Source organism: Anomaloglossus baeobatrachus, chromosome 1 (assembly GCF_048569485.1).
Source record: "Anomaloglossus baeobatrachus isolate aAnoBae1 chromosome 1, aAnoBae1.hap1, whole genome shotgun sequence".
Lineage (NCBI taxonomy): Eukaryota > Metazoa > Chordata > Amphibia > Anura > Aromobatidae > Anomaloglossus > Anomaloglossus baeobatrachus.
The window spans coordinates 64,161,095-64,305,273 of record NC_134353.1 but is presented as its reverse complement, the minus strand read 5'-3'; the positions used below and the strand labels follow the sequence as shown (position 1 = coordinate 64,305,273).

General features: G+C 46.6%; 1 protein-coding gene across 2 annotated transcripts; it reads left to right on the top strand.

Annotated features, from left to right (window-relative positions):
- Positions 1-46,060: 46,060 nt before the first annotated feature.
- Positions 46,061-133,811, top strand: MXD4 (MAX dimerization protein 4). 2 transcript variants are annotated; one of them, XM_075346812.1, is made up of 7 exons: positions 46,061-46,261; positions 46,346-46,435; positions 53,277-53,376; positions 112,138-112,167; positions 119,751-119,865; positions 120,960-121,119; positions 131,740-133,811. In XM_075346812.1, the coding sequence occupies exons 2-7, from the start codon at positions 46,372-46,374 to the stop codon at positions 131,886-131,888; spliced, it is 618 nt and encodes a 205-aa protein (XP_075202927.1). In that variant the 5' UTR covers positions 46,061-46,261; positions 46,346-46,371; the 3' UTR covers positions 131,889-133,811. The 2 variants fall into 2 exon arrangements, with proteins under 2 accessions (XP_075202927.1, XP_075202925.1); XM_075346810.1 differs by having other exon boundaries at positions 46,062-46,435.
- The last annotated feature ends 10,368 nt before the right edge of the window (positions 133,812-144,179 follow it).

Here is a 144,179-nt window from a genome sequence, read left to right as displayed (position 1 = left end):
AGTCTCCATCCTTCTCCAGCACTGGGAAGTCCTCAACACGGACCTTTGGAAGTTTGGTGTCTTGAAGGTCACGTGTGGCTGATGAGGGCCGGAGCTGAGCTAGCTGCAGCTAGTAGTCACGCTCTGCCTGGCGCTCTTCACGTGCTGCTTGCCGCTCCGCAGCCTCACGCACTGCTTGCCGCTCACGCTCGGCCATGAGTATCTCGTAGGTATCCCGGTCTCCAGCCTGGAGAAGGGCCATAGCCATTTGAAGAAGGCTATCCGAGCCTCCCAGGCTCGGTGGAATGGCACGTGGTGATCTGCGGCCCGCTGCGGAGCCTGGTGATTCACTGTCCATTGCAGAGCGGAGGGCTGGCATCTGGCTCGTTGAGGACCCTTGGGCGAGCTCCTCCTCATTTTGTCCAGCAGTGCCAGGTTGTGCGATGTCCTCTGCAGAGCTGTTCTCTGGCGTCAAGCTCCTGGAGGGCTCGTGGACAACCTCCTCATCGTCTCTGGCCTGAGCATCGGCCATTCCTTTGGCTTTGCTCCTGGTGCTCTCAGCCATTGTTGCAGACTTTGGTCACTGACACAGAACTGACACCTGATGCCTCCACACACCTTACAGTATCTGCACTCTGACACTCTAGTGTTGGTCTGGTCTGAAGACCCCAGCAGCCACAGCTGCTGCAGGCAGTCTTTAGTGTCTGGGAGTATGGGTCTCACACTCACACACACTATTATCTCGATCCCACCGCTTGCCACCAATATGTCACAAACCACCGGGGGGGTCACTCAGAAATCCCCCGCGCTGGCTACCAGTACGTCACAATCGGGGGGTAACAAGTGGGGGTCACCCCTCCTTTATACCTCCCGACCGACAGACAGAGCACGTGACGCGCTCTCTAGCGCCCCTCTTATAGTCAGGCCAATTATGGAATTGCCCGACAATAAGCAAGGAGGCCGCTATACTACTTATGCCGATTATTGAAGGGTCCCCAGTGAGAGTAGGGTATATATTCCCCCGACCTCCGCGGGCGGAATATATAAAACCTCCCCGAATCTCACTGGCCTCCCCACAATAATCCTTGGCACAACTCGCTGCCACCAACCGCTTCACGGTAACTATTAGCCGAACACACAGACGTGGGATTCAAGATCGAGATAACAGAACAGCCCAAGATTAATTATATAATTTAATCAGCCTAAAGCACACTAGAAACTACAATATATACAATAGGGAATCTACAGAATATACATATGTCAGAGTACAGTTACAAGCAAAGCATGGGTTACAAACAGGCATACACAGTTCCAGCAGTTACCTTGTGCGTCTGGCCACAGGGGGGCGCTGTAGGCCAGGTTTCTAGGATCCTTCCCACAGATGTTTCCTACACGTGACCCCCAGCGAAAGAACACTGGAAAATGGCCGAAGTAGGGTTATCAACCTGGGCAAATCCAGGTCCCCTCCTACCTTAGTGACCTCAGAGGGAGCACTGCTCCACCCCTGGCTGGAGTTATGGACAATCCACAACATGGAATATGGGCCATAACTTTGCCTGGGAGCGTCGTAGGCGGACGCCGACGCTCTCATTGTGACAGCTATGAATTTAGCTACAGAACGAGAGGTTTCATGACTTGTCTACTAGTTCCCCATTGGCTGATATCACGCCTGGGGTATTTCCCAAGCTCCCGCTCCCATAAAAAGGGTGTGCCAGCATCGTCCGCATGCGGAGACACCATTTTTATGGTTGCCATATTTATCGGAAATATGGCTTGCGAGATAGGAACCATTTTTTACTGGAGTCGTTCTGTCTGGATACTTCCAAGCTTGCTAATTAGATAGCAGCTCCTACCACAGGGTCACGGCAGGGAGTCCTCCTGTGTCCATTGTTCCCACATCATCTCATCTCCATATCACAGGAGATGGCCATGGAGGTGTAACACCTTCACAGATGCTGGACATTGAGAACAAGAAGGGAGGGGGGCACTGCCAGGGAGTGATGAGCGATTATGACTGGAAGTCATAATGCATCTTCATATCCCGGGATTTGCCTCACAGGCACATTTGTCCTCACTATCAAGCGACTGGCAGAAGGAACCTGGGCTGAGCTCCAGCTCACAGGCCCCAGACTCCACAACAGAAAGATAAACTGTGTGTTCCACCAGCACCCTCCTGCACCCAGTCTGGTCTCAGGGGACTTCCCTCACTATGTGTCATGGCTACCTCCTTCCATACCCCCTGTGGCACTCGCCCCCCAGTGGTTGTTTTGGTGACCAGGAAGTTCCATACTACTGGATGGCTGACTCTCCCTGTCCACCCCAGTCCACTCCCCCTTGTGGGGAAGGCATCTAGCTGCATGTGTAATGTGTCTGATGTGAGCACCGGCAAACCACCCCAGATAGATACTGCTCCTTAACTCAGTTGCAGTACCCTGTAGCGGCCAGAGCCTCAGAGGCGCTATACTATATTAAAGGGATTTTCCACTAGTTTTACATTGATAGCCTATCCTTAGGATAGGTCATCAAAGTCTGATCGGCCGAGGTCTGACACCCTGCATGACCGCCTATCAGCTGTACTCGGTGCCGGTGGCGGCAGCAGGCAGCCGGAATTGCTCAGTTCCGGAACTGCCCTGTAATTTGATAGCAGCCACGTCCGGGTACTGCACATCAGCCTCATATTCAGATCAATCGAATGATGTGCCGTACACGGCTGCTATCAGAGGATGGGGCAGCCATGGAACTGAGCATTTCTGGCTGTCTGCTGCCGGCGGCAGCTCTAAGAACAGAAGATCGGTTGGGGTGCGGGGTGTTGGACATTGATGACCTATCCACTGGTGGAAACAGGTGGTACAGTAACTACCGTGTTTTTCCAAAAATAAGCCCTCCCCCAAAAAAAAGCCCTAGCAGGGATTTTCAGCATTTTCGGAGCAAGGCTTAAATATAAGCCCTCCCCCGAAAATAAGCCCTAGTCCCAGATCAATAATGAAGTGTCTGTGCAGCTAAAAAAGGTTACAGATACTGCAGGACACTTCATTATAGACAGCGGCACTGGCAATTACACTCACCCGATGCTGAGCGGCAGGACCTGCAGTGATCACACACCCGCACACATCAGATCTCTCTCTCTCACTCACACACACACACACACACAATCAGATCTCACTCACACACAAAGATTGGATCTTACACACAGTCAGATCGCACACACAAACATCGGATCACACGCAAACATCAAATCACACACACAAACATCGGATCGCACACACGTCGGATCACACACATACCACATCCAGCGACACCGATGTCTTCTCGCCAGCAGAATCCTGAGAGGCAGTGCAGTGGAGCGCAGTGGAACGAACAGGACCTGTGGTGGGACACGTGACTTACTCTCATCATTCCCTGCGGCCGTAAGCGCTAGACGTGATGTGATGTGTGCTATCGGCTGTGTGTGTGTGCGATCGGCTGTGTGTGTGCCTGCGATCGGCTGTGTGTATCTGTGATTGGCTGTGTGTGTCTGCGATCTGCTGTGTGTATCTGTGATTGGCTGTGTGTGTCTGCGATCTGCTGTGTGTATCTGTGATTGGCTGTGTGTGTCTGCGATCTGCTGTGTGTGCCTGCGATCTGCTGTGTGTGTGATCTGCTGTGTGTGTGATCTGCTCTGTGTGTGATCTGCTGTGTGTGTCAGTATGTCAGCCAGCAGCAGGGGAGAACGGCATGCAGCACCCACCAGAGATCACAGGGAGGACCTGGGAGCCACGGGTCTGGTGAGTATGAGTCTCCTGGGAAGTGGGGGGGTCTGCTTTTTTTGGGGGGGTAAACTTACCCCCAACCATGTTTCTCCAAGAATAAGACCTCCTCCAAAAATAAGCCCTAGTACTTTTTTGGGGGGCAAAAAAAAAATACAAGACAGTGTCTTATTTTTTGAAAAACATGGTATATATGGGCCCTTTGCAGTTCAATAGCTCCTCATAATACCCAATTCCACCTGCTCTGGAGGTAGAAATGGGCCCCCTGACCTCTTGGGCCTCAGGCTGCACCAATTGTATGTACGCCCCTGGACCATTAGTAAGGATAGGCCATCAATGTTAAAATTAGTGGACAATCTCTTTAAAAGGGTTTATGTATAAGCGATTTTGATGACCACATTTGGAAAAAGTCAACTATTCTTCCCAGAACTGAAGTCAACAGATCCAGATCTCTGCAGACATTGAGCCGCCAAGGAATGTTACAAGATTTCAGGGCAGATCAAAGAAAGTGCGCCTTCGCAGGACCCCAATGCCGCCTAGTGTGGATGACGTAGGGCGAAGGATTATGGAGCCCTCAACGCCCGGTGTCCTCACCTTCCTTCACCACATTTGTTCTCCTCATAGAGCAGGTGAGGTAAGAAGTAGCCAATAGTGCCAGAATAGAGCCTTGCGTCTTCAGATGCTTGGGGGAGACTCCTCCCAGAAAAGTCAACTCTGTTCACATCTGAGTCCATTCCCACCCATTACCTTTTAGGCTTGGGGGCTAGTCACTAGAGTCCTGTTTTCCAGACCCTTCTATCTAGGACCACTCCATATGGAAGTTGGTCTCCAGCCTCAGCGAGTCTAGAGAAATAGAGAGAGTGCACAGCTAAGGCTGCTTTCACACTACGTTTTTTTAACATGCGTCATGAACGTTTTTTTAACGTAAAAACGGATCCAGTGCAAATGCGTTTTCATTTCAATGCATTTGCAATGGACTCGCGTCAACATGCGTTCACCTGCGTTTGCGTGCGTTATAGTGAGGATCCAGCGACTTGCAGTTTTTTAATTTTTTTCAAAAACGCTACTTGTAGCGTTTTTGAGCTGCGTCCAAATACAGTTTTTCACTGGATCCTGACTATACTGCACGCAAACGCATGTGATTGCTGGCATGCTGATAGACAGGATCCTGCTTGCTCTACTGAGCATGCCCAGAAACCAGCCTGGCGTGATCAGTCTCTCTCTCCCCCCTCCCATTCTCCCCCTAACTCGCTCTCTCCCCCCCCTCTCTCCTCTCTCTCTCCCCCGCCTGAGAGCGGCGGACGCTCGTAACCAAGGTAAATATCGGGTAACCAAGCAAAGCGCTTCGCTTAGTTACCCGATGTTTACCTTGGTTACGTGTGCAGGGAGCAGGCAGCCCGGCTTCTAGCAGCTGCGGACGCTTGTAACCAAGGTAAATATCGGGTATCCAAGCAAAGCGCTTCACTTAGTTACCCGATGTTTACCTTGGTTACGTGTACAGGGAGCAGGCAGCCCGGCTTCTAGCAGCTGCGGACGCTCGTAACCAAGGTAAATATCGGGTATACAAGCAAAGCACTTCGCTTAGTTACCCTATGTTTACCTTGGTTACCAGCATCCGCAGCTGTCAGATGCCGGCTCCCAGTCTATCACGTTCAGTTCCCCTCACTCCCGATCACATGACTCCAATGCCCGCCCAGAAACTTCAAGTGACAGGATCCTGCAAAATAACACATGCGTTTGCATGAGTTTTTCCTTGTAAAAACAGGATCCACTTTTAGAGCAAAAAAGCGTTCATGACGCATGTTAAAAAAACGTAGTGTAAAAGCCGCCTAAGTGATGTAAACCTTTTATAAAATTGCTTGCAGCAAACAATGAAGTAGTGAATGGGAAAGAGGAGAACAGCTCATGCATAGTGGAGGCGCACACCAAGTGAGTGACAATAATGTATACAAAACATAAACACTCTATTGATACCAAAACACACGTTAAAAGCTTTAAAAACAATTGAAAGCAAATTCAAAAGCTAAGTATAGAGTAAATGTGCAGAGTACATGCAGCCAGCTACTGACACCAAGGTGGGTGGAATGGGCCCATAAATAGGGTAAACACAGAAAGCCTGATGACTTGGGATACCAAGAACGTGGTATGAGCGAAGAATAGAATGGGGTAAAATAATGCATAAATGGTCACAGACGCTGCATATGCTGTTGTAACTCTATAGCACAAATGTGTCAAGATACCTGATCAAAGCGATATGCTGCAATGGAGGAGACCAAGTTGTAAAATGTTGCTATGCAAAAGGTGTATGGACAGAAAGTAACTATCCACCAGGCAGAGCAAGGTACAAAATAAGAGGGACTGCATGCAGCTTTTTTTATTTACTTAAATAAATAATTAAAAAAAAATACACTTGTGCTGTCCCCCCCAATTTTGACACTCAGCCATAATAAAACCTGACAGCTGGGGGCTGGTATTCTCAGGCTGGGGAGACTCATGCTTATTGTGCCACCCTCAGCCTAAAAATAGCAGCCTGCAACCACCTGGAAATGCTGCATCAAATATGGGGGGACCCTATGCCAAATGTTTTATTTATTTCTTTATTTTACTGCAACCAGTCACAGGGACCCACAGACAGTACCTGTGATTGGTTGCAGTCAGACTCTGTTGCACTGAGGGGCGTGTCTAATTGCAACCAATCACAGACCCAGGACAGCCGGTGGGTGGGGAAAGCAGTGCATATAAATGAGCCTAATGAGCGGCCCAGGAAGTGAAGGAGAGGACGCAGGAGCAGTGTACAGCCGCGCTGGAGCCTCGGTAAGTATGAAGTGCTTGCTTCATTCTTATTTTCTTTATTTTCCCTTTATTTTTTTATTTCCTGAGTGCTGGATTCGGATCATTAGTCGGAATTCCCTGAGAACTCTGGGCCCGACACTTGGGTACGTTTGAAACTGCGCGGAACCGGACTTTTACCAGAGGCGTATCTAAGGGGGGCTGGCGGGGCATCTGCCCCGGGCGCAGTGTCAGGTGGGGCGCTGTCATGCCGACTGATGCAGCACTGAGTCTTCCCGGCGGCCAGGGCCAGCATCAGCGCTTGGCTGTCAGCAAGGGCGGTGATGTATGCTGTGGCCCCCGGTACCCCGGTCCTGCCGGCAGCTGCACTTTCCTGGTTTGCTGGCTTTTAACTCCTCACTTGCACTTAGCTTTCACTGCTGCGTGCAGGGTGTAAGTTTGTCTGTGGGCGGAGCTAGCACACACTGTGCACTGTGCTCCCCGTCCATCAGATGAATGTAGATGCTAGAATGTACGGGCTCCTTCCAGGTATGACTTAATTTGTAATGAAGCTGGCCACTCCCACTAACATGGAAGGAGCCCATACATTCTAGGCTCAACCCACAGAGGAGCTGAAGCATCTACATACCGCCGAGCTGTATGTCATCCTTCCCACCCCAGAGCTGTATACCCGAAGTACTATCTGTCCCACGCACCCCAGAGCTGTATACCCCCAGTACTATCTGTCCCATGCACCCCAGAGATGTATACCCCCAGTAATACTTGCCCCACACACCCCAGAGCTGTATACCCACAGTACTATCTGTCCCAGCACCTCAGAGCTGTATACCCCCAGTAATACTTGCCCCTCACACCCCAGAGCTGTATACTCCCAGAACTGTTTGTCGCCACCACCCCAGAGCTGTATACCCCCAGAACTGTTTGTCCCCACCACCCGAGAGCTGTATACCGCAAGAACTGTTTGTCCTCACTACCCCAGAGCTGTATACCCCCTGAACTGTTTGTCCCCACCACCCCAGAGCTGTTTACCCCCAGAACTGTTTGTCCCCACCACCCCAGTGCTGTATACCCACATAACTGTTTGTCCCTACCACCCCAGTGCTGTATACCCCGACCCTAGTGCTGTATACCCACAGTACTGTCTGTCCCCCCCACCCCAGTTCTGTATACCCCCAGAACTGTCTGTCCCCCCACCCCAGTGCTGTATACCCCCAATACTGTCTGTCCCCCCCACACTAGTGCTGTATACCCCCAGAACTATCTGTCCCCCCACCCTAGTGTTGTATACCCCCAAAACTGTCTGTCCCTCCACCCTAGTGTTGTATACACCCAGAACTGTCTGCCCCCCCACCCCAGTGCTGTATACCGCCAGTACTATCTGTCCCACGCACCCCAGAACTGTATACCCCCAATACTATCTGTCCCACGCACCCCAGTGCTGTATACCCCCAGTACTATCTGTCCCATGCACCCCAGTGCTATATACCCCCAGTACTATGTGTCCCACGCACCCCAGTGCTGTATGCCGCCAGTACTATCTGTCCCACGTACCCCAGAGCTGTATACTCCCAGAACTGTTTGTCCCCACCAACCTAGAGCTGTATACCCCAAGAACTGTTTGTCCCCACCACCCCAGAGATGTATACCCCCAGAACTGCTTGTCCCCACCACCCCAGAGCTGTATACACCAGAACTGTTTGTCCCCACCACCCCAGTGCTGTATACCCCCACCCTAGTGCTGTATACCCCCAGTACTGTCTGTCCCCCCAACCCCAGTGCTGTATCCCCACCCTAGTGCTGTATACCCCCCAGTACTGTCTGTCCCCCCCACCCCAGTGCTGTATACCCCAGAACTGTCTGTCCCCCCACCCCAGTGCTGTATACCCCCAGAACTGTCCCCCACCCTAGTGTTGTATACCCCCCAAAACTGTCTGTCCCTCCCACCCTAGTGTTGTATACCCCCAATACTGTCTGTCCCCCCCACACTAGTGCTGTATACCCCCAGAACTGTCTGTCCCCCCCCACCCCAGTGCTGTATACCCCCAGTACTATCTGTGCCACGCACCCCAGAGCTGTATAACCCCAATACTATCTGTCCCATGCACCCCAGTGCTGTATACCCCCAGTACTATATGTCCCACGCACCCCAGTGCTGTATACCGCCAGTACTATCTGTCCCACGTACCCCAGAGCAGTATACTCCCAGAACTGTTTGTCCCCACCACCCTAGAGCTGTATACCCCAAGAACTGTTTGTCCCCACCACCCCAGTGCTGTATACCCCCTGAACTGTCTGTTCCCCAAACCCAGTGCTGTATACCCCCAGAACTGTCTGTCCTCCCCACCCCAGTGCTGTATACCCCCAGAACTGTCTGTCTCCACCTCAGTGCTGTATACCCCCAGAACTGTCTGTCCCCCCCACCCAAGTGCTGTATACCCCCAAAACTGTCTGTCCCCCCACCCCAGTGCTGTATGCTCCCAGAACTGTCTGTCCACCGACCCCAGTACTGTATACCCCCCAGAAGTGTCTGACTCTCCACTCCAGTGCACTATACCCCCAGAGCTGTATGTCCCCCCACCCCAATGCGGTATACCACCCCACAGCTGTATACCCCCCAGAGCTGTATCTCCTCCACCTCAGTGCTGTACACCCCAAGAGCTGTATGTCCCACCACCCGAGTGCTGTTTGCCACTTCAGAGCTGTATGCCCCCCTCTGGAGCTGTACATGCCACCATTGCTGTATGTCTCCAGTCTCTCCTGTGATGTATATAGCACTGTCAGTGTACCCTGTGTGCGGCCATGTCTGTTGCCATGGCCACCAATAAGCATGGCACAGCCACATGCCCAGGAGGAGATGGATGGGAGACAAGCTGGGGAGGTGAGTGAGGCTGCTGCCGGCTTCCCCTTATTAATATCTCTAATGTGTCTGTGTCTGCATGTATGATGTATATCTATGTATGTCAGTGTATATGACTGTGTATAGATTTGTCTATTTAGATGTATTCTTGTGAATTTATGTTTAAATATCTATATGTGCGTTTCTATGTGTGTATGGGGCCGACTGAGACTCTTTCGCCCAGGGCCCACAAAAACCTGGAGCCAGCCCTTGATGTACTGGAAGTTTTCAGTTCATGCAATACAAATGAGTATGGATCTGACCTGACATTACAATTGATGTACCATGTCTTGTGGTTCTGATTATGTATTTCTGTACCGATGAGGGTTTTGATGCTGTATTTCTGAACTGATGGGGTTATATGGATGTATTTCTGTGCTGCTGGTGGTTCTGATGATGAATTTCTGTACTGCTGGTGGTTGTGATGCTGTGGTTCTGTACTGTTGAGTGTTACAATTATGTATTTCTGTACCTCTGATGGTTCTGGTGCTGTTATTAGCTCTGATCCTGTACACAAGTAACAATTCATGAAGTGAAAGATTGGACAACGCCTTTACTTAAGCGGGCTTTACACGCTGCGACATTGCTACCGATATATCGTCGGGGTCACGTCGGTAGTGACGCACATCTGGCGCCGGTAGTGACATCGCAGTGTGTGACGCAAATGAGCGACGATCAACGAGCACAAATACGTGCGATATCGTAGCTCGTTGTCACGTCGCTCATTTCCATATCGCTGCAGCGACGGTACGATGTTTGTTGCTCCAGCGGCATCACATATCGCTGTGTGTGACGCCGTTGGAACGACAAACATCTCCTTACCTGCCTCCACCGGAAAAGAAGGAAGGAAGGAGGTGGGCGGGATGTTCCGGCCGCTCATCTCCTCCCCTCCTTTTCTATTGGGCGGCGGTTCAGTGACGCTGCTGTGACGTCGCTGTGACGCTGAACGAACCGCCCCCTTAGAAAGAAGGCGAATCGCCAGTCACAGCGACGTCGCAGGGAAGGTAAGTAGTGTGACGGGTGAGTGCGATTTTGTGCGTGACGCACAGCGATATGCCCGTGTCGCACAAAAGAGGGGGCGGGTACGCATGATAGCGATATCGTCACCGATATCGCTCCCGTGTAAAGCCCGCTTTAGAATTGGGATACACTGCTTAATTATATAAGTAAAGGGCTTGTCTAAGTTTGAGATGAAATTCTGCAATGACTAGGTGACTTCAGGCTTCTGAATTGTCACAATGCATGCTCTGCACACTTTTGTGATTCTCCGGTGCCAGTGGCAAGAGTGGATGGTCATGTGAGTGCAAGTATGAGATTTTTTATTTCTGGCCACATTCTGATTTGATGTGTCCAGACTCACTCAATTCATTTTGAGCAAGGCCACGCATGTCTAGTCGGCACGTGACCACATATATGTAAATCACATACTTGCAGTTTCATGACCTCCCACTCTGACCATCGGCACCAGAGAATCCTGACAGCGAGCAGTGTGCGCACTGTGAGAATTCAGAAGTCCGCAGTCACATAGTAACTGCGGATTTTCATCTCAAACCTGGACAGCCCCATTACTTATAAAATTAAGCACTGTAGCCCAATCATAACAGCATGTAATATACTCCCTGTCAGGATTCAGCTCTGCTCGCTGGTTCCAGCAGTCATCATTTGGCCTCTCCACTCATATGTGATTTTCATACTTGCATGTGACAACTGGCTTTTCTTCATCTGTTTCTCTTTGAACATTAAGAGAATTAAATTATTAAAGGGGTTGTCCGACATAAACTCAAAAATTTTTGTTAAGCTAATCTGTGCTGTATTATCATATAATACACCCCTACATTGTTATTTTTTGTTTTCTAACTTTTGTTCCTCTTGAATTCACCCTTTATTCTCTGCAGCTCTTTGTTTACATTCAGCTCCAGAAAACATGATAACTTCCTGTGGTAAACCTCCCAGTCACAGCTGGCACCGCCCGGCCTCAGTGTCCAGCCCCTCCCCAGTGTCCAGCCTCGCCCCCTGCACACACATTCCATGTCAGTATTCTGCCCAGCGCTGACCTGTTATCACTACAGCATTGCAAATAACAGCCCCACATCGGGCTCTGCACCGCACACACACATATGGCTCTGCACCACACACCACATCGGGCTCTGCACCCCACACAACATCGGGCTCTGCACCCCACATCGGGCTCTGCACCACACACACATATGGCTCTGCACCACACACACATATGGCTCTGCACCACACACACATATGGCTCTGCACCCCACACCACATCGGGCTCTGCACCACACACACATCGGGCTCTGCACCACACACACATATGGCTCTGCACCCCACACCACATTGGGCTCTGCACCACACACACATCGGGCTCTGCACCACACACACATATGGCTCTGCACCGCACGCACACACGGCGCTCTGCACCGACCCCCCCCTACTCCCATAAGGAACACATGTATGGAATACATACTCACCCGTCCCCGGTCCCCGCCGCTCCTGCACGTTCGCACGCTGTCTGTGCTCTGGACATATCAGCACAGTAGTGACGTCACCGCTGTGCTGAAGAGAGCACAGACAGCCGGGCAGTGATGAGAAGCAGCGCTCCCTCTCATCAGCGCTTTCAAATATATCGGCATCTGTGATCTGTGATGCCGGTACATTTGAATGTGTGATCCTGAGCAGGGGCCCGGTGCTGGCGCTGACACCACGGCAGCCACCGCCAGGCCCCGCCCCCAGGTGTGGACCCCACAGCAGTGCAGGGGGAGGTTGTGGGCAGAGTACGGGGTGCGGGGGAATGTGTGGGAGGCTGCAGGGAAGGGGGCGGGGACTCACACACTGTACAGCCCAGCAGGGCGGTAACATGCTGTTCCAGATTTGCATGTCAACATGGCCCTGCCCATGTTGACATGAAATGACCGGAAGCAGCAAAATCGCGGCAGGAGCGGTCACATGATCACTCTGAGCCGGGGGAGAGGGGCTGACAGCAGGTCAGATAAGTGGTCATTATCTATTTACCTGCCCCAATGTAGCCCCATAGGGTAATAATGAAAAAAAGTCAAAATAAGCCGGATAACCCCTTTAAGAGCAGCTCGTCATCACGTGACTGTGAGTGTGCAAATCACATATGAATGATTGGTCACATGGGGGGGGGGGGGGCGCCAAACTGAAGTCTTGCCCCGGGTGCCAGAAAGCCTAGATACACCTCTGCTTTTACAGTCCGGGTCCGCCCATCACTAGTTACTGTATGAGTGTATAATAAGGTTGAGATTTTGTACCACTATTACAGACATAGGCATTAAAGATGTCCTATCACGCCAGTTTAATCAGACCACAGGTATGTATTTTCATTAGACGGATAAATACCACAGGCAGCAATCGCTATTTTACCAAGACAGCATGCACAGTAAAAGAGAGGTGGTCTAAACACACATATAGTTGTAGTAAGTGGCAAATGCCAACTGCGGAGGTCAAAGAAAATGCCTCCCAATTAGTGTTGAGCGGACCCGGATCGGCAAAATCCGGCTCCACGCGGTTTGAGCAGCAGATCCGAGTCCGACCCGGACGCGGGATTCCGGCTCCACGATCCAGAATCAGCAAATTGTGTTCTCTCTCTCTCGTCCCGGATTCCGCTCCACATTGACATATATGGGCCTGGATATCGGATCCGGACTTCTTTGTCAACCCGCCGCTGATCCGCCGAACCCGGATTATTGGAAGTCCGCTCAACTCTACTCCCAATATAAACGTTTACACAGGTGGACCACTAAATGGAATAAAGCCTGCCCTGTGATATGGGCAGGAAACTAGTGGCCGCCAACCAAACACAGCAATTGAGATGGAAGTACTAAAAATTCGTGGGAAATTTGGGGTGAAATTCTCCCTGCCCCCCCCCAAAAAAGGGGAGTTAACAGCTAGGATAAGCTGTGAAAATCTGAAAGGACTGTCCATACGGAACAATCCTAATGAATAACACAACCACAGAGAGGGCCCCCGGTGGTAAAAGGAGGGTCCATCCTTGGAACAGAAAGGTTCATCATGTGACAATTAAATACAACATATGCCATATTGTCACGTCCCTACCAGAGTCCACTCCTGCGACTTCTGCTTCGATCACCAGGTGATGCCGTATTCCTGCTGTGGCTAGCGCTGGTGATAGGAGAGGAGTCGGTGCCAGTGGCTCTGGTGGGTGCAGGCTCCGCTCATCCACTAAAGTGGGTTTCTCTGGGACCTGCAGTACCACTGTCTGACTGTAGGTGGCATGTCTCTTCCAGCTGAAGTTACCACAATTCAGCTACAGCCAATGGGAAGACACCACACCCTTCTAATTCCCCCTCCTGTCTGCTGGTCATTGCCAGAGATAGTTCTGAATTCCTGCTTCCTGTTCTGTTCTGTATAGTGTTTCCTGTGTTTGACCTCTGTCTGTTTTCTGACTACCCTCCTGCCTATCGTTTTTGTACCTCGCTACCTGAACCGGATTTGACTTCTGCCTAGTTTTCTGACTACGGCCTTGCCTGCCTGATTTTGTCCCTGTTCTTCATTTCCTGGTTTGACCCTGCCTGACTACTACTCTCATTGGACTGCAGCCTACCACAGGTAGTGATCTCCGGGGCCCTGTGTAATTCTGACTCACCCCAGGGCTATGGGGTACTCGGTCCCGGGCGGTGTATTGCTGGGAGATGTCACTGGGTGGCCCGTGCCTGGTTCCGTGACCCTGGGGTCGCTTGAAGAGGGGTTATGTACAGGGGAATATTTAATAAAGTTTATATCGTGACGCCACTTGCGGATTTCGGTTATGGAGATGGAACCGCCGCTGCACAGTCTCTCACCGCTGAAGCTGATGGTAATGGCAGCCTGGATGTTGGGCCCTCCGCAAGTAGGGCCGGGGCCCCAGGGGGATAGGAGATGGAGTTAGGTGCGGAAAGAAGGTAGGCCACACAAGGGATTGCAGTGTAACTGGTTTCTTTACTCACACCAGTTTGATAGCTGGTACCCAGAGGAAGGCTGGTCCTAACCGCTGGTCCCCTTAGTCCCAGTGTCGGTTTGGTGACCTGGTGGCTTCTTTCCCCTGCACCCTTCTCAAGTTGGTGGGTCCCCGTGGCTTGGAGCGTCTGGGGGTCCCCTCCTTGTAGTCTTTCAGTCTTTAGTCCGTACAGCGGCAGTTTGAACTCTGTAGGGTCGGTGTTCCGTTCTGGTCCCTGGTTCTCCCGTAACTGCTGGTGCCCCCGGACTTTACCGTCAGTGAGGTCCTGGATGATCCCCTCACTGTGCAGAGTTTATCGGGTGTGCTTGGAGCATTTGCCTGACCTAGGGCTCTGTACCCTGTCGGTGCTATGGTTCCAGGAGTACTCCACCATACTCCACCGGCAACCACACTGGGCCCTCAGGTCACCGTCAAACACTCCTGTCATTACGATTACTTCCGTCTCCTCTCACTTCCACTTACTGACTCTACTCACTCTACTGACTGTCTGACCCCTCCCACCTGGTTGTCGTCTAGTGGACTGGATCAGCTCCACTCCTGGGTGGCCATCTATTGGGTCCAACTAGTCTGTCACAAATCCTTGGGGATGTGGAAAAACTGGGATTATATTATGTTTTGGTGTTGCTGGCACTGGTCTTCCGGGTCCAGGGGCGCTACAATTCCAAATCCCTGCACAGCGAATAAAGCGTTTCAGGGTTCTCGGGCTTCTGCTTTGTAAATGCCTTTCCTCTAGCCTGTCCGTTACAGCCAGTCTGAGTCTGTGGTTCCAGGCAGGCGTTACATATATGATGGGGATAACCTCGATAATGCTATGGTTGGTATAACCCTTATATGGTAAAAAGGATAAAGATATATATTTATCTGGATAAAATGAGTGTGAAATATATTAAAATCCCGTAGAGCTCATGGTGTATAAACATATCAGTCCAGAAGTACTATGGTATTAGCATAAATCCCAGGTTAGGCGGCTTTCACACTACGTTTTTTTAGCATGCGTCATGAACGTTTTTTTGCTGCAAAAGCGGATCCTGTTTTTACAGAGAAAAACGCAAGAAAACACGTGTTATTTTCCAGGATCCTGTCACTTGAAGTTTATGGGCGGGCATTGGAGACATGTGATCGGGAGTGAGGGGAACGGAACGTGATAGACTGGGAGCCGGCATCTGACAGCTGCGGTAAGCTGTAACCAAGGTAAACATCGGGTAACTAAGTGAAGTGCTTTGCTTGAATACCCGATATTTATCTTGGTTATGAGCGTCAGCAGCTGCTAGAAGCCAGCTCCCTGCACACGTAACCAAGGTAAACATCGGGTAACTAAGAAGCGCTTTGCTTGGTTACCCGATATTTACCTTGGTTACGAGCATCCGCCGCTCTCAGGCAGGGGAGAGAGAGAGAGGAGAGAGGGAAACAGGGAGGGGGAGGGAGGGAAAGAGGGAGAGGGAAAAAGGGAGGGGGAGAGAGGGAGGGGGAGAGGGACTGATTACGACAGGCTGGTTTCTGGGCATGCTCAGTAGAGCAAGCAGGATCCTGTCTATCAGCATGCAGAATCCAGTGATTTGCCGTATTTGGATGCAGTTCAAAAACGCTACAGGTAGCGTTTTTGAAAAAAGTTAAAAAACTGCAAGTCGTTGGATCCTCCCTATAACGCATGTGAACGCATGTTGACGCGAGTCCATTGCAAATGCATTGAAATGAAAACGCATTTGCACTGGATCCGTTTTTGCGTTAAAAAAACGTTCATAACGCATGTTAAAAAAACGTAGTGTGAAAGCCGCCTTATTCTGTGATGTTCAGATTGTTGCAGATGATAAGCTGGTTGACTAGGCTCTTCCATGTGGTGGTCCGCAATTTCATGGTGAATAGACCTGAAGTTGGTAGACAGAATCCACTGGCTGGTACACCATCACAAAGTGGTAATTAGTAAGTCAGGGCGAAAAAGAGGGAAGGGAAACATAAAACATGGAGAAGAGTAACCAAAATACAACCCTCTATAGAATCTGAAACTTGGAATGAAAGAGGAAGATAACCTCATGGGGATCTGAAATGTAAGAGCAAACGTCCAGCCCAAAAAGCCTGTGAAAAGTAATTCTTCATTAAGTCCTATCGGAATCAGTGTCGTGAGCTCAAAGATCCATCTGGCCTCCACATGTACAAGTGACTTATGACAGGAGCCACCTCTCCTTGTGCCCAAGATTTTTTTGTAGGCCCACAATTCGTAAATTCCTACAGGAGCCCTGACGGTATAGAAGAAAGTGTGAAGCCACTGATGTCAGGGTCTGGCCTGACGCAGCCAAATTGATGGTCGAGATATGCTTTTGGATATTTCTCCTCTGTTCCTGGGATGTCTGGCCCACATACACCTTTTCACACGGACAAATAATGGTGTAAATGACGTAGTTCGTTTTACAGGTGATATAAGACTTAAGTGTGAAGGTTTTGGAGTCCAATGGGTTAGTAAAAATGTCCCTTTGGGGACAGATAAACTGGCAAACACTTCATTCACCACAGGGAAATGAGCCCCTGAGCGAAATACCATGATTCAGTCTGTGGGTGGATCTCTTAAAGTGACTTATGGTGAGAATGCCCCGAAGGTTAGGCACCCTTATGGTTGTCAATAGGGGAACATCACTCACCAGAGAGGTCAACAGTTTTTAATGCTTTTAACATGTGTTTCTCTAGCGTCAACGCTCTCTAACGTTCCGTATCTCAGTTGGTAGTTATGAATTACGCTATCTCGGCTCCAGTCTTCTTCCTACTATTCACCGCAACAAGTCACTTACTGCATGTGACCTTCACAACCTACAGACTATCTGTGCGCATCTATCAAACACTAGGTCTTCATTAATTTTTCAGGAGCAACCGCCTCTACCCTATCAACTAACCCCTCCCATTGTGGGCTAGTCTCAAAACTTAACTGTCTGTGACCCTGCTCACTGTCTGTGCTGGGCAGACTCAAACCCCTAACAGGACAGTGAACGTCATACATGAAAACATTGTGACACTGTACATTATACATTAAGCAGGGACACATTACAATGCACAGTTTACATGACATACTGTATTATTTACAAAAGACGCAGAACAGAATTCATATAACATTATACAACAACACACTTGATGTCTTCAAGGGAAGCAATGCGTCCGTGTAGCTCCCACGGGCAAAGGAGTTAACTGCTACTTGTCGCCAGGCCTGGTGATGTCGGATCTGGGATGTCACGGGTGGCCCTACCCGGCTTCATGGCCCCGAGGTGTACAATAAAGCAGGGAGAGGAAGATGATGATGGAGGTTTGTATCGTGACGCCACCTGTAGTATACGGCCAGTGAATCAGCAGCCGCTGCTGTCGCTGTCCTCCGGGGCGGATGGTTTCTGCGGTTTCAAGGTTTCTTTACTCACAGTTTTGGTTTACCCGGGAGTTACCGGTCACCGCCGTGATGGGCCCCAGTCGATCCCGAGCAATTCAAGGTCACCGCAGGTGTTCCCACTGCGAGTCCTTTCTGGTCGGGGTCCTTCCAATCCCGGTGTACATGGAATGTGGAACGGGCTGTGAGTGTTTCCTGCACTCTCCACAGACCCTGGAATCCCGTGTAGCTGTAGAGAACCCAGGCTGAGCAGCCTGCTCCAAGCCACGGGTCCTGCAGTGCTCCCAGAAGTGTGATGGTAGAGAGAATGTGCCTGGACCGAAGTCCCGACTGTGCTCCTCACCCCAAGCTGTGCCCAGGGCTAACTGACAAAGTGTGTAGATGCTCCTTCCCTTTTCCCAAAGTGGTGCCTGCCCCCCAGGTGGTTGTCCTAGTGACCGGCAAAGTCCATTGCTCCCTGAAAGCCACCCCCCTATCTACCCCAGGCCATCCCCCGGTGGAAAAGCACCTAACTTTGGTGTTTGAATGTGAGAATCACCAGCGATTAACCTCTCCTTACCCGGGATGAGTACTACATCTTAAGGGAGATGCAGTATCCTGTGGTGACTAAAGCCTCAGGGGCGCCACATCAGCAGCCAGTCCATTTCCCTAGATTCCTCCCTTCTTTAATAATGGTTGTCCCCGAACATTCAATGACCTAAAAGACACCAATGCAACACCACTCAAAACACTGAAAAAAAAAAGTCCTTCTCTACCAGAGGGCAGGTGATGTCCTCTTCCTGTTTGGGTCGGCACGACCCCAGCCCTCCTAAGTTTGGACCACGGAATCAAAGAGTTAAAGTTCTTTAAAACCAAAAGCCCTCGGACCAACACAACAGTAGCCCCACCAGTCCAAGGGCGTAGTCCATTCAATTGACACTAAAGACCATAGTCCATATCTCCCATGTGACCGTAAGATGGGGGACAGTCGATTCAAGTCCTGAAAAATAAAGACAGAGTTTTTGAAGTTACATTATCTCCTCTTTTACAAGGGTTTGCATCTCACATTCCTTCCTTGCATAAGGGCAGCCCTTCACATCAAGGGCACAGTTTACTTGCATTCAACCCGGTTGGGACATTGGGTTGTCCATCCCTCCTCTCCCAAAATTAGTCCTCTGGCAAAGATACAGTCCAAGAGGGGCAATGTGCAGGGTTGGATGGGGGCCAAGTCCATAATGTTGTTGGGGCAAAGTCCATGGCTGTTTGGGCAAGTCCATAGCGAAGGGTGTATAAGAACTGTAATGACATAATACTTTGTCGGAATCATTGTGGCAACATCATATTGCTGAGGGCACTGTGAGGTCATCATGATTTTGCACACCCCTGCCTGTGGCCTTCTCCTACTGGCTTATGGAGCGACAGAGGCCCCATGTATCACCATATACACTCTGTGCACACACTTTAGCCCAAAGGTCTCAAACATGCTGTCCGCGGGCTGCATGCAGCCCCTGAGGCTGTTTATTGCAGCCCACAGACCCTGTGACGATCACAGCTCTATGCCGGGAGCCGGCAGGCAGGGTTTTACTACAGTTGAATAATTTGCGGTGCCGTGCAGATGAACTGTCTGCACTACACCAATGAATGACATGGCCAATCAGATGCAAAGAGTTGATGTTGCTGTATGATGTCACCTCCTTGCATCTGATTGGCCGACGGCAGCCATTGGTATAGTGCTCAGAGCTACTCTGTGCGGCACCGCAAATGATTCAACTGTACTATAAGACCCTGCCTGCCGACTCCTGGCATAGAGCTCCGATCGTCACGGGTTCTGCCGGCTGCAAAAAGCAGGCATGTGCCCATGATCAGGACCCGCTGTGTCCTGGACGTGGCGGGTCCTGACTGCGGGGCCGCGAGTCTCCTCCAGAGGAGAATACAGGAGACCGCAGCTGCTCGTGCTCACGATCTGGGTTCGGGCCACTGCGGTCTCCTCACTCTATTCTCAGTACGGAGGACACTTGCGACTCTGAAAGCCGCACCGCTGGTCAGTGTTTGCTGCAGCCGCACACGCACAGTGGATGGAATTTCTAGAAATCCCATCCACTCTGCTTGTACTGTATTACCCAGTGCTCTGGACGCAGCTGAAACATGCTGCCTCCAAAACGCTGCAAACACTGATCTGCATTCAGCCCTGAGGGAACGGAGGAAAGGTGAGAAGAATTTTTTTTTTAGTTTTGGCGTTTGTGAAGAGCGACATAATAGGGAACAAGGATGAGGGCACAAGGATTGGCACAATACTACAAGGATGGGCACAATACTGCAAGGATGAGCACAATACTACAAGGATGAGCACAATACTACAAGGATGAGCACAATACTACAAGGATGAGCACAATACTACAAGGATGGGCACAATACTACAAGGATGGGCACAATACTACAAGGATGAGCACAATACTACAAGGATGAGCACAATACTACCAGGATGGGCACAATACTACAAGGATGGGCACAATACTACAAGGATGAGCACAATACTACAAGGATGAGCACAATACTGCAAGGATGAGCACAATACTACAAGGATGAGCACAATACTACAAGGATGAGCACAATACTACAAGGATGAGCACAATACTACAAGGATTGGCACAATACTACAAGGATGGGCACAATACTACAAGGATGAGCACAATACTACAAGGATGAGCACAATACTACCAGGATGGGCACAATACTACAAGGATGGGCACAATACTACAAGGATGGGCACAATACTACAAGGATGAGCACAATACTACAAGGATGGGCACAATACTACAAGGATGAGCACAATACTACCAGGATGGGCACAATACTACAAGGATGGGCACAATACTACAAGGATGGGCACAATACTACAAGGATGGGCACAATACTACTGAGCAGAATACTACAAGAATAGGCATAATACCTCAAGGATGGGCACAATACTACTGGGCAGAACACTTCAAGGATAGGCACAATACTACAAGGACGGGCAGAATACTACAAGGACGGGCACAATACTACAAGGTCGGGCACAATACTACAAGGACGGGCACAATACTACAAGGATGAGCACAATACTACAAGGACGAGCACAATACTACAAGGATGAGCACAATACTACAAGGATGAGCACAATACTACAAGGATGAGCACAATACTACAAGCATGGGAACAATACTACAAGGATGGTCCGAATACTACAAGGGTTGGCACAATACTACAAGGATGAGCACAATACTACAAGGATGGGCACAATACTACAAGACTACAAAGATGGGCACAATACTACAAGGATGGGCACAATACTACTGAGCAGAATACTACAAGAATAGGCATAATACCTCAAGGATGGGCACAATACTACTGGTCAGAATACTTCAAGGATAGGCACAATATTACAATGACGGGCAGAATACTACAAGGATGGGCAGAATACTACAAGGACGAGCACAATACTACAAGGATGAGCACAATACTACAAGGATGAGCACAATACTACAAGCATGGGAACAATACTACAAGGATGGGCCGAATACTACAAGGGTTGGCACAATACTACAAGGATGAGCACAATACTACAAGGATGGGCACAATACTACAAGGATGGGCACAATACTACAAGGATGGGCACAATACTACAAGCATGGGAACAATACTACAAGGATGGTCCGAATACTACAAGGGTTGGCACAATACTACAAGGATGAGCACAATACTACAAGGATGGGCACAATACTACAAGGATGGGCACAATACTACAAGGATGGGCACAATACTACTGAGCAGAATACTACAAGAATAGGCATAATACCTCAAGGATGGGCACAATACTACTGGTCAGAATACTTCAAGGATAGGCACAATATTACAATGACGGGCAGAATACTACAAGGATGGGCAGAATACTACAAGGACGGGCACAATACTACAAGGACGGGCAGAATACTACAAGGACGGGCAGAATACTACAAGCATGGGCACAATACTACAAGGATGAGCACAATACTACAAGGATGAGCACAATACTACAAGGATGGGCACAATACTACAAGGATGGGCACAATGCTACAAGGGTGGGCACAATGCTACAAGGGTGGGCACAATACTATACTACAAGGATGAACACAATACTACAAGGATGGGCACAATACTACAAGGATAGGCACATACTACTGAGCAGAATACTACAAGAATAGGCATAATACCTCAAGGATGGGCACAATACTACTGGGCAGAATACTTCAAGGATAGGCACAATATTACACGGATGGGCACAATACTACAAGAATGGGCATGAGGATGGACACAATACTACAAGGATGGGCACAGTACTACAAGGATAGACAATACTACAAGGATGAGCACAATACTACAAAGATGGGCAGAATACTACAGGGCACAAGGATGAACACAATACTACAAGGATGGGCACAATACTACAGGGCACAAGTATGGACAATACTACAAGGATGGGCACAATACTACAGGGCACAAGGAATGGGAGACATTACTACAGGGGACAAGAGTGGGACATTACTACAGAGGACAAGGATGGGGACATTGCTACAGTATGGGGGACATAACTACAGGACACAAGAATGTGTATATTATACAGTACACAAGGGGGACATTACTATATGATGGGGGACATTATTACAAGATGTTGGCTAAGATGACTGTATGATGCTGCTAATTGTAAAACAATATTAGAAGAAGGGGATAAAATGTAAAAAAAATATTCAAAATAAAGCATGACTTTTTTTGCCATTAAAAATTATATATGTATATATATATATATATATATATATATATATATATATTCACAGAGGGCAGTCTGTGCAGTAACATTGATTATATCATCTTGTCCTGTGGTTTTGATATTATTCCTCCCATTTTGAAAGCTGTGACTATGTGTTTATTAATAAGCTTGCATCAGCTTGTAATTCCTGAGTAAATGGAAAAATACAATCCCTGGTGATTTCAGGGCAATCATCCAGTTGTAGTAGTCAGTCTGTGAGGAGACTATCCCACTGGGAAGAGTTTATCATCCCTATGGCACTACTGATTTCTCCATAGTAACGCTTCCAGACGGCCTTTTTTCTTGAAGAAATAGCAATATTTCTTGGCCCATTAGGTCAGAAAGTGATAAAATATAGCTTTAAATGTCTACAGGAATTACACCATTCTGTGAGCAGATGGCTAAGATGGTCCGGGTTTAATAAAGGGGCTCCAAAACTGAAAGGGGTTTAGCAAATAAAGATGACTAATTTCAACTAATAAAGTAAAATAACTTTTCAAATTTCTTGCGGATTTCAAGATCTATGCTTGCTGTCACATAACCAAAAACTCATCACTTATAATAAATGTGTTTTAGTTATTTTTTGCCTAGTGTAAATGCCGCTGATTTCCTGAATCCGGCGATGGTTTTTTTTGTTTTTTTTTTCTTTTCTATGCCTTTCCATTCCTGAGATGTGTGTCATGAAGACTATGGGATAGCGGGAAACAGGGCTTCTAAGCCATTCCTTAAGCTAGGGGGCCGTATCATATCCCTAATCTGAGGGATACTCCTGATGGTGGAGAGGCCTGAGTCTCCTTCCTGGCCCTGACCCTGATCAGTTCTGATCTGATTCCTCCTCCCCCCAGGGAGGGACGGGACAAGAATGTGATGAAACCAACAGATAAGGACAAACATGGGAAAACCAAAACTGACACACACATGTGGCGCCCCTGACCTGGTCAGGCACCACTGAGTACTGCACCCATGCTGGGGCAGTACAATACAGGTAAACCATAAGGCTGACCGAGGTGTGACTACACAGGCGCATAGTAATCAGGTCTCACACATCTACCTTTGATAGGGACCCCTGGGGAATCCAGGAGGGGGCGTAGCCTCCATGTCCACTCAAGGGGTGCGGTAGAGAGCCTGGTTGCTAGCTTGCGTAGTCAGACAGAGTAGGAAGGAGTGAGCTGAGTCTGAAGTGGAGCTCAGGGAGAGCAGACGCAAAGAGGAGACCTGAGGCTGCCACTAGTCAGACAATGTACGTGCAGTGACTACCAACGGGGGAGACCGGTCACCTGGTAGTGCCACCCGAAATCCACCCAAGGCTAGAGAGAGCAAAGGAGTGGCAGAGTAAGGGGACTGCCAGGGAGTTACCAGGCCCGCAAGGGTAACAGGTCCCAGTGCAGAGATTTATTCAATTTTCTCCTGCCAAACCTGCCGGTGGGGGCACTTCAGACCCACACCATACCACCACAGAGTCCGCAGCCACGTAGCAAAGAGTGGGCCCATAGTTCACAGGAGGCAAGCAGCCAGAGTGACCTGGTCCAGGCTACAAGCAAATGGGCCAAAAGAAGGGGAAAGAGGCATCAGCAACTTCCCTGGGCGACCCCAGCAGGGCTTCAAGTAGGGGTCACCCCAAAACACACAGGGCTAGGAAGGCGAGTTGGTAGTCACCCTCATCAGCCAACCAGAAGGATACCTGGTTCCAGCCTGGTTCATCCCAGCTACGCCCAGGTTACTCACCCTGCCATCAACTGTGAGTAAAAACCCTGAAAGACTGCCTGGACTGTGTTTGAGTCATTCTGCACCTTGTGGTTCCACACACTTACACAGGGCCCTGGGGCTTGCCTCACTCTCGGGAGGCTACTACAATTGACTGTACCCACCATCAGCCCCAGGCACCCCTTAATCTGCAGTGGCGGTCACCCTGACCGCAATACTGAGAGTGGCGTCACGAAAATCCTAAAGAGAAGGTTCCCTACCTGTGACCAGACTGTTCCTGCACGTACAGTCCCTGAAGGTAATGCACCGACACAACACCTGTGGGGCTTCACAACCACACACACACACACGTAAAGACAGTAAGAGATTCAGCAGGAAAAACAAGAGCAGGAAGGAAGCAATAAAACAACAGGGGTAGCCTCCACAGCCACACCAAACAATAAGCACAAGTTTTACCAGGAAGTCTGGGACAACACAGCTCACAGACCAACTATAGCTGGCATGGGTGAAAGGATTCAACCAGCATAAATAGGGGGGGGGGGGGCGGCAGATGTGATAGGCCTCCCCACAACATTTGATCAAAGGAACTAGTGCGGCGTCCCTTCAGGCGCCACAGCTGCACCTCACCCAAGGTGCAGTATTCATCTCGGATACGGAGGAGGTCGTCACCGGTAGCCACCACCAAAACACTCATCCAACACATAACATGGGAGCTCTCCCACTGGGACTGGCCTAGGGTAGGTGCTGGGGTGGCCATCATGAGGAATGGGACCTCTGTCCACTAGTTCAGGAACCCGGGAAGCAGGGCTTCTACAGGGGAAGTTTGGAGCCACCTCACACACAATTCAGTTACAAGTTAGCTCGGGACGCGGCAGGCGTCTGGAGGGACTTGGGAACAGACAAGCAAGCAAAGACCCGGATAGTTCGGGGCCCGTGGTCAGGAGCTGGAGGCTTGACCCGGGTTCTTAGGAAAGAAGGGGGTTCCCAGGGTTTGTGGGGAGTGCAGTAGGCACCCGTGACACGTTCCACGGCCCAGGAGCTGGGGTTGAGGGAAACCATCGAAAGGTGACGCACAGAAGAAAACAACGGCCTCTACCTCAGAAGTATCCGGGATCACAGCGTAGCCTGGTACTCCAATGGCAGTGTGCTTCCAGTGAGTAAAGAACTTGAACTGCACCCTATGTGTCTTCACTGCGGCGCTTCCATCCTCGCGCCACTGCGCCATAGACGACTACAGCCACCAACATCCTCCCCTGGGGCCTAGCTCTACCTCTGGAGAGCTGCAACACCTAAGCTGCATCACCATCCGCCCCAGAAGAGAGACTTCCCGCAGCGGCAGCCAATAACTGGCCGCACACCACAGGTGGCGTCACGAACAGCTACTCCCATTATCCCCAACTTTATTGACACCGCCGGGTTCACAGAAACAGGCGAGGCCACCTTGGCTACCCAGGAGAAGAGCTGCAGCCCGGTAACGAGTAGGCTCCGACCCTGCATCACAAGCAGACCAGCAGAGATTAACTCTTGCTAGTTTGCCTATGAATCAGCACACAGCAGGTCGAAGGCCAAGTCTGCCTCTGTTGATCCCAGACACCAGAGAATTTATAGGGCAGAGTGTCAGAATCTGCAATCTGACCAGAGCCTGACGCCGCCATGACAGTGGGTGACGTTTATGCAAAACGCTGTTTGACAATATGGCACCTTCTTCCCTGTATATAAATCTAGTCTATTTAGCCAAGTGTGCTCTTCTTTATGCATGGATCATACCCACTTGGCTCCAAAAATACTAGACCTACATACACGCGAAGAGAAGGCCGTATCTCAGAAATGGAGAGGTAAAGGAACAAAAGAAAAACATTGCCGGATTCAGAACAACAGCATTTATGTGGCACCCCAGTGGTCATGGGAGCCACAGTGGCATTGTTCTCATCAGGGGGGCAACGCTATTCCTGGAAGCAGCGGGGAAAATCTCCATGTCAGATACAAACACACACAACACTTCCTAACTCAGGCCAGAAGGGGGAGCTCAAGTCCTGGTTGGAACAAGCTCCCTGTGCATTCTGAGCTGGGGAGGGGTTAGACCAGGGGTCTCAAACTCGGCTGGGTGTATGGACCGCACAGAGGAAAAAAAATAATTTGGGGGGCCGCATTCTTTGCAGGACAAAGTTACATTTTTATTGGTACCATATATAATAATTTTTTTACACACCTTTGAATCACTGATTTTGAACATTTTCACTTGTTTATTATAGCAAACGTGCACATTCTTTGTTTAAATAAATATATATATATATATATACAGTTAGGTCCAGAAATATTTGGACAGTGACACAAGTTTTGTTATTTTAGCTGTTTACAAAAACATGTTCAGAAATACAATTATATATATAATATGGGCTGAAAGTGCACACTCCCAGCTGCAATATGAGAGTTTTCACATCCAAATCGGAGAAAGGGTTTAGGAATCATAGCTCTGTAATTCATAGCCTCCTCTTTTTCAAGGGACCAAAAGTAATTGGACAAGGGACTCTAAGGGCTGCAATTAACTCTGAAGGCGTCTCCCTCGTTAACCTGTAATCAATGAAGTAGTTAAAAGGTCTGGGGTTGATTACAGGTGTGTGGTTTTGCATTTGGAAGCTGTTGCTGTGACCAGACAACATGCGGTCTAAGGAACTCTCAATTGAGGTGAAGCAGAACATCCTGAGGCTGAAAAAAAAGAAAAAATCCATCAGAGAGATAGCAGACATGCTTGGAGTAGCAAAATCAACAGTCGGGTACATTCTGAGAAAAAAGGAATTGACTGGTGAGCTTGGGAACTCAAAAAGGCCTGGGCGTCCACGGATGACAACAGTGGTGGATGATCGCCGCATACTTTCTTTGGTGAAGAAGAACCCGTTCACAACATCAACTGAAGTCCAGAACACTCTCAGTGAAGTAGGTGTATCTGTCTCTAAGTCAACAGTAAAGAGAAGACTCCATGAAAGTAAATACAAAGGGTTCACATCTAGATGCAAACCATTCATCAATTCCAAAAATAGACAGGCCAGAGTTAAATTTGCTGAAAAACACCTCATGAAGCCAGCTCAGTTCTGGAAAAGTATTCAGATGAGACAAAGATCAACCTGTACCAGAATGATGGGAAGAAAAAAGTTTGGAGAAGAAAGGGAACGGCACATGATCCAAGGCACACCACATCCTCTGTAAAACATGGTGGAGGCAACGTGATGGCATGGGCATGCATGGCTTTCAATGGCACTGGGTCACTTGTGTTTATTGACGACATAACAGCAGACAAGAGTAGCCGGATGAATTCTGAAGTGTACCGGGATATACTTTCAGCCCAGATTCAGCCAAATGCCGCAAAGTTGATCGGACGGCGCTTCATAGTACAGATGGACAATGACCCCAAGCATACAGCCAAAGCTACCCAGGAGTTCATGAGTGCAAAAAAGTGGAACATTCTGCAATGGCCAAGTCAATCACCAGATCTTAACCCAATTGAGCATGCATTTCACTTGCTCAAATCCAGACTTAAGACGGAAAGACCCACAAACAAGCAAGACCTGAAGGCTGCGGCTGTAAAGGCCTGGCAAAGCATTAAGAAGGAGGAAACCCAGCGTTTGGTGATGTCCATGGGTTCCAGACTTAAGGCAGTGATTGCCTCCAAAGGATTCGCAACAAAATATTGAAAATAAAAATATTTTGTTTGGGTTTGGTTTATTTGTCCAATTACTTTTGACCTCCTAAAATGTGGAGTGTTTGTAAAGAAATGTGCACAATTCCTACAATTTCTAGCAGATATTTTTGTTCAAACCTTCAAATTAAATGTTACAATCTGCACTTGAATTCTGTTGTAGAGGTTTCATTTCAAATCCAATGTGGTGGCATGCAGAGCCCAACTCGCGAAAACTGTGTCACTGTCCAAATATTTCTGGACTTAACTGTATATAAAAAAAAAATATTTACACGCTGCGACATCGCTAGCCGATGCTAGCGATGTCGAGCGTGATAGCACCCACCCCCATCGTATGGCCGATATGTGGTGATCGCTGCCGTAGCGAACATTATCGCTACGGTAGCGTCACACGCACATACCTGCTCGGCGACGTCTTACAATTAGCACTATATAGAATTTTTGACCAACATCTTTTAGTAATGTTCCCCATATTGTTGTAACGTGCCCATCCTTGTCCCCTTGTCGTATTGTGCCCCATCCTAGTCCCCATCCCACAGTAATGTGCTCATCCTTGTCCCCATCCTATAGTAATGTTCCCCATCTTGTAGTAATGTGCTCATCCTTGTCCCCATCCTATATTAATGTTCCATATCCTTGTCCCCATCCTATATTAATGTTCCATATCCTTGTCCCCATCCTATATTAATGTTCCATATCCTTGTCCCCATCCTATAGTAATGTCCCCAGCCTTGTCTCCATCTTATCGTAATGTGCCCATCCTGTACTAATGTGTTCATCCTTGTCCCCATCCTATAGTAATGTGTCCATCCTTGTCCCCATCCTATAGTAATGTGTCCATCCTTGTCCCCATCCTATGGTAATGTGTCCATCCTTGTCCCCATCCTATAGTAATGTGTCCATCCTTGTCCCCATCCTATGGTAATGTGTCCATCCTTGTCCCCATCCTATAGTAATGTGTTCATCCTTGTCCCCATCCTATAGTAATGTGTCCATCCTTGTCTCCATCCTATAGTAATGTGTTCATCCTTGTCCCCATCCTATAGTAATGTGTCCATCCTTGTCTCCATCCTATAGTAATGTCCCCCATCCTTGTCCCCTTGTAGCAATGTCCCCATCCTATAGTACTGTCCCATCCTATAGTAATGTCCCCATCCTATAGTAATGTCCCCATCCTATAGTACTGTCCCATCCTATAGTACTGTCCCCATCCTATAGTAATGTCCCCATCCTATAGTAATGTCCCCATCCTATAGTACTGTCCCTATCCTATAGTAATGTCCCCATCCTATAGTACTGTCCCTATCCTATAGTAATGTTCCCATCCTATAGTAATGTCCCCATCCTATAGTACTGTCCCCATCCTATAGTACTGTCCCCATCCTATAGTACTGTCCCATTCTATAGTAATGTCCCCATCCTATAGTAATGTTTCCCATCCTTGTCCCCTTGTAGTAATGTCCCTATCCTGTAGTACTGTGCCCATCCTAGTCCCCATCCTATAGTCATGTGTACATCCTTGTCCCCATCCTATAGTGATAATGTCCCCATCCAATAGTATTGTGCCCATCCTTGTAATGGCCCCATCCTATAGTAATGTCCCAGTCCTATAGTAATGTCCCCAGCCTTATCCCCATCCTATAGTGATAATGTCCCCATCCAATAGTATTGTGCCCATCCTTGTAATGGCCCTATCCTATAGTAATGTCCCCATCCTATAGTAATGTCCCCAGCCTTATCCCCATCTCATAGTAATGTGCGCACTTTGTCCCCATCTTGTAGTAATAAGGGGGGCAATGGCTATAACTTACCGATCGCTTCCTTCACCTTCCACAGACGCCGGAGTGAAGCTGAGGGGAGTGGTCTCCGGCCCCAGATCCACAGTGATTGGAGTGATCGGTCACAAGTCCGGTCTCTCCAATCAGAGCTGGGGGCGGGTGAAACTGAGGTCACCCAGCTCCAGCCAATGATCGGTGCTACAGCTGCACTGACCATGGCTGGATTTCAATGTTGCAGCCATTTTCAATGGCTGAAACATTACAGTGGCTGTGATTGGCTGACGAACGCCGCTCAGCCAATCACAGCCTCCGTAGGTCCGGGGGAGAGACATCACCCCTCCTGAGGTCCCCTCCTCTCCGAATCTAAGGTACTGTATTTGCATTTGCAAAGCGATCGCAGCCACCGGGGCTGTGATTTTGCTATGACATACTGGGTATGTCATGGGTCCTTAAGTGCCAGGGAACCATGACGTGCCCAGTACGTCATAGGTTGCTAAGGGGTTAATGTGCCGTCGATCACACACACACACACCATTCTTGTCACCTATCCCGCGTTCCTTCGGCTGCCTCACCTCTGCTTCGTGCGGCCCTCAGGCCCGTGCCCCTGTTCACTATCGCGGCCGGTGCAGGGGCCGCAGCTACTGTCAGTGATTTATGTCAGATGATTGTGTTGCCGGGGCGAGAGCGCAGCGCCGGCAAACCATTCATCTGACATAAAGCGCAGACAGTGGCTGCGGCCCTTGCACCGGCCGCGATAGTAAACAGGGGCACGGGCCTGCGGGCCGCACGAAGCAGCCTGAGGGGTCGCATGCGGCCCGCGGGCCGCGTGTTTGAGACCCCTGGGTTAGACAGAGAAACAGGAAGGAGACCTCAGAACTCTAGTAGTATGGAAAGAGCACGGTCGCTGTTAGGGAGCTGTCTGCAAGCTTTCCAGGACCGAGCGCTGAATCAGGACACCGGGGTCCTCGACTGTCGGGTGCTAAGGGCCCAGCAGGAAATTCCACACCTCCTGGCCCAACAGAGACTCCCAAGGCGCAGTAGCATAATAGAGCCCAGAGTCGCGGAAATATCGGCGGGCCCTACAGCCGACTCGTGCTGCCCGCCACAAGGGACAAGGCAAATCACATTTAGAAAGAGTGACGCTGTGCTGCTCCAGGCCACAGCAACCCACAGTCAGAGCCAATTAAAGAAGACTTCCAACGTACCTGGCAAAGAAGAGATTCCTCACTGCTTCCTGGCTGACCGGACCACTGTAACCTGGGACCATAACATCTGACTAGTAAAAGGTAAAGGAAACTACGGGCCTGTGTTATCCAGTTACTGTCGGAGTCCTCAGCCTCGCTCCCCAGTGTACAACACCATAGACTATCACCCTCATCACCCTCCCCGGGGCCCGCTCTACCTGTGGGGAGTGGAACCATCCTTGCTGCAACACCACCAGCCCCAGAAGACATCACCCGCAGCGGCGGCTAATCCCTAGCAGCATACCACAGGTGGCATCACGAGACAACTATCCCCATCATCCTACCCACCATCCATCGCCTTTTACTGTATGCCTTGGGGCCACAAAGCCAGGCAGGGCACCCGTGACATCTCAGACCCGACATCACCGGCCCGACGATGAGTAAAGTTAACCCCTGCCTCGTGGGTGCTACATGTACACCAGGTAAAAAATATACAAATTTATAGCAAGTGATAGGTCCGCTTCAAGGGAATTAGCATGCATTCTGGTCATATCGAGGTCATACAGATGAATGGCTTGTTTAAAGCGCACCAATCACCAGGATTTTCCTATATAACCTAAAGCCAGTGCTATGCTGGTGCTATCAGGCTGATTCTATACATACCTTTAGTTGTCAGTTCGGATGTATAGGTTTGAAATACAAGCAAGTAAAGTTTGTAAAATCAGCAGCTTTTTGAATGACAGCAGCTGCCGATCAGCTGATAACTGGGGTTCATAGTTATCCCCTCCCCCTGTTATTTATGCTAATTCTACTATACTGGTGATCGGTGCGCTTTAAGTACATTTAGCAGAACTCTGTCTCCAGACAACAGGACATTGGGACAGGATGAGTCCAGGAACACGGACAGGAACACAGGCTGGTTTGTATCTAGAAATACAGGCAGGACGGGTTCAGAACTTCAGCAGACACAGATATTGTTACCAGCAGGACTGGAGCGGGATACCGGCAGATCAGAGCAGCAAGCTGGACCAACACGACTGGACTAGGTGAGAACCATAATGAGTTGCTCAGGCCCTGCCCAATAAAGGGAGGGAGCCTTAAATACCTGGTGCCTCCCAGTGATAGACTGGGGACACTTTTGCAAGGTGCACATGTGTCCCCTTAAAGGGACAGAAATTGCGCGCCCACCCTAGGCTGGAGACCAGGAAAACTCATGCATGCGCAGGGCCTTGAGCCTAGGGACCTCGGCAAAAACCAAGACACTCTTGAGCAGCCGCAGAAGAGAACCGGGGTCTGCACTAAACGTGGGCGGCAATACAGGAGCACAAAGGACCACACATGTGAATGGCCATGCAGGGGACCAGGACACATGTGGATGGCCATGCGGAAGTGCAGAGGACCACAGAACACGTGTGCGCCACAGGGTGCTGCACCTCACCCGAGGTGCGGTATTCATCTCGGATACGGAGGAGGACGTCGCTGGTTATGTGACGCCCGGGCAAAACCAGGTTGTCACAGAGACTGCACAGATCTTGCAGATGCAGGACCCCATCCTCCTTGGCATACCAACACAAACCCACACCCAGGTATATAACACCAGCCAGCAAAGCCTAGTCACCCCCCATGACAATAGGGACACACCAGTGGGCGGGACCAGTGGGAGCGCCCACCTAGGGGTCCTGAGGTGTCAGGGGAGGGAACAGAGAGAAGTGTACTGAGAGTCGAGGAGTGTGGAGTAACAGTGGAGTCAGGGGTTGGGGCCCCTGGACTACCGGACTACTGACTAGGTGGCAGACGGCAGACAGGGCCATAGGCGATGGAGATCCGATCGTGGGAGACCTTAAGTGGACCGGGGCAAGGTTGTAGCCTGCCGGTGCCGACAGCAGGAATCCGGTCTGGAGGCTGTGCATAGTCGGGGTGTCTGGACCCTAGGGCAAGGAAGGTTGCAAGCCCCTTGTCAATTAGCCAGCCGGGGACAAGATTCCATGTCTTGTCCCACCAACAAGCCCAGAGAGCGAAACGGAAGCCCAACGCGGGGGATAGGGTGTCCGTCAGAACCCACAGAGATCCCACGGGTCAAATTTCGCGGACCATGGCTCTCAACATACAAAGTTACCGGGAGTGGACTTCCCTGTTCCAAGCGGAGTTGTCCGATTGAAGACACAAACACTGAGTGCAGGAGGAAGGGACCCCTGTTTGTTGTACCAGGGTGTGGGACCCGAATACACGCGCCGGAGGTTACCGGTCACTGGCAATTTGGTTTACCACTGGACTCTGTGTGAACTTCTTTGGAACTGTGAGTACACCATTCTGGCTCGGTCCAGCCCTGCATGACACTCTCCGCAGCATCCTCTCCCGTACAACTGGGCTCCGGGACTACATCTCCCCTACCCGTGGAGGGGATACCATCCTGCTGCCCCGCTCCATCAGCCCCGGGCGTCCCATAATCAGGCAGCGCCGGTGCTACCAACCCTCACCGCAACCCACGGGTGGCGTCACTGACAAACTTTTCCCCTGTAAATACCCCCCTTATTAAGTTGTGAGGACGGACGGCCGCACAAGCCCAGGTTCGGCTGCCTGTCAAGCCACAGCAACGATCCCGGATCCGAGCGTCCCGAGCAACCCCTGCCGTGGTCTGTCCCCCCATCCGCGACACTGGCGTATTTAGGGACAAGAAGTACCACTTTATACAAACTTAAGGGATCACTCCGCACCTTACATTCTGCCCGGACACTTCTAGAGAGTGGCGAATTGGGAAATAGTTCAGGGAACCCAAAGGAAAGTCCTGAGTAGTAATGTGAAAGTGTTGCGGGAAAATGTTCTGCTCCATTCTGTACATTAGAAGCCGCTTTACAGATAAACAGCAATGGAAATTCTAATATCTACATTACCAGATGTGTTTACTGGGAGATACTATTATATCTGACAAATCTATTTTCTGTTAAGCTTGTAAACGCTATTTTGAAGCTGGCCATGATCACAGGAGCTCGTTGTTACCTCCTGATCTTGACCACCTTCGGCACAGAACAGACAGTGGTCGGTCTCCTTGGCAACGAGCTGTAAACAAAAGAAAACTGTTAATATCTCAAGAAAGACTGCAAATTTTAATAGGCAGTAAATAGCAAAAGTAAATGCTTTTACAAACTCTACCTGACAATACCCATCACGAAAAAATGGAAATATGGAAATAACTTTTTAAAATTAAAAGCAATTTACTGAATGTATGTGTACCGCCCCGGGGCTCGGCCGCTCGGATCCGGGCTCGTCGGTGGGTGGCTCGAGCGCCTCCGGACCCGGGGGTCATGTTGCTCTGCAGGGGGGTGCTGGCGCTACGTGAGGGGTTTCGGTGGGGGAGGTTCAGGGCCGGGGCCGTGGTGTTTAGGGATTTAAGTTCGTGACGCCACCCACGGGTTGTGGTGAGTGTGGACACCACCGCTGCCGTTAACTAGGCTCCCGGGGACGGTGTTGTGCAGCCTGGTGTTGGCCCCTCCGTGGGCAGGGGAGTGATGGTCCCGGGGCCCGGTGGTTGCAAGGTGCGGGCGTGTTAGTGCGGTGCGGTGCGCGGCCCGAGGGCACTGTTGTACTCACTATGACAGATACACCGGAGTCTCTGGTAAACCAAAAGGATGGTGGTCAGTGCCCACAGCCGGCTGCGTCTGGTCCCCCACCCGGTTCGGTGGTTCCCGCCTTTCTCCTGCACCTCGTTTTGTAGATTTTGACTGCCTATGCTTCAGCGACGGTAGTCCGCTCCCCGACTTTGTGTGTGCCGTGAGAGCCCGTTCGCCTGCAGACGCCGGCCCGTGGGATCTCTCTGCCTGTGCGGTGGCTTTCTATCCCCCTCGTTGGGCTGTTGTCTTCAGTCGGGACTTGGGTGGGAAAGAACCTAAGGTTCAGACCCCAATCAGTGAATTTGACTCGGTCCAGTGGTAATAGTATGGGCAGCACCAATAGGCTGTAAGCTGTGAGGGTGCACTACATGTGTCTGTGTGTCTGGCGCTTTATAGACCTTTGTGCATCTAGTAGGCAACATCTAACTCATAGATGATAGGATTTTGTTTGCTATTAATTTTTGGATTAAATGTAGAGTCCTGGATGACCCGAATGCATGAACAGGGTAAACATGTCAGCACTACTACGATATTATATAATACTGATTTGGTTTCACTGTCTTTTCATGCTTAGAACATTTTTTATTGATATACTGTATGAATTAAGCTGCCTAATAGGTGGCATTATGTTTAATGTCTCTATTAAAGGGAATTGGTCACCAGGTTTTTGCTGCATAGTCTGAGAGCAGTATAATGGGCAGAAATCCTGATTCTAGTGATGTGTCACTTACTGAGCTGCGTAGTGTAGTTTTCATAAAATCACAGTTTAATCTACAGCAGATTATCATTACAGGACTACTTGGCGTGCTGCAGGTAGTCCAGCATATTCATGAGCTCTGTATAACTAGATCTGCAGCAGAGAAAACATTTGATTTTATCAAAATAACAGCAAACAGCTCAGTAAGTGACGCATCGCTGGAATCAGGGTCTCTGTATCTACATTATTCTGCTCTCAGATGGGGAGGAAAAACCTAGTGACAGATTCCCTTTAATCCCTTCACAATCTTGGACATATATATACGTCCTAGATCGTGTTTCTCTGGTAATCGCCACAGTAATCCTCGCACAGCAGACATGTGCAGCTAACAGGCGCGGGTGGATCTGCAATCCACCCATGACTGCTTACTTTGATCACACTGTCAAAATCTGACAGCGTGATTTAAATGGCCACAGCGGGGATCGCACTATTTCCCGCCACCATTGGAAGCCCCGTGTCAGGATCATGGGTTGCCAACGTGTTACCATGATAGTGCTGGGTCAGCTGATGACCCCTGATGCTAATGTGGCGCCCTAGACTAGCCAGGTCGTCACAGGTAACACACACACACCACCACCACCCCAAGCAGTAACATTAGCCAGACACAAAATCCTTGTTGCCTCCCTCCAGGGTCTGATGTCCACACCAGGTGGGGCGGAGCCAGGCGGTTGGCCCTTCACAGGCCTGGAGGCGGGAAAAAGGAGGGAGTTGAGTTTAGAAGATGAGTTGAGGAGGTTGAAGTGAGAGGAGTAAAGTGGAGAGTGTCTGGGTTTGTGGCCCAGGCACTGACGACAGTGGTGGCCGTCTGCAGGAGTGGTGGATCAACGCGGAACCGTAGGACTGGGGTCGGGCGGTGGCCCGCCGGTACCGACCGGGGAGCGAAGTGAAGCTAGCACACACAGGCAGGGCCATCGGACCCCGACTAGGCTTGGAGTTGCCGTCAACAGTCAAATCCGAGTGTGACAGGAACCCCAGGGGTTTCCTAACAGCCAAAGACCCGTTAGAAGGCAACCGTCCGCACCGTGAGGGTATACAGCCACCGCCAACGGCTAGAGACCCAAGGGCCAGCGCCTGCGAGCAAAACGGGCTCCTCCGGCATCCATACACCGGGGAGCGGACTACCGTTGGGGACCCATCGTAGTCAAGACAGTACACAAAGGTGCAGGGAAAGACAGCCACCATCACCTGTCCGGGGAGAGACACTGCAGCCGGCTGCGGGACCCGTCCATCCAGCCGTTTGGTTTACCGGAGACTTTGTGCATCTCTTGCTGAGTGAGTACACCCGTGCCATCCGGCACCGCGCCGCGCTGTCCCTGCAACCCTGCACCTCACCGACCCTGCCTCCCCGTCTCACCACCAGGCCCCGGGACCACCGACCCCTACCCACGGAGGGGGAAAACAACATCCCAGCTGCTCCCTAACAACGCTCCCGGGATCCCCGTCACCAGCAGCGGTGGTGCCCATCTTCACCACAACCCGTGGGTGGCGTCACGGACTAAATCATCAAATAAACCACCCCCTTTTCAGTCACGGGCGAGGAGCGCCGCTCGAGTCCCCGGATCCGGCCCACCGCTCGAGCCACCGAGCAGCAGCAGCAGCGCCGGACCCGAGCGTTAGCGAGCGCAGCGCCCCGCCGCCCGCGACATTAACATGATATATTTCCTATGAGAGTCAACAGAGTGCCGTCACTCACAGGAACGCTGCATTTCTGCTAATCAGAGCGATGCTGTTCTGATCACGAAACATGAACAAGTGTTCACATTGTGCAGACATATTAAAAAGTATGAAAAAATAGAAAACAATGAAAAGTTCAAATCACTCCCCATTCGACTCATTGAAAATAAATTTAAAAATATATATATATTCACTACAGTTTAAATGTTTGGGGTCACCCAGACAATTTTGTCTTTTCGATGAAAAATGCTACTTTTATTTATCAGATGAGTTGCATAATGAATAGAGAATATCGTCCAGACAGTGACGAGGTTAGAAATAATAATTTTTACTTGAAATAATAATTTTCTCTTCACACTTTGCTTTCGGCACAGAATGCTCCTTTGCAGCAATTCCAGCTTTGCAGAGCTTTGGCATTCTAGCTGTTAATTTGCGGAGGTGATCTGGAGATATTTCCCCCCATGCTTCCCCCCCCACAAGTTGGATTGGCTTGATGGGCACTTTTTGCACCATACAGTCAAGCTGCTCCAACATCAGCTCAATAGGGTTGAGATCTGGTGACTGGGCTGGCCACTCCATTACAGATAGAATACCAGCTGCTGCTTCTTCCCTAAATAGTTCATGCATAATTTGGAGGTGCTTTGGGTCATGGTCCTGTTGTGGGATGAAATTGGCTCCAATCAAGCGCTGTCCACAGGGTATGGCATGGCGTTGCAAAATGGAGTGATAGCCTTCCTTATTCAAAATCCCTTTTATCTAGTACAGATCTCCCACTTTACCACATTACCTCCACCATGCTTGACAGATGGCGTCATGTACTCTTCCTGCATCTTTTCAGTTGTTCTGCGTCTCACAAATGTTCTTCTGTGTGATCTAAACACCTCACACTTCGATTCGTCTGTCCATTACACTTTTTTCCAATCTTCCTCTGTCCAATGTCTGTGTTATTTTGCCCATATTACTCTTTTCCTTGTATTAGCCAGTCTCAGATATGGCTTTTTCTTTGCCACTCTGCAATGAATGCCGGCATCCCGGAGTCACCCCTTCACTGTAGACGTTGACACTGGCGTTTTGTGGGTACTATTTAATGAAGCTGTCAGTTGAGGACCTGTGAGGCGTCGATCTCTCAAACTAGAGACTCTAATATACTTCTCTGTTGCTCAGTTGTGCAGTGCGGTCTCCCACTTCTCTTTCTACTCTGGTTAGAGCCTGTTTGTGCTCTCCTCTGAAGGGAGTAGTACACACCGTTGTAGGAAATCTTCAGTTTCTTGGCAATTTCTCACATGGAAAATCCTTCATTTCTAAGAACAAGAATACACTGTCGTGTTTCACATGAAAGTTCTCTTTTTCTGGCCATTTTGAGAGTTTAATGGAACCAACAAATGTAATGCTCCAGAATCTCAACTAGCTCAAAGGAAGGTCAGTTTTATAGCTTCTCTAATCAGCAAAACTGTTTTCAGCTGTGCTAATATACTTGCACAAGGATTTTCAAGGGATTTCTAAACATCCATTAGCCTTCTAACACAGTTAGCAAACACAATGTACTATTAGAACACTGGAGTGGTGGTTGTTGGAAATGGGCCTCTATACACCTATGTAGATATTGCATAAAAACCAGACGTTGCAGCTGGAATAGTCATTTACCACATTTAGGCTATGTTCACACTAGAAAAATGATTTTTCTTAAGAAAATTTCTTAAGAAATTTCTTAAGAGTGCACCGTGTTAAAAAACGCACCAAAAACGCACCTGCGTTTTTGCCGCGTTTTCGGTGCGTTTTTACCACTGGTTGCTCCCTGCGTTATTGTGCCAATTATCTATGGCAAAAAACGCAGTTAGCTGCAGAAAAGAAGTGACATGCTCATTCTTTTTCTTAAGAAAATCTACTGAAAGAATTTTCTTAAGAAAAAAACGCAGTGTGTGCACAGCTAATTTTTTTTGCCATAGGTTTTGCTGGGGAATGTCTCCAGAAAGGTTACAAGAATTTCTCAAGAAATTTCTGCAGCAAAAACGGACCCAAAACGCAGGTAAAAAACGCAGTGTGTGAACATAGCCTAACAATGTATAGAGGGGATTTCTGTTTAATTTAATGTTCGCTTTATTGAAAAACAAAATACTTTTCTTTCAAAAATAGGAAATATCCAAGTGACCCACATCTTTTGAATTGTAGTGTGTGTATATATATATATATATATATATATATATATATATATATATATATATATACCGGTCAGATTACTTAATATTATATTTTGATAGATCAGGCATTTCTCAACAAGGCGATACCAAAAATATATATATATACTGTATGTATCCACATATTTGGTATCGCCTTGTTGAGAAATGCCTGATCTATCAAAATATAAAATTAAGTAATCTGACCGGTGCACGGCGTATCGAGAAAAAAATTCCTAACGCCAAAATTACGTTTTTTGGTCGCCCCAACATTATTTTAAAATGCAATAACAGGCGACAATCAAAATGTAACATCTGCACAAAAATGGTATAATTAATAATGTCACCTCACAACGCAAAACCTAATCCATCACTGAGCCCCAGATCCCAAATCATGAAGACGTTACAGGTGTCACAAAATGGTGACAAGAGTGCAATTTTTTTTTTTGGGACAAATTTTAGACTTTTTTTTAACCTCAGATAAAAGTAAAACTATTCATGTTTCGTATCTGCGAACTCGCACCGACCTGGGGAATCATAATGCCATGTCAGTTTTACCATATAGCGAACAGGGTGAATAATAAGCCTGCTTTACACGTTGCAATTAGTTGTACAATCGCATTTGCGATGTGACACGCCCAGGTTGCATACGGGATCTTATGAGATTGCACGTAGGTCGTTCATTTGCTGTCACACGAGCGTTTGTAGTCTATGTTAAATTGATCAATTTTGTGTGCGATCCTTTAGATCATGTGTTCTGTGACGTATGCATTGGGCACCTTTTTTTTTTTTTTTATTTATTGACTTGCCAAGCGTGTGTAATGTGTAGGGATGCGTTTTTACTATGTCATCTGCCATTCAGCTCTGCTACATGGCCGCTAACAGCAGACACAGACAGCCATGTAGCAGAGCTGAATGGCTGATGACAGCAGACACAGACAGCCATGTAGCAGAGCTGAATGGCAGATGACAGCAGACACAGACAGAGCCGCACGATCAGTATGAACTCGGGTTAACTTCACCCGACTTCATTGTCATGCTGCGGCTCTGTCTGTGTCGCGTCCTGATTAGCGGTCACCTGTGAAGGGCTCACCGGTGACCGCTAAACTCCTGAGTAACTGAATTGAGCAGCCCTCTCTCATATACTCTCCGATCCCCGGCGCGGCGCTGCACAGCATTCACACTGCTCCGGCGGCTTTTACTATTTTGAAAAAGCCGGCCGCCCATTAAACAATCTCGTATTCCCTGCTTACCCCGCCCACCGGCGCCTATGATTGGTTGCAGAGAGACACGCCCCCACGCTGAGTGACAGGTGTCACACTGTACCCAATCACAGAAGCCGGTGGGCGTGTCTATACTGTGCAGTGAAATAAATAATTAAATAATTAAAAAAAACGGCGTGCGGTCCCCCCCAATTTTAAAACCAGCCAGATAAAGCCATACGGCTGAAGGCTGGTATTCTCAGGATGGGGAGCTCCACGTTATGGGGAGCCCCCCAGCCTAACAATATCAGCCAACAGCCGCCCAGAATTGCCGCATACATTATATGCGACAGTTCTGGGACTGTACCCGGCTCTTCCCGATTTGCCCTGGTGCGTTGGCAAATCGGGGTAATAAGGAGTTAATGGCAGCCCATAGCTGCCAATAAGTCCTAGATTAATCATGTCAGGCGTCTATGAGACACCCTCCATGATTAATCTGTAAATTACAGTAAATAAACACACACACAAGAAAAAATCCTTTATTAGAAATAAAAAACACACACATATACCCTGGTTTACCACTTTAATCAGCCCCAAAAAGCCCTCCTTGTCCGGCGGAATCCAGGATGATCCAGCGTCGCTTCCAGCGCTGGTGCATGGAGGTGACCGGAGCTGCAGCCGACACAGCCGCTCCTGTCACCTCCACACAGCAACTGAAGACAGCCGCGTGGTCAGCTGAGCTGTTAGGAGCGGCTGTGTCGGCTGCAGCTCCGGTAAAGTGGTAAACCAGGGTATATGTGTGTGTTTTTTATTTCTAATAAAGGATTTTTTCATGTGTGTGTGTTTATTTACTGTAATTTACAGATTAATCATGGAGGGTGTCTCATAGACGCCTGACATGATTAATCTAGGACTTATTGGCAGCTATGGGCTGCCATTAACTCCTTATTACCCCGATTTGCCAACGCACCAGGGCAAATCGGGAAGAGCCAGGTACAGTCCCAGAACTGTCGCATCTAATGTATGCGGCAATTCTGGGCGGCTGCTGACTGATATTGTTAGGCTGGGGGGCTCCCCATAACGTGGAGCTCCCCATCCTGAGAATACCAGCCTTCAGCCGTATGGCTTTATCTGGCTGGTTTTAAAATTTGGGGGGACCGCACGCCGGTTTTTTTAATTATTTAATTATTTATTTCACTGCACAGTATAGACACGCCCACCGGCTTCTGTGATTGGGTGCAGTGTGACACCAGTCACTCAGCGTGGGGGCGTGTCTCACTGTAACCAATCATAGGCGCCGGTGGGCGGGGAAAGCAGGGAATACGAGATTGTTTAATGGGCGGCCGGCTTTTTCAAAACAGTAAAAGCCGCCGGAGCAGTGTGAACGCCGTGCAGCGCCGGGGATCGGGGATCGGTGAGTATATGAGAGAGGGGGATAGACTGACATGGACAGAGAGTGAGGGACAGAGATAGTGACCGACTGACAGAGATTAGTGAATGACAGACATTGTGAGGCGCTTCAGAACGCAGCTTTTCAGCTTTTCAGCTGCGCTCTGAAGCGGACCTTTTTTAAGCTGCGGTGCAGAGCGCACACCTGCGCACATAGCCTCAGACACCAAAATCGTATGAGGGATGTCACACGTTACAATTGACTAGGTTCGTGCAACAAAACGCTCAATTCTAGACAAAGATACGATGTGTTTGCGATCAACGGTTTTGCGTTCAATCCTGATCGCACGTAGATGTCACACGCAGATACCTCACAAACGATGCCGGATGTGCGTCACTTACAACTTGACCCCAACGACGGATTGTGAGATATATTGAAGCGTGTGTTGGGGGCTATAGACCCTCAAAACAATCATGCAATTGCACTTTTTTTGCAATGTCACCACACTTGGATTTTTTTTTTTCAGTTTTACAGTACACAGTTTGGTAAAACTAATAGTTTTCTTCAAATATACAACTCATTTTACTAAAAATAAGCCCTCATATGTCAACATGACGGAAAAATAAAAAAGTTACGGCTCTCGGAAGAAGGGAATGAAAAAAATGAAAATTGCGGGGGGGTGAAGGAGTTAATGTGGCTTTGATTCCTCTTAAGACCCTTTGTTTCTTTTGATAAACTAAAGGGGGTGTTACACGCAGCGATATTGCTGGAGAAAGTATCGGCCTTCGTCGTTTCTGCGTCATGGGCAAATCGCTGCCCATCGCGCACCAAATCATTTGGAGCCGTCACACGGACTTACCTGCCTAGCGACATCGCTGTTGCCGGCGAACCACCTCCTTTCTAAGGGGGAGGGTAGTGCGGCGTCATAGCGGTGTCACTAAGCGGCCGCCCAATAGAAGCGGAGGGGCGGAGATGAGCGAGACGTAACATCCCGCCCACCTCCTTCCTTCCTCATTGCTGGCGGCCGCAGGTAAGCTGCAGTTCGTCGTTCCCGGGGTGTCACGTAGTGATGTGTGCTGCCTCGGGAACGACGAACAACCTGCGTGCTCAACAATCAACGATTTTTTTTAAAAAAGGAACGACGTGTCAACGATGGATGATTTGGTGAGTATTTTCCATTGTTAACGGTCGTTCCTTGCTGTCACACGCAACGACATCGCTAACGATGCCAGATGTGCGTCACGGAATTTGTGACCCCGGCGATATATCGGTAGATCCGTTGTTGCGTGTAATGGGGCCTTTACTACACTTAAGGGTCAGGTATTAGTAAGGTCTTCTAGGAGCACATAATTTCCAGCAACTCACATTGTTATCAGATTATCTGTTTAAAGAGGACAAGTCACCAGGTCAAAAGGGGCCAATTTTTACCATTATTTTATTCCCAATTTTCCCCTGAGTATTCCACTTTTTGTTTTTTTCAAATCTGTAATACGGTTCCAGAGATATGAGGTTTTTTATTTAGTGTTAGTTTTTCGGCCTTTTAGGCCATAAAAATTTGCACTAAATAAAAAGGCACGTATCTCTGGAACCATATTTTGGATTTGATAAAAAAAAATAATGGAATACTCCGGGGAGAAGTGGGAATAAAATAAGATAAAAAACTGGACACTTTTAACCTGGTGACCTGTCCGCTTTAAACTCTTGGAGGTTAGTATATAGGTTTTAGAAATCTCATTGACTTTTTTTTATATGAATTTTAACTTTTCCAATGTAGCGGGGGTGACAATCGTGGCAAAAATTTGTAATTAACGCATGCAGATTTTGCTGTGGTTTAGGCTTTATTCGCACACTGCAACTTTTTTAGGTGCATTGTTTGTGGTGACATGTAAATTCTTGTTGCATTTTGTCACTGCATTTCGGAGGACTGGCAGATCAATCGCCCTGCTGACTCGGGGTCGGTAAGGGATTGATCCCTGGTACCTGGCCGGATGCCGGTCGCCATATAAAGTCTAAAGGGACCAGAATCTGGCGCAAAGAGAAGTCATTGCTGATTGCGCGGCTCATTGAAATCGCTGCCTGAACCTCACGGCGGGCAGTCATGTTCTATGGGGCTTGCTGTGAGCTTTAGATGTGGTCATGGGACCCCGTGTGGATTATGTCAGACCTGCAAGGGTGTTTGGGGGTTAATATAGTGGTGAAAGAGAGTGCTTTTTTGTCTTTTATTTAAAATAATGGATTTTTGGGGTGTTTGTGTTTATTTACGGTCACAGATTAGTGATGGGGGGTCTCACAGACGCCTGCCATCACTAATCCAGGACTTAGTGGTAGCTATGCGCTCCTATTTAGGCTACATGCGACACGCTGCATCTTTTTGTGTTCACAAACTGCAGCCAAAACTGCACCTTGTCAAAGAGAGCCTGGAAATGTCACAAAAAATGCTTGTAATTATAGGTGCGTTTTTGCTGCGTTTTCGGTGCGTTTTTGCTGCGTTTTCGGTGCGTTTTTCATAACCTGTGTTTTTGCTGCGTTTTTGTGACAAATCAGACTGCTTTTTTTGCTGCGTTTTTGGTGCGTTTTTGGTGAGTTTTTGGTGCGTTTTTTCATAACCTGTGTTTTTGCTGCGTTTTTGTGACAAATCACACTGCTTTTTTTGCTGCGGTTTTGGTGCGTTTTTGGCTGCAGTTTATTTGTCAAAACTTTCTGACATCTGACTTCCCAGCAAAGTCTATGAGAAGTCAGATTTTCTATGCGCACACTGCAGTTTATTTGTCAGCGTTTAATTTGTCAAAAGTTTGTGACAAAAAAAAATGCAGCATGTTCATTCTTCCTGCGTTTTTGTCAACATTTGTCACAAAAACGCAGGTTGTGAAAAACGCAGCAAAAACGCACCGAAAACGCAGCAAAAACGCACCTATAATTACAAGCATTTTTTGTGACATTTCCAGGCTCTCTCTGACAGGGTGCAGTTTTGGCTGCAGTTTGTGAACACAAAAAGATGCAGTGTGCGCATGTAGCCTAAGACTGAACATGCTACATTTTTTTTGTCACAAACTTTTGACAAATAAAACGCTGACAAATAAACTGCAATGTGCGCATAGAAAATCTGACTTCTCATAGACTTTGCTGGGAAGTCAGATATCAGAAAGTTCTGACAAATAAACTGCAGCCAAAAACGCAGCAAAAAAAGCAGTGTGCGCATGTTACCCCAATTTCCACCGTACCAGGGCAATGGAAAGAGCTGGATCCAGAACCAGAATAATGGATGCGCCATTTCTGGAACAGCTGCGAGCTGCTATTGTTAGGCTGGAAAGGTCCAAATAACCATGGCCCTTACCACCCTAATAATATCAGCCCCCAGTTGTTTGCTGTACCCTGGCTGCGTTAACAAAAATGCGGCAAAGTGTTATGCCCATTTTTTGGTCCACAAGCTGCTTTTTCTGTGACCACAGGAAAAAAAGATGCACTCAGAAAAAAAAGCAGTGTGTGCACACAGCCAAGGACCCTGACTGAAAGTGGTCCCTGACTTAAAGGGGCAATAATACGTCAAACTCTGACAATGTGTTTTCTTACAAAATGCTGCCACATATCAAGAAATGAGCTGGGCACTATTTATTTGTCTATATGACAGTCTGTGGTGTTTATTTTGAGGTTGATGATAAGTATAAAAAAAAATGGCAGAGCTCTATGTATTTTACATCATTAAGGACCTTTGTTGCTCATAGTGACCAATCACAGGGCAGCTTTCATTTTACCAAGGCTGAGAAGAAACTGAAAGCTAGTCTCTGATTGGTTGCTATAGGCAACATAAAAAAATTATCTCTACTGGCTAACACGGTACAAAGATATATTTTACTTATAGGCAACATAGACAGTTTTGATAAATAAGGCCTAGGGCCAGTATATAAAGGCCTACATTGGTATTTCTGTCATATGTAAACTATATATTATAATTGACCTGGGTTCATACAAGATCATGAAAAAATAAAAAAGTGTAGCTTCGTTTTTTCTTTGGTCCATATCTTTTCCTACAGTCCCTAAACCGGTCAGGTCCCCGTGTGTGTTTTTTTTTTTTTCCTCTCCCTTTAAACTTTTCTCTTCCTCACAGCAACGTCAAGTTCAATGAATCCTATTGGTCAGCGCCTCAGCGAGCATCCCCGCTGTCACAGTCACTTTACATAACCAATCAGCGTTAAGCGCCTACTAAACATGCATAAATGTATCCAATCCCGTGTCAGGTAGGCGCGGTTTCGCTCGTTGTTGCTAAGCTTCGGCATCTCAATCGTTACCATCCCTTGATTGGGATCTGTCAACATTCCTCCCTGTACCTTACCCCGCCCCCTACCTTACACAAAGCGTTCCTATTGGCTTTTACGAAATAAGAAACCACGCCTTTCTGCTTATACCGCTCTCTTATTGGTCGTCTCCCCCGTCCATCAGCGTATGTCAAAGCAAGCTGCGCTCCCCTTTATATGGAGTAAGAAGTCCCCGGAGCGTCTGAACTCCCCGTAGTTCGTCCCACTTGCTGTTGTTTTGGTCCGTGCCTCTCCGCCCGGGGGTGACGCGCACAGTTACAGGCGCATTTGTTTTTGTAACTAGTTTTACACTTGTATTCTATAGAGAGACATATATTTATATACTGAAGTATGGAGCTGAACTCTCTGCTCATCCTGCTGGAGGCAGCGGAATATCTGGAGAGACGAGACCGAGGTATTTGTCAGTGACACTGGGGGTTGTGGAGGGAGGGGCTCAGCCATTATATGTGCGTGGACACACCGTGCGGTACTGCACACACGGGAGCCTGCACCACTGTGCAAGACGCAGGCTGTATATAGTGTGTATACTGCACACTCTGCTCACCTCTATACAGCATGTACACTACTATATATACTGTATACTCCACACCTGTGCACTACAGCATATACAGCATGTGCACCACTATATATATACTGTATACTCCACACCTGTGCACTACAGCTTATACAGCATGTGCACCACTATATATATACTGTATACTCTGCACACCTGTGCACTACAGCGTATACAGCATGTACACCACTATATATATACTGTATACTCCGCACCTGTGCACTACAGCGTATACAGCATGTGCACCACTATATATATACTGTATACTCCACACCTGTGCACTACAGCTTATACAGCATGTACACTACTATATATACTGTATACTCCGCACCTGTGCACTACAGCATATACAGCATGTGCACCACTATATATATACTGTATACTCTGCACACCTGTGCACTACAGCTTATACAGCATGTGTACCACTATATATACTGTATACTCCATACACCTGTGCACTACAGCGTATACAGCATGTGCACCACTATATATACTGTATACTCTGCACACCTGTGCACTACAGCGTATACAGCATGTACACCACTATATATATACTGTATACTCCGCACCTGTGCACTACAGCGTATACAGCATGTGCACCACTATATATATACTGTATACTCCACACCTGTGCACTACAGCTTATACAGCATGTGTACCACTATATATACTGTATACTCCATACACCTGTGCACTACAGCGTATACAGCATGTACACTACTATATATACTGTATACGCCACACCTGTGCACTACAGCGTATACAGTATGTGCACCACTATATATACTGTATACTCCACACCTGTGCACTACAGTGTATACACATGTGCACCACTATATATATACTGTATACTCTGCACACCTGTGCACTACAGCTTATACAGCATGTGCACCACTATATATATACTGTATACTCTGCACACCTGTGCACTACAGCGTATACAGCATGTACACCACTATATATATACTGTATACTCCGCACCTGTGCACTACAGCGTATACAGCATGTGCACCACTATATATATACTGTATACTCCACACCTGTGCACTACAGCTTATACAGCATGTGTACCACTATATATACTGTATACTCCATACACCTGTGCACTACAGCGTATACAGCATGTACACTACTATATATACTGTATACGCCACACCTGTGCACTACAGCGTATACAGTATGTGCACCACTATATATACTGTATACTCCACACCTGTGCACTACAGTGTATACACATGTGCACCACTATATATACTGTATACTCTGCACACCTGTGCACTACAGCTTATACAGCATGTGCACCACTATATATATACTGTATACTCTGCACACCTGTGCACTACAGCTTATACAGCATGTGTACCACTATATATACTGTATACTCCATACACCTGTGCACTACAGCGTATACAGCATGTACACTACTATATATACTGTATACGCCACACCTGTGCACTACAGCGTATACAGCATGTACACTACTATATATACTGTATACGCCACACCTGTGCACTACAGCGTATACAGTATGTGCACCACTATATATACTGTATACTCCACACCTGTGCACTACAGTGTATACACATGTGCACCACTATATATACTGTATACTCCGCACCTGTGCACTACAGCGTATACAACATGTGCACCACTATATATACTGTATACTCCGCACCTGTGCACTACAGCGTATACAGAATGTGCACCACTATATATATACTGTATACTCCGCACCTGTGCACTACAGCGTATACAGAATGTGCACCACTATATATATACTGTATACTCCGCACCTGTGCACTACAGCGTATGCAACATGTGCACCACTATATATACTGTATACTCCGCACCTGTGCACTACAGCGTATACAGAATGTGCACCACTATATATATACTGTATACTCCGTACCTGTGCACTACAGCGTATACAACATGTGCACCACTATATATATATATATATATATAAATGCTGTATACACTGCGCACCCGTGCACTACTGCGTATACAGCATGTGCACCACTATATATATACTGTATACTCCGCACACCTGTAAACTACAGCGTATACAGCATGTGCACCACTATATATATACTGTATACTCTGCTCACCTGTATACAGCATGTGTACCACTATATATAATGTATACTCAGTGCACAGCCCGGATATACTCTACTCAACTATGCAGTGTATACAGCATGTGCACCTCTATATATACTGTATACTCCATACACCTGTGCACTACAGCATATACAGAATGTGCACCATTATATATACTGTATACACCACGTACCTGTGCACTACAGCGCATACAGCATGGGCACCAGTATATATATATATACTGTATACTCCCCGCTCCTGTGCACTACAGAGTATACAGCATGTGCACCATTTTATATATATATATATATATACTGTATACTCTCCACACCTGTGTAATACAGTGTATTTCGCTTGTGCACCACTATATACATATATATATACTGTATACTCCGCGCACTACAGCGTATACAACATGTGCACTACCATATATACACTGTATACTCCACGAACCTGTGCACTATAGCGTATACAGCATGTGCAACATTGTATATACTGTATACTCTGTGCACCTATGCAATATAGCGTATATAACATGGGCACCACAATATACTGTATACCGCATACTCAGTGCACCTGTGAACTACAGCGTATACAGCATGTGCACCACCATATATAATGTATACTGGGTGCACATTCCGGACAGCATGTGCACCACTATGTATACTATATATTAGGTGCACACCCCGATATACTTGTGCAATATACCATATACACATTGTGCACCACTATATATATACTGTCCCAGCACTCCTCTACCTGCACCTGTATACTAGTACATATACATGAAAACCTCATACATACCAATATGCATAGATTTCTTTTGTTTATATTTGTGTATATATATATATATATATATATATATACACACACAGATACACTTTGCCATCTGTATATACCCACACCACGCCATCTGTATATACACACCTGTGTATTAGTGTATATACATGGAAACACCCTGCATGCCACTCTCTATTTTGCATATATAAAAGAGTATTTATTTATTTTTTTTCATTGTAGTTATCTATCTATAGCTATATATATATATAAATACTGTGTATATATAATGTGTGTGTGCAGACAACGTGCATTGTAACTTGTACGGTATATATATATTTATTTTTTGCATGGCATTTATACAGTCCTATTGTTTTTAGACATATATATATATACATATATATAAAATCACTTTGCTATTTCCATACATGTCCTGTGAGTATATAGCTATACATGCACTACACTATCTACGTATATGCTTTGCACTTGCATATTAGGGCATATATGTGCAAACATCATACATACTACTTTCTAATTTAAATGGTATTTTTATATATATATATATATATATATATATATATATATATATATATATATATATATATATATAATATATATATATATATATAAAATCCCTCTGCTATCTGTCCATGCACTATGGGTATATAACTATACACTCACTACACACATGTGTATAATGGCACTTACCACTTGTATGATGGAGCATATATACTCAGAAACATATCTGGCACTTTGTATACTATTTATTTGCATTGATGTGTGCATGAATAATTTTTTCTTTTATATATATATATATATATATATATATATATATATATATATATATACACACACAGGTTTGATAACTTGTATACATTTGCATTTACATGTTAACACCACATTTATACTTTGCATTCATATATATATATATTTATGTATTTATTAAATATTTTAATATAGTAATATATATTTAAATATTTTCCCTTTGCTATCAGTATATAATAAAAAGGCTAGTGTATATACCATATATATATTTATTATATAATCATGTTGTGATGGCGCAGATTTGCCTCTTGCCTGCCCGGTTTGCAGCAATGTGGAGGAGGATCTTGAATTAACAGTAGATAATTGGCATGGATCTGACATCTGACCGTGGTGCACGGCAAAAATGTGCAAAATTGGAGACGATTGACAATAATAAAGCACGAGTGTGGACGCCATATTATGTTTTTTATATATATATATACGGTATATACTGCTCAAAAAATAAAGGGAACACTTAAACAACACAATGATATTTTAGTGTTCCCTTTATTTCTTTTGAGATATATATATATATATATATAAAAAAAGAAATAAAGGGAACACTAAATATATATAAATATTTATATAATATATATTTAATATATATAATATATATATAAAATATATAAATGTATGTATGTATGTATATATATATATATATATATATATATATATATATATATACTGTATATGTTGCTTTTTCACAGTTTTTCCTGCGTGTTTCGGGGCCGTGGGTCGGGTCATACGTGTCGTGTGTTGGATACGTGTGGCATGGAGCTCTGTGTTGTACGTCTCTCCCCGTATGCAGGGGGCTGCAGGGCAGTATACGGATGGACACCAGTGTGCACAGGCAGCACTACATGCCGGTGTGGTGTGCGTCATGGCGGTGCGCGCGGCTCTGCATTCTACACGTATGTGGTGTTGGGCCCGTGCTCCATGTCAGATGCTTGTCAGTGATGAGATCACCCCGCCTGTCAGATCAGCTGCGGCTGACACATGTAGGAGGGGATCGCTGTGGCTGCGCTCAGGGCTGATGCATGTAGCAGAGCTGAATTTGTTTGCTTTGGGATTCCATTGTTTGAGCAACAAGATAACCTCCTCTTATCTGCAGTTCCTATGGAAATCCATAAATAACACACTGGGGCCAACAGGTTCACTGCTGGGCTCTGCTGCATTCAGCGCTCTCCTTGCACAGCACGCAGTCAGCTCTGCTCCGTTTGCAGACTCAACTATGCAGCATCTGACATACTCCAAATTCTACACCTCCGCATCTGCATTCAGCTCTGCCTTCCCATTACAGCCGCATCCACGTACTCAGCTCTGCTACAAGCACAATTGCTCAAAAAGCCACGTACTCGGCTCTGCTACATCCACAAACAAGCTCATATAAAGGTACATACTCGGCTCTGCTACATCCACAAACAAGCTCTTATAAATCCATGTACTCGGCTCTGCTACATCCACAAACAAGCTCATATAAAGGTACATACTGGGCTCTCCTACATCCACAAATACGCTTTTATAAAGCCACATACTCGGCTCTGCTACATCCACAAACAATCTCTTATAAAGCCACGTACTCAGCTCTGCTACATCCACAAACAAGCTCATATAAAGGTACATACTGGGCTCTGCTACATCCACAAACAATCTCTTATAAAGCCATGTACTCGGCTCTGCTACATCCATAAACAAGCTCTTATAAAGCCACGTACTCTGCTCTGCTACATCCACAAACAAGCTCTTATAAAGCCACTTACTCGGCTCTGCTACATCCACAAACAAGCTCATATAAAGCCACTTACTCGGCTGTGCTACATCCACAAACAAGTTCATATAAAGCCACGTACTCGGCTATGCTACATCCACAAACAAGCTCTTATAAAGCCATGTACTCTGCTACATCCATAAACAAGCTCTTATAAAGCCACATACTCGGCTCTGCTACATCCACAAACAAGCTCATATAAAGCCACTTACTCAGCTCTGCTACATCCACAAACAAGCTCTTATAAAGCCACGTACTCTGCTCTGCTACATCCACAAACAAGCTCTTATAAAGCCACGTACTCTGCTACATCCACAAACAAGCTCTTATAAAGCCACGTACTCTGCTACATCCACAAACAAGCTCTTATAAAGCCACGTACTCTGCTCTGCTACATCCACAAACAAGCTCTTATAAAGCCACGTACTCTGCTCTGCTACATCCACAAACAAGCTCTTATAAAGCCACGTACTCTGCTCTGCTACATCCACAAACAAGCTCTTATAAAGCCACGTACTCTGTTCTGCTACATCCACAAACAAGCTCATATAAAGCCACGTACTCTGCTCTGCTACATCCACAAACAAGCTCTTATAAAGCCACGTACTCTGCTCTGCTACATCCACAAACAAGCTCTTATAAAGCCACGTACTCTGCTCTGCTACATCCACAAACAAGCTCTTATAAAGCCACTTACTCGGCTCTGCTACATCCACAAACAAGCTCATATAAAGCCACGTACTCAGCTCTGCTACATCCACAAACAAGCTCTTATAAAGCCAAGTACTCTGCTCTGCTACATCCACAAACAAGCTCATATAAAGCCACGTACTCAGCTCTGCTACATCCACAAACAAGCTCATATAAAGCCACGTACTCTGCTCTGCTACATCCACAAACAAGCTCTTATAAAGCCACGTACTCAGCTCTGCTACATCCACAAACAAGCTCATATAAAGCCACGTACTCTGCTCTGCTACATCCACAAACAAGCTCATATAAAGCCACGTACTCAGCTCTGCTACATCCACAAACAAGCTCATATAAAGCCACGTACTCTGCTCTGCTACATCCACAAACAAGCTCATATAAAGCCACGTACTCAGCTCTGCTACATCCACAAACAAGCTCGCACACAGCCTTGCCTGGTATGTGACACTCAGCTCTGCTCCATCTGTGTTGTTGCACATGATGCCACTTTTAACCCCTTCCTCCCCTGTCTCTGTCTCGTTGCAGAAGCAGAACACGGCTATGCATCAGTTCTACCCTTCGACAGCGATTACTCCTTGAAAAAAACCAAAGCAGCCTCACTATCTAGAAAATCCCAGAATAACAGGTAAGTAGAGGAGGCCCAGGGAGGCCGAGGAGGGAGGTGCAGGGGCCGCCGCCATCTTTCCTGCCTGGGCTTGGCTGTGTTTTGATTCCATATAAACACTGCCACGCGTACACCATGCCTGCGTCCTGCGCTCCCCCCGATCAGTGTCACCCCTGCGTCCTCTCCCCGCACACAGCTGCACCGTCCTCGCTCTCCTCTGCTGTAATCCCAGTGCTGCAGATGACACGTCCCCTCCGCTCCGCACACGCCTATATTACACCGTGCCTGATGGGGCAATGGCTGTTACTACCAGTGTAAACAAGGTTGTGGAACTGCAAAATGTTTTCCTTGTTTTCTTTACCTATTGCCGGCTTTAGGATTCCTATGTGTCGTATCCGCTGCAGATTCTGTGCAGGTTTTTATCATTTGTGTTGCAAAGGGTTAAATCCGTGGCGTCATCTCCAGATTACAGTATGTCGCCATGAGGCAGATTTTAATACGGATCATAAATCCATTTCTACTGCAGTTTTTCTCTGTTAGAACAACTATTTTATTATTATTAATCTTACATCCTGTATTATCCTCCAGAGCTGCACTCACTATTCTGCTGGTGCAGTCACTGTGTACATACATTATTGATCCTGAGTTACATCCTGTATTATACTCCAGAGCTGCACTCACTATTCTGCTGGTGCAGTCACTGTGTACATACATTACATTACTTATCCTGTACTGATCCTGAGTTACATCTTATATTATACTCCAGAGCTGCACTCACTATTCTGCTGGTGCAGTCACTGTGTACATACATTACATTACTTATCCTGTACTGATCCTGAGTTACATCTTATATTATACTCCAGAGCTGCACTCACTATTCTGCTGGTGCAGTTACTGTGTACATACATTACATTACTTATCCTGTACTGATCCTGAGTTACATCTTATATTATACTCCAGAGCTGCACTCACTATTCTGCTGGTGCAGTCACTGTGTACATACTTTATATGTATTATTCTGTACTGATCCTGAGTTACAGCCTGTATTATTCTCTAGCAGCAGAATAGTGAGTGCAGCTCTGGAGTATAATACAGGAGGTAACTCATTATCAGTACAGGATAATTCATGTAATGTATATACACAGTGACTGCCCAAGCAGAATAATGAATGCAGCTCTGGATTATAATATATGATGTAACTCAGGATCAGTACAGGATAAGTAATGTAATGTATGTACACAGTGACTGCACCAGCAGAATAGTGAGTGCAGCTCTGGAGTATAATATAACTCAGGATCAGTACAGGATAAGTAATGCCTGTAGACAGTGACTGCACCAGCAGAATAGTGAGTGCAGCTCTGGAGTATAATACAGGATGTAACTCAGGATAAGTACATGATAAGTAATGTAATGTATGTACACAGTGACTGCACCAGCAGAATAGTGAGTGGAGCTCTGGAGTATAATACAGTATGTAACTCAGGATAAGTACAGGATAAGTAATGTATGTACACAGTGACTTCACCAGCAGAATACTGAGTGCAGCTCTGGAGTATAATACAGGATGTAACTCAGGATAAGTAATGTAATATATGTACACAGTGACTTTACCAGCAGAATAGTGAGTGCAGCTCTGGAGTATAATATATGATGTAACTCAGGATCAGTAATGTATGTACTCAGTGACTGCACCAGCAGAATAGTGAGTGCAGCTCTGGAGTATAATACAGGATGTAACTCAGGATAAGTAATGTATGTACACAGTGACTCCACCAGCAGAATAGTGAGTGCAGCTCTGGAGTATAATATATGATGTAACTCAGGATCAGTAATGTATGTACTCAGTGACTGCACCAGCAGAATAGTGAGTGCAGCTCTGGAGTATAATACAGGATGTAACTCAGGATAAGTAATGTATGTACACAGTGACTCCACCAGCAGAATAGTGAGTGCAGCTCTGGAGTATAATATATGATGTAACTCAGGATCAGTAATGTCTGTACACAGTGACTGCACCAGCAGAATAGTGAGTGCAGCTCTGGAGTATAATATATGATGTAACTCAGGATCAGTAATGTATGTACACAGTGACTCCACCAGCAGAATAGTGAGTGCAGCTCTGGAGTATAATATATGATGTAACTCAGGATCAGTGCAGGATACTTACTTTTAAGTGTTTTAGGTAAAGGGAGATAATAAATAGACATTAGATTATCAGGATGATTTTTCAGGCCAAGAATTCTCTGAAACACTGAAAACAAACAAAGCTGCAGATTTGCTGCAGCTGTGTGAGGTTTCCAGCGCCGGCTTCTTGTGCTGTCTCTTGGTGCATCACGGGACAAGGTTTCTCATCTTGGCACCGGCTATTTTTGTCTTACTTTGTGTGGAGCTTTGTGTGTGACCCTTGTGTGGCCCCCGTGCCCTTTATGTCATTAGTCTCTCGCCCCGTATCAATGACGACGCAACAGATCAGCAAAATATATAGTAAATGTGGTGCATGGCATAAATTACAGATTCTGGAGGTAATTACAGCGCAGGCCCACCCCATACAGCGCAGGGCCGCCCCCTACAGCACAAGCCCACCCCATACAGCACAAGCCAACCCCATACAGCACAAGCCCACCCCTTACAGCACAAGCCCACCCCATACAGCGCAGGGCCACCCCATACAGCACAGGGCCGCCCCATACAGCACAGGGACGCCCCATACAGCGCAGGGCCGCCCCATACAGCGCAGGGCCGCCCCATACAGCGCAGGGCCGCCCCCTACAGCACAAGCCCACCCCTTACAGCACAAGCCCACCCCATACAGCGCAGGGCCACCCCATACAGCACAGGGCCGCCCCATACAGCACAGGGACGCCCCATACAGCGCAGGGCCGCCCCATACAGCGCAGGGCCGCCCCATACAGCACAAGCCCACCCCATACAGCACAAGCCCACCCCATACAGCACAAGCCCACCCCATACAGCGCAGGCCCGTCCCATACAGCGCAGGCCCGTCCCATACAGCGCAGGGCCACCCCATACAGCACAGGGACGCCCCATACAGCGCAGGGCCGCACCATACAGCGCAGGGCCGCCCCATACAGCACAAGCCCACCCCTTACAGCACAAGCCCACCCCATACAGCGCAGGGCCACCCCATACAGCACAGGGCCGCCCCATACAGCACAGGGACGCCCCATACAGCGCAGGGACGCCCCATACAGCGCAGGGCCGCCCCATACAGCGCAGGGCCGCCCCATACAGCACAAGCCCACCCCATACAGCGCAGGCCCACCTCATACAGCGCAGGCCCACCTCATACAGCGCAGGGCCGCCCCCTACAGCTCAAGCCCACCCCATACAGCACAAGCCCACCCCATACAGCACAAGCCCACCCCATACAGCGCAGGCCCACCCCATACAGCACAAGCCCATCCCATACAGCGCAGGCCCACCCCATACAGCACAAGCCCACCCCATACAGCACAGGGCCGCCCCCTACAGCACAAGCCCACCCCATACAGCACAAGCCCACCCCATACAGCGCAAGCCCACCCCATACAGCGCAAGCCCACCCCATACAGCACAAGCCCACCCCATACAGCACAAGCCCACCCCATACAGCACAAGCCCACCCCATACAGCACAAGCCCATCCCATACAGCACAAGCCCACCCCATACAGCGCAGGCCCACCCCATACAGCGCAGGCCCACCCCATACAGCACAAGCCCACCCCATACAGCGCAGGGCCGCCCCCTACAGCACAAGCCCACCCCATACAGCACAGGCCCACCCCATACAGCGCAGGCCCACCCCATACAGCACAAGCCCACCCCATACAGCGCAGGGCCGCCCCCTACAGCACAAGCCCACCCCATACAGCACAAGCCCACCCCATACAGCACAAGCCCACCCCATACAGCGCAGGCCCACCCCATACAGCACAAGCCCACCCCATACAGCGCAGGCCCACCTCATACAGCGCAGGCCCACCCCATACAGCGCAGGGCCGCCCCCTACAGCACAAGCCCACCCCATACAGCACAAGCCCACCCCATACAGCACAAGCCCACCCCATACAGCGCAGGCCCACCCCATACAGCACAAGCCCATCCCATACAGCACAAGCCCACCCCATACAGCGCAGGGCCGCCCCCTACAGCACAAGCCCACCCCATACAGCACAAGCCCACCCCATACAGCACAAGCCCACCCCATACAGCGCAGGCCCACCCCATACAGCACAAGCCCACCCCATACAGCGCAGGCCCACCTCATACAGCGCAGGCCCACCCCATACAGCGCAGGGCCGCCCCCTACAGCACAAGCCCACCCCATACAGCACAAGCCCACCCCATACAGCACAAGCCCACCCCATACAGCGCAGGCCCACCCCATACAGCACAAGCCCATCCCATACAGCACAAGCCCACCCCATACAGCGCAGGCCCACCCCATACAGCGCAGGGCCGCCCCCTACAGCACAAGCCCACCCCATACAGCACAAGCCCACCCCATACAGCACAAGCCCACCCCATACAGCTCAGGCCCACCCCATACAGCACAAGCCCACCCCATACAGCTCAGGCCCATCCCATACAGCACAAGCCCACCCCATACAGCGCAGGCCCACCCCATACAGCGCAGGCCCACCCCATACAGTGCAGGCCCACCCCATACAGTGCAGGCCCACCCCATACAGCGCAGGCACACCCCATACAGTGCAGGCCCACCCCATACAGCTCAGGCCCGCCCCATACAGCTCAGGCCCACCCCATACAGCGCAAGCCCACCCCATACAGCTCAGGCCCACCCCATACAGCTCAGGCCCACCCCATACAGCGCAGGCCCACCTTATACAGCGCAGGGCCGCCCCATACAGCTCAGGCCCACCCCATACAGCTCAGGCCCACCCCATACAGCTCAGGGCCGCCCCATACAGCGCAGGCCCACCCCATACAGCGCAGGCCCACCCCATACAGCGCAGGCCCGCCCCATACAGCGCAGGCCCGCCCCATACAGCGCAGGCCCGCCCCATACAGCTCAGGCCCACCCCATACAGCACAAGCCCACCCCATACAGCGCAGGGCCGCCCCATACAGCACAGGGCCGCCCCATACAGCACAGGGCCGCCCCATACAGCGCAGGACCACCCCATACAGCGCAGGCCCGCCCCATACAGCGCAGGGCCGCCCCATACAGCACAGGGCCGCCCCATACAGCGCAGGCCCACCCCATACAGCGCAGGACCACCCCATACAGCGCAGGCCCGCCCCATACAGCTCAGGCCCACCCCATACAGCGCAGGGCTGCCCCCTACAGTGCAGGCCCACCCCATACAGCGCAGGCCCACCCCATACAGCTCAGGCCCACCCCATACAGCGCAGGGCCGCCCCATACAGCTCAGGCCCGCCCCCTACAGCACAAGCCCACCCCATACAGCGCAGGGCCGACCCATACTGCTCTGGCCCACCCCATACTGCTCGGGCCCACCCCATACAGCTCAGGCCCACCCCATACAGCACAGGGCCGCCCCATACAGCTCAGGCCCACCCCATACAGCTCAGGCCCACCCCATATAGCGCAGGCCCACCCCATACAGCACAGGCCCACCCCATACAGCGCAGGGCCGCCCCATACAGCACAGGGCCGCCCCATACAGCACAGGGCCACCCCATACAGCACAGGCCCGCCTCATACAGCGCAGGCCCGCCCCATACAGCACAGGGCCGCCCCATACAGCACAGGGCCACCCCATACAGCACAGGGCCACCCCATACAGCACAGGCCCGCCCCATACAGCACAGGGCCGCCCCATACAGCGCAAGCCCACCCCATACAGCACAGGGCCGCCTCATACAGCGCAGGCCCGCCCCATACAGCACAGGGCCGCCCCATACAGCACAGGGCCACCCCATACAGCACAGGGCCACCCCATACAGCACAGGCCCGCCCCATACAGCACAGGGCCGCCCCATACAGCACAGGGCCACCCCATACAGCACAGGCCCACCCCATACAGCACAAGCCCACCCCATACAGCGCAGGGCCACCCCATACAGCACAGGCCCGCCCCATACAGCGCAGGGCCACCCCATACAGCGCAGGGCCACCCCATACAGCGCAGGCCCACCCCATACAGCGCAGGACCACCCCATGCAGCGCAGGCCCGCCCCATACAGCACAGGGCCGCCCCATACAGCGCAGGGCCACCCCATACAGCGCAGGACCACCCCATACAGCACAGGGCCGCCCCATACAGCGCAGGGCCACCCCATACAGCTCAGGGCCACCCCATACAGCGCAGGCCCACCCCATACAGCACAAGCCCACCCCATACAGCGCAGGACCACCCCATACAGCTCAGGCCCGCCCCATACAGCGCAGGCCCGCCCCATACAGCGCAGGCCCGTCCCATACAGCGCAGGGCCACCCCATACAGCGCAGGGCCACCCCATACAGCTCAGGGCCACCCCATACAGAGTATCAGTAGGTTAGCGCATCATCTTGTGGCGTATTTTGGTTATGTGATTAGTTAATGCAACTGATTTATAAAAACACGAGCAACCGAGAATTCAATATCATTATCACAGATATAGGTAAGAGGCTAAATTGACAGAAAATGTATGAGATCAGTCAACAGCAGTTTGCTGTTCACGAGTAGTAAGTGACAGCGTATATAGATATGTTGTTACATGGAGCGAGGTCAGTGCTGTGCGTCGCTGTGCGCTGGGATCACGCTGTGATAGGAGCACGTGTGTTGTAGCTGGTGGACAATCATCACATTGTCTCTCAGTCGATGACCCCCTGCGGACCGCCCCAGGCCGCAGCCACAGAGCTGTGTTCACACCACTATCTCCGTACTGCAGCACGCCTGGGGGCGCTGAGCTCTCCGTGACCACTCGCTTCAGCATAAAAGGCCAAAAGAGACTGATCAGACCCCTTTGGTACATCTCGGAGATTTCTGTATTGTTATAATTATCAGATGTGCCCAGTGGCATGGCGTGCAGGAGCATCAGGGGTGGTTGCCTCCATTTTTTGACTTCCTCTCCCACTGTCAAATGAATGACGTCAGCAAGCACTCAGTGAGATCCTGCCTGAAGCTGCCTATGCAGAGTGCAGCAGTGAAGATGAACGTGTCGTTGGCCCTTCACTCTGCATAGGCAGACACCAAGGTAACAAAATGTAGTTAGTGTAACAAAGTGAGCTTTTGGGTTGTGTTGCTGCCTATGCAGAGCGAAGCAGTCAAGATAAGTCTGTTGTCTGCCCTGTGCTCTGAATAGACAGACACCAAGGTAACAAAACTTTCAGTATAACAAAGAGAGCTTTTGTCATATGGGTTGCTGCCTATGCAGAGCACAACAGTCAAAATGAGTTTGTTGTCGGCTCCTGTACTTTTCATAGGCAGACACCAAGGTAAAAAAACTCAGTATAACAAAGTGAGCTTTTGTCATCTGGGTTTCTGCCTATGCAGAGCGCAGCAGTCAAGATAAGTCTGTTGTCTGCCCTGTGCTCTGCATAGGCAGACACCAAGGTAACAAAACACGCAGTATAACAAAGTGAGCTTTAGTCATATGGGTTGCTGCCTATGCAGAGCACAGCAGTCAAGATGAGTTTGTCGTCGGCTTTTCATAGGCAGATAACATGGTAGAAAAACTCCGAGGGTGCACTGAGCTGCTCGGCCACACCGAGGGTGCACTGAACTGCTCGGCCACACCGAGGGTGCACTGAACTGCTCGGCCACACCGAGGGTGCACTGAGCGTCTGGGCTTGGTTTGATCAGTCATTTTGTGCTGACAGATTCCCTTTATAATGCATGTCCTACCTGACTTTTAGACAGGAATACCCTGGTATTGGGATATTGGAGAGGGTCCCGATCAGACGCACATGTTGTGTGACACCTGCCGTGAACACCATTACATTTCTGACAGTGCATGTCGCCCAGCTTTGTGATCGGTCCGAAATTTAGGAGGGATTTCTGTTATGTGCCTTAATTGCATCCCATTTTTGGTATCAGGGGCAGATAACGGCTGCATTGTGCACGGGGTGTAGATGTTACCCTATGGGGCGATGGACTTGTTGGCCGCCATTATGATGCTCTGATCAGCAGCTCCTGGACATCTTCTGCCTTCCACAAGGCCTCACTGTGTGCGATATTACTCACTGTAACTTATATACAGGCATCTGTCATTCACAACTCGCCCACACACCGCCCTCCAGGCACCCAGATACACACAAGCCCAAATCTCTCTGTTCCTATTTCTTCAGCTGTTTTTGTTCTTCCCCATTTAATAATTTAAAGGGGTAACACCGTTGTAGAAAAACAAGCCTGCTCCTCTACAGCACCACTCCTGTCTCCAGGTGGTGTCTGGTATTGCAGCCCAGCCTTGGCGCTCAGATGCAATACCACACACAACCTACGGGTGGTGGGGCTATATTTGGTTAAACCCATTGCAATCCATTTAAAGGGAACCTATTATGTCGTTTTTTTATATTAAACTTCCCCCAATGTGGTCTAAATGATGCAATGAGCATCACTAACATGGTTTAAACAAATAATTTCATGTATTTATCTTGGAAAAAAAACCTAAACTGTATATGCCCGGGTGAATGCAGTACATACCTTAGTTTTCAGTCATAGGGGCGGAGCTTTTGCTGGGATCAGTCACTGTCACTCAAGGGCAGGCATGATTATTTTTTGAACATAGTCACACCCCCAGCATTGTAACTGATTACACCACAGGTCCTTCACCATCACTTCTCTGCTGAGTAACTCCCATTACGGTCACATGATCGTGACATCACCACAGGTCCTGCACAAGCACTTCTCTTCTGCTGCACAGCTCATTCACTGTCACTTCTCTGCTCAGCTCCACCCATTATGGTCACATGATCTTGACATCAGCACAGGTCCTGCACAATGCACAACCACTTCTCTTCTGCTGCAAAGCTCATTCACTGTCACTTCTCTGCTGAGCTCCACCCATACAGTCACATGATCTTGACATCAGCACAGGTCCTGCACAATGCACAACCACTTCTCTTCTGCTGCACAGCTCATTCACTGTCACTTCTCTGCTCAGCTCCACCCATTATGGTCACATGATCTTGACATCAGCACAGGTCCTGCACAATGAACAACCACTTCTCTTCTGCTGCACAGCTCATTCACTGTCACTTCTCTGCTGAGCTCCACCCATACAGTCACATGATTGTGACATCAGCACAGGTCCTTCACCACCGTTTCTCCAATGTTGAGCTCCGGAACTCAGCATTTGAGAAATGGTGGTCAAGGACCTGTACTGATGTCACGATCGTGTGACCATAATGGACAGAGCTCAGTAGAGAAATAATAGTGAAGGAGCTGTGATAATCAGTAAAAGAGAAGTGGTTGTGCAGGACCTGTACTGACGCCACGATCATGTGACCGTAATGGGCGGAGCTCAGCAGGGAAGTGATGTTGAAGGACCTGTGCTGATGTTGCGATCATGTGACCATAATGGGCGGAGCTCAGCAGAGAAGTGATGTTGAAGGACCTGTGGTGATGTCATGGTCATGTGACCATAATAGGCGTAGCTCAGCAGAGAAGTGATGTTGAAGGACCTGTGGTGATGTCACATTCATGTGACCGTAATGGGCGGAGCTCAGCAGAGAAGTGATGGTGAAGGACCTGTGGTGTAATCAATTACAATGCTGGGGGCGTGACTAAGTTAAAAAAAGAATCATGCCTGAACGTGAGTGACAGTGACTGATCCCAGCAAAGCTCCGCCCCTGTGACTGAACCCTAAGGTATGTACTGCATTCACCTAAGCATATACAGTCTTTTTTGAAGATAAATACATGGAATTTTTTTAAACCATGTTAGTGGTGCACATTGCATCATTTAAAACACATTGGGGTGGTTTAATGTTAAATGACAACGTGACAGGTTCCCTTTAAAGTGCATGTCCACTTTGAAACTACTTTTAAAGGGATATTCTGGTCTCTGCTATTTATGACATAACCCCATGATCTGAGATGCACCTATCTTGAGAACATGGTCCTGTCTTGTCCTCCTGGAAAGCGGAGTTTTCTTGCTCAACGATTTTTAGAATCTACCTTAGAAGATAATGGAGGAGGATGGGCATGCTCGGCCACCACTCTATTGCAGGGGGCATGAAATGGGGCCTCTTAAGATAGGTAGAGGACATTTCTAGCATATCCTGATACTCTTAAAACCTCTTAATTAATTTACAAGTGGGTCCGCAGAGCCGGCCCACAAGCAGCAGATGCCTGCTGTGTTGTACAGCCGGCTTCTGTCTCGTAACTGCAGTGACAATAGCTTGCTCAGATCGCTGCAGTTGAACCATTGAGATGCTGCTGTCAGTCAGTGACAGGATTGCAGGGTGCTATGGCAGTTTAGGCGTCTCCCGAAGGCCACCATAACCGCCATTGGAAGCCGCCCGAAGAATGAGCTTGTCCCTTCTTTTAACTGCTTAAGGGTTTCCGAATGACGTGACGTAAGATAGAACGTGTTGTTTTGATATTACCAGGCATGTTGCTGATGTATGTAAAGCACTGTGGAATTAATCTAATATATAAAGCTGAGTGTATGCATGTGTGTTGTGTATGTGTGTATATACACTACAGTTCAAAGGTTTGGGGTCCCCAGGCAATTTTGTCTTTTCCATGAAAAATCCTACTTTTATTTATCAGATGAGCTGCATAATGAATAGAGAATATCGTCCAGACAGTGACGAGGTTAGAAATAATGATTTCCTCTTCACACTTTGCTTTCGGCACAGAACGCTCCTTTGCAGCAATTCCAGCTTTGCAGAGCTTTGGCATTCTAGCTGTTAATTTGCGGAGGTAATCTGGAGATATTTCCCCCCCATGCTTCCCCCTCCCACAAGTTGGATTGGCTTGATGGGCACTTTTTGGTACCATACGGTCAAGCTGCTCCCACATCAGCTCTACAGGGTTGAGATCTGGTGACTGGGCTGCCTCTCCATTGCAGATAGATACCAGCTGCTGCTTCTTCCCTAAATAGTTCATGCATAATTTGGAGGGCTGCTTTGGGTCATTGTCCTGTTGTAGCATGAAATTGGCTCCAATCAAGCGCTGTCCACAGGGTATGGCATGATGTTGCAAAATGGAGTGATAGCCTTCCTTATTCAAAATCCCTATTACCTTGTACAAATCTCCCACATTACCAGCACCAAAGCAACCCCAGATCATCACATTACCTCCACCATGCTTGACAGATGGCGTCAGGCACTCTTCCAGCGTCTTTTCAGTAGTTCTGCATCTCACAAATGTTCTTCTGTGTGATACAAACACCTCACACTTTGATTCGTCTGTCCATTACACTTTTTTCCAATCTTCCTCTGTCCAATGTCTGTGTTCTTTTGCCCATATTACTCTTTTCCTTTTATTAGCCAGTCTCAGATATGGCTTTTTCTTTGCCTCTCTGCCCTGAAGGCCGGCATCCCGGAGTCGCCCTTTTCACTGTAGATGGTGACACTGGCTTTTTGCGGGTACTATTTAATGAAGCTGCCAGTTGAGGACCTGTGAGGCGTCGATTTCTCACACTAGAGACTGTAATGTACGTGTCTTGTTGCTCAGTTGTGCAGCGCGGCCTCCCACTTCTCTTTCTACTCTGGTTAGAGCCTGTTTGTGCTCTCCTCTGAAGGGAGTAGTACACACCGTTGTAGGAAATCTTCACTTTCTTGGCAATTTCTCGCGTGGAATATCCTTCATTTCTAAGAGCAAGAATAGACTGTCGAGTTTCACATGAAAGTTCTCTTTTTCTGGCCATTTTGAGAGTTTAATGGAACCAACGAATGTAATGCTCCAGATTCTCAACTAGCTCAAAGGAAGGTCAGTTTTATAGCTTCTCTAATCAGCAAAACTGTTTTCAGCTGTGCTAACATACTTGCACAAGGGTTTTCAAGCGATTTCTAAATATCCATTAGCCTTCTAACACAGTTAGCAAACACAATGTACCATTAGAGCACTGGAGTGGTGGTTGTTGGAAATGGGCCTCTATACACATATGTAGATATTGCATTAAAACCCAGACGTTTCCAGCTAGAATAGTCATTTATCACATTAACAGTGTATGGAGGGGATTTCTGTTTAATTTAATGTTGGCTTCATTGAAAAAAAATGTGCTTTTCTTCAAAAATAAGGAAATATCTAAGTGTCCCTAAACCTTTGAACTGTAGTGTACCATATGTATGTGTGTGTGTGTGTGTGTGTATATGTGTGTGTGTGTGTGTGTGTGTGTGTGTCCGCTAAAGGAATCCGCACCGTCGCATTTACAATCATGAAATGTTGCACAGACACCTTCATTTGACTCAGGGAACGTCATAGACTATATTTTGAGGGGAAAATGTAACCCCCTCGCTTTACAATTATTCACCAACAAACCTGCTTACATTAAAGTCAGTGGAGCTGGGAATGGATTTGTTATTATAGACTCTTATTGTGGACTGTGAAAGAGACACATAGAGTAACATACACACAGAAAGAGACACACACACAGAAATAAAAATACGCACGCACGGAAAGAGACACATCAAAAGAGACACACATCAAAAGAGACACACATCAAAAGAGACACACATCGAAAGAAACATGCATAGAAAGAGATGCACACAGAAAGAAACACACACACGAAGAGACACACAGAAAGAGAGACACACACTAAGAGACACACAGAAAGAGAGACACACACACTAAGAGACACACAGAAAGAGAGACACACACACTAAGAGACACACAGAAAGAGTGACACACACTAAGAGACACACAGAAAGAGAGACACACACACTAAGAGACACACAGAAAGAGAGACACACACTAAGAGACACACAGAAAGAGAGACACACACACTAAGAGACACACAGAAAGAGAGACACACACTAAGAGACACACAGAAAGAGAGACACACACTAAGAGACACACATAAAGAGAGACACACTAAGAGACACACAGAAAGAGAGACACACACACTAAGAGACACACAGAAAGAGAGACACACACTAAGAGACACACAGAAAGAGACACATACACACAAAAAGAGACACACACAGAAAGAGACACATGCACTGAAAGGTACACACACAGAAAAAGACACACACACAGAAACTCTTTGGATGTGTGAGGTAATATATTGACTGTTTTGACCGTTACCCTGGATATTTATCAGGTGACCTATAGCAACCAATCACAGCTCTGCTTCCATTTTGTTAGCGGTCAAGGAGCTCTGATTGGTTGCTATAGGCAACGAAGGACATTGTTAGTATAGGACAGCTTATGGGTCCGTTAATATATCGGTGGTGACGCATGTTTAGTTTGTGACTTTTATTTGCAAAATAATTTTTTGTAAAGGCATTTTATTTTGTTATAGTTAAGAGTCGTTACTTACTATCACACAGCTAGTAGTGAATAAATGTTATATTATGTCCATATTATGGGATGCTTTTTCAGACAAATTGAAGAAGACAAAGCGAAACTACATTATTGATTAGTTCTCCTTTAAGGATTTCAGCTCCTAGCTACTTAATTCTGCTAACCTAAACCATTGGAATTTATTGTATAGGATTTGTGCCACGATCAGCTAACTGTAGTTTACTGCTGGCCCCTTTAAATGAAAGGAAGGTTTTCATGGTATAACAAGTGCGTAGTGTGACTCCAGATCCCGTCCTGTGAAGCCCCCACTGTTCCCCAGGATTGTAGCCAGCTTTTTTCTCAATAGGCTTCTCAATTATTTTCTCCGGTAGCGCTGTTGCAGCATTGTTTTTTTTTTCTTAACCTTTAATTAAACATTACCACTTTTTTTTTTTCCGCATTCACACGGTATTTTGTGTTCTGTTGTTTCAAAATTCCGTGTTCTAACACGCTCGCTTATCATTCCGTGTTCTATCACGCTCGCTTATCATTCCGTGTTCTATCACGCTCGCTTATCATTCCGTGTTCTATCACGCTCGCTTATCATTCCGTGTTCTATCACGCTCGCTTATCATTCCGTGTTCTATCACGCTCGCTTATCATTCCGTGTTCTATCACGCTTGCTTATCATTCCGTGTTCTAACACGCTCGCTTATCATTCCGTGTTCTATCACGCTCGCTTATCATTCCGTGTTCTATCACGCTTGCTTATCATTCCGTGTTCTAACACGCTGGCTTATCATTCCGTGTTCTATCACGCTGGCTTATCATTCCGTGTTCTATCACGCTGGCTTATCATTCCGTGTTCTAACACGCTCGCTTTTCATTCCGTGTTCTAACATGCTGGCTTATCATTCCGTGTTCTAACACGCTTGCTTATCATTCCGTGTTCTAACACGCTCGCTTATCATTCCGTGTTCTAACACGCTGGCTTATCATTCCGTGTTCTAACACGCTGGCTTATCATTCCGTGTTCTAACACGCTCGCTTATCATTCCGTGTTCTAACACGCTCGCTTATCATTCCGTGATCTATCACGCTGGCTTATCATTCCGTGTTCTAACACGCTCGCTTATCATTCCGTGTTCTAACACGCTCGCTTATCATTCCGTGTTCTAACACGCTCGCTTATCATTCCGTGTTCTATCACGCTCGCTTATCATTCCGTGTTCTATCACGCTCGCTTATGATTCCGTGTTCTATCACGCTCGCTTATCATTCCGTGTTCTATCACGCTGGCTTATCATTCCGTGTTCTAACACGCTCGCTTATCATTCCGTGTTCTAACACGCTCGCTTATCATTCCGTGTTCTAACACGCTCGCTTATCATTCCGTGTTCTATCACGCTCGCTTATCATTCCGTGTTCTAACACGCTGGCTTATCATTCCGTGTTCTAACACGCTCGCTTATCATTCCGTGTTCTAACACGCTCGCTTATCATTCCGTGTTCTATCACGCTCGCTTATCATTTCGTGTTCTAACACGCTTGCTTATCATTCCGTGTTCTAACACGCTCGCTTATCATTCCGTGTTCTATCACGCTCGCTTATCATTCCGTGTTCTAACGCGCTTGCTTATCATTCCGTGTTCTAACACGCTCGCTTATTATTCCGTGTTCTAACACGCTCGCTTATCATTCCGTGTTCTAACACGCTCGCTTATCATTCCGTGTTCTAACACGCTCGCTTATCATTCCGTGTTCTAACACGCTCGCTTATCATTCCGTGTTCTATCACGCTGGCTTATCATTCCATGTTCTATCACGCTCGCTTTTCATTCCGTGTTCTATCACGCTCGCTTATCATTCCGTGTTCTAACACGCTCGCTTATCATTCCGTGTTCTATCACGCTCGCTTATCATTCCGTGTTGTATCACGTTCGCTTATCATTCCGTGATCTATCACGCTCGCTTATCATTCCGTGTTCTATCACGCTTGCTTATCATTCCGTGTTCTATCACGCTCGCTTATCATTCCGTGTTCTAACACGCTTGCTTATCATTCCGTGTTCTATCACGCTCGCTTATCATTCCGTGTTCTGACACGCTCGCTTATCATTCCGTGTTCTGACACGCTTGCTTATCATTCCGTGTTCTGACACGCTTGCTTATCATTCCGTGTTCTATCACGCTCGCTTATCATTCCGTGTTCTAACACGCTCGCTTATCATTCCGTGTTCTATCACGCTTGCTTATCATTCCGTGTTCTATGACGCTCGCTTATCATTCCGTGTTCTATCACGCTTGCTTATCATTCCCTGTTCTATCACGCTCGCTTATGATTCCGTGTTCTAACACGCTCGCTTATCATTCCGTGTTCTATCACGCTCGCTTATCATTCCGTGTTCTGACACGCTTCCTTATCATTCCGTGTTCTAACACGTTCTTGATTGGCTCTCCTGGCGTAGAAAAAAATACATTTCTATAAAACATTTTTTTTTGTTCCTCTCTTATTCCTCCTGGAAATTTTGTAAACATTTTTGAGAATGGGTGTAACTATTTTATTTGTCAAATGGGTGTGGTCCTACACTGAATAGAGAATTGGACAGTTGTCAATGTACAGCAAAGATGCACAACCCGCAGCCGCATGCGTGCTGTTCTGTGGATCATTGTGACTCCGTATCTGTATCCCTAAGGCACTCGTTATTACATAGGAAGTCTTCGGAAGGGCTTGAAGGGGTAATCCACTTTCAGATGGTCTTGGTCCCCAATCAAACTTTGCTTAACTCACCGTCCCCAGGTCCAGACCAGCGCTGAGTCTCTGGTGCTGCCCCTGATGTCTGATATTGGCTACAGCAATGACATCACATAAAAAGCGCTGCAGCCAATCAGAGACTGTGAGCAGGGCATTCCCGGCTACAGCCTAGCTCCCTGATTGACTGTCAATGTGACTTCAGCACAACAGCCAATGCCGGACACCGGATGCAGCACCAGAGACTCAACAATGATTAAAGGGCAGTTTGCTTTTTTTTATAATAAATTGTGCCCGAGGACTAAAATTATCTGAAATAGAACAATCCCTTTAATACGACTGGGCCCCCCCATTTATTATAATGCACGCCCTTTTTCCCCCTATTATTAAATAGGTATTCCCATCTCCAAGACCCTATTACAATATGTAAAAGGTATAATAATAATAATAATGATAGTAATTATCTCCAATTAGAAATGTAGTATAGTTCTCCTGATTAGCTATGTCACTTACCTCATGTGCAGGGCATTGCAGCTTAGGTATCCATGGTTACGGCCACTCATATAGATACAGTAAGTTATCTGTGGTTACCCTCAAATATAGCTGTGTATCTTACCTCATGTGCAGGGCATTGCAGCTTAGGTATCCATGGTTACGACCACTCATATAGATACACTTAGGTATAGTGCTTTGCAAAAGTATTCGCCCCCCCTTGAATTTTTCAAGCTTTTCCCACACTTCAGGCTTCAAACATAGAGATAAAAATGTTAATGTTCTGGTGAAGAATCAATAACAAGTGGACACAATTGTGGATGAAATTTATTGCTTATTTTAAACTTTTGTAGAAAATAATAAACTGAAAATTGTGTTGTGCAATATTATTCATCCCCTTTAAGTTAATACTTTGTAGCGCCACCTTTTGCTGCGATTACAGCTGCAGTCGCTTGTGGTATGTGTCTATCAGTTTTGCACATCGAGAGACTGAAATTCTTGCCCATTCTTCCTTTGTAAACAGCTGGAGCTGAGTGAGGTTGGATGGAGGCGCTTGTGAGCAGCAGTTTTCAGCTCTTTCCACAGATTCTCGATTGGATTCAGGTCTGGACTGTGACTTGGTCATTCTAACACCTGGATACGTTTTTTTGTGAACCCTTCCATTGTAGATTTTGCTTTATGTTTGGGATCATTGTCTTGTTGGAAGACAAATCTTCGTCCCAGTCTCAGGCCTTTTGCAGACTCCAACAGGTTTTCTTCAAGAATGGTCCTGTATTTGGCTCCATCCATCTTCCCATCAATTTTAACCATCTTCACTGTCCCTGCTGGAGAAAAGCAGGCCCAAACCATGATGCTGCCACCACCATGTTTGACAGTGGGGCTGGTGTGTTCAGGGTGATGAGCTGTGTTGCTTTTACGCCAAACATATCGTTTGTCATTGTGCCCAAATAGTTTGATTTTGGTTTCATCTGACCAGAGCACCTTCTTCCACATGTTTGGTGTCTCCCAGGTGGCTTGTGGCAAACTTTAAAGAACACTTTTTATGAATATCTTTGAGAAATGGCTTTCTTCTTGCCACTCTTCCATAAAGGCCAGATTTGTGCAGTGTACTATTGTTGTCCTATGGACAGACTCTTCCACCTCAGCTGTAGATCTCTGCAGTTCATCCAGAGTGATCATGGGCCTCTTGGCTGCATCTCTGATCAGTCTTCTCCTTGTTTAAGATAAAGAGAGAGAGGACGCTCCTGTGTGGGATCTTAATGTACCGAGGTATGTACAATGTGAGGTACACACTCACCTGATAGTGTTGTACGTCAGGTACAACACTGTTAGTGGTATTGAAGGAGGATCGCAAGTTCACCGCTCCTTGTCAGCAGGGATCCCGTCCTCCTGACTCCGCAGGACTCTGCTCACACGATCGGGGTTTCCACGTGCAGTGTGCAGCCGCCGGACCGGCGTCTGATAGCAGCTCCTCCTCCGGGTCGGACGGTCCCGTGATCACAGATGCGGTGATTCCCCAGCCCCTGGTGTAAGATTCAAACGGATAGTACGATCCTGGTTCTGGCTGCAGCAGCCCCGTGAGCTCCCATAGGGAGATAATGATGCAGGGAAAAAAAAGAAAAAATGCACGGTTTCGCTGCGCTGCTCAGAAAGGTAGTGATGAGGTTATTTGGGATGTAGATTTATTAATTATTTACATGCCACTACGCGTTTCGGGGGTACAACCTCCCCCTTCCTCAGGTAGCCTGAGGAAGGGGGAGGTTGTACCCCCGAAACGCGTAGTGGCATGTAAACAATTAATAAATCTACATCCCAAATAACCTCATCACTACCTTTCTGAGCAGCGCAGCGAAACTGTGCATTTTTTCTTTTTTTTTCCCTGCCTCGTTTAAGATGACAGTTTGGATGGACAGCCGGGTGTTGGTAGATTTGCAGTGGTATGATACTCCTTCCATTTCAATATGATCGCTTGCACAGTGCTTCTTGGGATGTTTAAAGTTGTGGAAATCTTTTTGTAACCAAATCCGGCTTTAAACTTCTCCACAACAGTATCACGGACCTGCCTGTTGTGTTCCTTGGTCTTCATGATGTTCTCTGTGCTTTAAACAGAACCCTGAGACTATCACAGAGCAGGTGCATTTATACAGAGACTTGATTACACACAGGGGCTTATATTTATCATCATCAGTCATTTAGGACAACATTGATCATTCAGAGATCCTCAATGAACTTCTGGAGTGAGTTTGCTGCCCTGAAAGTAAAGGGGATGAATAATATTGCACGCCCAATTTTCAGTTATTTATTTTTGAAAAAAAGTTTAAAATAAACAAAACATTTCCTTCAACTTCACAATTGTATCCCACTTGTTGTTGATTCTTCACCATAACATGAACATTTTTATCTTTATGTTTGACGCCTGAAATGTGGGAAACGGTTGAAAAATTCAAGGGGGACGAATACTTTCGCAAGGCACTGTATCTATGGTTAACCTGATATAGCCATGTATCTTACCTCATGTGCAGGGCATTGCAGCTTAGGTATCAATGGTTACGACCATTTATATAGATACAGTTAGGTATTTATGGTTAACCTGATATAGCCATGTATCTTACCTCATGTGCACGGCATTGCAGCTTAGGTATCCATGGTTACGACCATTCATATAGATACAGTTAGGTATTTATGGTTAACCTGATATAGCCATGTATCTTACCTCATGTGCAGGGTATTGCAGCTTAGGTATCCATGGTTATGATCACTCATATTATGACAGTTTTGTTAGTTTCTCGTAGTCATAACCATGGATATGTAAGGTGCTGCAATGCCCTGCACATGAGGTAAGAGACGTGCCTAATCAGGAGAACTATACTACATTTCTAATTGGAGGTATTTGCTAATATTATTGTTTTTGCACTATATATTGGGATAGGATCTTAGGGACGGGAATACTCCTTTAATGCCTTTTGGCGACACAGTGCACTGTGTATTTATAAACGTAACGAATTGTGATGCGAATGCCAAAGATGTGATTGACAGCCGACCGAGATCAGAGAAGACTCAGATCCCGGCAGTTAAAAGCCCTTTACATCAATATGGCCTCCAAATAATCCAAACCAAGGAATCCACTTAATCAACTTATATTTTCCTATATTTGCTTTTACACATATATATATATATTTCCTATATTTGCTTTTTTATATATATATATATATATATATATATATATATATATATATATACTTATATTTCCTATATTGCCTATATTTCCCTTTTCCAAAAAAAATATAAAAAATAAAAATATCTGAATGTGTCCTTTGTGTAGGTTTGGGGCGCACATATATATGCATTCTGCAGCAGCATTAAAGTCCCCGGTCGCCGAGTGCAGCCGGTAAGATGCCATTACTCCCCCTCCTCTCACATGTTCGCCGGGCAGCGTTACAGGTCATTCAGCGTGACACGAACATTTTGTTCAGCTCCTTTGTTGTGGTAACATTTATACCGAGCGCTCCGTCCAAATGCGAGCTTTCTAAAACAGCAGGTGTCCGCCAGATGACTGCAGACGTGACGGTACATCAGCTGCGGACGTCAAATCCACGCTGTATTAAAACATAAAACTGAAGACGGATATTAAAAAAAAAACACTGATTGTTTTTCACCGCAAATTTTTCAAAAAATAAAGCTGTGACGTCATAAAAAAAGAGATACGGGCCTGATTTCTCAAAACTGCCTAAAAGAAAGACTCTTTGTTGCCCAGAGTTCAGTTTTAGCTTCTTAAAGTAACTGTTTTTGGTAATTGTTTGTTACCTGATGTAAATGCCGCTTTTCTCCTGAATCCGGCGCTGTTTTTCCTGCGCCTCTCCGTTCCTGAGATATTGACCTCGATTCCCTGTATATAAACTTACTCTTGCTACAAGTAGGCGTGGTCTTGAACTCTACTTTGTGGGTGTGTCCTTGAGATCCATCCCCAATTGGCTGAAAACATTAGATTTGTATACGGGGGAAAAAGAGGCCATATCTCAGGAACGGAGAGGCGTAGGAACACAAGAAAAAAAGCGCCGGATTCAGGAGAAAAGTGGCATTTAGATCAGGTTAAAAAATGACATAGTGACGGCAAGTGGCAGATCCTCTTTAAATAAAATGTTTCCATTTGAGTACAGTACAGACCAAAAGTTTGGACACACCTTCTCATCTCTAGAACAACTGTTAAGAGGAGACTTTGTGCAGCAGCCTTCATGGTAACATAGCTGCTAGGAAACCACTGCTCAGGACAGGAAACAAGCAGAAGAGACTTGTTTGGGCTAAAGAACACAAGGAATGGACATTAGACCAGTGGAAATCTGTGCTTTGGTCTGATGAGTCCAAATTTGAGATCTTTGGATCCAACCACTGTGTCTTTGTAGAAAAGGTGAACGGATGGACTCTACATGGCTGGTTCCCACCGTGAAGCATGGAGGAGGAGGTGTGATGGCGTGGGGGTGCTTTGCTGGTGACACTGTTGGGGATTTATTCAAAATTGAAGGCATACTGAACCAGCATGGCTACCACAGCATCTTGCAGCGGCATGCTATTCCATAGGGTTTGCTTTTAGTTGGACCATCATTTATTTTTCAATAGGACAATGACCCCAAACACATCTCCAGGCTGTGTAAGGGCTATGTGACTAAGAAGGACAGTGATGGGGTGCTACGCCAGATGACCTGGCCTCCACAGTCACCAGACCTGAACCCAATCGAGATGGTTTGGGGTGAGCTGAACCGCAGAGTGAAGGCAAAAGGGCCAACAAGTGCTAAGCATCTCTGGGAACTCCTTCAAGACTGTTGGAAAACCATTTCCGGTGACTACCTCTTGAAGCTCATGAAGAGAATGCCAAGAGTGTGCAAAGCAGTAATCAAAGCAAAAGGTGGCTACTTTGAAGAACCTAGAATATAAGACATATTTTCACTTGTTTCACACTTTTTTGTTAAGTATTTCATTCCACATGTGTGAATTCATAGTTTCGATGCCTTCAATGTGAATCTACAATTTTTAGTCATGAAAATAAAGAAAACTCTTTGAATGAGGTGTGTCCAAACTTTTGGTCTGTACTGTACGTTAGCTATACACAACCATACTTGCGCACTCTTTGCACATCCCAGATTATGGTAAGACCTCCTGGTCCTCAAATTTGCTCCAAATTTCAGTAGATTTCCTCATCCTGGGAGATGGGGAACATGGTGAAAATTGGGGTGGGAGGGGAGATGGTTTTTTTTCTTTTTTTTTTTTCCAGAAAATGGGGGATAGCTACTACTGAAAATGCCAGACTTGCACTTCAGATTTATCCTCTTCCTCCTCCTCGGAGGAGGATAAATACTCTTGGAGATCACAGGGATTGGGAGAGGTCACGTCATCTCTTGACGTGTCCCAACGACTTGTTAGGAGATGGGTAAAGGTGAATTATCTCTTTAAAAAACGCAAAATTTCAATAGAAGTATAAGAAAACATCCAGTATTAATAGTAATTAGGCGATGGCAACGTTGAAAAAAAAATAATAAAAAAAAATGGTGGCTGTAGTTGGAGGAGGAGGAGGAGGAACCAGTATTAATAGTAATTAGGCAATGGCAACGTTGAAAAAAAAAATAATAAAAAAAAAAATGGTGGCTGTAGTTGGAGGAGGAGGAGAAGGAACCAGTATTAATAGTAATTAGGCGATGGCAACGTTGAAAAAAAAAATAATAAAAAAAAAAAAAATGGTGGCTGTAGTAGGAGGAGGAGGAGGAACCAGTATTAATAGTAATTAGGCAATGGCAACGTTGAAAAAAAAATAATAAAAATGGTGGCTGTAGTAGGAGGAGGAGGAGGAGGAACCAGTATTAATAGTAATTAGGCAATGGCAACGTTGAAAAAAAAAATAATAATAAAAACAAAATGGTGGCTGTAGTAGGAGGAGGAGGAGGAGGAGGAACCAGTATTAATAGTAATTAGGCAATGGCAACGTTGGAAAAAAAATAATAAAAATGGTGGCTGTAGTAGGAGGAGGAGGAGGAGGAACCAGTATTAATAGTAATTAGGCAATGGCAACGTTGAAAAAAATAATAATAATAAAAAAAAAAATGGTGGCTGTAGTAGGAGGAGGAGGAGGAACCAGTATTAATAGTAATTAGGCAATGGCAACGTTGAAAAAAAAATAATAATAAAAAAAAATGGTGGCTGTAGTAGTAGGAGGAGGAGGAACCAGTATTAATATTAATTAGGTAATGGCAACGTTGAAAAAAAAATAATAATAAAAAAAAATGGTGGCTGTAGTAGTAGGAGGAGGAGGAACCAGTATTAATAGTAATTAGGCAATGGCAACGTTGAAAAAAAAAAATAATAAAAAAAAAAAATGGTGGCTGTAGTAGTAGTAGGAGGAGGAACCAGTATTAATAGTAATTAGGCAATGGCAACGTTGAAAAAAAAAAATAATAAAAAAAAAAAATGGTGGCTGTAGTAGGAGGAGGAGGAGGAGGAACCAGTATTAATAGTAATTAGGCAATGGCAACGTTGAAAAAAAAATAATAATAAAAAAAAATGGTGGCTGTAGTAGTAGGAGGAGGAAGCAGTATTAATAGTAATTAGGCAATGGCAACGTTGAAAAAAAAAATAATAATAATAAAAAAAAAAATGGTGGTTGTAGTAGTAGGAGGAGGAGGAGGAACCAGTATTAATATTAATTAGGTAATGGCAACGTTGAAAAAAAAAAATAATAAAAAAAAAAAAATGGCTGTAGTAGTAGGAGGAGGAGGAGGAACCAATATTAATAGTAATTAGGCAATGGCAACGTTGAAAAAAAATTAATAATAAAAAAAATGGTGGCTGTAGTAGGAGGAGGAGGAACCAGTATTAATAGTAATTAGGCAATGGCAACATTGAAAAAAAAATAATAAAAAAAAAAATGGTGGCTGTAGTAGAAGGAGGAGGAGGAGGAACCAGTATTAATAGTAATTAGGCAATGGCAACGTTGGAAAAAAATAATAATAAAAAAAAAAAAATGGTGGCTGTAGTATCTGAAAAAAGAAAACTCCTAAAGCAGCGATTTCCAGTGGTCTCCCCAAATATTCCAGTTATACAGGAACTCCCCTAAATCTTAGGAATACCTGACCTGTGGTCCAGGCCCTTCTTCTGTTAGTATAATTATGGCTTTTGTGAAATTTCCCCAACGTTCCCATTGTGTTATAAAGTTTGTACAACCAAGGGAGTTTTTCATACCGGTGAACTATTTTTGAATTCCTTATCATTCTTTCTCAATATTACTCTGAAAATAGTATATATCTCTCTTAGAGGAAATGTCCTTTGCCATAAATATTTCATGTGTTTTTGCCTGGTATAATTGCTGTTGTTCTCCTGAATCCAGCAATGTTTTTCTTTTGTTCCTGCGCCTCTCGCTTACTGAAATATGACCCCGTCTTCCAGGTATGTTTAGTAATTCTAGTCTTCTAAGAAATAGGGCGTGGTTACCAAGAAGATTTCCATATATAGGCGTTGAGGACCACGCCCCCTTAGCTAAAAGACTAGATTTATATACAGGGAAAAGAGGGCCATATCTCAATAACAGAGAGGCGCAGGAACAAACGAAAAACAACGCCGGACTCAGAAGAACAGTGGCATTTATATACAGTGGGTGCGCAAAGTATTCACACCCCTTTAAATTTTTCACTCTTTGTTTCATTGCAGCCATTTGGTAAATTCAAAAAAGTTCATTTTTTTCTCATTAATGTGCACGCTGCCCCCATCCCCCATCCTAACAGAAAAAAACAGAAATGTAGAAATTTTTGCAAATTTATTAAACAAGAAAAACTGAAGTATTACTTGGTCATAAGTATTCAGCCCCTTTGCTCAGTATTGAGTAGAAGCAGCGTCCTTTTGAGTTAGTACACCCATCTCCTTGGGAATGATGCAACAAGTTTTTCCCACCTGGATTTGGGGATCCGCTGCCATTCTTCCTTATTGATTCTCTCCAGTTCCGTCAGGTTGGATGGTGAACGTTGGTGGACGCCATTTTCAGGTTTCTCCAGAGATGCTCTATTGGGTTTAGGTCAGGGCTCTGGCTGGGCCGGTCAGGAATGGTCACAGAGTTGTTCTGAAGCCACTCCTTTGTTATTTTAGCTGGGTGCTAAGGGTCATTGTCTTGTTGGAAGGTGAACATTCGGCCAAGTCTGAGGTCCAGAGCACTCTGGAAGAGGTTTTCTACCAGGATATCTCTGTACTTGGCCGCATTTATCTTTCCTTCAGTTGCAACCAGTCGTCCTGTCCCTGCAGCTGAAAAACACCCCCACAGCATGATGCTGCCACCACCACGTTTCGCTGTTGGGATTGTATTGGGCAGGTGATGAGCAGTGCCTCGTTTTCTTCACACATACTGCTTAGAATTATCACCAAAAAGTTCAATCTTCGTCTCATCAGACCAGAGAATCTTATTTCTCATAGTCTGGGCGTCCCTCATGTGTATTATTGCAAACTCTATGCGAGTTTTCATATGTCTTGCACTGAGGAGAGGCTTCCGTCAGGCCACTCTGCTATAAAGGCCCGACTGGTGGAGGGGATTCAGTGATAGGTGACTTTGTGGAACTTTCTCCCATCTCCCTACTGCATCTCTGGAGCTCAGCCACAGTGATCTTGGGATTCTTCTTTACCTCTCTCTCCAAGGCTCTTCTCCCACGATTGCTCAGTTTGGGTGGATGGTCAGGTCTATGAATAGTTCTGGTGGTCCCAAACTTCTTCCTTTTAAGAATTATGGAGGCCACTGTGCTCTTATGAACCTTGAGTACTGCTTTTTTATTATTTTGTAACCTTGGCCAGATCTGTGCCTTGCCACAATTCTGTCTCTGAGCTCCCTGGGCAGTTCCTTTGACCTCTTGATTCTCATTTGGTGTGACATGCACTGTGAGCTGTGAGGTGTTATATAGACAGGTGTGCGCCTTTCCAAACCAACTCCTATCAGTTTAATTAAACACAGCTAGACTCCAATGAAGGCGTAGAACCATCTCAAGGAGGATCACAAGGAAATGGACAGTATGTGACTTACATATGAGTGTCTGAGCAAAGGTCTGAATACTTATGGCCATGGGATATTTCAGTTTTTCTTGTTTAATAAATTTTCAAAAATTTCTACATTTCTTTTTTTTTTCTGACAAGATGGGGGATGGGGGCAGAGTGCACATTAATGAGAAAAATATGAACTGTTTTGAATTTACCAAATGGCTGCAATGAAACAAAGAGTGAAAAATTCAAAGGGGTCTGCATATTTTAAGTACCCACTATATATATATATCCACATATATATGTATATATACTGTATATATGTAGCTGTAGTACCCGGCATTGCCCGAGATAGTAACTAAGTGTCTTTCTGGGATCTTTTGTTACCATTCGCAATATCCGTCTTTTTGATTTGTCATCAATTTTCCTCCTGTGGTCACGTCCACGGAGGTTGGCTACAGTGCCATGGATCTTAAATTTCTGAATAATATGTGAAACTGTAGTCACAGGAACATCAAGCTTCTTGAAGACGGTCTTATAACCTTTAACATGCTTGTCTATAATTTTCTTTCTAATCTCCTGAGACAACTCTGTCCTTCGCTTCCTCTGGTCTATGTTGAGTGTGGTACACACCATGTCACCAAACAGCACAATGAATATCTGTAGCCTTATATACAGGCAACCGACTGATTACAAGATTGTAGACACGTGTGATGCTAATTAGTGGACACACCTTGACTTAACATGGCCCTTTTGTCACATTATTTTCAGGGGTGCCATCATTTCTGTCCAGCTCTATTTCATTAGTTTTATTGGCTGAAAAGCAGCAATGTCTGACTTTCATTTGTCCATTTTCATAGATTTTTTATTTATTATTACTTTTGTCAGATTCATGTTATTTCTGTGATTGTTGTGGGTTTTTCTTTCATTAAATGAGGGACGAGGGGCACCAATAAATTTGACCACGTGTGTATATAACCATAATTCATGATCGGCCTGACTGTAGAGAGATACCGTAAGTTGTACATGTTAATCATGTTCCCCCTTATTTGACCATCTTTATCAGTTTTCTGATTCTTCTTTGTATTTTTTCCAGGTTTTCCTTTCTATGAATTGTTGCCCAGAACTAGATGAGGCCGCACTGACGCTGTGTGCGGGGTGTCCCCTGAGCCCGTGTCTCTTTTAATACAGGACAATATCCTGTTGGCTGTTCTGGTGGTATTATGTAACGTATGGCGGTATTCTCTGACATTTTCTGGTGGTATTATGTAACGTATGGCGGTATTCTCTGACATTTTCTGGTGGTATTATGTAACATATGGCGGTATTCTCTGACATTTTCTGGTGGTATTATGTAACGTATGGCGGTATTCTCTCACATTTTCTGGTGATATTATCTGATATTGTATGGCGGTATTCTCTGACATCTCCTAGTGGTATTATCTGACACTGTATGGCAGTATTCTCTGACATTTTCTGGTGGTGTTATCTGACATTATATGGCGGTATTCTCTGACATTTTCTGGTGGTGTTATCTGACATTATATGGCGGTATTCTCTGACATTTTCTGGTGGTGTTATCTGACATTATATGGCGGTATTCTCTGTCATTTTCTGGTGGTATCTGACACTGTATGGCGGTATTCTCTGACATTTTCTGGTGATATCTCACACTGTATGGTGGTATTCTCTGACATTTTCTGGTGGTATTATCTGACACTGTATGGCGGTATTCTCTGACATTTTGAGGTGGCGTTATCTGACACTGTATGGTGTAATTCTTTGACATTTTCTGATTGTATTTTCTGATACTGCATGGCAGTGTTCTCTGACATTTTCAGGTGGAATTATCTGGCATTGTATGGCAGTATTCTCTGACATCTAGTTGCATTATCTGACATTGTATGGTGTAATTTTCTGACATTTTCTGATTGTATTATCTGACATTGTATGGCGGTATTCTCTGACATTTTCTGGTGGTATTATGTAATGTATGGCGGTATTCTCTGACATTTTCTGGTTGTATTATCTGACATTGAATGGCGGTATTCTCTGACATGTTCTGGTGGTATTATCTGACATTGTATGGCGGTATTCTCTGACATTTTCTAGTGGTATTATGTGACATATGGCGGTATTCTCTGACATTTTCTGGTGGTATTATCTGACATATGGCAGTATTCTCGACATTTTCTGGTGGTATTATCTAATATTGTATGGCGGTATTCTATGACATTTTCTGGTGGTATTATGTAACGTATGGCGGTATTCTCTGACATTTTCTGGTGGTATTATGTAACATATGGCGGTATTCTCTGACATTTTCTGGTGGTATTATGTAACGTATGGCGGTATTCTCTGACATTTTCTGGTGATATTATCTGACATTGTATGGCGGTATTCTCTGACATTTTGAGGTGGCGTTATCTGACATTGTATGGTGTAATTCTTTGACATTTTCAGGTAGTATTATCTGACACCGTATGGCGGTATTCTCTGACATTTTCTGATTGTATTTTCTGACATTGCATGGCGGTATTCTCTGACATTTTCAGGTGGTATTTTCTGGCATTGTATGGCAGTATTCTCTGAAATCTCCTAGTTGCATTATCTAACATTGTATGGTGTAATATTCTAACATTTTCTGATTGTATAATCTGAGATTGTATGGCGGTATTCTCTGACATTTTCTGGTGGTATTATCTGACATATGGCGGTATTTGCTGACATTTTCTTTTAGTATTAGATAAGATATGGCAGTATTCTCTGACACTTTCTGGTGGTATTATCCGACATTGTATGGCGCTATTCTCTGACATCTTCTAGTGGTATTATCTAAGGCCTCTTTCACACGTCAGTATTTTGCATCAGTGTTTCGTCAGTGTGTCATCAGTATTTGGATGCCAAAACCAGGAGTGGAACTTACTAGAACAACTATAATTGAAAGACTGACACGTGTTCTGTGTTTTGGAGACATTCCTGGTTTTGGCATCCAAATACTGATGACACACTGATGAAACACTGATGCAAAATACTGACATGTGAAAGAGGCCTAACATTGTATGGCGGTATTCTCTGACATTTTGAGGTGGTATTATTTGACATTGTACTGTGTAGTTCATTGACATTTTCAGGTAGTATTATCTGACACTGTATGGCAGTATTCTCTGACATTTTCAGGTAGTATTATCTGACACTCTATGGCAGTATTCTCTGACATTTTCAGGTAGTATTAACTGACACTGTATGGCTGGCAGTATTCTCTGATATCTTCTACTTGTATTTTCTGACATTGTATGGCAGTATTCTCTGACATCTTCTAGTTGTATTTTGTGACATTGTATGGCAGTATTCTCTGACATCTTCTAGTTGTATTTTCTGACATTGTATGGCAGTATTCTCTGACATTTTCAGGTGGTTTGATCTAATATTGTACGGCATAATTCTTTATGCCGGTATTCTTTGACATTTTATGACTGTATTCTCTGATATTTTGTGGTGGTATCGTCAGACATTGCATGGCAATTGTCATGGCTTGACTTCAGAGCTTGGTCTGGTGACCTCCTGTTGTGTGGTCTGTTTCCCCGTCTGTTGGACCACAGCCTGTTTTGTCTCTGTCCTATTGCTGATTGTTCTCTTGTCTTTCCTTTCTTTTGCTTTTCTTTTTAATTTCTATTCGGGTGTGTTCACTTCTTCTTCTTGTTTGCCCTATCACATCTTGGGAGGGGCTATTTATGCTCACAATGCACATGCCTTCATTGCAGCTATATTCCCAGATAGATGGATGTTTGGAGTCCCAGCGCTTCAGTTAAGGATATTCTTGCTGAATTATCTTTTTCCCTGTGGTTTGTTTGAGAGTTTCCCTTCCGAGTATTTTTCCCATTCTGTTACATTTTAGATTGGGGGGGTTTCCACATATTCCATAGTCTTTTGGCTTTCTTCCGTTTTCCCCCATTTTACCTGTATGACTGTGTGAACACGTTCTTGGCCCTTAGGACTTATGGCAGTACGCTGAGATTGTATAGTAGTCTTCTCTAGTTTTGTATGCAAATATTTTATGATTGTCTGCAGTAGTAATTGCTCACATTGCATTGCAGTTTATTTTTTGTTGTTTTTTTTTTACATTGTATGGCTGTATTCCCATCTCTTCTCCACTTCACTTGAGGCCGGTTTTCTCTGAAGATGTGTAATGGTATTCTCTGACATTGTATGGCGGTTTTCTCTGAAGATGTGTGATGGTATTCTCTGACATTGTATGGCGGTTTTCTCTGAAGATGTGTGATGGTATTCTCTGACATTGTATGGCGATTTTCTTTGAAGATGTGTGGTGGTATTCTCTGACATTGTATGGCGGTTTTCTCTGAAGATGTGTGGTGGTATTTTCTCACATTGTATGTTGGTTTTCTCTGAAGATGTGTGACGGTATTCTCTGACATTGTATGTTGGTTTTCACTGAAGATGTGTGGTGATATTCTCTCACATTGTATGGTGGTTTTCTCTGAAGATGTGTGGTGGTATTCTCTGACATTGTATGGTGGTTTTCACTGAAGATGTGTGGTGGTATTCTCTCACATTGTATGGCGGTTTTCTCTGAAGATGTGTGACGGTATTCTCTCACATTGTATGGTGGTTTTCACTGAAGATGTGTGATGGTATTCTCTCACATTGTATGGTGGTTTTCTCTGAAGATGTGTGATGGTATTCTCTGACATTGTATGGCGGTTTTCTCTGAAGATGTGTGGTGGTATTCTCTGACATTGTATGGTGGTTTTCTCTGAAGATGTGTGGTGGTATTCTCTGACATTGTATGGTGGTTTTCTCTGAAGATGTGTGGTGGTATTCTCTGACATTGTATGGTGGTTTTCACTGAAGATGTGTGATGGTATTCTCTCACATTGTATGGTGGTTTTCACTGAAGATGTGTGATGGTATTCTCTGACATTGTATGGTGGTTTTCACTGAAGATGTGTGATGGTATTCTCTCACATTGTATGGTGGTTTTCTCTGAAGATGTGTGATGGTATTCTCTGACATTGTATGGCGGTTTTCTCTGAAGATGTGTGGTGGTATTCTCTGACATTGTATGGCGGTTTTCTCTGAAGATGTGTGGTGGTATTCTCTGACATTGTATGGTGGTTTTCACTGAAGATGTGTGATGGTATTCTCTCACATTGTATGGTGGTTTTCTCTGAAGATGTGTGATGGTATTCTCTCACATTGTATGGTGGTTTTCACTGAAGATGTGTGATGGTATTCTCTGACATTGTATGGTGGTTTTCTCTGAAGATGTGTGGTGGTATTCTCTGACATTGTATGGCGGTTTTCTCTGAAGATGTGTGGTGGTATTCTCTGACATTGTATGGTGGTTTTCTCTGAAGATGTGTGGTGGTATTCTCTGACATTGTATGGCGGTTTTCTCTGAAGATGTGTGATGGTATTCTCTCACATTGTATGGCGGTTTTCTCTAAAGATGTGTGATGGTATTCTCTGACATTGTATGGTGGTTTTCTCTAAAGATGTGTGATGGTATTCTCTGACATTGTATGTTGGTTTTCACTGAAGATGTGTGATGGTATTCTCTTACATTGTATGTTGGTTTTCACTGAAGATGTGTGGTGGTATTCTCTCACATTGTATGGCGGTTTTCTCTGAAGATGTGTGGTGGTATTCACTGACATTATATGGCGATTTTCTCTAAAGATGTGTGATGGTATTCTCTGACATTGTATGTTGGTTTTCACTGAAGATGTGTGATGGTATTCTCTTACATTGTATGTTGGTTTTCACTGAAGATGTGTGATGGTATTCTCTTACATTGTATGGTGGTTTTCTCTGAAGATGTGTGGTGGTATTCTCTGAAATCATATGGCGATTTTCTCTGAAGATGTGTGGTGGTATTCTCTGACATTGTATGGTGGTTTTCTCTGAAGATGTGTGGTGGTATTCTCTGAAATCATATGGCGATTTTCTCTGAAGATGTGTGGTGGTATTCTCTGACATTGTATGGTTAATTCTTTGAAGATGTGTGATGGTATTCTCTTACATTGTATGGCGATTTTCTCTGAAGATGTGTGGTGGTTGTCACTGACATTATATGGCGGTTTTCTCTGAAGATGTGTGGTGGTATTTTCTCACATTGTATGGCGGTTTTCTCTGAAGATGTGTGACGGTATTCTCTGACATTGTATGTTGGTTTTCACTGAAGATGTGTGATGGTATTCTCTCACATTGTATGGCGGTTTTCTCTGAAGATGTGTGGTGGTATTTTCTCACATTGTATGGCGGTTTTCTCTGAAGATGTGTGATGGTATTCTCTGACATTGTATGGTGGTTTTCTCTGAAGATGTGTGGTGGTATTCTCTGAAATCATATGGCGATTTTCTCTGAAGATGTATGATGGTATTCTCTCACATTGTATGGCGGTTTTCTCTGAAGATGTGTGGTGGTATTCACTGACATTGTATGGCGGTTTTCTCTGAAGATGTGTGATGGTATTCTCTCACATTGTATGGTGGTTTTCTCTGAAGATGTGTGGTGGTATTCTCTGACATTGTATGGCGGTTTTCTCTGAAGATGTGTGGTGGTATTCTCTGACATTGTATGGTGGTTTTCTCTGAAGATGTGTGGTGGTATTCTCTGACATTGTATGGCGGTTTTCTCTGCAGATGTGTGATGGTATTCTCTGACATTGTATGTTGGTTTTCACTGAAGATGTGTGACGGTATTCTCTGACATTGTATGTTGGTTTTCACTGAAGATGTGTGATGGTATTCTCTCACATTGTATGGCGGTTTTCTCTGAAGATGTGTGGTGGTATTTTCTCACATTGTATGGCGGTTTTCTCTGAAGATGTGTGATGGTATTCTCTGACATTGTATGGTGGTTTTCTCTGAAGATGTGTGGTGGTATTCTCTGAAATCATATGGCGATTTTCTCTGAAGATGTATGATGGTATTCTCTCACATTGTATGGCGGTTTTCTCTGAAGATGTGTGGTGGTATTCACTGACATTGTATGGTGGTTTTCTCTGAAGATGTGTGATGGTATTCTCTCACATTGTATGGCGGTTTTCTCTGAAGATGTATGATGGTATTCTCTCACATTGTATGGCGGTTTTCTCTGAAGATGTATGATGGTATTCTCTGACATTATATGGCGGTTTTCTCTGAAGATGTGTGGTGGTATTCACTGACATTATATGGCGATTTTCTCTGAAGATGTGTGGTGGTATTCTCTGACATTATATGGCAATTTTCTCTGAAGATGTATGGTGGTATTCACTGACATTATATGGCGATTTTCTCTGAAGATGTGTGGTGGTATTCACTGACATTGTATGGCGGTTTTCTCTGAAGATGTGTGATGATATTCTCTGAAATCATATGGCGATTTTTTCTGAAGATGTATGGTGGTAGTCACTGACATTATATGGCGGTTTTTCTCTGAAGATGTGTGGTGATATTCTCTGACATTGTATGGTGAATTCTCTGAAGATGTGTGGTGATATTCTCTGAAGTCATATGGCGATTTTCTCTGAAGATATGTGGTGGTATTCTCTGACATTGTATGGCGGTTTTCCTCATATTTTATGGTGAGCTTTCTCTGAAGATGTATGGCGATATTTCCTGACATCATATGGCAGTAATTTTGCCTCTTACTCAGGGCCCGAATTTCTTTACCCCTACTCTAGAATGTCTATGGCCAGACTCTTGGATAATCTTGCATTGGTTATTTTGGATTTTTTTTGTTCTGCCATATCACCCCTATACCAACAGTGCATAATACTGTGGAGGCTGTGTAGCATCTCCGCTCCTCCTGAGACTCCTCGCTCAGGCCCTCCTGGCATTGTGCAGCGTTCCTGGCCAGGGAAGGTCTATATATAGGAGCTCGCAGGCGCTGGAATGTTTTCCCTCTGCTCTGAAATACATTTTACATTCATCTGTGGTGGAAATCTGGTCGGCGTGATTATTTTCTGCCTTCTATATATAATACATATATGTCCGCGGAAAGACAGGAAGGATGGAAATACATGGCTGATGAGTAGAGGTGCATCGAAGGTGCCTCCTGGAAGAGGTGCATGGTAGGTGCCTCCTAGAAGAGGTGCATGGTAGGTGCCTCCTGGAAGAGGTGCTTGGAAGGTGCCTCCTGGAAGAGGTGCATGGTAGGTGCCTCCTAGAAGAGGTGCATGGTAGGTGCCTCCTGGAAGAGGTGCTTGGAAGGTGCCTCCTGGAAGAGGTGCATGGAAGGTGCCTCCTGGAAGAGGTGCATGGTAGGTGCCTCCTGGAAGAGGTGCATGGAAGGTGCCTCCTGGAAGAGGTGCATGGAAGGTGCCTCCTAGAAGAGGTGCATGGTAGGTGCCTCCTAGAAGAGGTGCATGGTAGGTGCCTCCTAGAAGAGGTGCATGGAAGGTGCCTCCTAGAAGAGGTGCATGGTAGGTGCCTCCTAGAAGAGGTGCATGGTAGGTGCCTCCTAGAAGAGGTGCATGGTAGGTGCCTCCTAGAAGAGGTGCATGGAAGGTGCCTCCTGGAAGAGGTGCATGGAAGGTGCCTCCTGGAAGATGTGCATGGAAGGTGCCTCCTAGAAGAGGTGCATGGTAGGTGCCTCCTAGAAGAGGTGCATGGAAGGTGCCTCCTAGAAGAGGTGCATGGTAGGTGCCTCCTAGAAGAGGTGCATGGTAGGTGCCTCCTAGAAGAGGTGCATGGTAGGTGCCTCCTAGAAGAGGTGCATGGAAGGTGCCTCCTAGAAGAGGTGCATGACAGGTGCCTCCTAGAAGAGGTGCATGGAAGGTGCCTCCTGGAAGAGGTGCATGGAAGGTGCCTCCTGGAAGAGGTGCATGGAAGGTGCCTCCTGGAAGAGGTGCATGGAAGGTGCCTCCTGGAAGAGGTGCATGGAAGGTGCCTCCTGGAAGAGGTGCATGGAAGGTGCCTCCTAGAAGAGGTGCATGGTAGGTGCCTCCTACAAGAGGTGCATGGAAGGTGCCTCCTAGAAGAGGTGCATGGAAGGTGCCTCCTAGAAGATAAAGGAATAAATCCATAAGTATGGGATTTGCTGAATGTAGTTTCCACAGAAAGTCACAGCGTTTCCGTCTTGTGTGATCCTAGCGCACAATTTTGGGTCCTGTGGTCAGTCACATCTCAGCAAAACAATGTCAGCCATGTATGTATAAAACCTTGTGCAAAAAAATTAATGTAAATGGGTGCAAGAAGTGTTGTCATAGGCACAAAGGAGGAGAGAAGGAAAAGTGATAGAATTAAAGGGGTGAGCTCACCATAACAACTCTCCACATAAACTTTACTTGGTTGCCTCTGCTCCATTGATTCTAGAACAGTTTTTCTTTTTCTTCTGCGCCCCTCCGTTCAAAAGTTATGCCCCCCAGTAATAAAAGTGCATATTTTGTCTTCAGCCAACTGGGCGTGTCTCACAGAACTTCTCTGTGGGTGTTTCCTTTTTTTCCTCTGGCCCTGGCCAATCAAAACATGGTCACGCCCACATAGAAATTCTGTGTTATATGCCCAGTTGGTTGAAGAGAAAATTTACTCCATTATTACTGGGGGGGCGTAACTTTGGAACAGAGGGGCACAGAAGAAAAATAAAAACTGTTCCAGAATCTGTGAAACAGTGGCAATTTGAGGATGCACTCAGATTAAATGTTAAAAGTCCTGTGAAAGGTTCTCTCTAAGTGTCTGACAGCTGGAGGACTAATGGGTGGGACTAACCAGAGAGACTCCTGTGTAGCGGAGGACTGTGCTCTGGAATCCTCCTTTGGTTAATGTCAGCCATGACTATGCAGTACTTCTCCTTTTGTTGTCTGTAGAACTAACAACAAAAGGAGTCCGGGGCCCTGTTTTTGCAATTTAAGAAAGTCCAAGTGTTCAGATGCTCATCAATTAAAGGGAATCTGTCACCACGTTTTTGCTATGTAATCTGAAACCAGCATGCTGCAAGGGTTAACACAGAGAATTCAGGGATGCCCATCTTGTCAAGATCCGATCTGTTGTTTATGTGCTATGTTTGTTTAAGCAGGAGGACTTATCATTGCCATGTGTATGCAATCCTTCATGGCACCTCCTCTGATTGGCACCTCACTGTCAATGTACAATGTCTATATCACCCTTTTAAAGTTTACTTGTACAGACAACTACAAGGTGTACCTTTGCTGCACATAAGGCAGCGTAATTAATAAAAAAAAATGATAATAAATAAAGATATATATATACACACACACAAATACATACACGCTATGTGTATAATAAATATACTGTATATACAGTATGTGTGTGTCTATATATATAGATTATAGATATAATATATATATTATAAATAAATATATATACAATTTAAATTATGCAAATCAACATGTATTAATGGTTATTACTGTTTGGAAATTTCGGCCTTGCCAAAAGAGCGGGGGCCTCAGAGGTATAATGTCTTTGTTGCCTATGCCAACCAAGCATTTCATCATGCAGGGCTGCCAAGATTGAAAACCCCACACCCCCGCTCAGGCCGAAAAAAAAAAAAAAAAAAGCCAAAATAAAAAGAATAAAACCAATGAGCATCTTATAAGAATGAGATAAAAACCTGCAAAACAAATATATATATATTTATTATTTATGGTTTTTTTTTAAATACAAAAAAACAGAATTTAAATCCAGAGATATGCAAAGTAATTAATATAAAATATATATATATATATATATATATATATATATATATATATATATATATAAAAATATTATTTTCTATTTTTTTATGTTGATTTTTTTTCTCCCAAGGGCATATTTTAAAAATAATTAAAAAAAAAATAGAATTTAAATCCAGGGTTATACAAAGTAATGATATAAAATAATCATAATTATTAGATATACATATAATATATATTTTTGCACATATATAATTATATATATATATATATATATATATATATATATATATTTATATATTATATGTATAGCTAATAATTATGATTATTTTATTTTATATCATTACTTTGTATAACCCTGGATTTAAATTCTATTTTTTTTTTTTTATTATTTTTAAAATATACCTTTGGGAAGAAAAAACAACATATTATATATATATATATAATATATATATATATATATATATATAAATATATATAAATATATATATATATATGTTGTTTTTTCTTCCCAAAGGTATATTTTAAAAATAATTAAAAAAAAAAATAGAATATATATATATATATATATATATATATATATATATATGTTGTTTTTTCTTCCCAAAGGCATATTTTGAAAATAATTAAAAAAAAAATAGAATTTAAATCCAGGGTTATACAAAGTAATAATACAAAATAGCATAGTTATTTATTTATAATTTTTTCTGCTATTTTTTTGTGTGTTTTTTTTTTTTTTTTTTTTCCCCCAAAGGCATGCTTTAAAAATAATTAAAAAAATAAATAAATAATAGAGTTTAAATCTAGAATTATGCAGAGTGATAATTAATATATCTTATGACATTTTGAACAGACGTGCAGCGAGTTTCCCCTGTTCCCAGGTTAGTTTGGGTATTTTGAGTCTTTTTTTGCCCCGATGACTTTCCTTTCATTACATAGTCAATGGCTGACCATGATATAAAAGAGGCAGCTCCAGGCCGCAGACAATGGCAGCGAGTGACGTGTGAATGTCGGCCATTCATTACCATTCACAGCCTCCACTTTATATGGAAACTATTAAACCTCCAGCCCAAACACAAACAGGGCGGCTGAATGGGAGCAGAAAAACGGTGCAGGGACTATAGGAATGAATGTAGTAGCCTGGGGACCCCTCAATGCCAGCACATTCCCGTGCCATGGCTTCTAAGTTGGAGTGGACATTCCCTCTAAATCCCTTTGATCAGCTGCAGCCGAGGGTCTAGTTTCAGTCTTTTATCCCACTACATTTCACCAGCGGTGATGTCGATGCTTTGATCAAATTTTTACAAGCCAAGCGGTGGCCATTGCTGGAAAGGAGGTGTAAAAGTGCCCTGTTTTTGGCAGATGTAACTTACAACCTTTTTTGTTTTTTTTATTTGTGTTTGTGGGATGATTTGTACTTTTTAGTTACTGAGTACATCTTCTAACAGCATCAGTCCATCATGGCCTGATGTGATCTGGGGTCATAAGGACACAGCGTATCGTTGATCGCAGATCCACTTTAGTGCCCGCCCGTCGTTTACCCTGAGTTCGAGCATATTTAATTCCTTCCGGCACTGAAGGGGTTAGGGTTCCTTTTTTTCCTGCAGTGATCTTACAGCTACAAATCCTTCTCCTATAAATATCCACTCCTCACTTCTCCCTACGCCGGCTATAGATATTCTCTATACTGACCACATTGAAGGAGCTCATCTCTGCAGAGCTGTGTTGTCATTTCAGTTGCAGCTGTGAAGTTTCCTGATGCAGAAACCAAGGAGTGCTTTTTGTTGTGTCTTTTTCTCTTTTCTTCCTCGTGTTCTCTTGTTACAGTGGTGAGACTAGTCAGGGGGAGTTCAGGGCCAGCTAGGGCCTAGGCATGTGACGGCGCGCGGGGAAGTACCTGTCTAGGGGCGTTAGAGAGTGCAGGGCTCAGCATCAGGTGAGTGTCAGGAGTTGACCCCTCTCCTCACACACTCAGGGATCTGTTGTTCTTCCCCCCGCTCCTCAGTAAGTCCCGCTCCTCACGCTGACACCGGAGGATCTCCGCAGTGTTCTCCTGCCTTTGTGGTCAGATTTGCTCGGTTCTGTGCAGTATTTTCGGCAGTTTTAGCTGGAGGCAGCCGGGAGCTACGTTCCCTGATCATTCACAGACCAGCGCCGTAACCAGAAGCCTTCAATCTCTTTATTGGGGCAAACACAACGACTATATAAAAGCACCTACAGAACTCGGGGGGGAGGGGAGGGGGGGGGAGTTGCTGCTCTCATTTATTCTTTTTTATAACTGTGATTTGAATTTTTTTAATTTTTTTTTTTTTACACGTTTAAAACCATTTTATATTTTCTTTAGTCCCCTTAGGGAATGGTATCAACCCGCATCACTGTAGCCCCGGCTCTGACAACTCCCAGTGGAAGTGTGCATTCTCAACCCCTAGCACCGGAAGTGTGCGTGCTTGACCCCTAGCAGCGGAAGTGTGCGTGCTTGACCCCTAGCAGCGGAAGTGTGCGTGCTTGACCCCTAGCAGCGGAAGTGTGCGTGCTTGACCCCTAGCAGCGGAAGTGTGCGTGCTTGACCCCTAGCAGCGGAAGTGTGCGTGCTTGACCCCTAGCAGCGGAAGTGTGCGTGCTTGACCCCTAGCAGCGGAAGTGTGCGTGCTTGACTCCTAGCAGTGAAAGTGTGCATGCTCAACAAATAGCAGTGGAAGTATGCATGCTCGATTCCCTAGCAGCGGAAGTGTTCATGCTTGACCCCTAGCAGTGGAAGTGTGCTTGCTTGACCCCTAGCAGTGGAAGTGTGCATGCTCGACAAATAGCAGTGGAAGGCTATGTGCGCACAGTGCGTTTTTCGCGGCGTTTTTGCGCGTTTTTCGGGTGCGTTTTTGGCCTCAAAACTGCATGACTTTGCTTCCCCAGCAAAGTCTATGAGTTTTCGTTTTTGCTGTCTGCACACAACTGTTTTTTTAAGCTGCGTTTTTGAGCTTGAAAAAAAAAAATGGACATGTCAATTCTTTCCTGCGTTTTTCTGCGTTTTCCGCCCATGCAATGCATTGGAAAAACGCAGCAAAATGCAGAGATCAAAAACGCAGCAAAACGCAGCCAAAAACGCACCAAATCGCGGTAAAAACGCAGCATCAAAAAAACGCAGCATGCGCACATAGCCTACGTGTGCATGCTCGACCCCCAGCAGTGGAAGTGTGCATGATTAACCCCCAGCAGCAGAAGTGTGCATGCTCAACAAATAGCAGTGGAAGTGTGCATGCTCAACCCCCCAGCAATAGAAGTGTGCGTGCTCAAACCCCAGCAGTGGAAGTGTACAAGCCCGACTCCCAACTGCATTCAGATAGAGATCGCCATGGTCCCGGGATTGGGATCAATGGGAGTCTCAGCAGTCGGACCTCTGGCGATCGAGAAGTTTTTCTCTAGCCTAACTTTTTAGTGCAATCTTTTTAATTAAAAAAATAAATAAATAATAATAATAAAAATGAATCACTCATCCCAATCCCTGTTTTATCATCTGCTGGGGAATGCCAAGTATAAAATTATCAGTAAAATAAAAAATAAATATTTATAAAAAAAAAAATAATCAAACTAATATATACTAAATATTGATCCGATTATAACACAAATCTCATACTACAACGAATGGATAAGAAAATCCAACACGGTGCAAGGTTTTGGTTTTCTTTCCCATATTTTTAGTCATTTGTTTGTGAAGTGGTTAACGATCGGGACCCGAGTTTAAAGGGACGCTAGTGTTACCATGGCAACATAGGTGGTGTTTTAGCTTGATCAGCATGTAAATGACATCAGCTAATTATATAGTATATATCGCACGCCGCGCTGTGTAATTTGCTCCTTCAGTGTCTGATGTCATGGGGATTTTTCCTCCGCGTCTCCCTTCCGGCCGCATCCCGGCCAGTCACTCACAGTCTGTGTTTGGGAGACACTTTTTATGGTCCGATGAGGAAAGTTCTTAATGATAGTTGTTATTTATAGATTTAATGTTTTTCTCTTAAAGGGAACTTGGGGAAGGTTTATCCTGGCCCGAGCCACGGGCGGCAATTATCAGACGGCGGCCGACGAGTTTCAGAGAAAACATACTTGTGGATGGTGTGCCTTGGCTGGCTAGTCTGAGCCCGGACCCCTGCGGCTTCTCCCTGCCTTGACTTGTTTGACCGACTGATCCCGGTGTACACACATAGGAAGAGACCGGTCAGTCTTGGAGAATGGGACAGGGAGAAGCCACCAGGGACCGGTTTCGTTCTAGTCATCCTCGTCCCTTGCCTCTTGGACTAGTCAGCCGAAGCAAATAGTGGCCAGACGGCGGCTTTTGTTTTCTTTAAAACGCCGCAGTCTTTCGGAGCGAAACATACCTGTTAACTCATGGGTCCAACTGTTGAGACCACCAGCGATTGTAAGAAGTCCCAAAATCCCATGTATGATTGGAGTGATGGAGGGCGACACAGTGGCTCAGTGGTTAGCACTGCAGTCTTGTGGCTCAGTGGTTAGCACTGCAGTCTTGCGGTGGCTCAGTGGTTAGCACTGCAGTCTTGCAGCGCTGGGGTCCTGGGTTCAAATCCCACCAAGGACAACATCTGTAAGGAGTTTGTATGTTCTCCCTGTGTTTGCGTGGGTTTCCTCCGGGTTCTCCGGTTTCCTCCCACACTCCAAAGACATACAGATAGGGACTCTAGATTGTGAGCCCCAATGGGGACAGTGTTCCTGATGTATGTGAAGCGCTGCGGAATATGTTAGCGCTATATAAAAATAAAGGTTTGATGGTGCATAATCTCAACCATTGCTGCATTCATTTCTATGGGATTGTTATTGTTCATCAATGCTATAGAAGTGAATGGAGCAGGAGGTCGAGCACGTGTACTGCTGCTTCCATAGAACTAAATGAAACAGGAGGTCAAGCACGTGCACTGCTACTCCCATAGAAGTGAATGAAGCAGGAGGTCGATCACGTGCACTGCTACTCCCATAGAAGTGAATGAAGCAGGAGGTCGATCACGTGCACTGCTACTCCCATAGAAGTGAATGAAGCAGGAGGTCGATCACGTGCACTGCTGCTCACATAGAAGTGAATGGAGCAGGAGGTCAGCACGTGCACTGCTGCTCCCATAGCAGTGGATGGAGCAGGAGGTTGAGCATGTGCACTGCTGCTCACATAGAAGTGAATGGAATAGGAGTTCAAGCACGTGCACTGCTGCTCACATAGAAGTGAATGAAGCAGGAGGTCAAGCACATGTACTGCTACTTCCATAGAAGTAAATGAAGCAGGAGGTCGAGCACGTGCACTGCTGCTCACATAGAAGTGAATGGAGTAGGAGTTCAAGGACATGTACTGCTACTTCCATAGAAGTAAATGAAGCAGGAGGTCGAGCACGTGCACTGCTGCTCCCATATAAGTGAATGGAGCAGGTGGTCAAGAATGTACACTGCTGCTCCCATAGAAGTGAATGAAGTAGGAGGTTGAGCACGTGCATTGCTGCTCCCATAGAATTGAGTGAAACACGAGGTAGAGTAGGTGCACTGCTGATCCAATAGAGCCATAAAAGTGAATGGAGCAGGTGGACAAGCATGTGCACTGCTCCTCCCATAGAAATGAATGAAACAGGAGGTTGAGCACATACACTGCTGCTTCCATAGAAGTAAATGAAACAGGAGGTTAAGCACATGCACTGCTGGTTCCATAGAGCAGTAGAAGTGAATGGAGAGGTGGTCAAGCACATGCACTGCTGCTCCCATAGAAGTGATTGGAGTGGTGGTTGAGCACATGCACTGCTGCTCCCATAGAAGTGAATGGAGTGGTGGTTGAGCAAATGCACTGCTGCTCCCATAGAAGTGAATGGAGTGGTGGTTGAGCACATGCACTGCTGCTCCCAAACAGCTATAGAAGTGAATGGAGCGGTGGTCAAGCATGTGCACTGCTGCTCCCATAGAAGTGAATGGAGTGGTGGTTGAGCAAATGCACTGCTGCTCTCATAGAAGTGAATGGAGTGGTGGTTGAGCACATGCACTGCTGCTCCCAAACAGCTATAGAAGTGAATGGAGCGGTGGTCAAGCATGTGCACTGCTGCTCCCATAGAAGTGAATGGAGCGGCGGTTGAGCACAAGCACTGCTGCTCCGTTCACACAGGTGTCTCCAGCAAGGATAAATCATCCAGCCATAATCCATGTTGACGTGTGAGATCCCTGGTGATACAGGAGCGAGTACATTAATGTATGTGTAAGTCAATACATCGATACATATGCTAAAAGGTTTTAGCAAGGTTAATCAGAGCGCGGTGACAATGCCCTGGAGTCTAGACCTGGAGGACAAAGCCGTCTACAGCGGGAGGAGTAATATACAGGCAGACACGTGACCTGCTATATACAGCAGACCAGGAGTATATAGCTGCACAGGGTGAATCACACACCGCAGACAGGGTGACGAGGGCGGAGGTGAGGGGGATCATACAGGTCCAAAAAAGTAATGAGAACAGATTCCAAGAGGTTTTCGAGGAGAGGATCTTCAAAACACCGAGTGTGAACATGGCCGAGGCTGAAAAAGGGAATCAATCGTAGATACAAGTGGCCAGTAGGGTTCCTGACTTTGGGCGTTGCTGGGAGGTTTCTTACCTTCTGTATTACCCCGTGTGGATTTTGGGGCCTCTGTGCGTAGACCCACATGAAAGAAGGTTGCAGAGGTTGTGCGCGCCCATCTGTAACCAGTCACTTTTCATCTCGCAGACAGAATATTGTGGTTTTCCGTGAGCAAATGATGATTTATGAGAGTTTTTCTACTAGATCCATCCAATAAAAGCTTTCTCACATTCTAGAAAATGACATGCAGTAAAGGTTAGGAGCCGCGCTCTGCATCGGGCTTTACTTACATTGGCACTTACAGGAATCATCTGTTTCCATTATTTCAGCAATTCAATCCCTAAAAATTCTTCTCTTAAAGGGGCTGTTCCATAAAGACGACCCCCAGCTCGTACACGCTAGTATGGCATATGTAGGATCGTTTGGGGAAAATCTTCTGGCGCTAAAGCAGTGCCTCTACACACTGATCCATGCTGATCTCTGCTGTTTACCTATGTGACCGCTGCAGCTAGTCACCGACCTCAGCACTCTCATTCCATACATGCAAAAGTCTGGTCAAAGTTACTGTTATTGTGAAGAGTTGAGCAAGTTAAAGATGAAATGATCTCTAAAAGGTATAATGTTAAAAAGGACACATTTCCTTTATATTTTAGGCAACAACAAAAAAAAATATTTTCATCTTTTAAATTTTTAAATGAACAAAAAAAGCAAAAAGGGCCATTGCAAAAGTTTGGGCACCCTACATGGTTAGTGCCTACTAGCACCCCCTTTGGCAAGTATCACAGCTTGTAAACGCTTTTTGTAGCAGCCAAGAGTCTTTCAAATCTTCTTTGAGGGATTTTCATCCAGTCTTCCTTGGAGACGTCTTCCAGTTCTGTGAGATTCCTGGTTCGTCTACCAGTTCTGTGAGATTCCTGGCTCATCTGCCAGTTCTGTGAGATTACTGGCTCGTCTTCCAGTTCTGTGAGATTTTTGGCTCGTCTTCCAGTTCTGAGAGATTCCTGGCTCGTCTTCCAGTTCTGTGAGATTCCTGGCTCATCTTCCAGTTCTGTGAGATTCCTGGCTCATCTTTCAGTTCTGTGAGATTCCTGGCTCGTCTGCCAGTTCTGTGAAATTCCTGGCTCGTCTTTCAGTTCTGTGAGATTCCTGGCTCGTCTGCCAGTTCTGTGAGATTCCTGGCTCGTCTGCCAGTTCTGTGAGATTCCTGGCTCCTTTGCCAGTTCTGTGAGATTCCTGCCTCGTCTTTCAGTTCTGTGAGATTCCTGGCTCGTCTGCCAGTTCTGTGAGATTCCTGGCTCGTCTTCCAGTTCTGAGGGATTCCTGGCTCATCTTCTGGTTCTGTGAGATTCCTCGCTCGTCATCCAGTTCTGTGAGATTCCTGGCTTGTCTTCCAGTTCTGTGAGATTCCTGGCTCGTCTTCCAGTTCTGAGAGATTCCTGGCTCGTCTTCCAGTTCTGTGAGATTCCTGGCTCGTCTTCCACTTCTGTGAGATTCCTGGCTCGTCTTCCAGTTCTGTGAGATTCCTAGCTCGTCTTCCAGTGCTGTGAGATTCCTAGCTCGTCTTCCAGTTCTGTGAGATTCCTGACTCGTCTTCTAGTTCTGTGAGATTCCTGACTCGTCTTCCAGTTCTGTGAGATTCTTGGCTCGTCTTCCAGTTCTGTGAGATTTCTGGCTCGTCTTCCAGTTCTGTGAGATTCCTGACTCGTCTTCTAGTTCTGTGAGATTCCTAGCTCGTCTTCCAGTGCTGTGAGATTCCTAGCTCGTCTTCCAGTTCTGTGAGATTCTTGACTCGTCTTCTAGTTCTGTGAGATTCCTGGCTCGTCTTCCAGTTCTGTGAGATTCTTGGCTCGTCTTCCAGTTCTGTGAGATTTCTGGCTCGTCTTCCAGTTCTGTGAGATTCCTGGCTCGTCTTGCAGTTCTGTGAGATTCCTGGCTCGTCTTCCAGTTCTGTGAGATTCCTGGCTCGTCTTGCAGTTCTGTGAGATTCCTGGCTCGTCTTGCAGTTCTGTGAGATTCCTGGCTCGTCTTCCAGTTCTGTGAGATTCCTGACTCGTCTTCTAGTTCTGTGAAATTCCTGGCTTGTCTTCCAGTTCTGTGAGATTCTTGGCTCGTCTTCCAGTTCTGTGAGATTCCTGGCTCGTCTTCCAGTTCTGTGAGATTCCTGGCTCGTCTTGCATGCACAGCTCTTTTAAGGTCTAGCCACAGACTTTCTATGATGTTTACATCAGGGGACTGTGAGGGCCATTGTAAAACCTTCAACTTGCACCTTTTGAGGTCGTCTATTGTGGATTTTGATGTGTGTTTAGCATCATTATCCATTTGTAGAAGCCATTCTTCTTTTCTCCTGTTCTCAACCTCAGCTTTTTTTCATATGCTGTTATGTTTGCATCAAGAATTTGTTAAAATATCATTGAATCCATTCTTCCCTCTTCCCATAAAAGGCTCTCCGTGCCATTGGCTGCAATACAACCCCAAAACATGATTGATCCACTGAAACTGAGTTTTTTGATTTGCCCCTGTTTGTCTATCTTTGTTGATTTTATCACACTCCTGTCCCAGCCCTCCACTGTGATAAGGGGGGAGGAGGTATAAGATCAGGGCTGGTCAGAAGCAGGGTCAGGAAGGCGGTTCAGAAATCCTCACCTTCAGAGGTAACTCTGAGATAAGGCATAGCTAGGGTCCCCCTCGTCTGAGAGCCAGTGTAGGAGTCCCGATCCCCTCCTCTCCCCAATCATCGTGACACATGTCCTGAAAATCTATATCCTTTTTTCTCTACACAAACCTTTGATCATTGTGGCCAACGAGTTCTATTTTAACCTCCATTAGTCCACAGGATTTGTTTCTAAAACGCATCAGGCTTGTGTAGATGTTCTTTTGCATGCTTCTGACACTGAATTTTATGGGGAGGACACAGTGTCACTGGTGTGTCACGCATGACAGACAGTCCTGTTCTTTCCGGTTGTAGATGGCCGCAACGTTTTGCTACACAAGTTTCTCTGTGAGTTTCCCTTTTCCATGTTGGAGGCTTATCTCTTTCTTTTAGGACCCTGCGGATTTCCTCCCCTTTTCAGCTGCTAATCTTCAGCACTTCCCTATATGTCTTTATATACCCTCATTCCTCCTTACTCTGTGCTGGTGATAGGTCTAATACCCTTAACAAGTCTTCAGTGCAAGCAGGCGGCTTGTATTCATCTGGAGAAATGTTGTTGTTGCTGCAGTTCCTCTCCCTGAGTCATCTGGAGATGTTATTTGTTAGATTCCTGCTGTTTTGGATCCCTGTGTCTTCTTTAAAGCTTAGTGAGGTTGACTAAGCGCTCATCCCATCCGTTCTCTACCTAGGGCCTATTCCAGGGTCAGATATCCATTTCTGCGCATAGGTGCAGAACCTATCTAGGATGGTGAGGGAAGCCAGGGGTCAATGATAGGTAGTGTTGAGCGGACCCGGACTGTAAACATTCGGATCCGCGCGGTTTCAGTGCTATCTCCGGGGACGACCCGGACGCGGGATTCCGGGTGCGCGATCCGGATTCGGCAAGTCATAAAACATGAAAAAAACAATAAATAAATGAGCGTTTCATACTTACCGACACTCTGTGTCATGGCGGCATACTTCTTCCGGGTCTTCACACTTCTTTCCTTGTTTTCTCCGCCCAGCGTCCGTCTGTGCAGGCTGACTCGCCCCCCAGCTTGTGACAGTCTGCTGCGGTGACGCGTCATCGCCGTTCCCCGCCCACAGTCCGTCCGTGCAGGTTGACACGCCCCCCAGCCTGTTACAGTGTGCTGTGGTGATCGGTCCCCGCCCACCGGCCGTCAGTGCATGCTGGCACGCCCCCCTAGCTTGTGACAGTGTACCGTCCCTGGAGGCTGAGACAGTCTGCCGCGCTCATGGCGGCATCGTTAACGCTACACGCTACACTCAGAGCGGGCAGTGTTATCGCTCTGAGATGTAGCAGAGCTGTTAGTGTTGCCACGGGTGGATCTCTCTGTCTCTTATTATGGGGGCACTGTGGATGGCTTCATTATGCGGGCACTGTGGATGGCTTCAATGTGGGGGCACTGCGGCTTGCTTCAATGTGGGGGCAGTGTGGATGGCTTCAATGTGGGGGCACTGCGGCTTGCTTCAATGTGGGGGCAGTGTGGATGGCTTCAATGTGGGGGCACTGCGGCTGGCTTCAATGTGGGGGCAGTGTGGATGGCTTCAATGTGGGGGCACTGCGGCTGGCTTCAATGTGGGGGCACTTTGGATGGCATCAATGTGGGGGCACTGTGGATGGCTTCATTGTGGGGGCACTGTGGATGGCTTCATTGTGGGGGCACTGTGGATGGCTTCAATGTGGGGGCAGTGTGGATGGCTTCAATGTGGGGGCAGTGTGGATGGCTTCAATGTGGGGGCACTGCGGCTGGCTTCAATGTGGGGGCACTGTGGATGGCATCAATGTGGGGGCACTGTGGATGGCTTCATTGTGGGGGCACTGTGGATGGCTTCATTGTGGGGGCACTGCGGCTGGCTTCAATGTGGGGGCACTGTGGATGGCTTCATTGTGGGGGGCACTGTGGATGGCTTCATTGTGGGGGGCACTGTGGTTGGCTTCATTGTGGGGGGCACTGTGGCTGGCTTCATTGTGGGGGCACTGTGGGTGGCTTCATTGTTGGGGGCACTGTGGCTGTCTTCATTGTGGGGGGGCACTGTGGATGGCTTCATTGTGGGGGGCACTGTGGCTGGCTTCATTGTGGGGGCACTGTGGGTGGCTTCATTGTTGGGGGCACTGTGGCTGGCTTCATTGTGGGGGGCACTGTGGATGGCTTCAATGTGGGGGCACTGCGGCTGGCTTCAATGTGGGGGCACTGTGGATGGCATCAATGTGGGGTCACTGTGGATGGCTTCATTGTGGGGGCACTGTGGATGCTTCATTGTGGGGGCACTGCGGCTGGCTTCAATGTGGGGGCACTGTGGATGGCTTCATTGTGGGGGGCACTGTGGATGGCTTCATTGTGGGGGGCACTGTGGTTGGCTTCATTGTGGGGGGCACTGTGGCTGGCTTCATTGTGGGGGCACTGTGGCTGGCTTCATTGTTGGGGGCACTGTGGCTGTCTTCATTGTGGGGGGGCACTGTGGATGGCTTCATTGTGGGGGGCACTGTGGCTGGCTTCATTGTGGGGGCACTGTGGGTGGCTTCATTGTTGGGGGCACTGTGGCTGGCTTCATTGTGGGGGGCACTGTGGATGGCTTCAATGTGGGGGCACTGCGGCTGGCTTCAATGTGGGGGCACTGTGGATGGCATCAATGTGGGGTCACTGTGGATGGCTTCATTGTGGGGGCACTGTGGATGCTTCATTGTGGGGGCACTGCGGCTGGCTTCAATGTGGGGGCACTGTGGATGGCTTCATTGTGGGGGGCACTGTGGATGGCTTCATTGTGGGGGGCACTGTGGTTGGCTTCATTGTGGGGGGCACTGTGGTTGGCTTCATTGTGGGGGGCACTGTGGCTGGCTTCATTGTGGGGGCACTGTGGCTGGCTTCATTGTTGGGGGCACTGTGGCTGTCTTCATTGTGGGGGGGCACTGTGGATGGCTTCATTGTGGGGGGCACTGTGGCTGGCTTCATTGTGGGGGCACTGTGGGTGGCTTCATTGTTGGGGGCACTGTGGCTGGCTTCATTGTGGGGGGCACTGTGGATGGCTTCATTGTGGGGGGCACTGTGGCTGGCTTCATTGTGGGGAGCACTGTGGATGGCTTCAATGTGGGGGCCTTGGAGAGTGTGCCAGTCCGCCACACGCTACAATTCTCTCTCTCTATATCTCTCTATCTCCCCCTTCCCTATACACAGGGTTTCCCTTCCCTTGCCGCTGGCCCAAATCATAGTTGATTATAATTTAGTGTTTCAACTAGCTTAGATTTGTTGATTCTCATTTTTTACGTTGTTCCCTTCAATACTTGGTGCACTGGAGGGGTTACAGTCCAGAAGAAAGGATGGTTCCATCATTGGATATGAACGCCACAAGGTTTAGTTCATCTCATGTTCCCCATCCGGATAAATCTGGTTCTGATTGTCCAGAGGCCACTCATAGAAGGGGGGGTACTGTCATGGGTATGTCACGCTTGACAGACAGTCCCGTGGTGTCCGGCTGTAGAAGGTCGCAGCGTTTGGCTACACAAGCTGCTCTCTGACTTTCCCTTTTTCCCTGCTTGGGTTTTTTTTCCTTTCTCTTTAGGACCCTGCAGAGTTCCTCATTGTTCAGCTGTTAATCTTCAGCACTTCCATTTGTGTCTTTTTAAATACCCTCATCCCCCCTTATTCTGTGTTGGTGATAGGTCTAATACCCTTAACAAGTGTTCAGTGCAAGCAGTCGTCTTCTTTTGAGCTTAGTGGGGTTGACTAAGTGCTCATCCCATCCGTTCCCTACCTATAGCCTATTTCAGGGTCAGCCAGGGTCAGGTATCCAGCTCGGCGCATAGGTACAGAACCTATCTAGAGTTGTGAGGCAAGCCATGGGCCAAAGGCCAGTTTGGTCAGTGGTCATCATCTGCCTCTCTCCTAGACACAGGGTTTTCCTTCCCTTCCACCATTTCCTTGGTTCTTCCTGGTACCTAGTGTGACACACAGGAGAGGTTTTCTTCTGATGACTCTTCCATGAAGGCCATATCTGTGCAGGTGTCTCTGAACAGTAGAACAATGCACCACAATTCCAGAGTCTGCTAAATCTTCCTGAAGGTCTTTTGCAGTCAACTGGGCTTCTGATTTGCCTCTATAGCAATCCTATGAGCAGCTCTCACAGAAATGTTGCTTGGTTTTCCTGACCTTATCGTGACCACTGTTCCTGGTAAGGCCAGGGTCACACTGGGAGCTACTGCGATCCTCGCATGACACAGCAGGAGCCGAGTGTCATGCAAGTGTCACTGCGACTGAGGTCCGATCATGCTATCGGACCTCAGCTGCAGGGGGCGGGCTGGCTCTGTGGAGGGGCGGGAGGGATTTCTTCTCAGTTGCCGGATATTGCCATTCTCGCCCTGCACCCGCGGTACACTGGTGTACTGCGAGTGCAGTGCGATTTTTCTCTCTCCCCATAGACTTGAATGAGTGAGAGAGAAACAAGACTCGCATTACAATTGCAGCATGCTGCGATTGTTTTCTCGGTCCGATTAGGGCTGAGAAAATAATCGCTCATGGGTGCTGGGACATAGGCTAATATTGGTCGCATTCCACTCGCTCCGATTTTTATGCCGTGTGGCTTAGGCCTAACAGCCATTGTTAATTATGTTTCAAACTGAGGGAAGGGCAACTTGGAAACGCTATGCTATCTTCTTATAGCCTTCTCCTGCTTTGTAGGCCTCCACCACTTTCATTTTCAGAGTGCTAGGCAGCTGCTTAGAAGAACCCATGGCTGCTGTTTTTTGGCACAAGGTTAGAAGAGGCTAAAGCTCTGCCTGCCTATGTTATCTCAGAATGTCTTCACATTCTAAAAAAAATCCTCACCCTTCCTGAACAACCCTCTCTGACATTTTTTAATACATTATTTAAAATTAGGTTTTCTAAACTAGTCCACCCATTTAGCTATGTTCACACAGAGTTCTTTAAGGTTTTTCTTTAGCATATCCTCTCCAAAATCCTCTTCAAAAACGTTTGGAAAACTTCCTATTCATTTCTATGGGAAATTAAATCTCCTTTGATGTTCTTATGAGGAGTTTTGTTTTTTTTTAATTTTGTATTCTTTAAGAGTTTTTTGGAAAGCGCCTGGTGGAAAAAAAAGAAGCTCTCAGCTCAAAGAATTCAGTGACTTTTACGATAGAATGTGTTTTTGCGAGTTCCTTTCCCTTTAAGAGCCCCCAATGTTTACACATGGTAATCATTTTGGCAGATCTGTGTAATTCATCTTCCCTCCTGATCACTGACTAGAGTCAGAATGTGCAGCATAAGCATAAAGTGTTCCTGGAAAGCAATGTAAATATTCAGTCTCGTGATTTATGTCCCTGGAGGTTACAGAAGAACGTCCAGGCAGAGCGAGGCGTCCACCTCCTGTAGTGTCCTCCCCCTGTACAGCACGCCCATCCTATACACTGCACGGGGAAAAGTGGCCAACACACGGCTTATTATTGGGATACAGATTTTTAATTCTGTCATATTTCTCTCGGTGTATAACATCCAACCCCTCACCACCGGTGTATAACATCCAACCCCTCACCACCGGTGTATAACATCCAACCCCTCACCACCGGTGTATAACATCCAACCCCTCACCACCGGTGTATAAGATCCAACCCCTCACCACCGGTGTATAACATCCAACTCCTCACCACCAGTGTATAACATCCAGCCCCTACACCACCGGTGCATAACATCCAACTCCTCACCACCAGTGTATAACATCCAGCCCCTACACCACCGGTGTATAACATCCAACCCCTCACCACCGGTGTATAACATCCAACCCCTCACCACCGGTGTATAAGATCCAACCCCTCACCACCGGTGTATAACATCCAACTCCTCACCACCGGTGTATAACATCCAACCCCTCACCACCGGTGTATAACATCCAACCCCTCACCACCGGTGTATAACATCGAACCCCTCACCACCGGTGTATAACATCCAACCCCTCACCACCGGTGTATGACATCCAACCCCTCACCACCGGTGTATAACATCCAACCCCTCACCACCGGTGTATAACATCCAACCCCTCACCACCGGTGTATAACATCCAACCCCTCACCACCGGTGTATAACATCCAGCCCCTACACCACCGGTGTATAACATCCAGCCCCTACACCACCGGTGTATAACATCCAACCCCTCACCACCGGTGTATAACATCCAACCCCTCACCACCGGTGTATAACATCCAACCCCTCACCACCGGTGTATAACATCCAACCCCTGACCACCGGTGTATAACATCCAACCCCTCACCACCGGTGTATAACATCCAACCCCTCACCACCGGTGTATAAGATCCAACCCCTCACCACCGGTGTATAACATCCAACCCCTCACCACTGGTGTATAACATCCAACCCCTCACCACCGGTGTATAACATCCAACCCCTCACCACCGGTGTATAACATCCAGCCCCTACACCACCGGTGTATAACATCCAACCCCTCACCACCGGTGTATAACATCCAACCCCTCACCACCGGTGTATAACATCCAACCCCTCACCACCGGTGTATAACATCCAACCCCTCACCACCGGTGTATAAGATTCAGTCCCTCACCCCAGGTGTATAACATTCGGACCTCGCCCCCCGGTGTATAACATCCAACCCCTCACCACCGGTGTATAACATCCAGCCCCTACACCACCGGTGTATAACATCCAGCCCCTCACCACCGGTGTATAACATCCAACCCCTCACCACCGGTGTATAACATCCAACCCCTCACCACCGGTGTATAACATCCAACCCCTCACCACCGGTGTATAACATCCAACCCCTCACCACCGGTGTATAACATCCAACCCCTCACCACTGGTGTATAAGATTCAGTCCCTCACCACCGGTGTATAAGATTCAGTCCCTCACCCCAGGTGTATAACATTCGGACCTCGCCCCCCTGGTGTATAACATCTGGCCTCGCCCCCCGGCGTATAACATCTGGCCTCGCCCCCCGGTGTATAACATCCAGCCCCTCGTACTCTGTGTACAACGTCCGGCCCTATTGCCCCAGGTGTATAACATCCGGCCCCTCGGACATTATTGGGGGCAGAACATGACTGCCTGCACAGAGCCTGGACCCCTACTCATGCTTGACATAAGACCGCTGTGGGTGAAACGTTGCACGTCTGGTGAATGAATGCCTTGCAGGTATCGAGTGCTGCGGATTTCTTTATTTACTATTTATTCTGGGCCCGGCTGCAGTTCCTGACCTCACAAATGCTCTTGTGGATGAAAGGGCGAAAGTTCCCACAGCCTCCACCAAAATCCCGTATAAACCCTTCCCAGAAGAGCGGGAGCTGTTATATCTGCAGAGGAGCTGACTCCATATTAATGTCTATGGCTGGAGAAGGGAGGGACAATCTCCTGTAGGGGAATGTGGCGGTGGCCTCGTACATGTATACATGGAGTGATTGTCTGCAGTGAGCGTCTGGCTGTTTCTTAGAAAGTATTTCACTTAAGGAAACATTTCCTGGAGAGCAGCACCACGTTAGGAAACCATTCTGGATCTCCGCCAATACCGGTGCTGGGGCTGCATTACTGGGGCCCCGGCTGCACAGCGACGTCCTATGGCTCCTCTTACCACTAATTGATCACAATCTGATATTTTGCAGACTGGCAATTTTATTTTTTGCTGTAGCATCATTTTTTTTTTTTTAGGGTTCAAATCACTGCAGAATCTGAAGTTTAATCCAACATGCCAATTACTGCGCTGGGTGCACCCCGGGTGTGGCCCAATGCACCATTCTGTCTACTGGTTTTGCATGTCCCCTTCTCCCTCACGGGTGAGTGACCCTTTTGTCTTGTCTGCAGAGAAGGCTGAGGTAAGTCAGTGCTGCCAATCATCAGTGATGAAGGCGGGGCATGCAACCTAAGTGGCCGTAACAGTGCGCCGAGTCTGTTGGCCACACCCAGGGTGCACCACGTCCACTAACTGGCATGAGTTCCTGCAGAACGGAGGCTGCATTTAGACCACCAGAGTATTTTTTATTCCCTTCTATACACAGTATTTAACTAATACCGACAAGCTCCCTTCCATTAGTTAAGTTTTAATTAACTATTAGTTAGTTTTTAATACATCCTGGAATCAAGGATTAATCTCCAACTATGAGCCCGAGCGAAGGAGCTCCATTTTTTTTTATACTCGGCAGTGCTACAGTTTGGTTGATATCTTTTAACTTTTTTTTATTTCTTCAGGGGGTGATCCTGAAAAACATCAAAGATTCTTAGTAAGCCGGATATTTATTAATGCAGTATAGTATTTAAAAAAAAAAAAAAAAAATTAATTAAAAAAAATAAATTTAAAATAAATAAAAAAATAAAATAAATATATATATATATATATATATATATTTATTTTATTTTTTTAGTTTTTTTAATTATTTTTTTTTTTATATATATATATATTACAGACAATTTTGTCTTTTCTATGAAGAATCCTACTTTTATTTATCAGATGAGTTGCATCATGAATAGAGAATATCGTCCAGACAGTGACGAGGTTAGAAATAATGATTTTACTAGAAATAATAATTTTCTCTTCACACTTTGCTTTCGGCACAGTATGCTCCTTTGCAGCAATTCCAGCTTTGCAGAGCTTTGGCATTCTAGCGGTTAATTTGCGGAGGTAATCTGGAGATATTTCCCCCATGCTTCCCCCCTGCCACAAGTTGGATTGGCTTGATGGGCACTTTTTGCACCATACGGTCAAGCTGCTCCCACAACAGCTCTATAGGGTTGAGGTCTGGTGACTGGGCTGCCTCTCCATTACAGATAAAATACCAGCTGCTGCTTCTTCCCTAAATAGTTCATGCATAATTTGGAGGTGTGGTTTGGGTCATTGTCCTGTTGGAGGATGAAATTGGCTCCAATCAATTCCTATAACAGGTATTGAGGCGTATATTGATAATAATGGTCACTTATGGGTGAGCGGACACCCTACCAGTTTCGCGCTGCTGCATTTAAGTGGTTAAACTGCAGTGATGGGAGATGGCTCTGGTCACTTCTGTTGGAGGCAGATGCTGACTGTGTAGCTGTGTCAGCACTTGTCGTGTGTGATGCAGGCTCAGTGCCTGAGCCCGCTCAATGCACCCTTATCTGTTCTATGACATAGAAACAGTTTAAAAAAATGAAGTCCGGCGCTGCTGTTCCAAGGTGCGGACCCTGCAGCAGTTTTCCTTCCGCACTTGGATTTCGAGGCGTAGATCGTTCTTCCCCCCTTCACTATGGGCTCGTGACAGGGAATGTTTTCAGTGTAAATATCCAGTAATTGAATCCGCCCGCCGCGGACGGCACATTTGTTTTCATTTCAGTTCTGAACATATGTTTCATGAGTTTTACAGAATGCAGAAGGTGCCAGGTGGAAAAATCTGATGAAAAGCGAGAATGGCGCATAAGCGAAAACACCGAAAACCGCCATAGATTGCAATCCCAGATGCTGCAGTTCTAGCCATTCATTATAGCCACAATTCATGGATGATCACTTGTTTCATCCTGAACCTCCTGGTGCATATTTAGGACCCACTCCATGGACTGTAACAGGACAACACAGTGCTCAAGGCCACTTTCATATATTTTATATATCAGCGTGGAAACTGTATTTTATTTTATTGTATTTATAACACCGAAAAATATGTAAAGAAATATTCTGTGTTTCACGACATCAACCATGTGTCACCTCTACCCCCCCCCCCCCTCACTTTCCTGTGTCTGGCTGCAGCAGGAGCCTCCCCCCTCTGCTCTGCCTGTAGCAGGACAATGATGCCCCTCCCTCTTAGATATGCCCCACCCCCCTGTGTCTAAATGGAGCATATATTATATTTCTGTCAGTGCAAAAAAACAGTGCTTCTTTTTTGAGGGGGGGGGGGGCAGAAAGAGTACCTCTATCTCCATTGGCATTTTCTGGTATCATAGAATTTATTTAAATAAGTTGCAATACCAGACCCAACCATTGGACAGGAGTGGCGCTGTCACTTGGTCATGTTTTTCCAGTATCATATAATAGTCTTAACTTGGGTTAATAATTTATCATGGGCTCTAGGTGACTATCATTTATGGTACCCAGAAACCCTTTCCCCCTTTGCTACATGTAAAGACAATTGGTATACCAGTGAGCAGAAGAACTTGTAAAATATTTAAAGTGGACGTGTCACTTACCATATATATGTATTGGTGTAAATGCCGCCGTTCTCCTGAATCCGGCGCTGTTTTTCTTTTTTTCCTGCGCCTCTCTGTTCCTGAGATATGGCCCCCTCGTGAATGTAAATCTAGTCTTTTTGGCTACGTGGGCGTGGTGCTCGGCTCGTCTGTGGGCGGCTGCATGAGCACCACACCCACTTGTATGACAAGATTGGATTTACTTACAGGAAAAAAAAGGGGCCATGTCTCCAGAATGGAAAGGCTGAGGAACAAAAGAAAAACAATGCCGGAATTCGGGAAAACTATGGTGCGGCTCGAGGGGTTTTCCGGACCCGGGGGTCGCGCGGACACTCCGAATAAGAGGGGGACGTATTTATACGGGATTGGTTGTAGAATGTCTGTGACGCCACCCACGGTGTATGGTGAGATGTAGCACTACCGCTGCCGTTGCGGGGCTCCCGGGGACATTGGGCTGGCAGCTGGATGTTAACCCCTCCGCGAGTAGGGATGGATGCCCCAGGGCCCAGTGTCTTTATGCTGAGGATGGTGACTGCAGGGGACGGCGCACCTGGCCAGGCCGGGGATGTTACTCACGGTCGAATAAAACACACAAGTCCTGTGGTAAACCAAGGTGATGGTGACCGGCTGCTGCAGACCGGTGTATCTGGTCCCACACCCGGGTTGGTAGTCAAAGTCTCTCTCCTCTGCACTCAGTGTGTTGTAGGTAGGACTTCCCGGTGTGAAACACAGGAGTCCGCTCCCGGTCCTTTGGTTGGGAGCCGTGCCCATCTGACGCTGACCCTTGGGATCTACGGGCCCTTGCGGTTGTCCTATCCCTCTCTGTGGGTGGTTGCCTACTTTTCGGGACTTAGGTTGGGATAGGACCTAAAATCCTGCCCTCAATTGGTTAATTAACTAGGCCGTCGTTGCCGGTCCTGGCTTCAGGGTCCAAGTACCCTCTCTGTGCACACGGTTTCCGGGTTGGTTCTCCAGTGTCGGTACCGGCGGGCTCCAACCCTGTCCCGGTCCACCTCGGATCTCCGGCTGCCGTCTTCCTGTCTCCTGTAGACTCTGGCTACTGTCTGCCACCTAGCCAAGGTGTCAGGGCTCCGATCCTGGCACCTGCCAGACTTCACTCCTCACTTGAGTCTACCTTAACTGATCTGCTCTGTTTTCCCGCCCCGGGCTCTCCAGACCCCTAGGTGGGCGTTTACTAACCGCCTGGTCCCGTCCGTCCCTGAGGGGGATGAGTAGGGTTTCAGGTCGGCTGAATTAAACCTTCGTGGGATTGGTGTTATCCGGGGGCCTACATGTACAACTACCTGGGTTTCCAGGGCACTACATATGTATGTCATAATCATAATCATAATGTGACTTTTGGATAACAAGGAATAGGGGCCCTTAGGCTGTCCCTTATACTAGGGGGCCCTATGCTATCCCTAACCTCAGGGATACGCCTAATGGTGGAGATGCCCGAGTCCCATTCCTGGCCCTGATCCTGGCCAGATTTAATCTGATACAACCCCACCCCACCCTCCCACCAGGGAAGGACTGGACAAGAGTGTGATGTGAACCACAGATAAAGACAGACAAGGGAAAACTAAAACTCTAATACACTGCACACACACACACTCACAATTAAACCATAAGAGATTCGGGATGAAAACAAGAGCAGGAAGGAAGCTGCAAAACACAACAGGGGTAAACTCCAAAACCACACAAATCAATAAGCACTACTTTCAATCCCACCAGGGAAGGACAGGACAGGAGTGTGATGTGAACCACAGATAAAGACAGACAGGAGGAAAAACAAAACTCTGACTCACTGCGCACACACACAGGATTAGACAATAAGAGATTCAGGAGGAAAACAAGAGCAGGAAGAAAGCTGCAAAAGACAACAGGGGTAAACTCCACAACCGCACAAAGCAATAAGCACAACTTCCATAAGATAGCCTGGAACACCACATCATGCTAGGCCAACTAATGTAATCTATAAGACACATGAGAATTTGACCAATACATGTCTCGTTTTAAAGATTAAATTCAGAAATAGAAAAAAAAGCCCCTCCATAATAAACTGACATAAGAAAGAACCTATTTAGGCTCCCCTGGCTCTTTTTGGATACTATATTTTCTCGTTTTTTGCCCTTCACATGCATGTGGGTGTTCATCCCTTATATAACATCTATTAGCACTTTTATTAGTCTCTATATTGTGATGTGATTCATTTGATTTTTAACTTTTGTGACAAATATTATTTTTTGGATTTAGCCTTTAATGCCCCTGGTTCTTATTTAAAATAATCTATAGCTGGAATGGGTGGAAGGATTCAGCCAGCATAAATAGGAGGGGAACAGATGTGATTGGCTTCCCTACAACATGTGATCAAAAGAGACTAACAAGCAGACTAGCCCAGATTAACTCTTGCTAGCCTGCCTATTAGTACACAGCAGGTCTACGCTTGAGTCTGCCTGCGTCGATCCCAGACACTGGAGAATCTGTAGTCTGAACAGAACCTGACGCCGCCATGACAGTTGGCGGTTTGTGACAATGTCATCATCGAAATTATCATTCGTAAAATATGTGATATCTGAAGCAGAACCGCAGCCCCTTCATTGTCGAGATCGTATGGGGGTCCCAGAGGTCAGACCCCCGGCGATCATTAAGTCGTAGCATATATCATAGTGCAATGCTGTTACTTACTGAGATGGGTATACCCCTTTAAGGACAGTGATCTGACGTGTTTATTTGTATTCCCGTTGCACATTAATACCATGGGGTGACATCCGTTATACCAAATGTGCCGCATTCCAAGATGCTGAGAATTTCTGGGCCGGCAGCCATCCCCACTGACGATATTATATGAGCGCTCCGTCTCTTTTGCCTGTGTATGAAATCCACCATGATGTATGATTCCTGGGCTCATGTGGAAACTTTCTGTCATTGATTATCGCCATTATTTCCATGTTAGTTGCTGTTTTGGTGAATATAGGACTCTACGTAGACGCAAATAATTTCAGTTTTGCTTAGAAGGATTTGGTATATTTTCTCCGAGCCGTGTCCAAGGGGCCTTCTCTCTCCACAGAGCCGTGTGATACCAAAAATGATGAATTGCTTAGTAAGAGCAGATCTCTAATGATGTTCTCTTCTTTTACAGGTCATCGCACAACGAGCTAGAAAAGCACAGGTAAGATGGACTCTTTGGGCACATGCAGATTGTCTCCACTGGGGATGTTCGAGGGAACCTGCCAGGATGATTTTACTACTCAAACTAGTGGTACGGCTGTATAGGTCCAAGTACAACAAGAACAATGATACCTGTCTTGTAGTAATCCGATGTGCAAGAGCTGAGAAATACAGCTTTGAAGCCACATGCAAATGAACCAGGAAGTGCACTGTGGGCGGGCCATTCTGCTCAGAATACATCAACACGCCCCCCAACATCCTTAGTGTCTAATTTGCATGTGGCTTCAAAGCTTGATTTCTCAGCTCTGGCATATTGGATTATTACAAGAAAGGTATCATTTTTCTTGTTGTATTATGACCTATACAACTGTGTCACTAGTTCCTGCAGTAAAATTGTTCTGGCAGGTTCCCTTTATGTTATATGTAGCTTAGTAATGTGTAAAATGACCCTAATACCCTCATTAATAAGCTATTTTGTATTAAGTAAGCATTTTGGACAGGTGTGTAGTGGTAACAAGAGGATCAGGTGCCTAATATTAGAGGTGTTTGCTCACACCAGACACTGGAGGCACTATACTGGCTGTCCATATAGTTACATAGCAGAGAGCTGACAAAGTGACCCAATACTTTGCTATCAGTACAGATCATGGACAATGGAAAGTTTTCAGACCAGACATTAGTGACTATATCAGAGAATTGGTTGCCAATATGTGAGGTGAGGAAAGCCCTTTTAATGGGATCTTTGGGGCATTCGGAATTTCTATAAAAAAAATTCTTAAAAGCTATAGACACCTGCGATATGGAAAAATGATTTTTACATATGTTAGTGGTTATCTTTATTTCAGACCCCTTGATATGCAGTTTGGTGCCTGATCCAAGTTTCAAAATTTTCTCTTTTGGGATTGTTTCTCTTTGTAATATAGGCTGAATATTCACCCTGCATATCCAGAGTGCTGCTGTCTTTATTAGCTCATATATCAGCACAGCTTCTATCCTACCCTAATTTTCTCTCCATGCGTTTTCTTCTTTTTTTTCATAGTCTATTTTCTCCAACCTCCCTGAGACTGTAGATATTTTCTCCCGTGTTCATAGTGGAGCTCTGTATACAGCTCCCTACCCATTCTTGTAACTATTTCTAATATGGGCTAGATATGTGTCCTGTATATCCAGAGTGCCGCTGTCTCTATTAGCTCATATATCAGCACAGCTTCTATCCTGCACAATTTTTTTTCCCCATGTGCTTTTTTCTTTTTCCAACGTCCCTGAGACTGTAGATACTTTCTCGCCTCTCATAGTGGAGCTCTGTATACATCTCCCTACCCATCCTTGTTACTATCTCTAATATGGGCTAGGTATATATCCTGTATATCCAGAGTGCTGTTGTTTTTATTAGCTTATCTATCAACACAGCTTCTATCCTGCACTAATTGTTTTTTTCAAATGTGCTTTCTGCTTTTTCCATAGTCTATTTTCTCCAACCTTCCTGAGACTGTAGATATTTTCTCCCCTGTTCACAGGGGAGCTCTGTATACAGCTCCCTACCCATTCTTGTTACCATTTCTAATATGGGCTAGATATGTGTCCTGTATATCCAGAGCTTTGCTGCCTTTATTAGCTCATATATCAGCACAGCTTCTGTCCTGCACTAATTTTCTCTCCATGTGCTTTCTTCTTTTTTCATAGTCTGTTTTCTCCAACCTTCCTGAGACTGTAGATTCTTTCTCCCCTCTCAACAGTGGAGCTCTATATAGAACTACCTACCCATCTTTGTTACTATCTCTAATATAAGCTAAATATGTGTCCTCTAGATACACAGTACTGCTGTTTTTATTAGCTCAAATATCTGTATAGCTTCTATCCTGCACCAATTTTTCTCCATGGTCTTTCTTCTTTTTCTACCCTCTCTCAGACTGTAAATACTTTCTCCCCTCTCCACAGTGCAGCTCTGTATACAACTCCCTACCCATCCTTGTTACTATCTCTATTATAGGCTAGATATGTATCCTGTATATCCAGAGTGCTGTTGTTTTTATTAGCTCATCTATAAGCACAGCTTCTATCCTGCACTTTTTTTTTCAAGTGTGCTTTCTTCTTTTTCCATAGTCCATTTTCTCCAACCTCACTGAGACTGTAGATACTTTCTCCCCTCTCCACAGTGGAGCTCTGTATACAACTCCTTACCCATCCTTGTTACTATCTCTAATATGGGCTAGATACGGGTCCTGTTATCCAGAGCTGTGCTGCCTTTATTAGCTCCTGCACTAATTTTCTCTCCATGTGCTTTCTTCTTTTTCCATAGTCTGTTTTCTGCAACTTCCCTGAGACTGTAGATACTTTCTCCCCTCTCAACTGTGGCGCTCTTTATACAACTTCCTATCCATCTTTGTTACTATCTCTAATATAGGCTAAATATGTGTCCTCTAGATACACAGTGCTGCTTTCTTTATTAGCTGATATATCAGCACAGCTTCTATCCTGCACTAATTTTTTCCCCCATGTGCTTTCTTTTTTTTCCAACCTCCCTGAGACTGTAGATACTTTCATGCCTCTCCACAGTGGAGCTCTATATACAACTCCCTACCCATCCTTGTTACTATCTCTATTATAGACTAGATATGTGTCCTGTATATCCAGAGTGCTGCTGTCTTTAATAGCTCCTATATCAGCACAGGTTCTTTCCTGCACTAATTTTTTCCCCATATGTTTTCTTTTTTTTCTAACCTCCCTGAGACTGTAGATACTTTCTCGCCTCCCCACAGTGGCCCTCTATATACTACTCCCTACCCATCCTTGTTACTATCTCTAATATAGGCTAGATACTGTATGTATCTTATATATCCAGAGTGCCGCTGTCTTTATTAGCTGATATATCAGAACAGCTTCTATCCTGCACTAATTTTTTCATCATGTGCTTTCTTTTTTTCCAACCTCCCTGAGACTATAGATACTGTCTCACGTCTCCACAGTGGACCTCTGTATACACCTCCCTACCCATCCTTGTTGCTATCTCTAATATAGGCTAGATACGTGTCCTGTTATCCAGAGTGTTGCTGTCTCTATTAGCTCCTATACCAGCACAGCTTCTATCCTGTCCTATTTTTTTTCCCCATATGCTTTCTTCTTTTTCCACCCTCTCTGAGACTGTAGATACTTTCTCCCCTCTCCACAGTGGACCTCTATATACTACTTCCTACCCATCCTTGTTACTATCTCTAATATAGGCTAGATACGTGTCCTGTTATCCAGAGTGTTGCTGTCTCTATTAGGTCCTATACCAGCACAGCTTCTATCCTGCACTAATTTTTTCCCCATATGCTTTATTCTTTTTCTACCCTCCCTGAGACTGTAGATACTTTCTCCCCTCTCCACAGTGGAGCTCTGTATACACCTCCCTACCCATCCTTGTTACTATCTCTAATATAGGCTAGATACTGTATGTATCCTATATATCCAGAGTGCCGCTGTCTTTATTAGCTGATATATCAATACAGCTTCTATCCTGCACTAATTTTTTTCCCCATGTGATTTCTTTTTTCCAATCTCCCCGAGACTGTAGATACTTTCTCCCCTCTCCACAGTGGACCTCTGTATACACCTCCCTACCCATCCTTGTTACTATCTCTAACCCTGAGAGAAGGGAGGGAGAGCAGAAAGAGCAGTCAGAACTAAGCAAGCGCTCCAGCAGATTTGTAACGTTTTTGCAAGTTGCTCAGCTAGATGGAGGACCTTAAGAGATAGAACATTTTTAATAAAGACTGTGGGAAGTTGCTTATCTTTCTATTTAGGGAGCAAATGAAGAAGAAAAGTAAAACTGTATGTGAAGGTGTACATAGCCATGTGACCGCTGCAGACAGTCACTTGGCTCAGACCAGTACAGCTGATTTTACTATATTTATCAATAGGAAGATGCTGAGGTTGAAAAATTGTATAAAAGGAAAACCCCTTTAAGTCGTCTGCTCAGCAGGCTGTCACGTCCGGTGCCCTGCGGGCTGTGGGAGCACCCCCCATTGTTGGGGTTTCTTAATGGATGGGCTGCAGGGAAGGTTCTGTCCCATTTTCTGTATATATAGGGCTGTGGTGCGGCAGTGTTATGTGCAGTGATGGGGACCCCGCTCTGCTCCCTCCCCGTCTTTCCTGCTTACACATCTATTTTCGGCGCTCTCCGTCGTGCTCGGCGTGACTCATCTGCCCTTTACGGCACACGCTGGAGTTTGTGGTCGGTTGAGTTTTAAGGAGAAAAAGAGGCTCATGTAATGGGCGCAGCGTCCACGACAAAACGGGAGATGATCCCGGAGCCGGTGTCATTGGCGGCAGCTTCACCATCACCCCGCACAGGAGACTTAAAGGAATTTTCCATTTTAAAGAAACTACAAATAACATTTTAGAATAGAAAGTTCTGCAGCAGCTAACGCTGTCAGGATCTCGGCTTTCATTGTATACAGAGGATGAAAACCTGTCCAGATCATGGGGTTATGAGAGATGGCACCCCCTAGTGGAGGACGGAGGCATCACTGGCGGATCCGATCTGTACACAGCTACATATAGATAGCACCCCCTAGTGGAGGACAGAGGCATCACAGGCGGATCCAATCTGTACACAGCTACATACAGATAGCACCCCCTAGTGGAGGACGGAGGCATCACAGGCGGATCCGATCTGTACACAATACATATAGATAGCACCCCCTAGTGGAGGACGGAGGCATCACAGGCGGATCCGATCTGTACACAATACATATAGATAGCACCCCCTAGAGGAGGACGGAGGCATCACAGGCGGATCCGATCTGTACACAATACATATAGATAGCACCCCCTAGAGGAGGACGGAGGCATCACAGGCGGATCCGATCTGTACACAATACATATAGATAGCACACCCTAGTGGAGGACGGAGGCATCACTGGCGGATCCGATCTGTACACAGCTACATACAGATAGCACCCCCTAGTGGAGATCTGGGGCATCACTGACGAATCTCATCTGTACAAAGCTACATACAGATAGCACCCCCTAGTGGAGGACAGAGGCATCACAGGCGGATCCGATCTGTACACAATACATATAGATAGCACACCCTAGTGGAGGACGGAGGCATCACTGGCGGATCCGATCTGTACACAGCTACATACAGATAGCACCCCCTAGTGGAGATCTGGGGCATCACTGACGAATCTCATCTGTACAAAGCTACATACAGATAGCACCCCCTAGTGGAGGACAGAGGCATCACAGGCGGATCCAATCTGTACACAGCTATATACAGATAGCACCCCCTAGTGGAGGACGGAGGCATCACAGGCGGATCCAATCTGTACACAGCTATATACAGATAGCACCCCTAGTGGAGGTCAGGTGCATCACTGGTGGATCCGATCTGTACACAGCTACATATAGATAGCACCCCCTAGTGGAGGTCAGAGGCATTGCTGGTGAATCCGATCTGTACAGGGCTATATACAGATTGCACCCTCTATTGGAGGGCTGGTGCATCACTGGCGGATCTCACCTGTACATAGCTATATACAGATGGCACCCCCTAGTGGAGATCTGGGGCATCACTGGCGAATCCAACCTGTACATAGCTACATATAGATAGCACCCCCTAGTTGGAATCTGGGACATCACTGCGGATCTAATCTGTAACATCTACATATAGATAGCACCCCCTAGTGGAGATCTGGGGCATCACTGGCGGATCTAATCTGTACACAGCTACATATAGATAGCACCCCCTAGTGTACGTCAAGAGCATCACAGGCGAATCCGCTCTCTGTACCCAGTTACATACAGATAGCACCCCCTAGTGGAGGACGGAGGCATTGCTGGCAGATCCGATCTATACTCACCTACATACAGATGGCACCCCCTAGTGGAGGACGGAGGCATTGCTGGCAGATCCGATCTGTACTCACCTACATACAGATGGCACCCCCTAGTGGAGTTCTAGGACTGCTAAGACTTCTGACACAGGGTTAGGTTAGGAGACTGAATAATTAAATAAAAAATCTAAAAAAAATAATGAGACAGGTCTGAGTGTAATCCAGCACTGTAGTTACTTACTTTGTCACTTAGTCGTAACTAGCTGGTTGGAGGCTCGAATGGGGGCGACTCATGTACTGAGTATAATGGAAGTCAATGGGGGACTCAAGCATTTTTCCGGAAGATTTCCCCATTTGCGCCCATCTGGGTGTCCAACCTGCTGGTTACGAGTACCGAGCACCCGAGCATGGTAGTGCTCGCTCATCACTAGTTACCAGTACAGAGCACCTGAGCATGGTAGTGCCCGCTCATCACTAGTTACCAGTACTGAACACCTGAGCATGGTAGTGCCCGCTCATCACTAGTTACCAGTACAGAGCACCCGAGCATGGTAGTGCCCGCTCATCACTAGTTACCAGTACTGAACACCTGAGCATGGTAGTGCCCGCTCATCACTAGTTACCAGTACAGAGCACCTGAGCATGGTAGTGCCCGCTCATCACTAGTTACCAGTACAGAGCACCCGAGCATGGTAGTGCCCGCTCATCACTAGTTACCAGTACTGAACACCTGAGCATGGTAGTGCTTGCTCATCACTAGTTACGAGTATTGAGCACCCGAGCATGGTAGTGCCCGCTCATCACTAGTTACGAGTATTGAGCACCCGAGCATGGTAGTGCCCGCTCATCACTAGTTACGAGTATTGAGCACCCGAGCATGGTAGTGCCCGCTCATCACTAGTTACGAGTATTGAGCACCTGAGCATGGTAGTGCCCGCTCATCACTAGTTACGAGTATTGAGCACCCGAGCATGGTAGTGCCCGCTCATCACTAGTTACGAGTATTGAGCACCCGAGCATGGTAGTGCCGGCTCATCACTAGTTACGAGTATTGAGCACCCGAGCATGGTAGTGCCCGCTCATCACTAGTTACGAGTATTGAGCACCCGAGCATGGTAGTGCTCGCTCATCACTAGTTACGAGTATTGAGCACCCGAGCATGGTAGTGCTGGCTCATCACTAGATATGAGTACTGAGCACCCGAGCATGGTAGTGCCCGCTCATCCCTAGATATGAGTACTGAGCACCCGAGCATGGTAGTGCCTGCTCATCACTAGTTACGAGTATTGAGCACCCGAGCATGGTAGTGCCCGCTCATCACTAGTTACGAGTATTGAGCACCCGAGCATGGTAGTGCTCGCTCATCACTAGTTACGAGTATTGAGCACCCGAGCATGGTAGTGCTGGCTCATCACTAGATATGAGTACTGAGCACCCGAGCATGGTAGTGCCCGCTCATCCCTAGATATGAGTACTGAGCACCCGAGCATGGTAGTGCCCGCTCATCACTAGTTACATGTTCAGCGTATATTGGTGAATTCCTGAAGCACCTGCATTATACAATGTCTGAAGCAGGGATTTATTTGCAGCACTTCTGATCATGGAGGGATTGCAGTAAATCCAGTTCCCAGTTGTGCAGTGAAAGTTTTCCTAAGACTTCATATTAACAGTCTAATTGTCTAAATGCATAATCACATGCAGCCATATACAATGACAGGCCGGGCCTTCCTAATGCGGCGTCTTTCTCATTTCATTTGCTTAGACGAGCAAAACTTCGGCTATATCTGGAGCAGCTGAAGCAGCTTGTGCCGCTGGGACCCGACAGTAACAGACACACCACTCTAAGCCTCCTAAAAAGAGCAAAAATGCACATTAAGGTACGTGCCATCATCGATCTATCTAACATACCTATGTACAAATGGACGAAGGTGTTAAGGTGACACAGGGAGTTTTATTAGTGTATTACTGCAGAAGTCAAGGTTGATGCCGCTACTACCTTAAATGATGCTTCAAATGTGCAGAAGCAAGGGGGAGGGCCCACCAGAGGATCCTCCGATGCTCAGGTGGGCTAGTCCGACACGCTATATATCTATCTATGAATACTGCAGCCTTTCTAAGTGCTAAAATGGATGCAAACATTGAAAATATGATATATGAATTGCATTACTGCTATATAGAATATACTTTGAAAATTGAGCTACTTAGCACATAGATTGATCAGTTTCTCTGTGCCCACCAGCCATGACTAGATGAATTTTCTCTGATGGGACCCTAGTCATCTCTATGTCACAGAGTATGATGGGATAACTGGGGACCAGGGCTCCTAAACTGGCCTAGCTATCCCTGATCCCAGAGATACGTCTGATGGTGACAATGTCTGGGCCGCCTTCCTTGCCCTGCTGCTTAACAGCCCTGATCTCAGACCCCCTCTCTCTCACCCCAAGGGAGGGCCCGAACAGGAGTAGTAGAACCCACAGATATAGACAAACAGGGGAAACCAAAACTTATTCACTCAGCACGCTCACACAGAGAAATTAGACAAGTGATAAGGAGGAAAATAAGAGCAGGGAGGAAATGACGAGAGAACTTCACAACAACTTCACACACAAAGCACCGCAATCACCAGCAGGACTGGGATACAACAGCACACGGACCGATCTAGCAAAAGCTATTGTCGGCATGGGAAGACAGATTCCACCATCTTAAAAAGGCGGAGAGTAGCTGTAATAGGTTTTCCCACAACATGTGATGCCAGAGGTAAACAGCAGGCCAGTAGAAATGAACTCCTGCTAGTCTGATCACAAATGAGAACACAGCTGGTTGATGCCCGATCCCACCTGTGTAACTAATTAACCCGTGTGGTGTAATGTCGTGTGTACGTCGTGCCGCAATCCTGACCCTGTATATTTGGGACTTTTATCAGGAGTAAACCTACAGATCATTTCTTGTTTCTTTTCTTCTTTCATGTCAGAAATTAGAAGAACAGGACCGAAAAGCACTGAACGTCAAAGAGCAGCTTCAGAGAGAACATCGCTACCTCAAGCGTCGCCTAGAGCAGCTCTCCGTACACGGCATGGAGCGCATGCGCACTGACAGTATGGGCTCCATCATATCCACTGACTCCGAGCAAGGTGAGGGCCACTTACCAATGTCAGCCTAGGGCCACTTATCAATGTTTGCTGGTATTACAGAGGGTATAGGGGGAATGGATGACCTTGGCATGGAGCGCATGCGCAGTGACAGTCATATCCAATGACTCCGAGTAAGATGAGGGCCACTTACCGATGTCTGTGTCATGCAATGTTCATGTCCACACTCGGCGTCGGACTCTGTTCACATTGCAGAGTTCGGCAGGCAACCTGAGGTCTCATAGCTGCTCAGCCTCAGCCGGGCGTTGGCTGAGTCTTTTCCACTGCTTTCCAGTCCTGCAGGAGTTAATTCCTGTGGAGTGGTGTGCGGCCATTGGAGACTCTAATTCCTATTCATCTGTCTCCTCCCTATTTAAGGCTGGGGAGTCTATTTGTTTGTTGATAATAATAGCTTCAGCTTATGCTCCTGCGATTCCGGTCTTTGTGGCAGACCTATTTGTGGTGACCTGTAGTTTGCTGTTAGAGTGGTGTGGAAGTTTTCCCACTTTGTGTTTACTTCCTTTTTTATACTTTATTCCCTACTCTACACTTATTGTCTCTCCTTGGTGTTTGTGTGCAGTGTGTTCGAGTTTTCTTTTTTTTCTCTGTCAGAGGTTTTTGAGGGGCTTGTTACAGTGTGTCCAGCCTGCACCAAGGGTGGGGGAGAGAGGATGTAAGAGCAAAGCTTAGACAGGAGTGAGGGTCACGCTGGGGGCTCAGACCTGGCTTACAATCAAGCCTACCTCTAAGATAAGGGATAGCTCCAGGACTCCAGTCTGAGGGCCAGCATAGGTGTCCCTATTTAGTCATTTTATACTCCGTGATAGTCTACAGTGGTTACAGGGGGAATGGACGGCCATACCTTGACAGTGCCGGTCAGCTTATAGCTGAGGGATCTACAGACAGTTCCTAGTACTATCCCCATGTGGCTCCAGGATCCAGTTCTGCACTTTTTCCACCAGACGGGTCAACGTCTATTTTTTTTTTTTCAGGCCTTCACACTTGATATTTCTGTTTGTTGTCACCCGATCTCCTCGTCCTCCCTTTCAGATTACGGCCTTGGGTGAATCTTTTGACCTGGTTCCACAACTCTTCTCTCTTTCCCTTATATCCTTTGCACTTTTTTGGCAGTAGGTAGGTGCTGCTCCTCTGCAGTAATGGCCAAAACCTTTAGCATGGATTTTTAAGAAAATGTAGTTCTATGATGGTGTCATGGAGGAGGAAGGTCCCAGGCGGCACGGTGACTCAGTGGTTAGCACAGTAGTCTTGCAGCGCTGGGGTCCTGGGTTCGAATCCCACCAAGGACAACATCTGCAAGGAGTTTGTATGTTCTCCCCGTGTTTGTGTGAGTTTCCTCCGGGTTCTCTGGTTTCCTTCCACACTCCAAAGACATACAGATAGGGAATTTAGATTGTGAGCCCCAATGGGGACAGCGTTCCTGATGTATGTAAAGCACTGCGGAATATGTTAGCGCTATATAAAAATAAAGATTTATTTTTTTTTTTTTATTACCTAAATATTCCCAATTATAATATCTGTTCATTCCACAATCGCCAACAATAAAAGCTCTACTAGGACATATGGGCATCGTAGATGGGGTCCAACGCTTAGGGGCCAGACTGGAGAACCTCTCTGTACATGAGGCTCCTGTCCTAGTGGATTTGATCCACTTTTTTATTACATGGATGACCTTTTATCTGAATGGCTGGAATATAATACTACAATTTCCCGACAAAAATAAAAAATCTTGCAATTTTCACACTGACCACTAGGGATTTTTTGGCCTCTAACTCCCTGGTGTTTCAAGAAATCTACCTGTACACATTGAACAGACATTGACCCTATCTTTTATATTAAAGAGTCTAATGAGCATGTACAGTACAAGCGAGGGAGGAGGTGAGCTGTGACACCACTATTTTTGATTTGTAGATCCTGTGTTATTGTCCAGAATAGCAGGGAACCGGGGCTGCTAAGCTGTCCCTAAGGCTAGGGGACTATATGCTATCTCTAACCTCAGGGATACTCCTTATGGTGGAGAGGTCTGAGTCTCCTTCCTGGCCCTGCTCCTAACCAGTCCTGATCTGAGTACCTCTCCCCACATGGAGGGACAGGACAGAAGTGTGATGAAACCCACAGAATAAAGACAGACAAGGGAAAATCAAAACTAAATCACTCAGCGCATACACAAAGGTTAAGACAGTAAGAGATTCAGGAGGAAAAACAAGAGCAGGAAGGAAGCAACAAACCAACAGGGCTAAACTCCACAACCGCACCAAACAATAAGCACAACTTTTTCCAGAAAGTCTGAGACACCACAACTCACAGACAAACTATAGCTGGCATGGGTAGAAGGATTCAACCAACATAAATAGGAGGTGAGCAGATGTGATAGGCCACTCCACAATATGTGATTAACTCTTGCTAGCCTGCCTATAAATCAGCACACAGCAGATCTACCCCTGAGTCAGCCTGTGTTGATCCCAGACACCAGAGAAAGCAAGGTGGGGTGTCAGAATCTGCAATCTGAACAGAGCCTGACGCTGCCATGACAGTTATCAGCTGTGTATAGAGGTCTTGTTACCTTTCAGTGTGTTCCTACCTCTGATGATAAGGAGACTGCTGAAAACTCTTCCTGAATGGACAGGGAGTGTGAGTCTAAAATAGCCCCAGTGGTCACCTCGTAATTTGGGTACAGTCGTTCCTATAAAGCTCAGACCTTTGGATTAAACTATATTTTTCTTTCTTGAATTATTAATTATGCTCCATACCACTAATCTCTCTGTGATTAGGTCAGGATAGATTAGGATTAGGGAGTATGAAATTTATGGGAAAAAGAAAACACTACACAGAAATAATAAACTAATTACGATATTATCTCTAATCCTGAGATTGAGCAGGGACTGATGGGACGGGGGAGACAGTCAGCAAGCAGGACAACAGCCTATAACTGGTGACACTTCAGCACCGGCCTAGACATCTTGTCCCCATTCTCACGTCTCCTTCCTTTTCTTGAGGTTTAATACAATAGATGGCTCGGAGTAAGAGGTAATTATCATCACATGGACCTGAAGCCGCATCGTACATTGCAATTTTGGGGCTGCTCAGGATATAATCTGATGTCTCGGAGGGTGGGGGGGGATCAGAGATAATGACACTGTTACTTCTCATGTGATATCACTGACGGGAAGAACGGGCAGAGGGTTTAGATTATTAAGGGAGATGCAAATGTGATGATTCCGGGGGTTTTTGTTTTGTAGTTTTGTGGTATGGGATTTAAAGGGGTGATCCATCGCTGCCCGCTCATACATGATAGATAGGTGTCGGATGGACGGCCGGTTGCTCGCTAGCTATCTCACCCAACTCTCCCACACACCTTCTGCCGCGACCTGACTCCTCCGTCATCATCTGTCAAAAAAATATTTGCTGGTACGCATCGTGAGGAGCAGGGGGGGGGATTGCTGTCAGGCGCCGGAGGCCGAGATTGAGGAGTGGGGGCTGTTAGCTGGCGGCCGAGATTAAGGAGCGGGGAGGGGGTGCTGTCGTGCTGTTGGGAGATCCTGTGCACGGTTTACCTATTAAGGCACTGGGCGGCAGAAACCGGCAGTCCCCATACAGCTCCGCCCTCCCCGGCCGCATTGCCGCCCCCCTGAATATAGTGCCGCCTGAGCAAAAACTGCTCAACTTGTCCAATGGACGGTGTGGCCCTGTTTCTCATTATTCAGTTTTGTAGTCTGTACGCTAATTTCAATCAAAAACTATGTAATTCAGATTTCAGAAGAAAAATAAAAAAATGACTAATACTGTATAATCGTTTTTTGTCCACTTGCAAAATATGGTTTTCCACTTACCTAGGCTGTACTCTATAAGGAACGCCAAATTTCAACCAAATTTTCATCAGCCACGACGTGTCGAGTTCGTTCTTTACTGTTTCTGGCAATGGCTGATCGCCAACCTTGAAGTATCCATTTGTTTCTGTCTCCACGTCTGTTCGGGGTCTTTTGCGTGCCGGAGCCGCACCGACTGAGAAATGGTGCGTTATTTTATCCATCTAAAGGGGGCTTTACACGCTACGACATCGCTAATGCGAACTCGTTGGGGTCACGGAATTTGTGACGCACATCCCGCCGCATTAGCGATGTCGTTGCGTGTGACACCTATGAGCGATTTTGCATCGTCGCAAAAACGTGCAAAATCGCTCATCGGTGACCTGGGGGTCCATTCTCAAATATCGTTACTGCAGCAGCACACATCGCTCCGTGTGACACCGCAGGAATGAAGAAGCTCTCCTTACCTGCCTCCCGGCCGCTATGTGGAAGGAAAGAGGTGGGCGGGATGTTCGTCCCGCTCATCTCCGCCCCTCCGCTTCTATTGGGCGGCGGTTCAGTGATGCTGAACGAACCGCCCTCTTAGAAAGGAGGCGGTTCGCCGGTCACCGCGACATCGCTGGGCAGGTAAGTAGTGTGATGGGTCTGGGCGATGTTGTGCGGCACGGGAAGCGATTTGCCCGTGTCGCACAACAGATGGGGGCGGGTACCCACGCTAGCGATATCGGGACCGAAATTGCAGCGTGTAAAGCGGCCTTAAGACAAATTTGACGAAACAAAACTCAAGGAACCCTGCTCCCTCCATTCTCCATCCCCCTGTTCCCTCCATTCTCCATCCCCTTGGTCCCTCCATCCCCCTGTTCCCTCCATCCCCCTGCTCCCTCCATTCTCCATCCCCTTGGTCCCTCCATCCCCCTGTTCCCTCCATCCCCCTGCTCCCTCCATTCTCCATCCCCCTGTTCCCTCCATTCTCCATCCCCTTGGTCCCTCCATCCCCCTGTTCCCTCCATCCCCCTGCTCCCTCCATTCTCCATCCCCCTGTTCCCTCCATTCTCCATCCCCTTGGTCCCTCCATCCCCCTGTTCCCTCCATCCCCCTGCTCCCTCCATTCTCCATCCCCCTGCTCCCTCCATTCTCCATCCCCCTGCTCCTTCCATTCTCCATCCCCCTGTTCCCTCCATCCCCCTGTTCCCTCCATTCTCTATCCCCCTGCTCCCTCCTTCCTCCATCCCCCTGTTCCCTCCATTCTCCATCCCCCTGCTCCCTCCATCCTCCATCCCCCTGTTCCCTCCATTCTCCATCCCCCTGCTCCCTCCATCCTCCATCCCCTTGTTCCCTCCATTCTCCATCCCCCTGTTCCCTCCATCCCCCTGTTCCCTCCATTCTCTATCCCCCTGCTCCCTCCTTCCTCCATCCCCCTGTTCCCTCCATTCTCCATCCCCCTGCTCCCTCCATCCTCCATCCCCCTGTTCCCTCCATTCTCCATCCCCCTGCTCCCTCCATCCTCCATCCCCCTGTTCCCTCCATTCTCCATCCCCCTACTCCCTCCATCCTCCATCCCCCTGTTCCCTCCATCCTCCATCCCCCTGCTCCCTCAATCCTCCATCCCCCTGGTCTCTCCATTCTCCATCCCCCTGCTCCCTCCATCCTCCATCCCCCTGTTCCCTCCATCCTCCATCCCCCTGCTCTCTCCATCCTCCATCCCCCTGCTCCCTCCATCCTCCATGCCCCTGCTCCCTCAATCCTCCATCCCCCTGGTCTCTCCATTCTCCATCCCCCTGTTCCCTCAATTCTCCATACCCCTGATCTCACTCTATCCCCCCTGCTTCGTTTGTCCCCCTGCACAGCCTGCTGTCTTCTGCACCCCTCTCTCACATATCCTGCACTCCTCCATCTTCTCCAGCTTCTTTCCCGCTAAGCAAAACTCCATGGCTCCGCCCACCCGAGTCACATGTACGTGACATCATCGCAGGTCCTGCCACTCCAGTAGCTGCTCTGCTTGTGCCTCCGCTCCACACATGGCTAATTTGTATAGTTTAAAAATTAGCCATGTGGACAGAGCCAGAGGAGCTGGCCCTCAGCGCTCGTCAGATTTTCCGTCACGCCGTCACGCGTACCGCCGCAAAAAGAGCACTGCACCTTAGACTGTCAACCAAACCAGCTGACATTAGTGTTATGTACTAGGGGGCCTTGAGACTTACATATCACGATCCCCCGCTGCTCCTATGCTGACCTTTCCCTGGTTCCCCACCGGTCTCTGATATATTCTTATCTCCTCCGTCATTATCTGTTGGGAGCACCATACACATTAGATTGTTGGCCAAACCCGTTCGGCTGACCTGACCCGTTTCTGGCCATAGAAGGTCACAGTGTTTGGCTGCGCAGAATGCTCCCTGACTTTCCATTGTTCTTGCTGTCAGTAGTCATTGGTATAGGTAGATTTCCTGTTGGATTCATCTCTCCCTGTTTTGGAGCCAGCAGTTGCTCACCTTCCACCCAGCTGATGATCATCAGTATTCTCTTGCTGCCTAAATACCCCTTCCTTCCTTGGACTGGTGCTGGTGATCTTTTCAGTCCATTCCAGCCTGGGTTGCAAGCAGGTGGCTTGTACGGCTAGTTTCACACATCTGGCATGTCGCCGGATTGCCGGTTTGGCACATTCCAGTACTGTACAATGGCATCACGGCAAGCTCCGGTCACATGCCGTCATGTGAACGGAACTTGCCGCGATGCCATTGTACAGTATTACACTGTAGAGTGTGACGGATCCAGCAATCCGGCGAAATGCCAGATGTGTGAAACTAGCCTACTCCTCTGTGGTATTGTTGCTGAAAACTTTGCTGACCTTCTACCAGAGTCATCTGTAGATAAGTACCATATGTTTCAGATTATAAGACGCACTTTTCCTCCCAAAAAATTGGGAGGAAAATAAGGGGTGGCTCTTATAAGCCGTATGCAGCTTATCGGGGTTCGCTAGAGAGGGGTCACAGCAGGCAGGGGCGATGCTGCAGGCTGTGCTGTGGGCTCTGCTGCGCTGGGGGCGGTGAATCAAGGGCCGCCATCCGGAATGTTGGCGGTGCGGGCTTCAAATAATAGCGCGCAGAGTCAGCACGTGCCCAGATGCAGCTCTCGGCTCAAGATATCATCTGCGCAAGCTCCGCTTCCGGTCCATTATCTTCCAGCAGCAGACTTAAGGAAAATGGTGCCCAGAGGTGGCGCGTGCGCAGATGAGATCTTGGCTTGTGATTGAGCCGACTCCGGGCGCCGTTTCTTTGAAGTCTGCACCACTGACAGTTCCTGGAGGTTCCTCCTCCCTCTCAGCCCCCTCTTCAGCGAGCATCTTGGACACCCACCGCACCGCCCGCAGCATCGCCCTACTCCAGCACCGCCTCTGCCTCCTCTGGCCCCGCTCCACCACAGCTCATGCCCCCCCCCCCACTGGTAAGACTCCATTAGATTATAAGACAGACCTCTTTTTTTTTTTCCCTTTATTTTTTTTCCTCCAAATTTGGGGTGCATCATACAATCCGGTACATCTTATAAATCGAAAAATACGGTAGTTCATGGATTTTCCCTCTGTGTGTCCTCCTTGTGTCATCTATATTGTTTAGTGGGGTTGCGGAAGAGCTCATCCCACTCATTCCCTATTTAGGGCCCAGCACTAGGGATACCTAGGGTCAGGTATCCAGCTCGGCACATAGGGCACTAGGGATACCTAGGGTCAGGTATCCGGCTCGGCACATAGGGCACTAGGGATACCTAGGGTCAGGTGTCCGGCTCGGCGCATAGGACACTAGTGATATCTAGGGTCAGGTATCCAGCTTGGTGCATAGGGCACTAGGGATACCTAGGGTCAGGTATCCGGCTCGGTGCATAGGGCACTAGGGATATCTAGGGTCAGGTGTCCGGCTCGGCACATAGGACACTAGGGATATCTAGGGTCAGGTGTCCGGCTCGGTGCATAGGACACTAGGGATACCTAGGGTCAGGTATCCGGCTCGGCACATAGGGTACTAGGGATATCTAGGGTCAGGTATCCAGCTCGGCACATAGGGCACTAGGGATACCTAGGGTCAGGTGTCCGGCTCGGCACATAGGGTACTAGGGATATCTAGGGTCAGGTATCCGGCTCGGCACATAGGGTACTAGGGATATCTAGGGTCAGGTATCCGGCTCGGCACATAGGGTACTAGGGATATCTAGGGTCAGGTATCCGGCTCGGCACATAGGGTACTAGGGATATCTAGGGTCAGGTATCCGGCTCGGCACATAGGGCACTAGGGATACCTAGGGTCAGGTATCCGGCTCGGTACATAGGGCACTAGGGATATCTAGGGTCAGGTATCCAGCTCGGCACATAGGGCACTAGGGATACCTAGGGTCAGGTATCCGGCTCGGTACATAGGGCACTAGGGATACCTAGGGTCAGGTGTCCGGCTCGGCACATAGGGCACTAGGGATACCTAGGGTCAGGTATCCGGCTCGGCACATAGGACACTAGGGATATCTAGGGTCAGGTATCCGGCTCGGCACATAGGGCACTAGGGATACCTAGGGTCAGGTATCCGGCTCGGCACATAGGACACTAGGGATATCTAGGGTCAGGTATCCGGCTTGGCACATAGGGCACTAGGGATACCTAGGGTCAGGTATCCGGCTCGGCACATAGGACACTAGGGATACCTAGGGTCAGGTATCCGGCTCGGCACATAGGACACTAGGGATATCTAGGGTCAGGTGTCCGGCTCGGCACATAGGGCACTAGGGATACCTAGGGTCAGGTATCCGGCTCGGCACATAGGGCACTAGGGATACCTAGGGTCAGGTATCCGGCTCGGTACATAGGGCACTAGGGATATCTAGGGTCAGGTATCCAGCTCGGCACATAGGGCACTAGGGATACCTAGGGTCAGGTATCCGGCTCGGTACATAGGGCACTAGGGATACCTAGGGTCAGGTGTCCGGCTCGGCACATAGGGCACTAGGGATACCTAGGGTCAGGTATCCGGCTCGGCACATAGGGTACTAGGGATATCTAGGGTCAGGTATCCGGCTCGGCACATAGGGTACTAGGGATATCTAGGGTCAGGTATCCGGCTCGGCACATAGGGCACTAGGGATACCTAGGGTCAGGTATCCGGCTCGGTACATAGGGCACTAGGGATATCTAGGGTCAGGTATCCAGCTCGGCACATAGGGCACTAGGGATACCTAGGGTCAGGTATCCGGCTCGGTACATAGGGCACTAGGGATACCTAGGGTCAGGTATCCGGCTCGGCACATAGGACACTAGGGATATCTAGGGTCAGGTATCCGGCTCGGCACATAGGGCACTAGGGATACCTAGGGTCAGGTATCCGGCTCGGCACATAGGACACTAGGGATATCTAGGGTCAGGTATCCAGCTCGGCACATAGGGCACTAGGGATACCTAGGGTCAGGTATCCGGCTCGGCACATAGGACACTAGGGATATCTAGGGTCAGGTATCCAGTTCGGCACATAGGGCACTAGGGATACCTAGGGTCAGGTATCCGGCTCGGCACATAGGGTACTAGGGATATCTAGGGTCAGGTATCCAGCTCGGCACATAGGGCACTAGGGATACCTAGGGTCAGGTGTCCGGCTCGGCACATAGGGCACTAGGGATACCTAGGGTCAGGTATCCGGCTCGGCACATAGGACACTAGGGATATCTAGGGTCAGGTATCCGGCTCGGCACATAGGGCACTAGGGATATCTAGGGTCAGGTATCCGGCTCGGCACATAGGGCACTAGGGATACCTAGGGTCAGGTATCCGGCTCGGTACATAGGACACTAGGGATATCTAGGGTCAGGTATCCAGCTCGGCACATAGGGCACTAGGGATACCTAGTGTCAGGTGTCCGGCTCGGCGCATAGGACACTAGTGATATCTAGGGTCAGGTATCCAGCTTGGTGCATAGGGCACTAGGGATACCTAGGGTCAGGTATCCGGCTCGGTGCATAGGGCACTAGGGATACCTAGGGTCAGGTGTCCGGCTCGGCACATAGGGCACTAGGGATATCTAGGGTCAGGTGTCCGGCTCGGCACATAGGGCACTAGGGATACCTAGGGTCAGGTATCCGGCTCGGTACATAGGGCACTAGGGATATCTAGGGTCAGGTGTCCGGCTCGGCACATAGGGCACTAGGGATACCTAGGGTCAGGTATCCGGCTCGGCACATAGGGCACTAGGGATATCTAGGGTCAGGTGTCCGGCTCGGCACATAGGGCACTAGGGATACCTAGGGTCAGGTATCCGGTTCGGCACATAGGGCACTAGGGATATCTAGGGTCAGGTATCCAGCTCGGCACATAGGGCACTAGGGATACCTAGGGTCAGGTATCCGGCTCGGTACATAGGGCACTAGGGATACCTAGGGTCAGGTATCCGGCTCGGCACATAGGGTACTAGGGATATCTAGGGTCAGGTATCTAGCTCGGCACATAGGGCACTAGGGATACCTAGGGTCAGGTATCCGGCTCGGTACATAGGGCACTAGGGATACCTAGGGTCAGGTATCCGGCTCGGCGCATAGGACACTAGTGATACCTAGGGTCAGGTATCCGGCTCGGCGCATAGGACACTAGTGATACCTAGGGTCAGGTATCCGGCTCGGCGCATAGGTGCGGAACCTATCTAGGGTGGTGAGGGACCAGCGGTAGGTTTGGTCAGGGGTCACCATCTTCCCTTTCCCTTCCCTTTCGCCGTTCGCTTGGAACTTCCCTGTACCTAGCGTGACAGTAACCTTCCCTGCTCTCCTTTTTTCTTTTCAGAAGTGGACATTGAGAGCATGGAGTTTGCACCGGGTGAAATGGACAGTGTCGGAAGCTCCAGCGATGTCGACGACCACTACAGTTTGCAAAGCAGCTCGAGCGATAGCGGCTACACACATTCCCTGAGACTTAATTCCAGCCTCTTATAGTGGCCAAAATTACTGGACCAACTCAGGACCACCCAGCTGAAGGCACTTATATTAAAAAACAAAAGAAAACTTATAAAAAAAAAAAACAAAGGAAACAACTGAAAAGAAAGAAGAGAAATGTTACCTGCCGCACAGCCAGGGCTCAATCCAATGCGAAGTCCTAAAACAGAAGCATTCTTACCGAGTGGCCCCCTACACGGCACTTGGAGACCCCCCCAAAATAACCTCTGGTGGAATCCTGTGTTGTCACCTGTCGGGAGGATGCTATGGCAGTAGCATAAAAAAAAAGCAAAGTTAAGCCCAATTTTGCAGTCCTATCATTCCATTACTAAGTATTACATGAATATACAGGAGGTATAAAGCAGGTCAGATATTTTTGATTACCAGAGATCCATCTAGTTTTTTCAGAATGCATTAGTATTTGTACACGCCGGCGAATCTTCATAGCTAGACGTAAGAGAATAAAGGCAGGGACGCTTCCCGGAGTCAGTATTTCAAGCACTTGGATTGGGAGAGCAGGAAGAGCGGAGCGGAGTCCGGAGGGTGGGGGGGCGATTACAATGTACAGGTTGTACTGTATACAAGGACACATGGAAAGGCCGTCCCAAGAGTGACTTCCTATACGTTTATTGTGTTCTATCTCTTCTCTGCTGACCAATCAGCTTTTACATTGCAGTATATGGCGCTGTGGACTAGCCCGAGGCAGACCGGATTATATCTCACGTTCAGGGGATTGGTCTTTAAAAATTGGGATTACTGCATTTAGATAATTTGGAACTATCTAATCTATATACTGCATATATATTCTTAAAGGGGGTTTCCCAACTTTTTTTTTTTTTGCTTAAATATATGTATTTGTGGCTAAAAATCATTTTTGCAATTGGGTTTCTTTACAAATTTTGCACTGTTTGGCTTTTACAGGCTTTTGTTTGTTGCTACCTTGCACATATAGCTTTGATGTGGTCTGTGGCCACCCGCTGAGAGGAGCTCAGAGCAAAACAGAAAGTAGGGTTACAAACTCTCCTTTCCGACTGAGCTCACTCATAGGCCCTCAGTTAACTCATTCTTCAGTCAGGTGACAAAAGGCAAACGGTACAATGTTTTAAATGAAAGCCAAATGCGAAAATGATTTTTAGCCACAAATACATATACTTAAGCAAAAAAAAGAATGTTGGCAAACCCCCTTTATACAATATATGTAGATAGATAGATAGATAGATAGATAGATAGATCTCCTTAAAGGGGGTTTCCCAACTTTTTTTTTTTTCTTCTTAAGTATATGTATTTGTGGCTAAACATCATTTTTGCAATTGGGTTTCTTTCCAAATTTTGCACCGTTTGGCTTTTACAGGCTTTTCCTGTTCGACGAAGCTCACTCATAAGCTCTCAGTTAACTAATTCTTCAGCCAGCACAAGAGAAAGGCGACAGAAGGCAAGCAATATGACGAAACCCAAATGCAAAAATGATTTTTAGCCACAAATACATACACCGAAGATAAAAAAGAAAGGTAGAAAACCACTTTAAGGAGATATATAGACTTAAAGGGGGTTTTCCAACTTTTTTTTTTCTTTTTCTCAAATATATGTATTTGTGGCTAAAAATCATTTTTGCAATTGGGTTTCTTTACAAATTTTGCACTGTTTGGCTTTTACAGCCTTTTTTTTTTTTTTCTTCCTTGCACATTCAGCTTTGATATGGTCTGTGGCCACCAGCTGAGAGGAGCTTAGAACAAGACAAAAAAAAAAAAGTTACAAACTTCTTTCCGACTGAGCTCACTCATAGGCTCTCAGTTAACTCATTCTTCAGTCAGCGGAAGAGAAAGGCGACAAAAGGCAAACGGTACCACGTTTTAAATGAAACCCAAATGCGAAAATTATTTTTAGCCACAAATACATATACTTAAGCAAAAAAAACAAAATGTTGGCAAACCCCCTTTAAGGAGATAAACAGTATATATAGATATATAGATCTTCTTTAAGGGGGTTTTCCAACTTTTTTTTTTTTTTCTTAAGTATATGTATTTGTGGCTAAAAATCATTTTTGCAATTGCGTTTCTTTACAAATTTTGCACTGTTTGGCTTTTACAACCTTTTTTATTTATTTTATTTTTTTCTTCTTTGCACATTCAGCTTTGATGTGGTCTGTGGCCACCAGCTGAGAGGAGCTTAGAACAAGACAAAAAAAGAAAAGAGTTACAAACTTCTTTCTGACTGAGCTCACTCATAGGCTCTCAGTTAACTCATTGTTCAGTCAGCGGAAGAGAAAGGCGACAAAAGGCAAACGGTATGACGTTTTAAATGAAACCCAAATGCGAAAATGATTTTTAGCCTCAAATACATATACTTAAGCAAAAAAAAAAAATAAAGGTTGACAAACCCCCTTTAAGGAGATAAACAGTATATATAGATAAATAGATCTCCTTAAAGGGGGTTTGCCAACTTTTTTTTTTTTTTTCCTTAAATATATGTCCTCGTGGCTAAAAATCATTTTTGCAATTGGGTTTCTTTACAAATTTTGCACCGCTTAGCTTTTACAGCCTTTTTTTTTTTCTTCCTTGCACATTCAGCTTTGATGTGGTCTGTGGCCACCCGCTGAAAGGAGCTTAGAACAAAGCAGAAAGAAGGGTTACAAACTCTCCTTTCCGACTAAGCTCACTCATAGGCTCTCAGTTAACTCATTCTTCAATCAGCAATAGAAAGCGCAAGAGAAAGGCAACAAAAGGCAAAAAATGCGACATTTTAAATGAAACCCAAATGCGAAAATGATTTCTTAACCCCAAAATAGATACTTTTAGGTAAAAAAAAAATGGCAGTGTAGTCAGTGGTGTACAGAGCAGAGAGGAAGACCCCATAATAGTGATCTAAATGGGACCCCATTATGGTGCTAGGTGAGCCACCTATAACAGCTTGGTGCTTGTTTCTCCCTTTTCATGACCCTCAGGCCAATGTGGCTCCTCGTTCCAAGCCAGGCCGAAGCCTTTCTCTCTAAGGGCCCCATTGATCTTGAATACTGATGTCATGATAAGAAAAGCAGGACTTCTGCAACCCTCCATTGCTCTGCCTGTAAACCAATGACATCACTACCCCCTGATTATGTGGTTTCCGCCTTATCTAATGCAGTATACAGGAATGGGACCATCTATAATATGCACTCAGATCTACCCCTGAGCCCCCCGGAGAGACCCCCTATATACGTGGTACTCGGTAGATAAGGAGTAAGCCGCTTGTTTTGTGTATAACCTTTCCGCTACAGATGCAATTTTTTTTGTTTTTTTTTACCGAAGGCATGGCTTCCGGCTGCTGCGTATTATTACATTGTGTTTCCTCCGCACTCTAGGAACTACTTTTTTTTTTTACGTCTAGAATGGGAAAAAAAAGACAAAAAAGAAAAATAGCTAAAAAAAAAAAAATGTAGGCGGGAAAAAAAAATCATGCTGTGAAACGGCACTGTTTATTTTGTATACTTAAATATGTATCTATGAGAATTGTAGCAATACTATGAAGTCGTAGTCTAGTTTTTATTTGTGTAACACGGCCTCGTTTCCTATTGTGAAGTCTGGTAGAGGAAGGGTGGAGGGGGGAGCGGGACCGGTCAAGAGGGGGCTACAGAGGCACGAGTGTTAGCGCCTGCCGGGGGTGGACCCAGCACCAGCTCGGGAGGCAGATGTCCAAATGTTGGATTGGATCCGGCAGAGTCCGTCATGTCCTCCCAATCCTAATGGCCATAAGCTTTCATTAGCTTGTTTAGCCACTGGCCATTCTACACATGAGCGCTCGGTCCGACCGAGTGTACATTGGCCATTAACTTTCATTAGCTCGTTCAGCCACTGGCCAATCTACACGTGAGCGCTCGGTCCGACCGAGTGTGCATTGGCCATAAACATTCATTAGCTCGTTCAGCCACTGGCCAATCTACACGTGAGCGCTCGGTCCGACCGAGTGTACATTGGCCATAAACATTCATTAGCTCGTTCAGTCACTGGCAAATCTACACGTGAGCGCTCGGTCCGACCGAGTGTACATTGGCCATTAACTTTCATTAGCTCGTTCAGCCACTGGCCAATCTACACGTGAGCGCTCGGTCCGACCGAGTGTACATTGGCCATTAACTTTCATTAGCTCGTTCAGTCACTCGCGAATCTACACGTGAGCGCTCGGTCCGACCGAGTGTGCATTGGCCATTAACTTTCATTAGCTCTTTCATTCACTGGCCAATGTACACATGAGCGCTCAGTCCGACCGAGTGTACATTGGCCATTAACTTTCATTAGCTCTTTCATTCACTGGCCAATGTACACATGAGCGCTCGGTCCGACCGAGTGTGCATTGGCCATTAACTTTCATTAGCTCTTTCATTCACTGGCCAATCTGTACATGAGCGCTCAGTCCAACCGAGTGTACATTGGCCATTAACTTTCATTAGCTCATTCAGCCACTGGCCAATCTACACGTGAGCGCTCAGTCCGACCGAGTGTGCATGTGTTATTAACGAGGATAAGGAAATCACTGCGAGACTCCTCTGGCATCTGCTCATCTCCCTTGAGAACAAAGGATCAGGCAGGTTGAAATCCAACATGTCTGATCGGTCTGCCAAACGAATGTCGTCTAATATGTGTGACCACCGTAAGCTACAGGACGCTTTATGGTTTCCACAAGTTGATAATAAAGCAACTATTAAAGGGGTGTTCTAGAAAAGGAGGCTTAAAGGGTTATTCCCAGCTCTATGATCCTATCCTAATATGTAATAAGTGGAATAATAATAATTTTAGCAAGTACCTCCAATTAGAAATGTAGTATAGAGCTCCTGATTAGGTATGTCTAATACCTCAAGTGCAGGGCATTGTAGCTTAGGTATCCATGGTTACGTCCACAGTTAGTTAGTTGCTCGTTGACGTAACCATGGATACCTAAGCTGCAATGCCCTGCACATGAGGTAAGAGACATAACTATATCAGGAGATCTATACTACATTTCTAATTAGAGGTATTTCTAATATTATTATTTATAAATTGGGATAGGCTCTTAGAGATGGGAAAACCTTTTTAAGTATTCTATAACTTTCTAATTTACTTTTTGCTCCCATTTCTGAAGATCCCTGCTTGCTGCCATTGATAGGGAACATCCTTGGTTATATCCAGCGGCTGACAACCTGTCCAGACAGGAATAGTTTTCACAGCTAAGGGTCTTGTTGCACATTATATACAGGATGAGCAATCTTTTCTGTATTAAGCTCTAAGTCTAATATATTTTACTACTAATTTGCTTTTTTCCCCCTATGGATCATTGCTTGGAAGACTCTGTACTGAGTTGGGCTCTTTAAAAAGAACCTGCCCTTTCCAAAAAATATGTAAATTGTTTTTCCCTGGTGTAAATGCCGCCGTTCTGCTGAATCCGGCGTTGTTTTTCTTTTTTTCCTGCGCCTTTCCATTCTTGAGATATGGCCCCGTATTCCCTGTATATAAAACTAGTCTTGTAAGCCAAGGGGGCGTGTTCATCAAGATGATTCCGGTAGAGCAGAGCTCAGCACCACGCCCAGTTGGATAAAAAGGCTAAATTTATATACAAGAAATAAGGGGCCATATCTCAGGAAGGGAGAGGAGTAGGAAAAAAAGAAAAACCGCGCGAGATTCAGGACTTCCATATGTAAATGCCTCTGTTCCCCTGAATCCAGCAATGTTTTTCTTTTCTTCCTGCGCCTCTCCATTCCTGAGATATGGCCCTATATTCCCAGGACATAAAACTACTCGTTAGTCAAGGGGGCGTGTTCTGATAGAGCAGAGCTGAATACCACGCCCATTTGGATAAAAATACATTTATATACAGGAAAGAAGGGGCCATATCTCAAGAACAGAGAGGAGTAGGAAAAAAAGAAAAACAGCGCCGGATTCAGGTCTTCCATATGTAAATGCTGCCGTTCTCCTGAATCCAGAGCTGTTTTTCTTTTCTTCCTGCACCTTTCCATTCCTGAGATATGGCCCCATATTCCCAGTATATAAAACTAGTCTTGTAAGCGAAGATGATTCCGGTAGAGCAGAGCTGAGCACCACGCCCAGTTGGATAAAAAGGCTAAATTTATATACAGAAAAGAAGGGGCCATATCTCAGGAATAGAGATGAATAGGAAAAAAAAGAAAAACAACACCAGATTCAGGTTTCCCTGGTGTAAATGCCTCTGTTCCTCTGAATCCAGCGTTGTTTTTCTTTTCTTCCTGAGCCTCTCCATTCCTGAGATATGGCCCCATATTCCCAGGACTGAAAACTACTCTTGTTAGCCAAGGGGGCGTGTTCTGATAGAGCAGAGCTGAACGCCACGCCCAGTTGGATAAAAAGACAACATTTATATACAGGAAAGAAGGGGCCATATCTCAAGAACAGAGAGGAGTAGGAAAAAAAGAAAAACGGCGCCGAATTCAGGTCTTCCAAATGTAAATGCCGCTGTTCTCCTGAATCCGGCATTGTTTTTCTTTTCTTCCTGAGATATGGCCCCATATTCCTAGTATATAAAACTAGTCTTGTAAGCGAAGATGATTCCGGTAGAGCAGAGCTGAGCACCACGCCCAGTTGGATAAAAAGGCTAAATTTATATACAAGAAAGAAAGGGCCATATCTCTCAGGAACAGAGAGGAGTAGGAAAAAAAAGAAAAACAGCGCCGGATTCAGGTCTTCCATATGTAAATGCCGCTGTTCTCCTGAATCCGGCGATGTTTTTCTTTTCTTCCTGAGTCTCTCCATTCCTGAGATATGGTCCCATATTCCCAGGATATAAAACTACTCTTGTAAGCCAAGGGGGCGTGTTCTGATAGAGCAGAGCTGAATGCCACGCCCAGTTGGTTAAAAAGGCTAAATTTATATACAGAAAAGAAGGGGCCATATCTCAGGAATAGAGATGAATAGGAAAAAAAAAAGAAAAACAACACCAGATTCAGGTTTCTCTTGTGTAAATGCCGCCGTTCTCCTGAATCCGGCGTTGCTTTTCTTTTCTTCCTGAGCCTCTCCATTCCTGAGATATGGCCCCATATCCCCAGTATATAAAACTACTCTTGTAAGCCAAGGGGGCGTGTTCTGATAGAGCAGAGCTGAATGCCACGCCCAGTTGGTTAAAAAGGCTAAATTTATATACAGGAAAGAAAGGGCCATATCTTAGGAACAGAGAGTAGTAGGAAAAAAAGAAAAACCTCGCCGGATTCAGGTCTTCCATATGTAAATGCCGCCGTTCTCCTGAATCCGGCATTGTTTTCTTTTCTTCCTGAGCCTCTCCATTCCTGATATATGGCCCCATATCCCCAGTATATAAAACTACTCTTGTAAGCCAAGGGGGCGTGTTCTGATAGAGCAGAGCTGAGCACCACGCCCAATTGGATAAAAATGCAACAATTATATACAGGAAAGAAGGGGCCATATCTCAGGAACAGAGAGGAGTAGGAAAAAAAGAAAAACAGCGCCGGATTCAGGAGAACAGCAGTAAAAAAAAAAAACCCATAATCATGGCATCCAACAAGTCCTTTTTAAAGGGGTGGCTTGTGCAACAGGATACATTTATAGCCCACAAGTATTGGGATTGTACAGGTTTTCAGCCTGGTGATGTAACCCAGAATGTTACGAATCACAGCAAGCAGTTAGGAATTAAAGTATGACGGATATTAGAAGGCTGTGAAACTTTTTACATCCCTATGACCGAGCTTTATTGACTAGAACACCCTTTAAAAGGGTATTATTAAAAAGCAATTTGGTCTTCTAGTCTAATTTCCAGACACCAGTGTGTGTGCGTGTGTAATATATATATATATATATATATATGTATATATAAAATATACGGATGATTGATACGTCCATAAGCTTTTGTTCTGGAACATCCCTTTAAATATTTGCAGAAATGACCCGCCTCCGCCACGATCATGACAGGTTGCTATTATGGGAAGTTTGAGGTTGTAGTAAAAGAAGAAAAAGCTATGGACACTCCTCTGATGAGTGATTTTAGTAAGTGTAGTCTATATTTCCTTGTAAAAAAAAAAATATTTTGTATTATATTTTCCTAAATGTTCTCAATATATTGGGGGGAGGGGAGGGGGGGATGGGGGGGAAAAAGGAAAGAATCCAAAATAGAGTCTCAGGGACTCTTTTATTTTTATTTTTTTCATATTGTGCCTTGTTAATCGATTCTACTTTATTTTGGCTATTTCTGAGATTATTTTTTTGGTTACGAGACTTTATTTTATTACATATATTGTGTCGCATCTATGTCCAGAGAACCAGAATAGGAAGTCTGAATAACTGGTGAATATACATGTAAATATATAAGAGCCCCCTCTAAAACCCTAAAAACAAATATACGATGATGAGATGCCCCTGTAAGACTGTAAACACTAATTCAGTGGCATATTTGTATTATTTCTATTGCCATTCTTATGTCTGTGAGTTCACTATATTTATAGCCAAAGTCTAACTTTACTCTCATTTTGCATTAAAGGGTTTGCACCAAGTTTGGAAGTTATCCCTTATCTATGAAATAGGGATTGCCGTCACAATTGTTGGGGTAGGGCGACCGTTGGGACCCCTCGAGAACGTGACTCTGCAGAGAGCCACCTGAATGGAGCAAAGTTCGAGCATACGTACCATTGCTTCATTGATTTTATATGGGACTGCCAGAGATAACCGAGCACTAACCACCATCCCCTATCTGTAAAATAGGGATTGCCGTCACAATTGTTGGGGGGGTAGGGTGACTGTTGGGACACCTCGTGAACGAGACTCTGCAGAGAGCCCTCTGAAAGGAGCAAAATTTGAGCATGCGCACCATTGCTTCATTGATTTTCCATGGGACATCCGGAGGTAGTCAAGCTCTGACCACCATCCACTATCTGTAAAATAGGGATTACCGTCACAATTGTTGGGGGGGTAGGGTGACTGTTGGGACATCTCATGAACGAGACTCTGCAGAGAGCCGTCTGAATGGAGCAATGCTTGAGCATGCGCACCATTGCTTCATTGATTTTTCCATGGGACTTCCGGAGATAGTTGAGCGCTGACCACCATCCACAATCTGTAAAATAGGGATTATCCTCACAATTGTTGGGGGGTAGGGTATCCTGACCCCTCGAGAAAGGGACTCTGCAGAGAGCCTTCTCAATGGAGCAAAGTTCGAGCTTATTTAGCGTTCCTTCATTAATTTTCCATGGGAGATAGCCGAGCACTGACCACTATTTAAGTACATGTTTAGCGGAAGCGTAATCTGCTATACAGCACACTGCCTCCCCGAGCTACACAGATTTGTTTAGTAGGAAAGAAGAATCATGAAAACAGTGCACCTGGCTGGTTTGTTATCAGTGCCGTTGATTTTGAATGGCGTTGCAAGGCGTACGCTTGACCACCACTGTATTCAAACTTTTCCTAGGAGGGTTTGGAGTCCCCTGGTTTTGCCATCGTTGATTGGACCACAACCAATCTAACATTACCTATACCACCCTAGGTGACCCTCTAAGTACTGTTTTCTGATATATCAGAAGATGGCATCAAGTTCATGAGCTGGAACCTCCGCCAATCACAAGATTAATACTTAGGCCGGTTTCACGTGTCCACCAATCACTATCCATGCATGGGCTGCAATGTTTGGACCGGCCGCCGATATTCTGACTAAAGCTCAACAGCCTTAAAGGGCATATAGAAAGTGATTGAGTTTGGGTCAGGAGACCCTTGGCCAGTTGGTACATTGCAGTCCACATGTTGACCGTGAATATTGGACATCTGAAATCAGCCTTAATAATTGAAACTTGTGATACTGTAATACGAATCATGGAGCGAAGATGAAGAGCGTATGGTGCTTGTAGACAACCCTGACCTTTTTTTTCCCATTAGTTGGGGTCCCAGCTCACAGACCACCAATGGTGCTATAGAAAAAAGGGTTTGTACGAAGTTATCTATAGATAGGTGTTAACTTATTGATTGTTGGAGGTCCGCTCCCTAGGATCTAGAGAACTGGGTTCTGAACACTTCAGTCTGAATGGAGAGATGGCCTGACGTGCACATCCCCTCCATTCATACTCTATGGCATGGGACCCCAACCAGTAGCTCTGGAGGAGAGATGGCCTGACATGTACCTCCCCACCATTCATACTTTATGGCATGGGACCCCAACCTGTAGCTTGGGAGGAGAGATGGCTTGACATGCACTTCCCCACGATTCATACTTTATGGCATGGGACCCCAAAATGTAGCTCGGAAGGAGAGATGGCCTGACATGTACCTCCCCACCATTCATACTTTATGGCATGGGACCCCAACCTGTAGCTCGGGAGGAGAGATGGCCTGACAGGCATTTCCCCACCATTCATACTTTATAGCATGTGTCCACAACCTGTAGCTCGAGAGCCCATAATGTGTGGCTCTTGACTATCTTCCATCTTGGTACTTTAGCTCTAGGTCTAGCAAATAGCTATGAGGAGCAAGTCTCCAGATGGTGACTTTTGTGAGTAGCCCCCCCCCCCATAGAAGAGGAGCAGATCTGAATGGGTGTAAGGTTTGGACCCCTAGATCTTCGTAAACTTCCTCGGTCTGATTTCTGGGGACAAACTTTGGCTTTCATTCTGCCGGTAATGGGGGCTCTGAATGTCTCTACTGTGATGGAGCGGAGAGCTAGACGTGGCTCTCCAGGTCTGAAAGGTTGATGACCTCTGCTCTATGAGATCCCTGTTGAATGGGTGTAAGGTTGGGACCCATGGATCCTCGTAAACTGCCTTGATGTTATTTCCGGGGACAAATTTTGGCTGTCATTATGCCGGTAATGGTGGTTCTGGGTGTCCCTACTCTGATGGGTTGGGAGCTAGATGTGGCTCTCAAGGTCTGAAAGGTGGGGACCTCTGCTTTATGGGATGCCTGTTGAATTGGTGTAAAGTTGTGACCCGTGGATCCTCGTAAATGCCTTGGTGTGATTTCTGGGGACAAGCTTTTGGCTTTCATTATGCCGCTAATGGGGGCTCTGAATGTCACTAATGTGATGGGGCAGGACTGGCTCTCAAGATCTGATAGGTTCAGGACCTCTGCTCTATGGGATCCCTGTTTTCGGGACTGATGATTGGACCACCCGTCGATGAATAAGTTACTCCCTAGCCTATCATTATCTTCTTAACTTGGTACAAACCCTTTTTTCAGGTGCTCATATCCTTTTCTAACCTTCTTTGACCCTTACAGGGTACTCTTAGTTTCCGTCACGAAATGTTGCTCTTCTGTGGTCAGTGCAGTTCAAAAAGTTGTCATTTAGGTTGGTTAAGAAAATAACACAGAGGCCGAAAGCTCCGATGCCTATTAACGTATCATCGCTTTCTTTCCAAACACCAGTTACAATAAAAATCTGAATAAAAAGTTTTGGCAGCTTAAAGTGAAGGGCATGAAAGGAAATCGGTTCAGCCGACCATTCAGAAGACTCGAATAGGTCGAAATGGAGCCCTTTCCCTTCTTTTTTTTATTTTTAATGAATGTGCCCTATCATTTGCACTTACTTGGCTCATTTCTTGCCAACGACAACATATATTTGTGTATGTTTTATTTTCTTACGATCATATGATTCAGGTTTAACCCTTCGCTAGAGAATACGGGGGAGGGATGCAGTCACAACATGGCAGCTGACTATTCTCCTTGTGACTTGCCCTGAAGAACTAATGTTTATGACTTTTTTTTTTTTTGCTTTTTACTATCTCCAAGTTGGAGAATGTAGCAATATTTGCTTTTTAACAACAAAAATGAATAGTTCTTCTGTTACGTTATATTCCTATTGCCTGTAAATCACGTGGGCAGCCATATTGTGGGCAGCTGAAAATATTTTTTTGTCCAAAAGCGCAAGAGTGTCCTCTTTAAAGTAACACTCTTTGTAAAATCTTATGACTAGGGTCTATGGGAGCCTTGCCATGGGTCTCCTGACCCAAACTTGGGTCTACGGGAGCCTGGCCATGGGTCTCCTGATCCGAACTAGGGTCTTCGGGAGTCTGACCATAGGTCTCCTGATCCGAACTAGGGTCTACAGGAGCCTGGCCATGGGACTCCTGAGCCAAACTTGGGACTACGGGAGCCTGGCCATGGGTCCCCTGACCCAAACTCTGGTCTACGGTAGCCTGGTCATGGGTCTTCTGGCCGAAACTCGGGTCTACAGGAGCCTGGCCATAGGTCTCCTGATCCGAACTAGGGTCTACAGGAGCCTGGCCATGGGACTCCTGAGCCAAACTTGGGACTACGGGAGCCTGGCCATGTGTCCCCTGATCCAACCTCGGGTCTACGGTAGCCTTGTCATGGGTCTCCTGACCGA

Bases quoted from the DNA above. Each gene is read 5' to 3' on its own strand.
- MXD4 (XM_075346812.1), top strand. From the start codon at position 46,372: ATGGAGCTGAACTCTCTGCTCATCCTGCTGGAGGCAGCGGAATATCTG. The intron at 46,436-53,276 runs GTATTTGTCAGT...GTCTCGTTGCAG, and splicing joins TCTGGAGAGACGAGACCGAG to AAGCAGAACACGGCTATGCA. The intron at 121,120-131,739 runs GTGAGGGCCACT...TTTTCTTTTCAG, and splicing joins ATCCACTGACTCCGAGCAAG to AAGTGGACATTGAGAGCATG.